Genomic DNA, 144,179 nt, shown 5'->3' with positions numbered 1-144,179 from the left:
TGATCCTTAAGTATCATCTTTTTTTGCATATTTTTGGATTTGACGTACTAAAATTTTGTTTAGAATTTTTAAATTTATGTTTATAAATTCTGTAGTTTTCTTGTGTTATCTTTATCCAGCCTTTATCAAGATTTGATAGTCTTATAGAATGAGTTGGGAAATATTCTCTTCTCTTCAATTTTCTGGAAGAGTTTGTGTATCATAGAATTATATCTTCCTTAAATGTTCTTCAGGGTTTTTTGGAGTTTTTTTTAAATTTATTTTTGAGAGAGAGAGAGAGCATAAGTGAGCAAGGGCAGAAAGAGAGAGAGAGAGAGAGAGAGAGAATCCCACACAGGCTCCACACTGTCAGCAAAGAGCCCGATGCGGGGTTCAAACTCACAAACCAAGAGATCATGACCTGAGCCAAAGTCGTACACTTAATCAACTGAGCCACCCAGGCACCCCTCCTTAAGTGTTTGATACAATTCACAAGAAAAGCCGTTTGTACCCAGAGCTTTCTCTCTTCCCCCCAAGCTTTGAGACATAATTGACAAAAATTGTACATATATATATTTTTTTTTAATCCAAAATGTGGGAAACTCCACAAAACCAATGACCAGTTTCCTTAAAAAAAAAAAGTGACAAAGAAAAAAAGAGTGTAGAGGAACCTCTAGATTAAAATAAATGTATGAGGTACACTAACCAAATGCAATGTGTAAACATTGCATGGATCCTAATTAAAATAAACCTACCTCAAAAAATTGTTTATGAGACAATTGGGGAAATGTGACAACTGACTGGATATTTTATTACATTAGGGATTTTATTATTTGAGGTATGATAAAGATACCATGCTTTACATATCATTTTAGATATACATATCTAAGTCATCAAAGATGATATATGCTTTGGGGGATTTTCTATAGAACAATTCAATAGTGATGAGGAGTAGGGGAGATTATGGAAGAAGTGAAATTGGCCATTCGTTGATAATTGTTGAATCTGGATGATATATAGAGGGAAGGGCATCATTACACTATTCTACCTTTATCTTGATAGTTAAAGTTCTATTTTTAACTTTTCAATTGTAAAGGTTTTTTTTAATTCTAATATTCAAACATTATGCCAGAGATTCTTATTCAATTGGTCTGGGATGGGGAACTGGGAGGTTTTTAAAGCTCCAGGTAATTCTAGAGTATAGCTATCATTGAGAACTAACACTACAGGCTGAGTTCCTTAAGGAGGAAAGCTAGGTCATGGTCCTTTTTATATTTCAAGCAGTACTGGGCACATAGCACAGTCTCTGTAACAATGAATGTTTACTGAAATCATAAGGATAGCACTCTGTATTTTTACTGGACATGGGGAAGATGAGGAAGACTGAAGAAATATTGCAACCTCAAATGAAGACCAGGTAAACTAAGAAACTGCAGCCTGCCCAATGGCCCTCTGCACCAACTTCACCACATCCTCTTCTGTCACCCAAACTCCTCCTCAACCAAAGGGAAAACAGTCGTCATTTTAGGTCCACTCCACTTATCCTCCAGACACACTGGATAAATTATAATGGGCAAATCGGCCAGGGACCAAAAAAAAGTCAGAAACAGGTTTGTTATGTGCAGAGAGGTTTTTAAAATTATTAACCCATATTCTTTCTAGGATCAAAGGTACCATGATCACCAATGAAAATTCACCCTTAACTAACCAACAATCTGCCATTTTTGTAGGAGTTAGCTGGAGAGCAAGGATCATGCTGTCAGGTTTAAATCCCATAGAAGTGCTTGGGGGGAATCAGCACCTCCTTCACTTTGCACCTGTCCACTGAGGGCTGTACCTGCCTGCCACTGAGCACCTTAGCAGGACAGCTGCATGAAGGCAACTGATGACCTCTCACCAGGATGTCTGGGGCTCATCCCTTCCTTTGCAGATATTTATTTATATCCAGCTGTTTTTCAACATCCCACAAATACCTCAGACTCATCCAAAAGTGACTTTATCATTTTTTTTCTACTAAACCTTCTCCTCCTGTTACATGTTCTAGCTCTAATGATGGTACCTCCATACACCTAATCTAGGTGTTATCCTTACTCTCTCTTTTCCTCAAACTGTACATCTAGGGAATTGCCAGGTCCTGCTGAGGACATGGCCTGTATGTTTCCCAACTCCATGCCTATCTCTGTGTCACAGTTCAAGTTTTCTACTACAGCAGATGTCTCTTCAAATCCACCTGCCACACTTTAGCAGAATAATCTACCTAAAGTGTTTAGTCCATGTTATCCTGAGGCATTGAACTGTCAATGGATCTCCTTCATTTTTCTAGATTAAGTCCCAACTCCTTTCCTGGCTATACAAGGCCCTCTATAATCTGGCCTTTGCCTACTTAGACAGTCTCATCTTTCACCACCCCCTTTGGACATTACATGTACCAGCAGTATAAAAAATATTTGTAGGGGCACCTGGGTGGCTCAGTCAGTTGAGTGTCTGGCTTTGGCTCAGGTCATGATCTCACACCTCATGAGTTCGAGCCCCATGATGGGCTCAGTGCTGACAGCTCGGAGCCTGGGGCCTGTTTCTGATTCTGTGTCTCCCTCTCTCTCTGCCCCTAACCCACTCGCATTCTGTCTCTGTCTCTCTCAAAAATAAACATTAAAAAAATATTTTTAAAAATATTTGTAGATCCACACACATACCGTCTTGTTTCTTGCTCCTGCGCTTTTGGTAGGATTATTCCTCAGCATGAAACGTCTCTTCTCTCCAACCTCCTATGGTCTCATCAGTCTTCACAACCTCACTCAAACCTTCCTCCAAGTCCCAACCAAGTCATCACCTTATAAGATATCCTCACTAATCTGAACACACATATATATACGTACACACTTCCCACCCCAGCTAGGTTGTATACCCTTCTCGATGCTGCCATAATACCCTAGGTATTTTTCTATCACTACAATTATCAAATGATTCTCTACTCACTCGCTCACTTATCTACCATGTGGTAAGGACTGTGGCCCTTTGAGGCCCAGGGCTGTCTTAGTATCCTTGACACTTCAAGTGCCTGGCCTACTTCTTGGCACCCAATAAGAACCAAATATCTCCACTTTGAACAAATGAACAAAGGTCATATGGATTAGGTCAGAGCAGGCATGCCAGTGAAAAAGTATTGCAACGAGATTAATGAAATCTTGAATCAAGGCCAGAGAAACGAGAAAGGGGACAAGGAGAAAAGACTGAGGAGTTTTATTTTGTTATTTTTTTAATATGAAATTTATTGTCAAATTGATTTCCATACAACACCCAGTGCTCATCCCAACAGGTGCCCTCCTCAATACCCTTCACCCACCCTCCCCTCCCTCCCACCCCCCATCAACCCTCACTTTGTTCTCAGTTTTTAAGAGTCTCTTATGTTTTGGCTCCCTCCCTCCCTAACCTTTTTTTTTTTTTTCCTTCCCCTCTCTCACAGTCTTCTGTTAAGTTTCTCAGGATCCACATAGGAGTGAAAACATGTTATGTTTCTCTGTATGACTTATTTCACTTAGCATAACACTTAAGACTGAGGAGTTTTAGAGTTTAACTCACTGGAGCTTTAGCAGCACAGCAGAGGAAGAGAGGAAGAGATCAAGTATGACTCAGCAGCATCTTCCTTTAGTTACAGAAGGGAGATGGAAATGCAGAGAGAGCTAAACTTTTGTGAGGGGAGAGGCAAAATAGTGAGTTCTGTTTTAGACATGTTGAATCTGAGATATCAGAGAGAACAAAGTGGTTGGAGAGATGGGAGTCATCAACAGCGTGCTAGGTCGAAACCATGGCATGACTTAGTATAGCCAGAAAAAGGGTAAGGACTGAGCATAAAAGACTATCTGTTGTCTTTGATCATTTTAAAGCTTCTATTCTCTCTTTAGTGCTCTCCTTCACACTTGTTTTAACCTGATTTCCTTTTACCAAAATTGATGTGCCTGTCCAGGGATGCCTCCTGAGACCAAATGCATCAAGAACAGAATCAGACAGCAGAAACTTTTGTTTGCAGAGGAAGCTGGTCCTTCACAGATGTTGTCTTGGATGGCTACCATTAAAGAGTCAAGAAATAAGTATACCTATTTCTGCTTTTTTTTTTTTTTTTTTAAAGTTTTTTAAAATTTATTTTGAGAGACAAAGAGAGAGCATGCGTTGGGGAAGGACAGAGAGAGAGGGAGACAGAAAATCCTAAGCAGGCTCCACACGGGCAGAGCAGAGCCTGATGCAGGGCTTCAACTCACCAACTGTGAGATCATGGCCTGAGCTGAAACCAAGAGTCAGGCACTTCAACTGAGCCACCCAGGTGCTCCATGCTCTGCTTTTAAAAGTATGTTCTCAGGGGCAGCTGGGTGGTTCAGTCAGCTGGGCATCCAACTCTTGATGTTGGCTCAGGTCATGATCCCAGAGTGGTGGGTTTGAGCCCTGCATCGGGCTCTGCACTGAGTACGGAGCCTACTTAAGATTCTCTCTCTCTGCCCCTCTCCCCTGCTCACACTCTCTCTAAAATAATTTTTTCAAAGTGTATTCTCAAACTATTCATATACACAAACCCGAATTATTTAACATTTTTAAATCAGTATTATCAGATTTAAAAAAACATGTATAGTCACTTTCATATAGGCGTATGCTAGGTACTACAGTATGCTTAAGTTCAAACAAAATATCTTCCGGCCCCAACCTAACCCAGATAAAATAATTTATTTCTTTAAAATTTAAAACCTGCCTCATAAAACGGGAAAGGAATTGCATATAATAGATCTTATTTTTTCATTTATTTCTTCATTTGGCAAGATTTACTAAGAAATGTCATTTGTCAGGCACTTAGTAGAGCCTATGAACATGGTCATGAATAAAACACACATGGTTATTTCCCTCACAAAGCTTGCAGTCTAGTGGGGGAGATAGCAATATGGTTTGTAGGATGAACACTAGGGAATGAAAATGGTATACTAAGAGAAAAAAGTAAATAGTTAAAAGAACAGTATGGATGACAATAGAAGTCAGGGAGAAGGATAAGGATGAAGAGTGAGTAAATGAGGAATTATATAAAATATAAAAAGAAAGGCACAGCCATATTGAACCGAGATATAAAAATCTCCAATAAGGGACACCCGGATGGAGCAGTTGGTTAAGTGACCAACTCTTGATCTGAGCTCATGATCTCACGCTCGTGAGTTGAGCACATCAGGCTGTGCGCTGACGGTGCAGAGCCTGCTTGGGATTCTCTCTCTCCTCTCTGCTCCTCCCCCATTACTACTACTACGTCTCCTCCTCCTCCTCCTCTCACTCTCTCCCTCAAAGTAAATAAACTTAAAAAATTGTTTTAATATAAAAATCCTCAGTAAAATATTAGAAAACCACGTTCAACCATATATTAAAAGGACCATTAACCACGATCAAATGGGATTTATTCTGGAGATGCAAGACTGGTTCAATATTCACAAAATCAATGTGATACACCACACTAATAAAATCAAATGATATAAGTCATATTATCTCACTAGATGCAGAAAAAGCATTTGACAAAATTCAACATCCATTCATGATAAAAACTCTCTACTCTCAAAGTGGGTTTAGAGGGACTATACCACACCATAATAAAGACCATATATGAAAACTATATAGCTAATATCATACTCAATAGAGACAAACTGAAAGCTTCTCTAGGGAAAACAAGTATGTCCACTGCCATCACTTTTATTCAGCACAGTACTGGGAATCCTAGCTGCAGCAATAAGAGAAGGAAAATAAATAGAAGGAACCCAAATTCGTAAAGAGGAAGTTAAACTATGACTATTTACAGATGATAGGATACTATACTTAGAAACCCTGAAGATTCCACCAAGAAACTATTAAAAGTAATTAATGAATTCAGCAAAGTTAAGGATACAAATTATACAGAAATCTGTTGTATTTTTATATGCTAATAACAAAAGTAGCAGAAAGATAAGTTAAGAAAACAATTCAATTTACAATTGCATCAAAAAACAATAAAATACCTAGGAATAAATTTAACCAAACAGGTGAAAGAAAAGCATTCTGTAAACTATAAGACACGAATGAAAGAAATTGAAGGCAACACAAAGACATATTATGGCTTATAGGTTTAAAGAATTAATGTTGATTGTTAAAATGTCCATACGTCTCAAAGCAATCTACAGAACCCGTGCAGTCCCAATCAAAATATCGACAGCATTTTTTTCACAGAACTACAACAAACACTAAAATTTGTGTGGAATGACAAAAACTCCAAATAACTAAAGCAATCTTGAGAAAGAAGAACAAAGATGGAGGTATCACAATCCCAGATTTCAAGATACACTACAAAGGTATGGTAATCAAAAGGCACCAGTACAAAAAGAGATGCGTAGATCAATGGAACAGAATAGAGAGCTCAATATGGTCACTTATATGGTCAATTAACCCACAACAAAGGAGGCAAGAATATGCAATGGGGAAAATTCACTCTCTGCAATAAATGGTGCTGGGAAAGCTGGAGACCTACATGCAAAAGACTGAAACTAGACCACTTTTGATAAAAAGATCAACAACCCAATTTTTTAAATGGTTACAAGACTTGAACAGACACTTCACAAAAGAAAACATATGAATGTCTAATAAACACACAAAGAGGTACCCAAGAGGATTATTTGTTAGGGAAATGTAAACTAATAAGATATCATTGCAAATTCACTAGGAGGATTAAAACTTGAAGAGTGGAAACATCACCTACCATCAAGGATGTGGAGCCACAAGAATTTTTTTTTTTTCAAACAGAACTTTTATCATTGCTTGTGGGAATGTAAAATGCTACATCTACTTTGGAAAATTGGAAATTTCTTAAATAGTTAAACATACATCTAATCCTATGACCCAGCAATGCTAATGCTACTGTTTATCCAAAGGAAATAAGATGTAGGTCCACAAAAAGCCTTGTATGAGAATGTGCATAGCAGCTTTATTCATAATAGCCCCAAGCTGGAAACAGCCCAAGTGTCCATCAATTGAATAACTCTGGTATATTTATACAATAGAATACTATTCAATAATAAAAATTGACAAACTACTAGCAACATGAATGAATCTCAAGAACTTTATACCAAGTTTAAGAAGTCAGAAACTAAAGAGTACAAAATGTATAATTCCACGTATATGAAGTTCTGTAGCTGAAAAAAATCAATTTATAAGAAAACAGAATAGTGGTTACTTCTGTAAGTATTGGGTGTTGACTGGGAAAGGGTGTGGGGGACCTTCCTGGTTGATTGAAATATATTTCTATCTTGATTATCTTGATAGAGATGTGAGTTATATGGGTGTAAACATTTGTAAAAATGGTTTAACTGTAGGCTTGAGATATGTGCATTTCACTATGTATGAATTCTATCTCCATCCAACAATAACTCATTTCCTGCAAAGAGCTGCATTGTGCATTCTCTAGCACTTTAATACTTTTGTTTTCAATAAAGAATACATAAATATTTGAACTCTATTCCTATACACACCCATTTCACCTTTTTGCCTTTTGGACCATGATGAAGGGAGTTATCAGGAACACCATGTGGGGCAATAGGGGTCCCTATGTCACTGGCTATAAACCACCAGCAGTCCAGAAGCTCAAGTAACTTAAATTGAATTACCAATTTCAAATAGAAAGAAACATGAAATAAAAAGGAACGTTGTACATTTACAAAGTACACATAATAAAGGCTAATGAGCTAATATGTAACTATTTGTAAATGATCAATCTGGATATCTGAAAGCAAAGGTCACTTTTCTTTAGTTTTAAGGGAGCAATGTCTTTAACAAGTCATAATCTGTACCGTTACTTCTGTGCTTCATTAGGAACTAATTAACAACGTGCAAGGTATTTAAAATACCACTCACAATATTAATTTGTATTCATTTTAGAAACTAGATATAGATGAAGTAAACAGTTTATTTGTTTGGATTTTAGCAGCACACCGTATGGACGATAAGCCTAGTTTTTGGTGATTAGAATTTAGCAGTTATTTTGGTGGGTGGTGTAATTAAAACTATCCCTTGTTTCTTTATAGTGTTCCTCTCTTGGTCTCACTCAAAACTTTCTATGGAGATCCAAGTAGACATTTTCCCACTTTTTCTTTATTTTCTTAACCTATTGACAAAGATTCTCTGCTTGATCCAAACTCTAGCCAGGTTTCTGAGCCCTTCCCCTCACTAGGTCCCCATCTTAACCTGTAAAGACTTGGACAAACATTAACATAGTTTCTAACAGCTCAAAGCCAAATCCCTAGGATGACTCTAGCCTCATGAACACCTGCTTTTGGATTAGTCACAGAGCATTCCCCAGTGGTCGCCATCCTGGGCAGCAATGGGCTCTTTCCCAATATGGCCAAGGAAAGGATCTACCCAATGCAGGGGGAAGACTGTGCAAACCAGGAAAGGCTTTTCTGCCCCAGGCAGAGACTCTTGGAAGCATATTCTGAGAAGAAACCAGGGATGCAGGGAAGAGGAAAAGCTGAATCAGACTCCCTGGGCATTTCAACCTGCAGCTTTTGTGTTGGGACTCAGAACACAAAGGATCCAAACTACTTGAGGTCAGTTACTTGAGGTCCCGGTGAAGGTAGAGATTCACTTTGTTTCCTTTTACTTTTCAGCGTTTCCTATTATGGTTTTGTTGTGTTGTTTTGTTTTGCTGCTCCCCTAGTTTGCTTGGCCAAGGCAGCAATCTGAAAACTTAGATTCTCCAGCACAGTCCATCATTATGTCACCTAAAACAAACACTCTGAGGGCTTCCGGAAGTCTCCAAGGCCTTCCAATCAGTTTACTTTGGGAGTATCTAAAACCATCTCTGCTTCATTTCAAGGGGTTCCCTCATTCAGTCCTCCATTACGCTATCACCTTCAACTGCAAGAGTCTTCATTTTTCCACTGTTTCTAGCTCTTCTCTCTACCTCAATCCCAGAATGGAATTGATCCTATCAATCATCTAAGACACAGATCCTTTTTTGTCACATCTCTGCTGAGAAACCCTGTCTCCCCACTACATCACTGGTAAATCCAAACCCGCAGCAGAGAGGCATCTGGCCCAAGACCATTTTCTGCCTCATAGTCCATCACTCCTTCCCTCTTGGGCCAGCCCTCATCACCCATATCCCTCTCCTTCTGTCTTCTAAGTGCAACAGAGCGGCCATTTTTCAATCACACCAAGGGTTTTTATTTCTGTCTTTTGCTTGTATAGTATCCTCTTCCCCTGATACTTTCCTCCCCACACCCCACCTCTGACCTGTACTCCTTACATAGGCCTCAACACCAGCTGAAATATTCCTTCTCAACTCAAAACCATCTCGACCTTTCCAGGCAAAATGAACTCTTCCAGTCTGCTCCCCAACTTACCTCTCTATTCCAATTCTTATTGCTTCAGCCTTATTTAACACTGTAAATGCATCCTTCGTTTAAATAGTTTCTTACCAGATTATAAAATCCCCAAAGGTAGAAATGGAGTTACACGCCAAATCTGACACATAATGATTTGTCACCACAAAATGTTTACATTTATTTGTTCATAGGTCTTAATCTTCCCATCTAGATTGGGAACTTTTTGAAGAGTTAAATCATTTTGTTCCCTCTTTGACTTCTTCAACCCTTACAGTTGTGATGAACCTAGGTTATCGTTCTATCTGTGAAAGGCAGATTAGGTCTAACACTTGGTAACTCTAAGAGCAAACAGTAGGAACCCAAAAAGTACATCATACGCACTTCACAAGGGCTGCTTAGGTAGTATTTATACTCAGGAACCAAACAGTAATTACCTTTTTTAAAGACAAAAGAGAAGTAGGAGCAATGGAGATCCTCCTCCTGTATGCTTGTGCTTGTTGACAACCCATCACATGCCCAACACTGATCTAAGCACAAGGGATATAGCAGAGAACAAAACCACTCAAAGGCCCTACCATCTGTGGAGCTTACAGTCAGGTGGGGAGACAGACAATAGACAAAGGCATACATGGCATGGCCAGGTAGCCACAATGCTGGCAATCAAAAACATTACCCACTACACTACTAGTAACAATGGAAAGCTGGGTAAGTAGCTAAAGAGTGATAAAGGGCACCGATATTTGGGAATGGTAATCAGGTAGGTAGTTCCCTCTAAGGGGATGCTAACCTGTGCATGAAATGCTGCCAGGAGGTCCCCGAGGCCATCCTCACCCTGGCCTGAGGAGTAAGTCAACACAGTGTGGTTAAAGCCCAGAGATTTGCCAGTAACAGGCACATTTGATTGTTTAAGGGATACAGGAAAAGAGCTTAAAATCTAGTGAAGAAACAGATAAATGGGTAAACAAATTATAGTATCGCCACAAAAGCAAATATTATATAATCATAAATGGTGTTTTAGAGAGGTTTTCTTTAATCTGGAAAAGGAGACTCAATAAAATGTAGCGTGATGAACCATACATATGTATGCTCTTGTGCAAAATAAAATTCTAATTATGTCCACAGAACATACACTGGAAGGAACATCACAAAATATTAACAGTGGTTGTCTCTAGTTGATAGACTCACAGATGAATTCCATTTTTCTTTATACTTCTTTACATTTCTAAGTTTCTACCTCAAGCATGTCTCATTTATACTTTATGTTATTATTGTAAGAACACATGAGATCTACCCTCTTGCATTTTTTAAGTATACAAAACAATATTGTTAACGACAAACACAATGTTTCCTTTCCCGTTTTATTTTCATTTTGAAAATGGTATGTGTGGGGGCACCTGGGTGGTTCAGTAGACTTCGGTTCAGGTCATGATCTCACGGTTCATGAGTTTGAGCCCCACATCTGGTCTCTACTCTCAGCGCAGAGCCTGCTTCAGATTCTCTGTCTCCTTTCTCTCTATATCCCTCCCCTGTTCGTGGTCACTCTCTCGAAAATAAATGTTAAAAAAAAAAAAAATGGTGTGTGTGCATTCAAAATAATTCAAGTACTACAGATGTGTCTAAGGTAAAGAGTCAAAATCTGCCCTCCCCTTACCTTCCCCACTTCTCTCCTCAGAGCTTTCAACGATTATCTGCCAACAGGTTTTCTCTATATCCTTAGAGAACTCATATGCAGGCACAGGCACATAGAGTATTATTCTCCACTGCCCCCTCCACCATGGTATCATAACATATATACCATTATGTAATCTTTTTCATTTGTTTAAAAATACACTGAAATACATTCCTGTGTCAGAACTTAAGGAGACGTCTCCTTCTTTCTCAACCACCAGGTAGAATGCTCTTGTTTGTTATCTTGTTCTGTAATTTATCTCAATGGATTGTCTCCAGCGTTTTGCTATTGCAAAGAGGACTGCAAACAGCAGCTGTCTGCAATTCAAGGGTTTCTCTGGCCAGCAGTTATCTGATGTTCAAGGCAGTGGAGAAGACCAGCTCAGCACCTGCATGCTGCCCTGACTTCATGGAGGCCAACTGCCCTCGCACTGATGGTGTCTTCACACATCTGGCTTCTCCAGTGATTTCTAGGGTGAGATGATGTCTCGGAGGCCTTCAACTACAGAGTCACTTCTGAGATTGGCCAGAGTGTCTGCTGTTGTCATGAGCCACACATACACACCTGTGCCGTGTTCTCTTCTAGTTTGCACTGGGTACAATGTTAGAGAATATTGATATTTGCTAGGTTCTGTAATAGCATCTTTCTGTCAGGAAGTGAAGCACTCTTGAGCCAACACTACACAGAAAACCAAAATCAATTAAAACAAGACATTTTGAAAACAAACTTTTTTGTCTAAATATCAACTATAGAAGTACATGATGCTTACAGTTGGCAACTGAGTGGACATGAAGCATGGATTTAGCAATGCGGAAGCTGACTTTACAGCCAGTTTCAGCTAAGCAGGATGTTCTTCAAGGGAGTAAGGTGAAAATGCTGTCTTTTCTGAATTTTCAGATACCCTTGCTTAGGAAATTCCACACATCAATAAAGCTCAGAAATGGTCTTTCCTTCTTTCCAGCTGAACCTGTTAAGAACTGATCACAGTGACCTCTTACATATGGTTTCTAGAAACACAATCACACAATTGAAGTTCTAGGCCTGGGCTTCACTGAAGTGGCCATGAGCAAAGTCCCAAAAGAGAAAAAATGTGGAGATGATGGTAGGTGATTCCCTTAATTTCATACCCCCTGAATGCACTAGTTTCCACCCACGGCTGCAGCCAATCATCAACCATGAGACTATTGAGTTTATATAAATATGACAACAGCAACTGGGGATTTTGAGCATCTGACCAAACAATGATAAATTCTCTGCAAGTCATTTTTCAGGCATGCATTGTATGGGTTTTTTTGACGGAATAGCCTCTGGTCAGGTCAAAATCATTTATGAAATTCACAGCTCCTGGCACAATTCATCTTATAGAAGAATAATCAAAGTCTACATTATGCTATTAAAATGAAAGCTTCTGCACTAGGATACTTTAATCAGAATTGGAAAAGTGGTGTAATTCCCCTGTCCTGGGCATTTGCCTTATTAATGAAATGTGGCCAAAGGTCCCATGCGGACCAGACACAAAGGCCCAGGTATTGAGTAAATGTATAACAGAAGGAAAAAAAGACAACTCCAAAGGTGACCAGGGTGCAAAGGATCAGGTGTTTAAATGTAAAAAACACAAAGCACAAAATTTGCTAAGCAAAATTAGAAAGAAAAATTAGGAATATATATGATGGATATATATATATATATATATCCATATCCATATGCATATATATATCCATCCATATATGGCTAACGTATAGGTATAAATTATGTTTTTATGAAGACAGGAAAGAAAACAATAATGGGTTACGATATGATGGGTAGTTTGGGTTATTTTCTTCACACTTTAGCATTCTATAATTCAAGTTTTCTACAATGAATCTATATTACTTTATATACCAAAACACATACAAAAAGGAAATAGGATTTTTTTTTAACTAAATAGATGCTCAATCCAAACAGTTGGAATCAGTGCATATTTAAAAGCAAAAAATAATAATTTTAAAAACTAAAAAGCAAAGGGGCACCTGGGTGGCTCAGTCAGTTAAGTATCCAACTTTGGCTCAGGTCATGATCTCATGGCTCTTCATGAGTTTAAGCCTAGAGTCAGGCTCTGTGCTAACAGCTCACTGCTTCGGATTCTGGGTCTCCGTCTCACCTCTCTCCCTCTGCCCCTTCCCCGCTCATGCTCTGTCTTTCTCTCCTTCAAAAATAAATAAACATTAAAACAATAATTTAAAAAATCACTTTAAAAATTAAAAAGTAAAAAAACGAAATTTAAATTCAACACTTGCTATAGAGCCCCTATCACGATTCTTAGCCAAAGCTAACTCCAGCATCCTGTCCAGGATGGGGCAGAGGCTTTGGCTGCCAGATTATGGGAAGTCTGGTTTGGCTAGTGTTCCCAATAACGCTCCTAGTCCTGAGACTTGGAAAAGCATGAGAGTACAGGTTCTCTTGCTTGATGGTCAAATGACAATCAAATTGAAATCAATGACTCATCAGCTCTATTATGAGGACACAGAATCATACCTCCCGATCTCAGTCTTCAAGTAATGATCGTGTCATTAGCAGCCAGCCGCATGATTATTAAATAAAGCAAAGAACCTAGAGGTGTTAAAAAAATATTGCCAGGCTGGAAGACATGAGACACCTTGTTATTCTGCAAAGGCAAGAGTCCACTACAAAACTGCATGAGGAGAGGAGGAGAAAGTACATGGATTGAAGCATTCCTGGTCAGAAAGAGCAGAAGCTGGGGCGCCTGGGTGGCTCAGTCAAGCGTCCAACTTTGGATCAAGTCATGATCTCATGGTTCGTGACTTGGAGCCCCAAGTCAGGCTCTGCACTGACAGCCTAGAACCTGCTGGGGATTCTCTCTCTCCGCCCCTCCCCACCCTCTTTCAAAATAAACAAAAAAAAAAAAAAAAAAAAAAAAAAAGAGCAGGACCTGATGTAATGCTTGATACTTGCTGAAGTATTTGTCTACTCTAAGGCAATGGTTGAATATTTTAAGGAAAAATTAAAAATACACTATCTGGGGGTGCCTGGGTGTCTTAGTCAGTTGAATATCCTACTTTTTTTTTTTTTTTTTAATGATTACTTATTTTTGAGAGAGAGACAGAGTGTGAGCAGGGGAGGGGCAGACAGAGAGGGAAACACAGAATCGGAAGCAGGCTCCAGGCTCTGAGCTGTCAGCAAAGAGCCCGTTGCGGGGCTCGAACTCAGGAACCGTGGGATCATGACCTGAGCCAAAGTTGGAAGTTTAACCCACAGAGCCACCCAGGTGCCCCGTACATCTAATTGACTCTCGATTTCAGTTCAGGCCACCAATCTCAACGCTTGGTGAGTTCAAGCCCCTCATCAGACTCTGTGCTGACAGTGTGGAGCCTGCTTAAGATTCTCCTTCTCGGTCTCTCAAAATAAACTTAAAAAATACACTATCTGTACCTGTATCAGGCTCAACTAGGCATGAACTTCTAGAGACACCTATATATGCGGAAGGAAATAGACACTGGCCAGTTTGCTATACAACCTGGCTATCACATACCATTTACTGAAGAACTTACTACCAACAGTTTAGAAGAAAATGCATCTTTTTTCTCAAACTAGGGAAAATAGTACTGAAAGACCCACGAGTTTCACGAGGTTTGTCCCAGTGCTTACAATGTCCCTGGCAGTCTTTAAAGAGGCTGCCCTCATCAGCCAAGTTGCCTGGGGATGGACCAGCCCAAAGGAAGCCTCAACTGTGGTGTTTAGGTCAGTGTTCAAGAGCAGTAGAGGCTGCTCAAGTGTGTACGCCTACAGGCTCCAAGTGTATAGACCACAGTAAGTTGAAATTTCCCAGATCAGCTTTGCCAGTTTTTTTCTTAGCTGTTTATAGGCTTGGATTTTCACTCACAGATCTGTTGGGGAACATCATCAAAAAAGACATGATTGCGAGAGGCTCATCACTCCCACCTCTGTCCCTGAGATGTGGGTTGTGCTTGCCTCTCCCAGAGGCTGCTCCAAGGACATAACCTTGAGATAGTGATGTGGTTATTGAGAACACTGACACCATACACATGACTGAACCCGGTGAAGGCCACTTTATTAAGATTTGGCCTGTCTGTGCAAGCCAAAAGGTATGAGGTATGACTGTTAGATTACTGATCTTTCTTCTCTGAAAATACATTAAGCATCACATCTGGGGAAGCTACAACTTTAAGGGAGTCAATCTCATGTGTTTTTCAAAAATGGAAGTGGAACCTGAGTTACCTTCATTTTGCAAAGTGGCTATTGGGTTTATTGCTTAAATTCCATCAAGTAAATAATCCTATTTCACTCATTGTGACATTTGTCCTTAGGGAAACAGGGCAGATTCCAAGTTCTGATAACCTCAGTGTGCTTCTCTAAAGCCATGTGGAGGGGCTCCATCCCCAGTTCCTGGGTCAAGGTGAATTAACCCCACTTTGGAGCACTGGAAACTCTTATTTGCAAAGATTACTGTTACCATTTCAAAATGTGTACACTACCTAAGTTTTCTTTTGAGAAAAACTATTCACCTTAAAAAAACAAAACAAAACTAACTGCCTGGACAAAAACAGTTCTGGTTTGATGAACCATTGTTTCTTCAAATGATAGGTGTTATGCAAGGTGGACCCTTGATGTGCCAACATTGCACTGTGGATACACATCTATGTTTACAAGCTGTCAGAACAGAAGGTGCTGTATATAGAAATGTTGCTTTGAAGCAGTATTTGCAAAACATGCAAACTTCCATATCTGTATTCAGGAAAAAAAAAATCTCATCTTCCTGCCTTCTAAGATAAACCTTGTATGCAAGTCCCCTTTGCTTATTAAAATTGCCATCTACGAACCTCAGGCGTCCTGCCTCTTTCTTCTTCAGTCTCTCCCTGCCCTCTGGGTACAGCTGCTGTTTCAGATTTCACCAGAGAAATTCAGGGGCATTATGAACCAACAGCATCCCATACCATCCCCCTGGAAGGAATTCACTAAGATTTTCATAGTCTATTCACTACACTTGAGTGCAAAGAGTTAACATTTGTTAATATTTCTGAACTTGATTATTTCAATGAATATTTTTGGCATTTAAGGGGGAAAAAGGGTTTTTAACTAAAAAAAAAAAAAAAAAAAATTGTTTCCTAACCATCAACAGCTTGCCCCTAAAGGACTATAATCTTCTTCAGGTCTGCATGGTTCCTATACTTCTCACATGAAATAGTGTGGTTTACCTTTATCATTGTTTTTGTATTTCCTTCATTAAGCTGAAAGCTATTTGAGGCAAGATTTGTCTTATTCATCTTTGTGTGATCTGCAATACTTAGCAAGTGGTAGGAACCCTAGAAATGTGCATGGAGATGAATTTAATGTAATTATTTGGCATAAATGATAGGAATTATACTGTCCTACAGAACTGGCGCAAAATATCCAAAATTGCATTCATTATATCATTCACATTTGTGAATTAAAAGCCTGTTCATTGCCCTCCATTTTTTTTTTTTTAAATGTTTTTATTTCTGAGAGAGAGAGGGAGAGCATGAGCAGGGAGGGGCACCGGAAGTAAACTCCACACTGATAACAGAGAGCCAGACGTGGGGCTCAAATCCACAAACTCTGAGATCATGACCTGAGCTGAAGTCAGACACTTAACCAACTGACCACCCAGGCACCCCTTGCCCTGCATTTTTAATGGCAAATGTCATCCACATTCTCCCAGATACCTATCACTCTCCCCAATTCTCCCCAGCAGCCCCTAGTTGTTTTGTTTTTACTGGTGCATCTTCCCCTCTCGCTCATTTCCTCTGTCCTGCTGCAGGATTATTTTTTTCTAACAGGCTTTGTGGAAGACCCTAATTTGTCTTAGTCCTCTCTGGTGAACCCTTCTCACCACCACCAAGGAAGCCTTCCTCGTACAGGTGAGACTTTAGTTTTCTTCCTCAAAACTTCAAAGCACTCTCACTTACCCAAAACCCAAATGGCTTCTCCAAGGCCCTCTAGTCTGATTTAGCTGGGCCCTAATTTCCAGCTAATCATCATTACGAGCCACGCCCTCCAAACAGACCCTTCATCATTCTATGTCCTTCCCCAGACATGTCCCTACAATTTCAAATGAAGCTGATTTATGTAGAGTCAAGTTTAACAGAGTGAGAACAAGATACCTGAAACTTCTCCAGCTATTAGTAGTCATGCATTTCTTTAGCTGACGGAGTACAGAAGAACTAAAGCTGGAAGCCTAGACGCTCAACAGTTCCCCTGTGCTATACATCATGCAGGTATCAAACTCCTGGAAAACACAACTATGATTATACATTTTGACTCTGTGAGGGCAGGGATTCTGGTCTATTATGTTCCCTATCTCCCAAGTTCTTAGAACAGTGCCTGCCACATAGTAGAAACTACATAAATACCTGTTACATGAGGGTAAAGGTCATGAAGCATATTGTATATGGAAGAAATTGAGGTCAAGATGCATTTAATGTGTGCCCACTCTGTAGCTGGCAGTGAATGAGCCCTGGAGACAGCCAAAGGCATAGGCAATCCATGTCTCACTCTTGGGGAGCTTTGACTTCATGAAAGGAGACCAGCATAGAGTAATTATTTGGAGTAACTCAAGTGGGGAATCCTTGATGTTAGGCGTGTGTTTACTCAACTGTCAAGGAAGAAATCCTCTCAATCTCCTATGGTCCCTGGTGTCTTCTTGTCTTAAACATGTGGTTTGTATTTCCCAGATGAATGTGCCTAGAGTCCTGGGCTGTGCCCTCTCATCTTTATATTCCCTACAGTACCTAGTAGAATACCTTGTAATTAGTTGTTGCTATTATCTGGTTTTGTCATTAAACTGACTGGGCCACAACTGTGTAATTTTTAAAACAAATAAAATTAGAGATAAATAGTATCTCTGATAATTCTCTTAAGAAAAGGGTACCCCCGATAAAGAAATCCTTTGAGGTGAGGCAGCACAGAACAGAACAGGCAGAGAAGCTTTCACATTCAGATAATGACTCCTGCTTTGAGCAGTTTCTTAGTAACTTTGAGCCTTGACTACCTTATACGTAGTACTAGAATAATCATACCTAGCTCACAGCATTAAGAGAACATCAGCAGATAATGAACATGAAATTGCTAAGTATGAAGAACATTCACTAACATTAGTGAATATTATGACCACTATGTGGCTGGCTACAAATCCACTTTGCATCTTCACTGCCTTCTTTCCTAACCTAGTCAATCAAGTAGAGTGTGGAAACATGGTCTTTTATCTCTTTACCTCCTTAAATTATTGGCTGTCTCACATCTAGAATTTAAAATGTGGCTAAAAAAATTGAGATTATTGGAAATATCCGTTGATTAATATGACAAAATAATTCAAGAAAGTTAGGAAAATAGATTAAAAGTCATACATACTTTTGGTTCATCTCATTTAGAAAAAAAAAAGACATGTCAAAAAATAAGGAAATTATCCAAAGAAAACAAAAGTTTACAAAGACATTTATTGCAAAATTAATTTACAACAATGGAAAATCATGACTTTCATAGCCAGCTCTATAAAACCATAAGTTATGTAACAGAGATTCTTTAGCTCACCCCCAATATTTGGATTCAGTAGATTTGGTTCAACACCTAGAAATGTGCATTGAGCAACAATGGCTTAAGCAACAGTATGGGACAATTATTAAATGGACATTTTTAAAAAGATAATGTAGCACATGGAAAAACACTAATTGTAATTACTTATAGAATTTAAAAATCTGTATTCATTCAGAACCAAGCAATACGTGGATTTGAGGTTTTATGAATCCTTCATTAAAAAAACAGCTAATAGCAGTGGTTTCTGCCTTTCCCATAAAGACTTCTAATTAGTGTAGTGAGTAAATACTTACTGGGCTTTAGCAAAATAGGTTAGATTTGTCAGTAGATAAGAGGACAAAACACAATACAGATCATGCCATTAACCTCTGAAAGAACAAAGGGACAACTACAGCAACTGTTACCAGAAATTTAGAACCCAGAAATGTTGGCATCTTGAAAATTTAGTGTGCAGATATTACAGTCACACGCATGTAAGACCACTGTGGCTCTCCCAGAACCATTCAAGAGATTAAGGAACTTTGACTTTAACGTTCACTGGTGTTGCTAGATTTTAATCCTTTTGCACCTTTACCTGCAATGTATTCTCTACACTGCAGTTAAGATGAATCCAGAAGTTTGGGGCACCTGGGTGGCTCAGCTGGTAAGCGTCAGACTCTTGATTTTGGCTCAGGTCATGATCTCGTGGTTTGTGAGTTTCGAGCCCTGCATTGTGTTCTGCACTTACAGTGCCAAGCCCGTTTGGGATTCTGTCTTTCCCTCTCGCTCTGCTCCCCACCCACCCCTCTTTCTCTCAAAAATAAATAAATATACTTAAAAACAAAAAAAAAAAAGTATGAGTCAACAAGTTTGCTAATTCATAAAATAGTGAGTGTTTAATAGTCTCCTACTACTTTGGATCCCAAGCTCAGTAGTTAATCTCGGGCAATTTAAGTATTTAATAGATGAGTACTTTTTCCCCATGCCTCTTCATTTCCCTGGGAATCTGTGTCATGCTTATATGTCCCATTGAAGTGGGAATTGGTGATGCTGGAATCATTATCAGGTTGAATAAAATCAGCTGTGACTTAAGAGATTCAAGCCAAAGTAGATCTTCTCTATTTTCAGGTAACCACCTCTAATTCTTACTTTATTGAGAGCAAACCTAGCCATGAAATGCCTTAGATATAATGGAGCACACTAATAGCTTTCTTCTCAGAACTGACAAAAAGGAACAATTTACTCTAGTAAGTTGTGATATCCAGAAACAGAAAACTCTTAGCCATGATCTGGCCAACACAACCGGAGCTAAGGGTAAAGTCCCGCCAAAGGCACTATTTATGCCAGAGCTAGGATGTAGGAATTTGGATGGTATTAAAAACCTACTCTTTCATCCCATACCAGCAACCATGCTATACACAGTTGGTTCAGGAACTAACTTCTGATAACTATTGAAATGGTCAGACCAGACCATAATCTTAGGCCTTCCAGGGATCTTTTAAAAGAACTGAGCCACACCAAACTAACCTAAAAACAGCAATAAATATAAATGTACATAGATTAAAAAAAAAAAAAAAACTTAGTTGGTACAAATGTTTTAGCAGTCCTACCATGCTTCTGATTTCATTTGGGCAGAAAATGTCCCTGCATTGTTTTGCAGAATATTAAACTCATATTTTGAGTATATGCATTTTTCTCCAATGAACTTCCCTTTCTCCCCTTAGAGGCCTCTTCCCGTGCCAGAGCCGTTTTCGGCCCAACTCAGGTGAAATTTTAGTTCTGGAGGGACACATGTTATTCCACCCAGGGTGGACTTGGTGTTGTAGCCCCAGCAATGACCATTCTTAATTTGGGGCAAGTCCAAAGAACCAGACTGTTTCCTAAAGTGTTGGAGGGTCATAACAAGTCAAGTCCAGGTGGCCAGTGTAACTCAGACCCCCAAGAACCCACAAGATCAGCCCTCAGGCAGTTCTGGATCATGCATCTTACACTGGCTCCCCTGAGTGGCAAACCAAATTGAACAATCAAATTCATCTCCCACTGTCACCTTCTCCTATACCTCTTGTCCTTGGGCCCAGTGTTCCTTCCTGAGTTCGGGTCAGTACTTACCTGGCTTCTGGGTGATTGAAAACTTCATGATTAACAGGACAATGCTGAATGTGTGCAGACAAGCCATCTCCAAGAGTAATATCGTGCTGGTGCAATTTTGGAAGAGTGGGTTTTATCACAGAGGGAGCCAAGATGGAGGAGCCTGTTCACAGTTTTATACCAAAGATCACGTGGCACTTGTTGAAATCCTCCTAAACTAGTGCTTTACAGAAACTGGCGCAGATGGAAAGCATCACCATGAACACACTGAAGAAATCCCATGCCTGTGATTAACCTTACCTGTGCCTCACCCTTGCCTCTCACCTCACCTGTACCTCTCACCTCAGATCAGAAAGCTCTTTCACACATGGTACTCATTTGATCCCACAACAATTAAGGAACATCACGCTGGGATAACTGCCAAGTTATCCCATTACAGCAGAGAAAACACTACCTCTAGAAGGTTCCCACTACGGCCATAAAGAAAGCCCTTCCCAGATTAGTCCTATTGTGCATCACCCGCCCCCCCCCCCATTGCCCATCTAGGCTTTTCTGTATGTATCTTTTTATACATAACTTATTCTGCCAATTCTTAAATACTTAGATTCATCATAATGTGCTACCCTCTTGCCTTCCTTACAAGTAGCCTTCCTGGTGCCACAGACATTAGTGAAACCTTCACCACAGAAATTTACTCATTCTCTCCCAAGGTCTCCATTGTCTAACCCAACCCAGTGCTATCCAATAGAACATAACAAGGAAGCCACATACACAATTTAAAATTTTTCTGCTGGCGAGGATGTGGAGAAATGGGAACCCTCTTGCACTGTTGGTGGGAATGCAAACTGGTACAGCTACTCTGGAAAATGGTGTGGAGGTTCCTCAAAATATTAAAAATAGAACTACCCTATGACCCAGCAATAGCACTACAAGGAATTTATCCAAGGATACAGGAGTGCTGATTTATAGGGGCACATGTATCCCAATGTTTATAGCAGCGCTTTCAACAATAGCCAAATTATGGAAAGAGCCTAAATGTCCATCAACTGATAAATGGATAAAGAAGATGTAGCTTATATACACAATGGAATACTACTTGGCAACGAGAAAGAATGAAATCCTGCCATTTGCAGCAACGTGGATGGAACTGGAGGGTATTATGCTAAGTGAAATAAGTCAGTCAGAGAAAGAAGATATCATGTTTTCACTCATATGTGGATCTTGAGAAACTTAACAGAAGACCATGGGGGAAGGGAAGGGGAAAAAATAGTTACAAACAGAGAGGGAGGGAGGCAAACCACAAGAGACTCTTAAATACAGAGAACACACTGAGGGTGGATTGGGGGGTAGGGGAGAGGAGAAAATGGGTGATGGGCATTGAGGAGGGCACTTGTTGGGATGAGCACTGGGTGTTGTATGTAAGTGATGAATCACGGGAATCTACCCCTAATATCAAGAGCACACTGTATACACTGTATGTTAGCTAACTTGATAATAAATTATATTTTAAAAAATAAAAAAATAAAATATTTCTAGTAACTGCATTTTTAAAAGTAGAAAGGAATATGTGAATATAATTTTTAAATGTGGTAAAATGTACATACCTTTCACATTTTAACCATATTTAAGTGTACAATTCAGAGGCATTAAGTATATTCACAATGCTGTGCAAATGTCACCACTCTCCATTTCCAGAACATTGTCATTATCCCAAACAGAAATTGCATACCCATTAAGCAATAATTCCTCAATACCTCCAGCCCCAGGTAACCTCTATTGTACTTTCTGCCTCTATGAATTTGCCTATTCTAAGTACCTCGTATAAGAGGAATCAAACAATGTTTGTGCTTTTGTGACTGGCTTATTTCATCTATTTCACTGCCCAGGTTCATCTGTGTTGTAACACGTATTGAAATTTCATTCCTGGGGTGTCTTGGTGGCTCAGTCAATTAAATGTCTGATTCCCACACAGGTCATGATCTCACAGTTTGTGAGTTCCAGCTCTGCATTGATCTCTCTGCTGTCAGCACAGAGCCTGCTTTGAATCCTCTGTCTCCCTCTCTCTCTGCTCCTCCTCTGCTGGTGCTCGCTCTCTCTCTCTCTCTCTCTCTCTCTCTCAAAAATAAATAAATATTTTTAAAATATTAAAAAGAAAAAGATTGTTAATTTTTTTTCATTCCTTTTTAATGCTGAATAATATTCACATATTCATACATATATTGTTTTGTTTATGGATTCATCTGTTGGTAGATATTTAGGTTTGACCAACTTTTAACTGTTATCAATAATGCTGTTATGAACAGTGGTGTACAAGTATCTGTTTGAATCCCTGTTTTCAATCCTTTGGGTATATACCAAAATTAGTGAAACTAATCTAAACATATACTTTACTTAGACCAATATATCCAAAATAGGACCATTTCAACATGCAATCAGTAGAGAAAAATGAGATCTTTTATAATCTTCTTTTCTATGAGGTCAAAATCCAGTTCCAGATGATAAATTTTCACCAAAATTCATCTGTATTTAGATTTCCCAAAATTTATAGTTGAAAAAGTAGATTTACATATCCACATTGTTCCAGATATAGTTTAGGACATGCAAATTAATTAAAATTAAACAGAATTTAAAATTCAGTTCCTCAGTCACATTTCATTACCCTTCCATACTGAACAGGGCAGATCCAAACAATAGGGTAGAAACACTTCTCTCTGCCCCCTGCATCTGCTCCATCCATCCTTCTCAGCCTGCCTCCCACTCTTCCTCAGCATGTATTCTAGGTGGACAGATTCTGAGCTTTACTTTAAAATTTTTTAATGGTTATTTATTTTTGAGAGAGAGAGAGAGAGAGAGAGAGAGAGAGAGAATGACAGAGCGTGAGTGAGGGAGGGGCAGAGAGAGAGGGAGACACAGAATCTGAAGCAGGCTCCAGGCTCTGAGCTGTCAGCACAGAGCTTGACACAGGGCTTGAACCTGTGAGATCATGACCTGAGCTGAAGTCAGACGTTCAACTGACTGAGCCACCCAGGCACCCCCTGAGCATTAACTCAAGAAATATTTATTGAGCACTGACAATGTGCTAAGCATTGTGCTAACCACAGGACATGTTAAGAAATAAAACCATGTCTGCACAGAGCCCAAAACAGGTGGGGCCAGCAGATAAAAAACAAATCATTTCCCAAATAAATATATGTTATAAATTGTTATAAGCCCTATGAGGAAAAATGGTTCCATGACAGTACAGGCAGATATCAAAGAGATAATCACACAAATAACAATATATTACAAATTTTGATAAGTGCACTGGCCAAAAAGATCTGATGAGAGTTATAACAGTGGGCTTTATTTAGAAGGGGAACTTCTCAGAGGAAGCAACTTGAAGCTGAGATGGAAGAACAGATGAGCTAAGGAAAGGGGTATAGACAGGGGACAGGGTAGTGAGGTGACCAGGCAGAGGGGACAGCATGTGTAAAAGGCCAGGGTAAGAAAAAGTCTCATCTCTGAGAAACAAGGAGATGAGAGTACGGTACAAGTACAGACAGTGGTGTCCCAGGAGGATGGGCAGGTAAGCAGGACCCAGTTCATGCAGGGCTTCACATCATGGTAAGGATTTGGGATTTAGTACCAAGTGCAATGGGAACACTATTAAAGAGTGCTTAATGATATTGGGTTGGCTTTTTTTTTTTTTTTTTTTTAAGGCCATTCTGGCTGCTTGGTGAAGAAAGTCCTGACTCTTCAACTTGGAGCCTAAAGGGGCCTCCTTTCCTTCTGCATTTTGACCTACACTGCTTGGTAAAAACTCATCCATAATTCTTGCCTTGCATTTAGCTATTGTCACTTTATGTGCTGCCTTCCTTTACTGTTATTCATACACTGGACTCAATAATACGCTTAAGCCAACTGTGATCCTTTCCAGCAGGCAGGAAGAGCTTCTCACTCATCTTTGTGTACCCACAGCATGCAGAATGGAGCAGATATACTCAGCCAATCTTTTAAATCAGATTGAGTTAAAAGTCTGATCATAGTTTGCTACTTTCTACCCACAAAAAGCATTCTGTGACCTAATTAACTCTGTCTTTGATCCAACTTTTCTGTACTCTGCTTGTCACAAAGACTGAAGTCCCTGAAGACCTGGGCAGCCTTCCAGCATCCCCACTGGCAATACTTAATTACAAAAAGGAGTTTTGTTTCAGGTCAAGCTAGGGTTGCAAAAAGCATCGGCCCATATGTGACCCCGGTATTTCAGAACTTCAAGGAACTCTCCTTCCAGAACCCTTCAAAGTTCATAGAAAACTATGCACTTAACAGAGTTCTCAAGAAACACGAACCCATCTCCAAGAGGTGTTTGCACTTGGCTAGATGCACCATCTTTAGCTAAGGACTCTCAAAGCGTTGGATTCCTTTCCACCTTACACTTATTGGGGATTGAAATTTCATAACCTGGGGGAAGGAAATGTGGACAGGGACCAAACTCTAATTTACAAACTTGTGATCTTGGCCGGATTAATCTCTGAGCCTGTTCTGACATCTGAAAAGAGTGATAATACCTATTCCTACAGACTGGTTAGCAGAATTAAAAAGAGAAGTGAAAATATCTAGCCAGCAGTTTGCGATCAAACTGCTTTCTGTGCTTTTAAGTGTTTCGGGGGTGGGGGGGTGGAGGGGCAGTGAGGGAGTGACCTTTGCCGCCAATAGAAAAGCCACTAGGTTTCCTCTTTTCCTTCCTGGTGAATAAGACGTTATGGAAGATAAATTAGACGGCGGCGGCGAAGGAGCGCATTTATGAAATAATCCAAGAGAAATATTTTCAATATCTCAATTTATGAGGATACAACAATTAAATACAATTTTAACCTCGACAGAAGCAGCTTTTTGTTATACCTCTCTCACGGCAGAGGACACACGTTAACGAAGTCTATACAGCACAGGGCTAATTCACAGATTATTAAAAAATGACCAAAAGATGAGTAACGATTTAAAGCTTCTCTCTAGAGGCTTTTCCCAGCACCAGCCTTGGGCTGAGCTGCCCAGAAACACATTTTTTTTTTTTTTTTTTTTTTGCTGCCTCATCTCCCCCTTTTCTCCCGCCCACGTAGTTGCACCCAGTCGCGCGTCTCCGGACTGAGAACGTAATACGCGCCCATCTGGAAGCTCTGGGCTGGATGTGAGGGGCGTGGGGAACCCTGGAGTCAAAGCCACTTTCCATTCTTCTCCCAAGGCCCGGGCCACCCTCCGATCTCTCCGATCTCGGCAGTCCGGACCGCACGACTCTCCGCTCCTTCGCTCAGCGCCTCCCCCACCCTAAGTCCCCGGCCGGGTCAGTGCTGGGACGAGGCCGGTCAATGCCCGGGAATAACCCGGCCCGGGCGCGAGCTCGGGGCGGGGCAGGGGCGAGCGCGCGCCTGGCGAGGCCCCGCCCTATCGCCAGATGCGGCGCCGTTGGTGCGCGGTGATTGGCGGGTGCGGCCGCGGGATGAATGGGGTGACCGCGGTGGGGGAGCGGGGCGGGGACGCGGAGAGTGCCGGGCGGGGGAGAGCGGTCAAGGGGCGCGCGCCGAAGGCGGCACCGCCCTTGTGCCGCGGGCGGCTAACGGTCCCCAAAGCGTGCGAGTGGAGGAGGGGACCCGCTGGGCGGGTTCTGGTCCCCAGGCTGGGCCTGCGAGTGGGGGCTCGGGAGCGATGGGGGCCCCAGAGGAGCTGCGGTTCTGACTAGGAGGGTGGGGGTGGGGAAAGGAGAAGCCGCGCCTGCTGCTCAGGCCACTGGCAAAGGGCGTCCCCGCCCCTGAGAATCCCTCCCGGGTGCTCGAAGCACCTTGTGCAAAAGAGGGCCTCGCTCACCGGAGTAAGAGCTATGATTGGAATCCATGTCTGGACATCCCTGTCTGGACACGCAGCTTTTTCCCATTCCTACACCGGTACCCTTTTTTGACTTCATATTTTACATTCGGTCACTCAACAAGTATCTATTGTGTGCATACTTTATGCTTGGCACACCCCAGTAGGCAAGGTAGACTTGTTTCGCACATCCTCAAGTTTAAAGGCTAATTAGTAAGGTAGTGATAAAAATAACCAGAACAATTACGGATTGTGCAAAGTCCTAAGAACTAAGTATTGACTAGTGGCCAAGGAAGCTGAAATGAAAAGAGGTGACTCCTTTCACCCGGGATAATGGGAAAGACCTATCTGAAAAGGCGACTTCTAAGTCGAGCAGTTTTAAGGAGAGAGCGTAGCCTTCCCAAAGGCCTTGCTGCTTCACTCCCTTTTTCTCATCTTCTGCAACATCTGAATTTTCATAGAACTTTTTCTGCACTTCTTAAGATACATCACTTTTCACCAAGTATTGTGGTTTCGTTATCTCAATTCCTGGCACATACCAGGTCCCCAAAGAATATTCAGTAAATATATACTCAGCATCCACTGATTCCAGATATGCTGCGAGGTGAGGTGCCCAAAGTAATTTAAAAAGTGGACTGAGCATTCATAACTGCTTCCTGAATATTAATTTTGTATTTTTATACCTGTCCTGTACATCCACCGTGGCACCCTTTATCCTTGGCCTTTGAGATTTTTCTTGATTACTCAACCACAAGTAAATTTACCAGGCTTTCACACTTTCAGAGCTTAATTGGCTCATCCAATAAACTAATTAGGCCTATCTATTAGTGAATGAAAGTACAGTGGATCATTCTTCTTATAGAATGTGTTTGTTTTTCTGTTTGTGTTTTATTAGTAACTTGCAATCCCTTAACTCAAAGTAATAAATGAAAATTTAAAGCACTTGACTAGCCCCCGCATTCAGAAGTGTTTACTGACGTTGGACTGGGAATGTAGGTCCCTTCACCGTAAGCCCTCTTCTTTGGCGCAGTCAGTACCTTGATTTGTTTCCAAAGTGGCCTGCCTTGATCTCTACCTCCTTCTACTGCAATTTGGCAACCTATTGCCATATGTGTAAATGTTTTTCTGAGATAGGAGAAAAACCATATTGGGAAAGGCAAATTTCTTATAACTAAAATATTGACATAGTTATCAAAATACTAGGCATTCCTTGACTGTTCTGACATGTAGATAAACTTTACTGCAATTATTCTGTCTCTGATTCTGTTTTAAAAAGTAGAACTATTGATTTTCTTTGCATCAGTTATCTATTGCTTTGTAACAAATTATCCCAAAACAGTGGCTTAAAACAACATTCTTTTCTCTCAAACTTTCTGTAGGTGAAGAATTTGGGCATTGCTTACTTAGCTGGGTTTTATGTTTCAGGGTTTCTCACAGACTGCAGTCAAGATCTCCACTGGGCCTGTAGTCATCTTAAGGCTTTGATGAGGAGGCACTTCCAAGTTCACTCACGTGGTCATTGGCAGGATTCAGTTCCTTGTGTGCTGTCATACTGAGGACCTCTGTTCCTAGCCAGAAGCCATACTTAGTTTCTTGTCCTGTGAGCATCTCCAATGTGGCACCTTGCTTCACCAAAGTATGCAATCCAGGAGCACCTGGGTGGCTCAGTCAGTCAAGTGTCTACCTTTGTCTCAGGTCACCATCTCATGGTTGGTGGGTTTGAGCCCAAGGTGGGGCTCTGTGCTGACAGATCAGAGCCTGGAGTTTGCTTCAGATTCTGTCTCTCCCTCTCTCTCTGCCCCTTCCCCGCTCATGCTCATGTGTTCTCTCTCTCAAAAATAAATAAACATTTTTTTTAAGTATGTAATCCAAAAAACTAGATAGAGAATGCCAGTAAGATAGCAGTCAATTCTTTTCTAACCTAATCTTGAAAAGCCATTCCATCATTTTAGCCATGTTCTTTCTGTCTGTTAGGAGCAAGTAAGTCACTAGGTCCAGTCCACGGGCATGAAGATCAGGTGCCAAAGATCTTTGGGAGCACTTTCAGAAGTTGCTAATCATATTATCAGAGCACATTAAACTGATGATAGAAACTTGGGGCTCCAAAAGTCTTTCCTGTGTAATGTGAAACAGCTTACCATGTCTCATTTACTGTTTTTATTATCAAGAATGTAAATGGTCTTTTGAGAATCTAGTTTAGTAAACATTTATTGAATGCCTGCTAAATATCTGGCATAGCACAAAACTAGAGGAACAAAGATGACACATGACACATTTTCTCACCTTGAGCTGGGGAAGAGAAGTATAAGCAAATAATTGTAATGTTAATATTATAAGTCATCAAAAGAAAAAAAAGGCCTGCATAGAATGCACTGATTATGGGGAGAATCATAAAGAAACATTCTGTTCCAGGTCACATTCAAGGGAGTAGAAAGAATAGGAGAGGTGGAGAAATGAAAATGGTAAAAAATGAAAAGATTACATATACTTCAAGAACTATGTAGAAGTTGGGGCACCTGGGTGGCTCAGTTAGGTGAGGGTCTGGCTCTTGGTTTTGGTTCAGGCCATGATCTCGTGGTTTCATGAGGTCGAGCCCTGCATCAGGCTCTGGGCTAGCAGCTCAGAACCTGCTTGGGATTCTCTCTCTCCCTCTCTCTCTGCCCCTCCCCCATTCACCCTGTCTCTGTCTCTCTCAAAATAAATAAATAGACTTTTAAAAAAAAAGTTTAAGACTATGTAGAATTACTGATCAGCAAAATGCAGAAGTAATGACATACTATCGTACCTTTTATTTCTAGACCTTAAATAGCTTAAAATTGCCTCGATGTCATGCATATAGGGTATCTGACAGCTTTTTCGGTTTTATGCCTGAGTGTTATTCTATTGAGACACATCTGATAGATGCATATAGGGTATCTGACAGCTTTTTAAGTTTTATGCCTAAGTTTTATTCTATTGAGATACATCTGATAGAGTGCATTGTGTCATTTAATCACTCGGATTAGAAGACAATCCTGCATGCTATTTAGCTGAAAGAGAATTGACTTAGTGAACCTAACATTAGGACATTCACATAAATTTGAAAAACAAAAATGTGCTTCACAATCAGGTGCCAAGCAATAGTTTGCAAAAATAACTGAAGTGCAACACACACTTGTAGAATTTCATAACTTCACACACTTGCCACATTCACTCTTGGCAAACCGTGAATTTTAAGATTGCAAAAAGAAATTGTACTACCGGTTTTGTGACATGTAAGAGCATGTCTAATATTGCAGGTGCACACAAGCCAGGTCTTTTATAGCGCATATAACTAAAATATAACATGACCTAATTATGGAGAACTTGTTTCATAAATGATAGAAAAAGGCAAAGCATATGACTAATTATTGGAGAACTTGTTTCATAAATGATAGAAAAGAGCAAAGCATATTCCATACTGTATCACCAGCGCCAAAATCATATAGTGCACTTTCAGAACACACTGCTTTACCAGAACACTCTGCTTTACTAGACATACTCCTTAACAACAGACACCATATGGCTATTCTTTGCCAGCTGCACATAGTTTTTGGCTAGAAGTTTGGTTATTGTCTGGTTTTGGCTACTCCCTAAAAATCTTTAACTCTTTAATATGTTATAGAATTTTAAAAAATCAATTATGAAAGTTATCTGTTGATAGCCAGCAAAGTAAAAGACATATTGAGAATCTGTCCTGGTTTAAAATCTTTAACACAGTTAAGCCTTTGAAAAAGTTGAGAACTGAAACTTGAATTCAATCGTAATAATAAAAATAAATCTATAGTATGTCAGATAGTGATAAGTGCTTAAGGAGACAAATTAAGCAGAGTGAAAGAGTTCCAGAAAATGGGAGGCAGGGAGGGAGATGTTGCAAATTTAGAGAGTTTAAGGAGAATTCTCTAAAATGACATTTATAGAGATCAGAATGAAGCAAGAATATAAGCCTTGGAGATTTCTGGGTGACATTATTCTAGGCATGGCAGAAGAGTATGTGTAAAGGCCCTGAGGCAAGTCTAGTGCCAAGGAGGCTATTGTGGGTGAAGACAAAGTAGCATTAGGTCAGAGAAATGGCCTGGTGCTAAGACATGAAGGACCCGATCAGCCATTGTAAGGGTTTTGATTTGTACTTTTACTGAGAGGAAAGGTTGATTGATGGTAAGTAGACAAGTAACATGATTTGGCTTTGGTTTAAGAGAATCCCTCAGGCTGCCGGGTTGAAAATAGACTGTAGGAGGCAAAACCACAAGTAGAGTTCCAGGCTATTGCAAAATTCTGGGCATCAGTGTATAGTGACTCAAACCAGTGGTTGTGGTAAACATGGTGAAAAGTAGTAAGATTCTGGATATATTTTGAAAACCGAGTAGACAGAATTTTGCCGATGCATGGACGTAGGATGTGACAGAAAGAGAGGAGCTAAACAGAATGCTAAGGTGTTTGGCTTGAGAAAACGAATGAATGGAATTGTCATTTATAAAGGAGGGATAGACCATGGATTTGAGGAAAAAATCAAGGGTTCATTTTTTATTATTTTCAGTTTGAGATGCCTTTTAGACACCCAAGAGGAGAAGTCATTAATAGGCAGTTATGTATGTAGGTCTGGAATTCAGGGAAAAATACATTTGGGAGAAAAACATTTGGGAGTCAGCAGAGTATAGATAAAATCCAAAGCCATGAAAGAGGTGATAATAACACCTAGGAAGTAAATGTATATAGAGAGGACTGAGGATGCAGACCCCTTTTGTTGTCCACTCCCTCCTGGATAGAGTACTAAAGAGTATAAAAAGAAGGGGAGAAGAAAGCTAGAGAATCCAGAAATAGTTCAAACTGTTCATTGACTCAACAGATATTTATGGACATACGCTGTTTGCCAGAGGTTCTACTAGCCATTGGGAAAACAATATGGTAGACCAGGCCTGGACAGTGCCTTCAAGTAGTTCACATCTGTCAAGATGAACATGCAAGGACAAGAATATAGATAAACCCCAGTACAGTGAAGACGAGTAGCAGCAAAGTAACAATGGAAGTCTAGAAATTACTCCTTGTTCTGGGGAGGAAAGGAAACTGCCTTTAGTCTCTATCTGCTTCCCACAAAGACAAGCCAGGCCAATGGGAACCCAAGATAACAGAAAATACAAATTAGAAGATAAGAAAAAAAGATCATAAAGAATAGGGAGAAAGAAACAGTAGGAGCCAACAGAGACTTCATAGCGACATCCTTAACATAAACTAGCTTATACTTGGCCTATATTTTAGTCAACTGTCAAACATCCACAGGCAAACATTACTCAAAAGTCAGATATTATGTTATACAAATATCCCCTAAGCGATATAGTATTTCATCCTTACAGGGAACACGTCTCATTCATCAGAATTGCATTCTAATGAAACTTTCAATTGTATTTCTTAATTCAACTACAGATGCTATAGTAACGGAACGTATTTTCCAGGATGTTAAATACTTTCTTTCTCAAGAGCAACATTGAAGTGACTTTCCCAGATGCTTGGAAGTGTGTGGTTGCAGGAGGTTTCAAACTGTTGATGAAAACTAAGAGCAGAAACTCTGCTACCAGAATTTAAAAATAAAGAAAAGCAGGAGGAGGAAGATTAAAAGGAATAAAATAATTCAGTAATCACTTCTTGGGGGGGCTATCATATGGACATTGTAAAGGAAAAGGCAAGAGCTACAGGTTTTCTTGTTTGTTTTTTTATTGCACCCTACGTGGGCTTACTTTGGATATGTTGGTTATAAGGACTGGGATGGCTCCAGCAGTGTCTAGAACCTGGTTGGCCAAGAATCTGATTCTGACTCTAACTAAAACACCTTTCTTGAATGCTGGCATTGAATCCTAGGCATTCTTTTGATTTATTTTGAAAAAAAAAATACTCACAGTTAAGTTGGGGATTCATTTCAGTTCTACTGCTTTCCTTGAAGCTTCATCCATGAATGTGATGGTGCTGCAATCTACAGTAATTCGTACTGTGGTCATGGTAGTTTACACTGTAGGGTGTAAGATGAGGTGTGGTTGTGGGAGGGGGGGTGGAAACTCTCCTTAAATCATATATGTATTCAGAACCCTAAGTCTCTGGCTGGAGGAAGAAAGAGAACATGAGTTCACTAATTTAGGATTAAAAGGAATCAATAGTCCTGGGACATGACTATCGGTGTGTGTGGGGGGGGGTGTTGGAATTCTAGAACAGAAAATGGAAGCACCAGGGGGATGATGGTGAGGATGAGAGGGAGTAAGAATTCACTCATTCACTCACTCAAAACATATTTATTAAGCTCATATTATATACCGGGGACTGTACTAAGATCAGCAGATAAACAATGAGCAAAATTCAACATGTTTCCCCTTCTAATGGGATTTACAACCTAAAGCAGTGATCTTTAAAGTGAGGGTACAGGCATCCCATGGATTGAGCAAGATGGTAGTCAGAAAGCAACATGCATAAAATAGTATCACTTTATATTTACCTTTACCTTAAAATAAGAAAAAAAGTTTAATATTTCATGTATGACTTGACAGTTACGTGAGTCCATAATTTAAAAACAAACACAAATATTTTGGTAGTATAGGCTTAAAATACTTTATTGATAAGTGAGCACAATAAAAGCAACTGTAGTGTAAAACTTGAGATTTTTGGAATACTAAGTTAAATTTGAAACTTTTAAAACCTGGAAAGACAGGACTTGGATAGGGTAATAGAGAGCTGAACAAGTTCTGGCCTTGGGCTGATAGCAGAAGTCACGAACAGGGGTGCCTGCGTGGCTCAGTCAGTTGAGCATCAGACTTTGGTTCAGGTCATGATCTCATGGTTGGTGAGTGTGAGCCCCAAGACAGGCTCTGCTCTTTACTGACAGCTCAGAGCCTGCAGCCTACTTTGGATTCTGTGTCTCCCTCTCTCTCTGCCTCTTCCCCATCTAGTGCTCTCTTTTTCAAATAAATAAACATTTACTGACAGCTCAGAGCCTGGAGCCTGCTTCGGATTCTGTGTCTCCATCTTTCTCTCTGCCCCTCCCCTGCTCATGCTCTGTCTCTCCTGTCAAAAATAAATAAACATTTAAAAAAATAAATAAATATTTAAAAACAAAAAGAAGAAGAGTGAAGAACAGAGGAAATTCCTTCACCAAACTCTTTGAGGCTTTTCACATGTCCTTTATCAGAAATCTTTTAATCTGTGTATCTTGGTTTCCATTGTAGCATTTACCACTGCACAGTAGTTGTTTCCTGACTGTATCACTTTACAGGCACCAGGGGTCCTTGAAGTTTTTTACTCCTAAAACCTAGGGTCGTATCTAACAAACTGAAACCATTCAGTGTTTATGGAGTTGAATGACAATTGACTATCAAAAATCTCAATTATTTGTGTATGTTTAAATTACCTAATTTGTGTACAGTTTGTACACCTGTATTCTTAGTGCAATGGCCCAGTGCCTGGAACAACACAGCTGGCACAGGATAAACATTACATTGTAATTATGTAAAAGAATAAATTTGCCTACATTAACTGGTTGACTATGTTGAGACAATGCGCATGGATTAATAAGAGGGCACAAAGGGAGAGACATAATTTCTGGGGCTTGAGATGGGGAAAGTGTGGGATATTAGGATGATGAAGGCCCAAAGTTATCCAATATCAATGAAAAACAGCAAGGATCTTCTATTCGTGCCTTGACCACAACGCACTGTCTTAAAAGTATTTACATTTGTCTAGCTGAAAAAGGCGTTACTTACTTCACCTTTCCTCCTTTTAAACACCTTTGGAATAATCTCTGGAGCAGACATAAAGTTGGCAGTGACCTCTAAGAAAAAGTATGAATCCTTAATAAAAATCACATTAAGTCTATCATAAGGGAGTGAAGCTGTAACATCAATTTTGAGTGCTTTTCGCTGTTGCCTTATCTTGTTCAACAGCAGACTTTCGCTCCAGTGGTCTCCCGTATGCACTTAACCCTTTCAACTAAAACCGAGGAGAACTGATCCCTTTCCACAATTGTAAAGGAGATGGCTCCGAGAGTGGGCTTCTGCGGTCCAAAACGCGGCAACTCAACCTTGCCCTGCCTGGCTTGGAGAGATTCAGAGTTCAGGGCATCAGGAACTTCACGGCAGCTATTGCGCAGGCTCTGCGTTCCGCGCAGCCTTGTTAGGAAGAAAAGGGATAAAACTGCCAGGACACACGTGAACCCGGGGGCACCAACCCCGGCCTTGGCTCCCCACTGCAACGGGTTCTGGAATTTACAATCACGAAAGTTCTATTGTCTCGCTATTGGCTCCAGGGCCGCATGACATCATAGCGCTTGATTCATCCCTCGAGCCCGGATTGGCTGGCCGCGCCATTGTGACGTCACGGTCAGCCCACGTTCTGATTGTAGATACCCGGCGCCTTCCTCTTCCCATCGCCACGGTTCCTCGCTACCGGTGCCTCCCTCCCACATCTTCCTTCGCTCCGCTGGTCGCGGGCGCTCTTGGCTGCCGCGCCGCCTCTCAAAGCTACCGCTGCCCTCTCGGACTACGAGGTAAGCCGTCAGCTCCTGGAAACTTCGCCTGGGGCCGCCGCTCGGCCATGACACCGGTGCGAGCGCGCGGCCGGGACGCGACGGCTGCGAACCGCCGTTACGACCAGACCCAGTGCCGAGTTACAGCCCCCCGCGCGGCCCGCGCTCCGCCCGCGTGGCGGAGAAGCCTGTCGGGCCCCAGCCCAGCTCCCCGGGCACGGACGGCGGGCGCGGTAGCTCCGGGCGGGCGCGAGGCGGCTCGCCGGCCGCCAGGGAGAAGCTGGGCGTCTCGGGAGTTCCCACCGCGCCGCAGTCTCACCTGTTCGGCGGAGGAAGCAGCAGGCAGGCGGGTTTGCACGCTGACAGACGCCGCGGGGCCACACGCTGTGCCCTGAGTGCGGGCGGCAGGGATGGGTCTGTAAGCTCGGGTCCGCCCGCCCTGTCGGGACGAACTCGCGGATGGGAGGTCCAGGGAAGCGCCGTCTGGGAGAGCGAGTGCTTTCTTCGGGCAGAACAAAACCTGACTGAGTTCAGAGAGCCTCTGCGGGGTCGCGGGGCGGGTCGGCACCGAGAGCCGGGGCGCGCCCGCCCTCGCCCCACGCGGAGCTCAGGGAGGGCGGTGAGGGGACCCTCCGGCCTTTCCTTTTTTCCTTTCCTCTCCCCGCCTCTGCCTCCAGGAGGAAAGCCCGCTAGCCCGGGGCCACTCGGGTTTTATTAAAACCAGAGAACTGCAGCCCAGCGGTACTCCGGGAGGGATAAGGCCGACGGGGAAGCGGGGGGCGGGGACTCGAGGGCGACCTGGGCGGCCCTTTGGGGAATCCGGGCGCGGGAGCGGCGGACTGGGAGGGAGGCGCGCGGCGCGGGAGCGGCTCCGGGCCGGGGAAGCCTTAGGGTCGCGGCTGTTGGGGGTTGTAAGGAAAAGTGCCCTTGTACAGTCTCCACGCCAGTAAGACCTGCCCCTCTCTGCCGCGTCTGCCCGCCTGCGTCCGGGTGGGGGAGGTCGTGCCTGGAGCAAGAGTTCTTTTAAACTGTCTCTTGCAACCGTTCCGTGCTCTTGCACTTTGAGGGTGTTGGTTTCCTCTTCTCACAACTGTAGTTAAGCTCATTTCCCGGCTTCTTGATTGCAGATTTGGAGAGCAAACGTATTAGGCCAATTTTGGAGTGGGGGTAGAGGTCCTGTATGAAAGAATTCAGTGCTTGACTTATTAGCTGGGCTGGGAAACCAGGAGGTTCGGGTGAGGAGGTAATTGCGGCGAGCGAGCAGCCTTAATTCTTTAAGAACCGACCCTTGGCAGGAAGTGCTTTTTAGAGGTGTACGGAGGAGCTAATTTGCTTGTTAGGTTTTGTAACGTGTTCCCCTAACCACTTAAGTAGATAACCTGTTGGTTTGCACTTGTTTTGCTTGCATGTCTCAGCCAACAACATTTGGTGCAGAATCTGCAGATACCGACGTAGCGAGTTTTGCATTCGATGGCTGTGGACAAACACTTTAACTTTACATCTTCGGTTAGGACACAAGTGAATCACTTTTTTAGTCAGCTCAGATGCTGCCTGGGATTCTCCCAGAAAGCCCCGCACTTGAAAGAGAAATGTAACTCATGTCCCTTTTAGGTTCTTACCCCCAAAGTTGTAACTTCTCATTGCCAGGAGCTTTTCCTGTATTGTTTTCTCTTTTTGCATTTTCTTTTCCATTTGTAACTGAAGACAAAAAGGAAAATGTTATTGATGGCTACAGATGGCTAATTTTACAGAATATAGAGTTTTGCTGAAAAGTGAAAGTGGAAAGCGTGTTAAAATTCGTCAGATTTTTCAAGAAAAGTACCTCATAACTTCAAACGCTGACCTCATCCCCTTGACTCAGTTTCCTTGTGTATACGTGGGTGTTTTCTGATGCACAACTTTAAAAAAATTTTTTTAACGTTTATTCATTTTTTGATAGAGACAGAGCATGAGTGGGGGAGGGGTGGAGAGAGAGGGAGACACAGAATCTGAAGCAGGCTCCAGGCTCTGAACTGACAGCACAGAGCCAGACATGGGGCTCAAACTCGCCGACAGTGAGATCATGACCTGAGCTGAAGTCCGAAGCCCAACCGACTGAGCCACCCAGGCGCCCCTCTGATGCAGAATTTTTATGGATTTCAGGAGATGGATACAAATGAAAGCCCGTCTTGGGGTCCACCAAATAGTGGTTTAATAAATGCTTCCTTATTCTTGGGGAAGAGGAACTGAGATTTATAGGATGTGGCCAAGAATAAAGCTCAAGAATTTTAAATAACTGGGAAAATATTCAAAACCTTAGGTTTTTTACACTTATTCCTGTATGCCTATGAAGTCACTTTTGAAAATGAGGTAAGTTATTCCCTTGGATCAGCAGAGCCTCTTTTTTTTTTTTTTTTATTCCCTGGTTGGAGACCTTAATTTTGGGGATTTGCAAGGATCTTTTTTTCACTACCCTTTTTTTTACTCTCAGCATAATTATTGATTGTCCTCTTGCTTCTAGAGGTGAGTCTCAGTCCTTGGGCGTCTTATTTCCAACATGAATTATACAAATCAAGGCAAAACTGTTAACTTCGTTTCAGATAACTTTGGTGCTCAAGTAGATAATAGAGTGTGAGCAACAGTTTTACTTTATTTGTCCACATTCTTCCTCTCCCCTAAGAAATGTTGTTTTTTAATTCCTCATCTGAGCTACTAACTCTTCTGTTACTGATGGGATGATCTTTCCATTAGTTATCCATAAATATGTCCTTTGTGTGTGTGCGTTCAGTTTCAGGTATTGCTGATGTGAACACCTTTCAATTAATAGTTGTTTGCCATATATAATTCTTAATAACATCCTTATCCCCTGCCTCCTTTTTTTAATGAATTGAGACCTGGGGTCCCTGGGTTGCTCAGTCAGTTAAGTGCCCTACTTTTGATCTCAGCTCAGGTCATGGGTTCAAGCTCCGCATTGGACTCCGCGCAGGGTATGAAGCCTACTTTAAAAAAACAACAAAAAAAATTGAGACCTGAGTCCTAGAGATGTCAAGTGACTTTTCCAAATTCACAAAGCTCTGTCTCCAGTATCGTACTGCTCCTTCTTCTATCCTTGTACTGCCAGGATTTGTTCAGTCAGCTGTGTGCCATTTGTGAAGTCCTGTTACTCTGTAACTTAAAAACCTAAGGTAGTCAACACAAGATTAACAGTTTGTCATCTTTCCGATCTACCTGAAATCTGTTCCCATCCTTTTTTTCCTTAATGCACTTTTTACAAATCCATTGGCTTGTCAGTTAATTGAATGTATAGTTTGTGTGTGTGTGTGTGTGTGTGTGTGTGTGTGTGTGTGTGTTGGGAGAGGTTTATATACGAAGTTTAATGACATCGTTCTGACTCCAAAGGTCTTCCTGCATTAGTTTACACTTTAATCCTTTCATACCCATACTAAATCTATACCTTGGACTGAAAAGGGTTCAGAAGCAGATTTCTGGGAGACTTGTGTAACTTTGTCTGGGTAAGCTTTCTGTGGCAGAGCTATCCACATGAGACATATCAGTGCCTACCACTGCAAGATTGGTTAGGATGCTTTCAGTACAGGAAACTGGAAACCCAACTTGGATGGGCTTAAATGACCACCTGAAAGGTCCTGAGGGCAAAACTTTCTATCAGTTTCTCTGTGGTCCTTTTAGGTGTCACGTCCACAGGCTGATTTTGCAAGATGACTGCCAGCAACAGTCTGGACCCCCGTTAACATATTCTCATATGGGAACTTCACTTCCCACCACCTTCCAAAGAGGGCCCTTGGTGTTGAGGTGATTAACTTCGGCCTGGTCACTTGAACTAGTAACTAGAACAATGGAAATCTGATAACCTGGGGGCCCCATCTCAGAACTGAAGAAGTCGGTTTAAATCCCACCTCACCTGTTTGGCCGCTGCCATACCTTCACTAAGGGCCAGTGTGGACATGGCGGAAGTCAGCCACTATGAGGACTGTAAAGACCTCCAAGGATGCCAGTTCTAAAGAGATGAATAGATTAAAGTAAGTAGAACTGAATCAACATTTGAATGTAGCCTTACATTTCATAGAGGAATCTTACTGATTTGGAGAGAGAAAACAGGCATTCTAGGAGAGGAGGAGTTTGGAGAACAATGTGGAATCATTGGGCAAAAAGCAAGTAGCCCAGCTGGCTGAAGTTGACAGTGCAGAAGTGGAAAAAAAAGTTAGAAAGGCAAATTGTTGATGATAATAATAATGGCTATCTTTTATTGAGCTCTTATGTGTCAAACCCTGCAGTGGACACTTTATATGGATTTATCACAATTACTACTTTTTATTTTATTAAAAAGAATTTTTTTAATGTTTATTCATTTTTTTTTTATTTAAACAACTTTTTTTAATGTTTATTTTTTAGAGCGAGAGACAGAGACAGAGCGTGAGCAGGGGAGGGGCAGAGAGAGGGAGACACAGAATTCAAAGCAGGCTCCAGGCTCCAAGCTGTCAGCACAGAGCCCAATGCAGGGCTCCAACCCACGAACCATGAGATCATGACCTGAGCCAAAGTTGTACGTTTAACTGACTGAGCCACCCAGGCGCCCCTGTCTCAATTACTATTAATTGGTACTGTGAGCATTCCCATTTACGGGTGAAGAAATGGAGGCTCTTCATACTTGGCCAATTTCACAAAACATTCCAGCCCAGATCATCTTGATCCCCTAGCCTGCCCTCTCTCCTGAGGTAACAGTAACACTGAAGCTTTTGAACTGAGTGTTATGAATGCTGTACTCCAGGAATATGACTCTTATCAGAATGTGTAAGATGGATTGGCCTGGACGGAGGCTAAGAATGTAGAGAGGGGTTGGGAAGCTGTTAGAGGTAGCCTAGGAGAACAATAAAGCCCCACCGGGAACTACAGCCATGAGCACAGACTGGAGAGCACTGATCAATTGTACAAGATTATTTCTAGGTTAAGATCTATGAGACCTGGAGACCAGTTGGATTTGAGGGCCAACAAGACAAAGAAGTCTTGTAAGACTGGGTGGTAGAAGAAACATGGTGTTACAAAGAGAGAAGGAGGAAGCTTTGCAATCAGGTGTAATATCCAAACGGCCCAGACACATATCTGGACAGGTTGCTTCTTCCCCCAGTCTTTGCAACCACTTTTTTTTGTTGCCCGTCTACAAGTATGTGTTTCCATGTTTCATCCGTTTTCAGACAGTTTTTCGTATTTTAACATATCTTGGTAGAGATGCAGCTTATAATCAGTGGCATCGTAAAATCAGTGCAGGTACTTCACATTTTATCCGACTGCCTCCCAACCTTTAATCAAGTGTCATTGGTGAGAGAAGGAAAATCCTGTATTGGTAAATCTTGTGCAGCTGATTGCTTGGCAGAGCCAGGAAGAAGAACCATGACTTCTGGGCTCCATCCATCAGCTGAGTTTCCTCAGTTCATATGACAGATATTAAAATCAGTGTTGCCTCATGATACAGGATTATAGTAAAACTTATGCATATTTCTTTATTACAACTGAAATAATTTGAGAAGATGGGAAGGCATAGTTTAAGTAGGGTGCCTCATCCTTGTATAGAACCTGGCTGCCATGATTCCTTGTCCTAATTTGCCACCAACCGTGAGCAGATCAACTCTGGGTATTGGTTTCTTTCTTTAAAAGATTAAACTGAGGTGCTTTCCAAGTCCCTTTCAGAACTAAAATTTTTTATTTTCACTTTTGCCAAGAACAAACCCTTTGTTTCTGTTTGACTAGGGATAGAGAGGGAAAGTTGAAATCATTTAGGTCTTAGGCAACATCAGAATCAGTGATGGAAGTTAGTTGTTAACCATAACTACTGGACATGTTCTGGCCTAGCAAAGTGAATTATATTTAGGAAGATAACCTGACCTAATTTTGAGTTTGTGTAATAGAACCCCTCCTTCCCCTGACACACATCCCCGACCCCTATTTGAACTCATAAATGTTATCATTTCCAAACTGTTTGGTTCCCACTGGGTTCCTGCTGGCATATTTTCTCAATGGGAACTTTTTTTTTTGGTCTCATGTGTATTTCCTTTTAGAATTGTATGGTCCCTGGATATAAATTATTTGTACTTGCTGAATGTTCAGAAAGACTGAATTCCCACCCTTCCTTCTACCCAGCCCTTGCCAGTTGTATTTGAAGTAAAGTGGTATGTAACCTTTCTTAAATTAGACTTTTGTACCTTTTGTTTGATGTCTTTGCTGACAGGGATTTAGGAAATATTTTCTTTTTTAAAAAATATTTTTAGTCCTGGTACAGTCATGTTTTCTCTAGTTAGGAAAATAACCATTTTCTTGAAACGCCTATGATTTCTAACTATAATCCTAATACTTGGTTAGAACCCTCCTGCTAGCACATTCTGGTTAAAGTTTACATCTCTGTGAAGTTCTCCCTTTGCCCTTTCCTATCCCCATTGTCACAGTTTCACCCAGTCAGAACAAATCTTTATAAGCCCATACTAAAAAGACCTAATTAAAGCCACGCTGGAGAATTGGCCATTCAGGTCTCTACCAAATCTGTTAATGCTAAACCCCAGAGTATCTATTCTCCTCTTGTCTTGGAATTGCAAATACTACTACAGAGTAATCGTTAGGAATTTCTCTTTCCCCAAAGAACAGTTCTCATGATACCAAATTCAATAATATTCATTTACTTCTCTGGGAGTTTGGCAGTGTGGTGTGCATCCTTAGGGGATAGTGTTCAGGGTACCTCTGCTTCGGTCTTTGGCAGAAGAAATAAATTACTGATATTTACAGAAGTTGTTGACACCTCCATCTGCTATATTTGTGAGCTGATATGCAGCTCTGAAAATTTGAATTTTACTTCTTTCAGAACTTGTAGATATTTACTGTGGATCTGAGGTGCGTTTATAAGAGAAACTATCATTTTTTTTTAAGTAAGCAAAGCTATAGGAAGCAGATTGAAGAAGATGCCTTGTAGGTTAGCAGCCACACATCTGGATGGGGTTCCAACTCTGCCACTTAGGATTGGGTAGGCTGTGGTAGGTAAGTCATCTCCTCTCTTTGAGACTCGTATGTAGAACTTGGAGGTGATAATACGGGTGCCTACTTTGGAAGGGTGTTCAAACCATCAATGTTAAACATGAAAGTTAAGTAGGGGACTGAATTTGATGATTATAGTAAAAAGATCTCTCTATTGTACAGAATGTCCATTGAAACATTGTTTATAATAACAAAAGATTGAAAGATACAATAAATGCCTTTCAGAAGAATAAATTACAGCTGGCCAATGGAATATACTTTGCAACTTGTAAAAAGAATGAACCTCTTCTGTATATACTGAATGTAGCTGCTCAATAGCATATATTCGACACTTTTCTTCTTTTTTTTAAAATTTATTTATTAATTTACATCCAAGTTAGTTAGCATATGGTGCAACAATGATTTCAGGAGTAGATTCCTTAATGCTACTTGCCCATTTAGACCATTCCCCCTCGCACAACCCCTCCAGCAACCCTCTATTCTCTCTCTCCCTGTTTTTATATTTGCTTCCCTTCCCTTGTGTTCATGTTTTCTATCTTAAAGTCCTCATACGAGTGAAGTCATATATTTGTCTTTATCTAATTTCACTTAGCATAATACCCTCCAATTCCATCCACTTAGTTGCAAATGGCAAGATTTCATTCTTTTTTTTTTTTTTTTTTTAATTTTTTTTTTTTTTCAACGCTTTTTATTTATTTTTGGGACAGAGAGAGACAGAGCATGAACGGGGGAGGGGCAGAGAGAGAGGGAGACACAGAATCGGAAACAGGCTCCAGGCTCCGAGCCATCAGCCCAGAGCCTGACGCGGGGCTCGAACTCACGGACCGCGAGATCGTGACCTGGCTGAAGTCGGACGCTTAACCGACTGCGCCAACCAGGCGCCCCGAGATTTCATTCTTTTTGATTGCCAAGTAATAACTCCATTGTACATATATACCACATCTTTATTCACTCATCTGTCAATGGACATTTGGGCTCTTTCATACTTCGGCTATTGTCGATAGTGCTGCTATAAACATTGGGGTGCATGTGCCCCTTCGAAACAGCATACCTGTGTCCTTTGGATAAATACCTAGTAGTGCAATTTCTGGGTCATAGGGAAATTCTATTTTTAATTTTTTGAAGAACCTCCATATGTTTTCCAGAGTGGCTGCACCAGTTTGCATTCCCACCAGTAGTGCAAAAGAGATCTCTTTCTCTGCATCCTCACCAACATCTGTTGTTGCCTGAGTTGTTAATGGTAGCCATTCTGACACCTGTTGGCAGGTGTGAGGTATCTCATTGTGGTTTTGATTTGTATTTCCCTGATGATGAGTGATGTTGAGCATTTTTTCATGTGTCTGTTCGCTATCTGGATGTCTTCTTTGGAGAAGTGTACTGGACACTTTTCTAAGGTGCTCTACATACATTGATTTATTTTGGCTTCACAAAACCCCCACAAGGTAGGTACTCCAGTTTTACAGATGAGAAAATAAAGGCACAGAAAGGTTAAGTGACTTGTTCAAGGCTCCACAGCCAGTAGCTGGCAGAGCCAGGATTTGAACCCAGGCAGTCCAGCTGCAGTCACCTTAGCTACCCTGCTATGCTGTATGCTTATTAGACCCTAAGTAGTCATCTTTGCATTTGCAGTTCTACCCATAGAACTAGAAGAAACAAAGTTGAGTTTCTTCATCATTACATTCTGAGAGGTTAACAGCATAACCAATATAGGACTTTTGACAGTAAAGTTTTTAGAAAGAAAGCTAAAAGAATAATACTTATGATTAGTCCTTGAAAGAGTAACCTTTTGTTTATTCTGAGTCTTTTTTTCAAAATTCTGCACTGAAGCATTCTCTTCTTGGTGTAATCAGAAGCATAGACCACAGAAGAGCTCTATAATTATTTGGTGTAAAAAAAAAAAATCAGTGATCAAAAGCCCAGTTGCCAGTAGGCTGGACCAGTGTGACTGCCCAAGGACATCCAGCATCAGTTTCCTTACCTGGCCTTCGTTCCACCTGGGTTTGATTTACAAGGTGTGTAAGACCTGAGAGGTGTGGGCTGGGAGGGGAGGGCACCCAAATCCTCTAGAGGGCCTCTGTCTCCAGATTGTCTGATTTCCCTTGGACGAAGGTGTAAGTCATCTGTATTTTGAAAACATCTACTAGGTCATTCTGACACAGGCCCCGTTAATGGCCACCTGTTCAGGCTCAAGATAGATACATTTATCACCATCCTTAGTTCTCTTGGGATTATTAGACTCTTTTAGAACTTCATTTTCTTTCTGGGTTTGGGTCAGTAGATCTGACAACAAATGATGATTATGAGTACCACGGTTCCTCAAATAAGAGAATCACAAAATTCCCAGAGTGGCCTACATAGTAACATGAAATGTGACCAGGTGATAACTGTTGACTTTGGAGACACTCTTTAGAAAAGATGAATAAATGATTACTAGATTGTGTTTGCTTTTTAAAGTGCCACATTGTAGCAAGCTGTTTTTTTTTTTAAAACATTTTAACTCTGCTTCTCCCCATTCACTTCCTTACCCAATAACCTTTGTAAAATGTGGGTGTTTAGATTCAGTTTAAACAAAGAAATGTGTTCTCATGTCACATGCCTTATTTATGTTACACAGGTTTGAATTTAAATCTTTCAAGACCTTTACTCTTGGGGGTTGCATAACTTATCTTTGTTAATTATGTTTTTCCACCCTCTTTTAATTTCAGCTGAGGCTGTGATGCTGCCTTTGTGTATTTGTACAAATTAGCTTGAAGAACATGATAATTTATTTTGAATATTCAAGTAATCACATCACTTAAGAGACTGCAATCAGATAAGAATTATAAGTAGTTGCTCGTGGCAGAAAATGTTGCTTAAAGGCCCCCTTGTCTCCCAGTTATTTGCAATTGGCAGTCTCAGACATTTAGGAATATGAAGCATTTCTCAGCCTCTTTAAGCTTAGTCTTTAAGGCAACCATTAGAGGCATGCAGAAGGTCTTGATGGCCATGATCTGCTTTGGCCATTGATTTTCTTGAATCATGCTTGTAGAGGAGACGGTGGTTGCCCTGTGAAGCACGTTGGAGCTTTTCCAGATGAACCCCTTAAATACTGCACTCACTTCCTCTTCAGAGCAGCTCCTTTTTGTTGACTTGGCAAGGAGTGGTAGGTCTGGAATAGGCTCAGTGACCCCAAAGGAAGACAGCTGTGACTGCAGCGTGCCATGAGATAGGTGCTTCTCACTGAGCATTGATAGAGATAGAGCCTCATGCTTCAGTTCATCATCTTTGAGAAACGGGACTGGCATATGTTAAAGGACTTCCCCAAATTCGAGATTTAGGTGAGTAGTTGCAAAGTATCGTTGGAAGACCGATCTCGGTGGGTGTTCTCCTTGTCCATAGACTTGAGTATCCACCCACTGTCCATTTTATTTCTAATCCACGTCTGGGCTCCAGACTGAACCTCTCATCAGCTAGTTTTCACCTAGATGTCCTACTAATTGCTCTGTCCTGTTGGCCAGCATGGTGAAGAGCACTGCCATCTACCAGTTTGCCCAAGCCTTCAAGCTGGCAGCAGTGTTTGAGTCCTTCTCTCTCATCAGCCATGTCCTTCCTTCTACTCCGGCTGTCAGTCACCAAGTATTGTCCACTCAGGCTCCTCTCTGTCCGTCTCTGTCCTAGGGCCCAACCCTTGCAGCGTGTCAGTTTTTGGATAACTGAACAACTACAGTTTCTCCCTGGCTCCTTCTGGTCTTCCCTGTGGTCCGGTTCCTACTCTGTTGCCACAGTGGTCTCCTGACACGTTAATAGGATCATTTCACTTCATCCTAAAAATTTCATTTTCCCCGTTTTCTGGGCCATCCTTCATCCAGCTTCATTTCCTGCCTGCACTTCTCACTCTGTACACATCACAGACTTCATTTCTCCAAATGTGCCTAGTCTAGGGGTGTCTGGGTGGCTCATTTGGTTAAGCATCTGACTCTTGGTTTCAACTCAGGTCATGATCTCACAGTTCGTGGGTTCAAGCCCCACATTGGGCTCTGTGCTGGCAGTGTGGAGCCTGGCTCAGGATTCTCTTTCTCTTCCTCTCCCTCTCCCAAAATAAATAAACTTCAAAAAAATTTAAATAAAAGAAAAAATAGAACAAATGTCCCATTTCTACTCCACATAGGCTGTATTTGGATGCCTCCTCATGGATTGCTCCCCACCAAAAAAACGAACACAAGAGCAAAGTAAATTTAATGGCAAAAAAAAAGCCCTGTTTTTCATGAATTCTTCAAATCCTCACAGCATAGAGCTTTTGATCCTTTTGATTGAATCAAATGCTCTTGGTTCTGATACCAACCTTCGTGTGCCTCAGTTTCCTCATTCTTAAAGTGAGAATAACTAGTGCTTTGCTTTTCTTTTTGCTCAGTGTCTGGCATGTTTATCTCTGTGTCCTCGGTACCTATATGCCATCAGGCATGTGGTAGCTGTCTAGAAATTATTTGCACAAATGAGTCTCTAAAGATGTAGCTTTCAAGGATCAATTCAGTACAGTACAGCACAGTAATCTGTGCTAATGGCTGTGTGAAGATGAGTGTACCTGGGTAGCCTGAGAATACATAATTCATGAATGAGGAGCCCACTTGGGCAGGAGACTCTGAAGGATGGGCTTCCCTGCCTGTAATGTTTCCATCCTCCCACTCTAAGCTGTGGGAGTAAAGCAGCAATAACCTCAGACCATACAAATTGCTAAATATCCACTCACCCAGGAGCAAAGGTGACACATGCTATTATTTTAAAGAGCTTTGCTTATTTGCATATTAACCTTGTTAAGCATTCAAGTAGAGCATGACAGTGATATACCACACCAGTGGCACTGCGCCCAAGGAAGGAATAGTAAATTCTGGTGTCTTAGGCACCTGGCTATTCCATGAGAAAATAATGATGGAGACTGACATACTTTTCTAACCTTGTTTTGGTGGGCCACAACATCGATCTGAGGTTGAAGTAGACCATATAAGTTGGACAGAGCCTATCTGTGTTAGTAGCCCCATGGTCATTAGTTCATTGATCATTCACACTCCCCATTGAGGATTTTTGTGTGCTACCCTCTGCTAAGGACCGTAAATCCTGTAGTAACACATGACCATACACCCACTGGCAAAGAGATTGTAGTTCAGGAGAAGAGGTGAAGTATGTACTTGAGTCAACATAATTACTGGTATTGCAGATATGCCCTTTTTTTTTTTTTTTTTTTTTTGCCGTAAGGTTTGGCTGTAAGTGATGAAGCTTCCAAAATAATAGTGGCTTCAACAGTGGGATCTTAAAATAAAATAGAAATTCATTATCTCCCATAAAAAGTTGCTGAGGCGGTCCAGGGCTGGTTTAACCTTCCATAGACTCACTTCTAGCTCACTGTGCATCAGGCCTAGGTTGTGATCCCTGTCTTCCAACTAGCAGGATGAAGGAAGAGACCAAAGAAGGGACACAGGGGTCATCCAGGCCTTCTTTTATTTTATTATTATTTTTTAATATAACTTATTGTCAAGTTGGCTAACATACAGTGTGCCCTTGGTTTTGGGGGTAGATTCCCATGATTCATTGCTAACATACAACATCCAGTGCTCATCCCAACAAGTGCCCTCCTCAATGCCCATCACCCCCCCCCCCCCGCCCCCTCCAATCAACCCTCAGTTTGTTCTCTGTATTTAAGAGTCTCTTATGGTTTGCCTCCCTCCCTCTCTGTAACTATTTTTTCCCCTTCCCTGCCTCCATGGTCTTCTGTTAAGTTTCTCAAGATCCACATATGCGTGAAAACATATGATGTCTGTCTTTCTCTGCCTGACTTATTTCACTTAGCATAATACCCTCCAGTTTCATCCATTTTGCTGCAAATGGCCAGATTTCATTCTTTCTCATTGCCAAGTAGTATTCCATTGTATATATGAACCACATCTTCTTTATCCATTCGTCAGTTGATGGACATTTAGGCTCTTTCCATAATTTGGCTGTTGTTGAAAGTGCTGCCATAAACATTGGGGTACATGTGCCCCTTGAATCAACACTCCTGTATCCCTTGGATAAATTCCTAGTAGTGCTATTGCTGGATCATACGGTAATTCTCTTTTTAATTTTTTGAGGAACCTCCACACTGTTTTCCAGAGCGGCTGCAGCAGTTTGCATTCCCACCAACAGTGCAAGAGGGTTCCCGTTTCTCCACATCCTTGAGAGCATCTGTTGTTTCTTGAGTTGTTAATTTTAGCAACTCTGACCAGTGTGAGGTGGTATCTCAGTGTGGTTTTGATTTGTATTGTGCCTTCTTTTAGGAGAAGTTCCCAGAAACTGCCCCTGGATAATTTTGCTTGTTTCCTTGGCCAGAACTTCAGCATGTGGTCACGTGAAGCTGGCAAAGTCTCATTTGATCCTGGCCATAGGCAGCCAGAAGTCTGCTACTCTATATACAGAAATTAGGCAATAACGCTCAGTCTGTACCACAGGTGGTGGATGAGATTGACAGTCCTGCCCATGTGGAATTTAGATTCAGGGGAAGATACTGACAGATGAACAGATACGAGTACTGCAGTGATGGGGACTCTGTGACTTCATGTGAATGAGAACAAACAGGAAGGACACCAAATTAATACGGGATCAGGAAAGCTTGCCTGGAGAAGCAGGAATCTGTCTGATGGAAAGAGGAAATAGGCCAAATATTCTAGCAAAGGCTCTGAAGAGAGAGAGACAGGTGGCTAGGGAAGGGAGGAACATGTGAGGAACTGAAAAAATCAGTAAGGAAAACCAGAGGAGGAAGCAGAGGCCTGATCATGTGAGCCCTGGGAACCACACTGAGGAGTTTGGACATTTTTCTGAAAACTTTTAACCGATAGTGAGGAGGTGAGTAACCTAGAAAGATGTCTTTTGGGGGTGGGGAGCAGAATAAGCCTTGAGGCAGAGATGATCCATCAGGAGGGAGGGCATTACCAGAACAGTGGCTTTGGGGATAGAGAGAAGTGGATGGATACAACTCCTATCAGTTTCATGGAGTTTAAGAACTGGGAAAGAATTTAGAAATAACCATAGTCTGCTTTTTCACTTGAGAGATGATGAAAGCAAGGTTAAGCATTTAAATAGCTTGCTCAGGGTCACCCAGCTAGCTGTGGAGCAGCACCTGGAAAATTTCTCTGCCTGAACTCGTTCCCTTAGGTCACTGCTTGATATGCCAGTTTGGCAGAACAGGGCATTGTGGGCATTCAGAGAAGGCAGAGTTAAAGAGAAGCTGAGCCACTCTGGAGCTGGGCCTTAAGAGATGAGAATAATGTGCACAGGAGAATGGACAGGGGCCTCTGGATAGAGCAGATTACCTGAGCCTGGGTGTGGAGCTCAGCTGTGTTTGGTGCTCCTGGGTTCTGCAGTGTGAGTACAGCTCTAGAAAACTTCAAGGAAGTAGTAGAAGATAATGCTGCAGAAGTATTTTGAAATCATGGAAGCCTTTAATATAAGACTAAGTGGATTAGACTTAATTCCTTAAGCAACAGGGAGCCAGTTAACACTTAGTATCAGAGGACTTAATGTCATCTTGACAGCAGCATCTGCATTTTGTTTAACTTTTGCCTGTCTCGGTGCTTTTGCGGGTGGTTGCGGTCAGTGGAACAGCGGCCCCCCGAAGATGGCTGCGTCCTAAGTCCCAGCACCTGTGAATGTGTTAGGTTACAGGCAAAGGACAATTAAGGTTGCAGATGGAATTAAGATTGTTGATCACCTGACTGAAATAGGGAAACTAGCCCAGATTATCCACGTGAGCTCAGTGTAATCACAGGTGTCCTAAAATGTGGAAGAAGGAGGCAGGAGAGAACCAGAACAGTGGCAGCACAGGGAGACTTGGCCCAGTGTTGCTTGCTTTGAAGGTGAATGTAAGGACTGGGAACCAAGAAATGCAGGCAGGAAGAGGATTCTCCTATAGAGGCTTCAGAAAAGAGTGCAGCCTTCCTGCCACCTCTGATTTTAGTCTATTGAGACTCATTTGGGACTTCTGATCTCCTGAAATGTAAGGGAAAAATTGTGTTGTTTGTTGTTTTTTTTTAATTCTTTTTAACATTTATTTATTTTTGAGACAGAGAGAGACAGACAGACAGAGAGAGACAGAGCATGAGTCAGGGAGGGGCAGAGAGAGAGCCAGACACAGAATCTGAAGCAGGCTCCAGGCTCTGAGCCATCAGCCCAGAGCCTGACACGGGGCTCGAACTCACGGACCGCGAGATCATGACCTGAGCTGAAGTCGGACGCTTGACCGACTGAGCCACCCAGGTGCCCCAAAATTGTGTTGTTTTAAGCTGCTTACTTTGTGGCAGTGTGTTACAGTAGCCATAGAAAACTAAAACAGTGGTCGGTATTTGTTTACCTAGTGAATGAGAGCTGTGCTTTAAGAAAGATCAATGGGACAGATTCACTTGTAACAGGGATTGGCAAGGAGGAGGTTCTGGGGGCCGAGTAGAAAACTGTTCTGGTAGAGAGGTGATGGGGTGAGACTGGAGGGGGAAGGGGTGGGGATGTGGGTGGGTGAAACTGCAGAACCTTTACAGGACTCGGACCCGAAGCCCTGGTGGCCCGGTATCCAGGGCAGGCGAGGAATGGAGCATACTTTGGGCGCTGGACTCTGGGGAAGGTTATGGGGCTAGTAACAGAAATAGGGGAATCGGAAGAGAAGGTTATACAAGTATAATGAATTCAGTTTCTGGCTTACTGACTCTGAAGTTCAGGAGCACCACACATGTGTAGGTGGAGAGAAATCAGAGGCAAACTGGCCCTTGATGTCTGGGATTGGGATGCAGGAATGGGCGTCATTGGTTGTGATTTTTATCTGTACTGTTTCTTGAAATTTCTCCAGTATAGAGACTTGGCAACCCTTTTTTAAAAATCCATTATATTCCTTAAAATTAAGGAGTTTTTCCTAGTATTCTACCAAATTATTTTTGCTGCCATTCGAATTCCTTATACCCTGAAATTTTTTAATAAATACAATTAAGGTAATACTAAGTAAATGACCAATACATTTAAATAAGCCAAATAAAAATAAGTATCAATTTGCTGTTGAACTATATGTACACTTAGTTTAGATGTGGTTACATCTGGAAAGTTATGGTTTCCAAATTTCTTGTTTCTTCATAAAGTGCTTGGTTGTAATGATTGAAATTACAGCCTATTTCTGAGAAATGGGAGAGAAACCATCTCATGGCAATTATGTAGAATGTGTTGAGATTACAAAATTTTTTTCTGTGTATCACATTGCCTTCTGACCTGTCTGTCGTTGCTGTTTTATCTGTTTCATCAGTGTCCTTCCACTTGGTGGCATTTGCACCATGTAATCGAAGCTTAAAAGAGAGAAGAAAGATGTTTCAATGAAGACTGTGCTGAATACAACTTAAGTTTTTTTAAGCCTATAAAGATAGGAGGTATGACTAATAATTACTTCCATAAGCCACACGTGAAATCACTTTGATTTCAATGAGATACTTCTACTTCATTCTCCAGAAAAGGAAGTAAGATTGAAACAAGAGATCTCATTCATTGACCAACTAAACTTTCTTTCTGCCCTTTGATTCGATTAAGATTTATGCATGCTAAATCGTGGGTTGTCATTTACATTAATCAGTATCTCTGTAAGACAGAGCTCCCGAAACATCCGGAGAGCAGGCACCAAGTGCACCACAGTTTGCAGCCCTGTTGAGAAGGAGGTGAGGGAGGAGGAAATGTTGATCCTGTGCTGCGTGCTTTAACAGTTCAACTATACTCTCCACTGTAAACAAGGTCATGTGGCTTTTCTCCCCCTTGAATTGAATTCTCGTTTCCCCTAATGAAACAGTCTGCTTGGCTTATAGGCCTTTCTCTGTAACATTTTCCAAACTAAGAAAGCAACTAGAGATAACATTTTGTAGAGAGAAACCTACAAATGACTGCTCTGTGGCTATGACCTGAAGGTGAATGCTCTGAGCTCTAGTTGAAAAGCATGATGGAGTCTTCATAACAGATGGGAGTATGTAATGTACTCCCAAGTAAGTGTTAAGCTTCACACAAGATTTGTTCTCTCATTGTCACTGCTCTTTTCAAATAAATATGCTTCAAACAGTGGAAGTCATGCTTGGAGAGGTGAAATGTCACTCTCAGATTCTTATTTTAGAGGAGAAGGGAGTGTCTTGTAATTTTCCCCTTCTTTCAGTCATATTCATTCTCTGTCTCTCTGTGCTGACCTGCTTTTTCTTCCTTCGGCTGGGACTCTGCTTTGCTTCTGGTAATTATATTCCTGTACAATACCAGGGCCGTGCCTGCACCTGACACCCCATTTAGAGGAAGAAAGGAGGTGAGCCCACAGGCCGGCCAGTGATGCCGCCAGTAGATCGTGGCCGTGCCGCAGCCCATGGGGGGGAAGCTTTCTGTCTGAGGAGGCGGCATTTTGAAGTTTTGAAAAACCTCCTACTTGCTGGCTTGAACTGAATTGCTAAATGAGTCAAAGAAACCTGGGACCTGGTAAAAATTGGACAACTGAGGTGACAGCAGACAAAAGGAAAGTGTTTTTGTAAAAGGTGTTTTGCTGTGGCAAATCGAAGTCAGGAAAATGAATTTTTGACTTTCTAAGCTAGCATTTTCTCTTTCTATAAAAATGTATAAAGGCATCAGCTTTTTATATAGTGGTTGATGAGTGAACGTACTCTGTTTGCAGAACTGTCTGATGTGATTTAGCCACAGCGAATTTGGATCTCTCGTAATTTATGACTTAAAATTTTAGTTTTTGGTAAGAGTTTCCACAAGGAGTATCCTCATTTGAAAGGGAAGTTAGTATCACACTTTGACTAAAGGAACTTTCAGAGTTTTTATGTCCACATAGTAACGTGAAAATCAGCTCATCCTGTTTGTGTTGGGTGTCTCAGCGTACCATATTATGTATAATGTGATGAGCTGGTGGAGAACCAGTAAGAACTTCATTATCTCATGGAGTACTTTAAAATATGTTTATTATAAGGTTTATTCATTATTGTTAGCCTCCTTTCACAATGACTACATTAAAAAAAAAATTTTTTTAATGTTTATTCATTTTTGAGAGACAAAGCATGAGCAGAGGAGAGGCAGAGAGAGGGAGACACAGAACGGGCTCCAGGCTCTGAGTTGTCAGCACAGAGCCCGATGTGGGGCTCAAACCCACGAACCATGAGATCATGACCTGAGCTGAAGTCAGACGCTCAACCGACTGTATAATGACTTCTTAAACTTTGTACTCCTAAGTTAAATTTAACCCCTACTAAAGTATAAAGACAAAATCTTTTTGAAGTGTATTTGGGATATTTGCCGCTAAATTTATAATATAAATTCATATAAATTTATAATATCTTTTTAGAAATAAAACCTTATAAAGAAGGAAAGATTCTGTATGCAATTCTTAATACATTAGCTCTCAAACTTTTGGTCTTAGGACCTACACTTTTAAAAAAGTATTGAGAAGTCAGAGCTGTTGTTTATGTGGGTTATATTTTACTATTTACTCTATCCGAAATTATTCTTAGATTGTTTTTAAGTAACGATTTGAATAATACATCTAAAAATAATGAGCCCATTACATGAAAACCTAAAAAAACTATATTTTCATGAAAAATATATTTTCCAAAACAAGAAAATTAGTGCAAACAGGCATTGTTTTGACATTTTTGCCAACATATTACATATCTGGCTTAAGGAAAGAGAGCTGGGTTCTTTTATCTGCTTCTGCATTCAGTGTTTTGAGCTATCATACATCATGCAGTCTCTGAGACACTTTACAATGATGAGAGAGATGAGATTAAGCAAGTAATCTCTTGGTAATGTAACACAAATAGTTTTGGTCCTGTGGAACCCAAAAAAAGGGCCCAAGGACCCTTAGTGGTATCTGTGCTATATTTTGAGAACCTCTGTTCTAATCAGATCCTATTTATTTTGTTTTAAATTTTTTAGCGCGCAAGTGGGAGAGAGAGGCTGGGGGCCGGGAGAAAGAAAGAAAGAGAATCTTAAGCAGGCTCTGTGCTCTGCGTGGAGCCCAACACAGGGCTCATCCCACGGCCCTGGGATCATGACATGAGCCAAAATCAAGAGTCAAATGCTCAACCAAGCCACCCAGGCACCCCTATTTTGTTTTTAAATAAGGACTACTTTTCTACTTTGCTATGAAAACATTTTTTTTTTTTCCTTATTTCAGCACCGATTACCTCCTGTTTCTCTCTGCCTGAGTAAATTTCTTGATTTATGCCACAGGATCTCTAAATGTCATCTTCATATTTGAACATCATTAGGTAGACTCGTTTTGGTCATTTTATCAAATAAATGTGTGGGGTACCCTATTTAGGATAATATTTAAAAGTAAATCCATGTCCTCTAACAGTATTGGTCACTTTTGTGGATGCTCATGAAAGACTGTATTAGTCAGTTTTTTTTAAATCCAAAGTAGAAAGGGGTAAATTCCAGGATTATAGTCTTGGGGCACCTGGGTGAGCATGCGACTTTGGCTCAGGTCTTGATATCGTGGTTTGTGAGCTCAAGCTCCATGTCAGGCTCGCTGCTGTCAGCACAGAGCCTGGAGCCTGTTTCAGATCCTCTGTCCCCCCCCCACCCCACCCCCCCACCCCCATCTGCCCCTCCCCTGCTTGCATTCTGTCTCTCAAAAATAAATAATGCTTAAAAAAGAAAAAGAGATTAAGGTCTCAATAGCATAAATAGAGCTTTGTAGATGTTCATTTTATTTTTTTATTTATCCTGTTTGCTATTTATGCATTATAGTATTTGGGCTTTCGGGTTGGCTGTCTTTTGGAATAGTTTTTAAAATAGGTGGTTTCTTCTTTTGTTCATGCCTATTTGATACTACTTTTTGTTGCTCTTGTTGTTAACTGTTGATTTTGGGCAGTGCTTTTGCTTTAATAAAAATTTGCTGCATCCTGTCCCACTTCTCCATCTTGTTCTGTTTACCCATTTAACCTTAATAATTTCATGTGTTAAAGGTTTCTCTAGCCTTTTTTGTGTAATGTCTGATCATGTAGAGCTCTAGTTTGGGAACTAGTAAACCCTACGTGTGCCTCCTTTATTTTACTCTGGTGGATTCTTTCAAAATGTTTATCATCTCCAGTTCTATGTTGTCTACATCGGGTGCATATTGAGCTGCACTATTTCTATATGCCAAGATTTTCTAAGGGATATATTTTGCACTGACCAATGTAATAGTCACTAATAGCCACAGGTAGTTATTGAGCACTTGAAATATTGCTAGGGCAACTGAGAAACTGAATTTTTCCCTTAATTAATTTACATTCAGCCGCGTGGGGCTCCTGTCCCTCTTATTGGGCAGTGCAGCTCCAGGGATGTCTGGATGTTTCTTTTTAATGACTCATGCCTGGCTCATTCCTGACCTCAGTTTCTTGCAGGCTCATTTATTCATTTTTACAACCCTTTTTGTATATCTTACCAATTTTAGAGCAGTTAAGTTTCACTATCTGTAGACTGCCTTATCACTGGAGAGGGAACTAGAGGGAGTATTGGAGCTGAAGAAATGGAGGCTGTTGATGTTGGCTGCTTTTTATGAGGTGTTGAGATGCTTCTAGATGAGATTTAAGGGGAAAAGAAAGTTAAGGGAAGGATTTTTAGGCTGGGAAGGGGTGAACGGATCTGTCAGCAGAAAAAGGGAATTTAAAGGTAAAAGGAAATGAAAGTTGGGGCACCTGGGTGGCTCATTCGGTTAAACATCCAACTGTTGATTTCGGCTCATATCATGATCTCGGTTCATGGGATCGAGCCCTGCATCACGCTCTTGTGCTGGCAGCACAGAGCCCACTTGGTATTCTGTCTCCCTGTCTCTCTGCCCCTCACCCACTCTCACTCTTTCTCTTTCAAAATAAATAAACATGAAAAAAAATGAGAGTTGAATAAATTCTTGAAAGAGGCAGAAAAGGATCCAGATTGCAAGTAGGAGGAAGGAGAGCCACTCTTTATGAATTTGAAGGTAAAGAATGATTTTTTTTTTAAGTATTTGAATTTTTTTTTGAAATTCACATAATAACCATTTTAAAGTGGACAATTCAGTGGTGTTTAGTTGAACCACAATGTTGTGCTCCATCACTTTTTTTCTAATTTTTTTTTTAATGTTTGTTTATATTTGAAGGAGAGAGACAGAGTGGGAGCAGGGGAGGGACAGATAGAGAGGGAGACACAGAATGCAAGGCAGGCTGCAGGCTCTGAGCTGTCAGCACAGAGCCTGATGCAGGGCTCAAATTCATGATCTGCGAGATCATGACTTGAGCCAAAGTCAGAAGCTTAACTGACTGAGCCACCTAGGCGCTCCTGTGCTCCATCACTTCTGATTTCAGAACATTGTTATCCACCCCCAAAGGAGACCCTGTGCCCAATAGTGGTCACTCTGTTCTCCCCGCCCTGCAGCCTCTGAGCAACAGCTTATCTTTTTATCTTTCTGGATTTGCCTGTTCCGCATATTTAAGTTGAATCCTACAATATGTAACCTTTTGTGGGTGGCTCAATCAGTTAAGCATCTGACTCTTGGCTTGGGGCAAAATCTTAACGATTGTGACATCGAGCCCCATGTTAGGCACTGCACTTGGCATGGAGCCTGCTTGGGATTCTCTCCCTCCATCTCCCTCTGCCCCTTCCCTGCTTGTGTGCTTTCAGTCATGCATGCTCTCTCTCAAAACAAAACAAAACAAAACAAAAACAAAAAACCCTTAAAAAAATGTGAATTTTTGTATCTGGCCTCTTTGATTTAGCATAATGTTTTTGAGGTTCATCCAGGTAGCAGCATGTAAAAAGTGACATGACTTAAAGAGAAGGAGTTTTGGGGTGCCTGGGTGGCTCAATCGGTTGAGCATCCGACTTCGGCTCAGGTCATGATCTTGCGGTTTGTGAGTTCCAGCCCCGCGCCGGGCTTTGTGCTGACAGCTCAGGGCCTGGAGCCTGCTTTGGATTCTGTGTCTCCGTCTCTCTCTGCCCATCCCCTGTTTGTGCTCTGTCTCTCAAAAATAAGCAAATAAATGTAAAAAAAAATTTTTTTAAAAAGAAGTGTTTAACATTTTTTAAAAAAAAGTGGAGTTTTAAGGAGGTCATCTTGGCATCCCTGAGTCTCAGCAAAACCATCAGTTCATCCAGTTGGAGTTACCTAGAATTAAGGCTCCACAGAGATAGATGAGGATCAAGAGCATTTATGGAGTGGCCGACCATGAGGTCCAGTCTGAGCAGAGAAATGCATTCCCAGGGGGCAGAGCAGGGGAGGTGGGGAGCCGAGGTCTGAATCTCCTGATGCTAATAACCAGGAGCAAAATGACTGCCATGGGGGAAATGGGAAGGAGTGGATAGGAAGGAACTTGCTTTAAGAGGGAACGGAATGTCCTGTTTCAAAATAGGGTAAATTTAGGGTCACAAGTTAGAGAATAGATGTGGACATAGGAGCCCATGTAAAGTGGGGGTTAATGTAGTGTGTTTGTCACTCAGGGTCCCCCAGGACTGCTCACTGCGGCGAGCAGGTGGGCAGACCCAAGTTTCTAAGGAGGCAAGTAAGGTGGAAGGCCTCCCGGGTGGTGACGCAGAGCCTGCTGCTGTCAGGTCTGCTCACTCAGCTGGAAGCAGGGTGGTAGGAAGCGGACCTAGAGTTTCTTTGTGCTTCCTCCGATGAAGTTGAGTCAGCCATTCTGGTTGGTGCTGAGATTCATGATGGAGGCCAGTAGTGTTGACAGCAAGTCTACATTCCTGACTGTCTACAGAATAAAGTTTTAAGGACTTACTGGCTTTACAGGACCTTCCCCCATTTTGTCCCGAGTCTGCTTTCCAGCCTCACGACCCAGCACACCACCCATTCCGCAGATAGACCATGGGTACCCCCTGTGTCTCAAGCACTGAGCTGTTGGGATCTGGTGTACCAGACCAGGCACAGCCCTCAAGCCTTAGATACTGATTAAATATTCATTTGCATTTGGGGTGTGATTGGAGAGTAAACTGAAGGACCTAACCTAGCCTGGGGCTTTGAGGGAGGAGTCAGGGAAGATTTCTCTGGGGTAACTGATCTTTAATAGGAGGGTTGCAGACTAAATCAAGGGAAGTAGGAAGTGGGGCAGGCAGACAACGGCATTTCCATGCGCAGGATCTGCCAGAGTAAAGGCTGCAGTGGAGAAGAGAGAAGGAAGCAGGTGTGGTTGGGGTGCAGAGTGAAGGAGGGGAGGGCAGAAGCTGAGCTGGAAGCCGGGGTGAGCCAGTGCATGAAGAGGGCACTCATAAGCTAAGTGAGCGATTGTATGTTACATCCAAGATCAAGGGACATAGTTGCATCCAAAATGGGGCAGGAGTGGCCTGATCAACTTTGCTGGTTTAAAAAGAATACTGTGGTGCATTGCGGAGATGGATGGGCAGGGATGGGACTGGGTGCCTGGAATCCTGCTGGGGGGGTCCATGTGAAACACAATGGTGCCCTGGTCTGGAATTGTTGCACAGATGGGAAGCGGATGTGATAAGGATAGCAGGAGATGGTACCAGCAGGTGAGGAGATGACTCAAGTGTTCTGCTACCCTGCCCCTTCTTCCTACTGTATCTTTTCATGTCTCCATACCCCTTTTGGTGCTGTGCCTTCAGCTTGAAGTACCCATCAACACTTGGCCTCCTGGGCCTTCCACCTTGTAAAACCCTTCATAACCTGGTCACATACCACCTGTGTGTAGGCTTCCCCTGTGTCCTGTTTAGAAGCAGTCTACTTCACAAATATATAGGGGGCTGTCACATGTTTCAAAGTGCTTTAACTCGTTGCTGACTTGATCTTCTAGTGAAGGCGGAGTGTTGTCACCTGCATGTCAATTATTCAAGCTGCTTGATCAAGTTGAGGTAAAATCTGAAACATTCCTCAGGCCCGCCCAGTATTGTAGTTCTTCCCACAGTATGGCAGCCTGTTTATCCCTCCACCGCTTGGTATTTAGAATACCCTTCCCTCATTCCTTGTCCTGCCCACACCTACTAATCCTGTGTCAGGTCAAGCCATTGCTCTGGGTTCTCTTCATGTCCCAACACCAGATCTCTCTCTCTCTTCTTACCACAGCCCTCACCTCTTTGGCTCTCCTCTTACTGGTTGCTTTTGTGGTGTTGACTTTCCATGTATATGTAATCCCAGTTATGGTAGATAATTACAGACTCTTTCAAAGTTTTCTCCATCCAAAAGAGTACCTGTAAATAGTTGGCATGTGCAAGTATTTACACATGGCTTCTAGTCCTAATAAATTCCTACAAGTGATAGATAAGATATGGGCACTTCAAAAAATCAGCATTTGGATATAAATATCATACATTTGGCTTGTGACATGGTAATGGGTAGCCTAGAATTTGTGTTTCAGATGATTAATGCCCAAATGATTCTACTTGCTGTTTCTTTCCATAAATTATTTTGTGCTGGGATAGAACATCTAAACATGTGAGAAGTTGGTCAGTAGTAAATTGAGTGGGAAACAAATGGAATTTTGGAAGAGAAGTTGGAAACTGACCTTCCTGAAAGAACTTAACTATGGGATAGGATTTTCACATTAGAAAGTAGACCTGGAGGGTAGGGCAAAATTGGGAGACTTTAACACAGTGCTCTCCTGCCTTTATTCAGGCTGTGTGGAATAGGGTTATCCGTGTCTGACAAAATCCTTGTCTTCAGGTGGATTTGTGCTCCCAGCCATTGAAGAGAGGTAGGATGTTACTTATGCAACATCCCCATGGGCCTGTTCTTTCATATGTCAAACCTATGCAAATACTTTTATTTTCTTTGTAGATAAATTTTGATTATTATTATTAAGAGGGAGAGTTTACATGAGCAGGGGTGGAGCAGAGAGAGAGACAGACAGACAGAGAGAATCCCAAGCAGGCTCTAGGCTCCTACCTGTCAGCACAGAGCCCAACAGGGGACTCAAACTCACGAACTGTGAGATTACGACCTGAGTGGAAGTCAGACACTCACCCGACTGAGCCACCTAGGTTCCTCCCCCACTCATGCTCTGCCTCTCTCTCTCTCTCAAAAATAAACAAACATTAAAAAAAAAAAAAAAATTAAAGAGCTCAAGTTGTAGAAGCAGGCGGCCAGGGTTTGAATCCCATAAACCAGGCACAGGCTCAGTGGTAGTGTGCAGTAACTTCTAGTGTGTAAGCCTCCATTTTCTTTTCTGTAAAGTGAGGAAATAACCCTTTACAGGGTTACTGAGAAAATTAAATAGTGCATGTGAAATGTGTGATATGATGCTTAGCAGTACTAAGTGTTCAGTGTTAGTTACAATTATGATTATCATTGTTGTGTTTTCTATTTTTAATGATGTTACCATCCCCAAGCCAGGGACTCTCTAAAGGAAGAATATTATGGTTTCATAATGAAATCCTCTTAACTCATTAGTGAGGCATTACAATCTAGAATGATGGGAGATTTGTTTGATGCTGGAACAAATTAGGCCAGAGTTAATGCCATTTCATCCTATTAGACCTTGGATAGCTTATCCTAGGGCCTGCCTGACATTTTGCTGATCAAGTTTTCCTCTCATTGTGACTTAATTCTTGGATTGTGTGCCTCTTGTCGTCATGAGGATTTTTGTGACCCAAGTAGCAGGTGGTTCATTTCTAAATTGAAGCCGTTGGGTCTTATGCCACTTATTTATTCTGGATGTGGTGACTGAGCTAAAAAGTGTGGGCAAGAGAGAGGACTCTTTGGGGTTTTTCATTTGCATCCTGTGAAATGTGTATGAAATTCTCTGTGAGCAAGTCAAAATATTTTTCTAATTGCCTAATCAGTTCCTCCCTCATGGATTGAGAAAAATCAGGCTGTTTCATGATACTTTATTGACAACACTAGTAATGACATAAACTGAATTCGGCTGTTTCTGCTACTGATTAGCAAAAAATGACCTATCTTCTGCAAAATGTTATGTACACAGTTAAAAAACCCAACTGGTAGTCTTCTTACTTTGAGTTATTAAATTCATGAAACATTTGGGTGGGTTTTTTTGCTTCTTTTTAACATTTGCTTATTTTAAAGCTACTTTAATGACCCTCTCTTACTAGAATCAAATTTACTGTTGTTTTATAGGGCTCCTTTGTGGTTGGGTTATAGGTAAAATTTTTAAAAAGAATAGTCCATGTGCCTAGACAAAATAGAAACTCAACAAATGCTTTATCCTTTTTTGTTAATTTTTTTTTTTTTTTTTTGAAATTTACATCCAAATTAGTTAGCATATAGTGCAACAATGATTTCAGGAATAGATTCCTTAGTGCCCCTTACCCCATTTAGCCCATCCCCCTTCCCACAACCCCTCCAGTAACCCTCAGTTTGTTCTCCATATTTATGTCTCTTCTGTTTTGTCCCCCTCCATGTTTTTATATTTTTGTTTACCTTCCCTTATGTTCATCTGTTTTGTCTCTTAAAGTCCTCATATGAGTGAAGTCATATGATTTTTGTCTTTCTCTAATTTCACTTAGCATAATACCCTCTAGTTCCATCCATGTAGTTACAAATGGCAAGATTTCATTCTTTTTGATTGCCAAGTAATACTCCATTGGATGTGTGTGTGTGTGTGTGTGTGTGTGTGTGTGTGTATACACCACATCTTCTTTATCCATTCATCCATCGATGGACATTTGGGCTCTTTCCATACTTTGGCTATTGTGGATAGTGCTGCTATAAACATGGGGGTGCATGTGTCCCTTCGAAACAGCACACCTGTATCCCTTGGATAAATACCTAGTAGTGCAATTGGTGGGTCGTAAGGTAGTTCTATTTTTAGTTTTTTGAGGAACCTCCATACTGTTTCCCAGAGTGGCTACACCAGCTTGCATTCCCATAACTATGCTTTTTAAAATCCATGCTTGTTGTAGCTAAAGTTTAGCATGCAGAAATGTTCATTGCAGTGTTATTTTAAAAGAGTAAAACTTAGGGGTGCCTGGGTGGCTCAGTGGGTTAAACATCTGACTCTTGATTTCAGCTCAGATCGTGATCTCATGGTTTGCGAGTTTAAGCCCTGAGTCCCATGTTGGGCTCTAGGTTTACAGCATAGAGCCTGCTTGGGATATCTTGTCTCCCTCTCTCTCCCCCTCCCCTGGTGGGGGGAGCACAGGCACATTCTCTCTTTGTTTCTCGCTCTCTCTTGCTCTCTCACAAAAATGAACAGACTTAAAAAAAAAAAAAAAAAAAGGTTGGGGACCACCTGGGTGGTTCAGTTCATTAAGCAGCCAAATCTTGACTTTAGCTCAGGTCATGATCTCATGGATGATGAGTTTGAGCCCCATGTCGGGCTCTGGGCTCACAATGCAGAGCCTGCTTGGGATTCTCTCTCTCTGCCCCTCTCCCCACTTGTGTGCACTCTCTCTCTCTCTCAAAATAAATAAACGTTAGAAAAAAAGAATAGTAAAAATTGAAAACAGATTAAATGACTAATAATAGAGGAATAATTAAAGCATTTATAGAAGTCTTGTTCCAGAACTCAAATTAGGTTCCTGAGGAAAATGATTGCTACAGTGTTGAAATGCAAGATTATATAAGTATGGGCTTTTTTATTTTCTACTTATTTAAAAAAAATTTTTTTTAATGTTTATTTTGAGAGAGAGTGTGCCAGCAGGGGAGGGGCAGAGAGAGAGAGAGAGGGAGAGAGAGAGAGAGAAAGAATCCTAAGGAGGCTCCCTGGCAGCACAGAGCCTGACACAGGGCTGGAACCCACTAACTGTGAGATCATGACCTGAGCCGAAATCAAGAGGCAGATCCTTAACCGACTGAACCACCCAGACACCCCTAGAATGGGCTTTCTTAAAGTACAGAAAAAAGTAGAAGAAATAGATTCGTATTTTAAATATTTATATGTACATTATAGAATATTAGCATAGCTCCTTGCTAAATGTTTTACATGAATCATCTCATCTGAAAGTATGATTTTTATTCCTAGTTGAAGGGAATATCCCAGATGAGACTGAGGCTTTCAGAAGTTAACTTGTGCACCATCACTCTAATAAATGGTAGAAGGGAAATATGGATTCTGCTACATTCTTCGTTGCTTTTACTTTTTTTTTTTAATTTTTTAATGTTTATTTTTGAGAGAGAGGGAGAGACTGTGTGAACAGGGGAAGGCAGAAAGTGAGGGAGACACAGAATCTGAAGCAGGCTCCATGCTCTGAGCTGTCAGCACAGAGCCTGATGCGGGGCTTGAACTCACGAACTGCGAGATCATGACCTGAGCTGAAGTCAGATGCTTAACTAACTGAGCCACCCAGGTGCCCCTGTTTTTACTTTAAAATGATACAAAACAAACAAACAAACAAAAAACCCTTTGCTTTTCCAAATTTCCTGCAGTAAATATCTCTTTTTTTTTTTTATTGTAACATTGGAGGGGCAGTAGGTGTGGTAGTTAAGAGAGCAGGCCCTGGCGTTGGGCTGGATAAGTGGCTCAGCTACTCTCTGCCTCAGTGTACTTATCTGTGCAAAGGGGATGTGTGAAAGAGTGATAGGAGAATTAAGTGAAATCATCCTTGGAAATTTATAGCAGAAAAACTACTGACTCATTGTAGGGACTGAGTATTAGTTGCTGTTACAATCATTATGATCCTCAAAGAAATGGATTTGAAAATAAAAAAATCACTTGAAATGGTGGGCTGGTTAGGTTCTCAGTGGTTATTAGCTTCGCATGGAGAGATGTTAATGTGATAGGAGAGTGGCTTGAGAAGCCACCTGGTAGCACTGATTAGCAGACCATTTAGTAAAGGGAAATAGCAGCTTGCTAAAGAATTCAGCCTTGAGAAGTGTGTTGTAATTCACGTAGTAACATAGCGGGCTTAATGTCGTTTTTTTGGACAAGGGTGCGTGAATCCCTAAATAAAGGTATGGCGTAGGTCCCAGCATAAGCTTGAACTTCTTGTACTTAACGTCATGAACTCAGTGCACAGCTCATCTTCTAAATGTCTTCCCTGGAAGAGAACATGTCAGTGTAGTGAATTTTCAGTAATTTGCACCCCAGTAATTCAACAGGCACATCTGAAACTGTATCATCGATCTGTGATTAACTAGACTAGTAGTAGAGCAGTACATTTCTAGATGGCCAGAACTTTCCCTGCTCCTTTCTTCCAGCCTGCTTGCCCCAGTGCTCCCTGACTCCTTTGAGTAGCAGCACCCCATCCAGGGTGCAGAGTGGGAAGCCAGAGCTTGGACTCCTTCTTCTCCCTCACTTGGCCCGCCCCTGGACATCTCTTCCCTCTGGCACCTGCATTCCCTCCCTGACATGGCCTTAGAGAGTCTTCTGTCCATGGCAGTAGTCTTCTAAGTGATGTGACCTTCATCTCCCCTTCTTTACAGCCTCCTGCACACCCCCACTCCTGCTGTCCCTCCCCAGCTTAAAACACTAGAGCCATTACCTGCTCTCCAGCATTTTTCACCCCTCTCCCCTCTATCCCATCCTCCACTGGCAAGCCTTAACCCAAGCATTACTCTCTGAAGCCTCACCTGACCCACTTGTCCCTACGTAAAATTGTTCTTTTTTTACTCTCCCATTTCCCCCTGTACATCCTTTGTCAAGGCACCTCTGTCACTTTATTACAGTTATTTATCACTTCTCTCTCCCTTGCTAGACTCTGACCTCTCTGGAGGCAGAGTTATTGTCCTGTGGATTTCTCTGTCGTGATGCATTCAGTGTATGTTTGATGGATGTTTGCTGCTGATAATAACAGAGCTGCGATGAATTGAGGGACTGTGCATTGTGCCAGGTGTTTTATATAATCTCATTTAATTCTCCCAACAACCCCATGAGGTATAAGCATTATTTTGCACATGTTTATAGATCAGGAAACTGAGGTCTATACAAGGTAGCAGCTTTCCAAGCCTTTTATGTTACAGTGTTGTGTCAGAGCACAGGATTATAATTCAGTTTATAAATATTACAGATTATATTTTCTTACAGAAATATTGAGACTCTGTAGTCCTACAGGTGCCATTTCACTATCAGTTAGGTGATGTAGGGCCGATCTGGAGATCTATCAACCGCTTACAGCTAGGGTTCTTAATTTGGCGACAGGGGGTCCCCTAGGATTTAGAAGACTCTAAATGGTAGTTTTATCATTTGGAGAGAGAGAGGAGGTCTCTTTTGCTTTAGTCAAATTTTTACAATTGGTGTGGGATCCCCAAAAGGTTAATAACTACTGATATAGCATTATTTCTATAGAAAATAGAATTTTACAAAGACCAGAAGATTAGTTTACAAGTTAACATCTGGAACATAGCCTTTTCTTTCACCAAGATTATGTGTTTTGATAACTTAGATGAATAAAAATGACTCACCTCAGATATCAGGTGTTTTGTTGTTGTTTTTTTTTTTTTTTAAGTATTTGTTTTTGGAGAACCTGGGTGGCTCAGTCAGTTAAGTGTCCCGACTCTTGATTTCAGCTCAGGTCATGATCTTGTGGTGGAATCGAGCCCCGTTTCAGGCTCTGCGCTGGGTGTGATATCTGCTTAACATTCTCTCTCTCCCTCCTCTCCCTTTGCCTCTCCCCTGCTCTCGCTGTCTCTCTCTCAAAAAAAAAAAAAAAAAGCCCTAATGAGAATTACTGTTTTACAGTGTCTAAAGAAAACTAAGCTACCTAGGTGCCTTGTTAGATCTTAAATGGCAAGTTACCTCTCTGGTATGGACTGAATGTGTGTATCCCTCCCCACCAAATTCATACGTTGAAGTTTTAACACCACCCCCCAGCCTGTCACCCCATCCCTACCCCCAGTGATTTGGTATTTGGAGGTGAGGCCTTTGGGAGGTAATTAGGGTTAGGGGAGGTCATGAGGATGCCCATGATAGGATTAGTACCCTTCTAAGAAGAGACCAGAGTGCTGTGTCCCCCACTTTGTGAGGAGACTGTTGGAAGGTGCCTGGCTGTCTGCAAGCCAGGAGGAGAGCACTCAACAGGAACTTTATCTGCTGGCACCTTATTTTGGATGTCTCAGCCTCCAGAACTGTGAGAAATAAATGGCCGTTACTGAAACCACCCGTCTGTGGGATTTTATTATAGCAGCCTGAGCTAGAACCCTCTCCCTTCCCTTCTCCTAGATGGTGCCCTGTATTGTTCTTGTCTGTGAAAAAAAATCACTGGAAAAAACCATAGTACATTTGTAAACATGTCACTGCTTCTGTAGTCACATTAATTTTCAAGTAACTGTTTTCCTTTGATTCTTCATAGGAAAATGTGATAGCTTTTCCAGATCAAAGCAGGATATTAAGTATCATTTTATATGTATCGCCCCCTCCCACCACCACCACTAACTAAATGTTCTTGCCTTTCAGAGATGGGGGGGCTGTTGAGCTGTTTTGCTGATTTGTGCTAAATTTGTGTTTTGAAGTGAACTGACAAACATGGATTCCAAAGCTAGATTTCTGAGCTTATGGGAAAGGACTGTGTTCTCTTGTCTCTACCACCTACCGTAATCCTGTAAACATATCTAGTATTCAGTAAAGGCACGTTGTTAAACAATGATATATGCCATTCTGCAACCTAAATTCTTTGCCTAAAATTTTCACCTGATTGACATCTCCCAGAAAGAATTTTTGATAAGCTCTGTGCACAAATAGGTGTTTGTTTTTTCCTCCTTAACTATGTTCTTAATTTTCATTTAGGGACTTGTTAGTGTCTCTCTCTTGGTGTTCTGGCTGTAGGTGAGCACCTAATTGACTCCATGTTAATTTGATCGCTGGCTTCCCTTTTTTTCATTTTGTTACAGCAAAAAATGGCTTTTATGACAGCTCAGAGTTGAATATTGGTACTTGGGGAGAATTGAAATGAAGGGGAAGTCTTGTTATTAACCAGTCAGAATATCCAGTTACGTTAATATGACTTGCTAAAATGCTTGCATTTCCACTAAAATGTAATCACCTTAGGGCCCAATTCTCAGCACTTCATCTTTAATGGTTGTCAAGGGGGGTGTTAAACACAGTGGTGCACCTGTTGAAAGTAGCACTTGGTGAAAAGAAGCAAAGCATTGCTAGGAAGAGATGGAGATTTGTCAGAGAATTTCCAGAGAGCTGCAGAAGAGGTCATCTCAGCCTTTTCTGGAAAGCTGTCCTCCGGAGAGCCTCTACGGATCACACGTGTGACCACTGCGTGCAGCTCACCCCACCGAAGCGCAAAAGCATATCACAAAGGACTCCTTCATGTTATAAAAGTGCTTCTTTACCACTTTCCTTCTCAGTGCATTGACACGAAAATGACCCAAAAGGTAGACAAAACCACAGTTTTGATCTTTCATAGTGCAATAAACCTTTTATTAATATCTTTCATTATCATAAAACATCTAGAATCTGACAGCTCACAGCGATTGCTTTCTAAAGTTTTCTGCATTCCATTTATGAGGATGGAAAGTTGCAAGGAAACGACAGGTTGCAGGAACTTATTTAAACTATAGAGGCATAGTGTATTTACAGGTTTATCCCAATTCTCCATGCCTGCTCATCTGCAGTCCAATAAAACGGGATTCGGCATTCATCATTCAGACTCTGAAACACTCAGATCACAAAATGCCTCAGAATTGTGAGAGATTAAATTTTATTTAGGAAGATTTTATTAGTTTTTGGTTGTTGTTTAAGCTCGACACCCACCGTGGGGCTTGAACTCATGACCCTGAGATCAAGGGTCACATGCTGTACTTGCTGAGCCAGCTGAGTACCCCTAGGTAGATTTTATTTGATATATTTAGTCATTTTCTTATGCTATGAATACTGGCCCATGTAAGCTCTATGATCCCTCGAAGTGAATCAGAACATGAGGCTGATCCAAAAAGTATTCCCGGGGCACCTGGGTGGCTCAGTCAGTTGAATGTCCTGATTTGGGCCCAGGTCATGATCTTGGGGTTCGTGAGTTGGAGCCCCGCATCGACCTCCCTGCTGTCAGCCTGTCAGCACAGAACCTACTTCGGATCCTCTCTCCACCACCCCCCGCCCCTCCCCCATTTGCACTCTCCCAAAAAATAAGTAAAATATTTTTTAAAAAAAGTATTCCCCATTGCCTGGGTAGTCTGGATATAAATAAGCATTTACTGAGAAGTTCTGTTAGACTGTGAAAATAAAACTTAAGGTAAAATACCAGTATTTAGGTCAAGGGTTAATCTTTCATAAATGGAATCATATTTCACACAGTTCTTTCCCAGCACAAACCTTCCTTTACTATTAACAGATGTCAGAAGGTCAGAGCCGTGTGTCATTGGATTGGGGAGGGGTTGTAGGGAATGGTGTTTTGAGTTTTTTTTTTTTTTTTTTAATCACAAAGCTTAGTCTTATTTATTGGTTTGTTTTCCTCACTTTTGTGGATCTTTCTTTTTTTAATTAAACTTTTTATTTTGAGATTATTCTAGATCCCCAAGCAGCTGTAAGAAATAATGAAAGATCCCAAGTACCCTTTTCCCAGTTTCCCTGCGGAACTGTAGTCTCGTGTCACAAGCAGGATACTGACATTGTCACAGTCAATATACAGACTTCTAGCCACATCTGCTTGTCTCCTGCCTTTGCACCATCTCTAACCCCAGGCAGCCGCTCATCTCTTCTTCACCTCTGTAAGTTTGTCATTTCAAAATTATCATGTACATGGATTGGCATTTTTCACTCAGCATAATTCTCTGGAACTTCATCTAGGTTGTTAATGTGTATCACTAGAGTGCTTTTTTTTTTTTTTTTTTTTTTACTGCTGAGTAATGTTCATGGTATGATTTTTTCCAGTTTGGGGCTATTATGAATAAAGCTGTGACCAGGTATAGGTTTTTGTGTGAACATAGGTTTTCATTTCTCTAAATACCTGGTAATCTAGAAATGGGCTTGAGATATAGAAAGGTTTGTGGTTTTTATTTTCATAGGGGACATTTCAAAATATATTTTGCAGGTCATGAGCTGACAAAATTATAGTTTTAAAATATACTTAAAACAAAATCAACTGCAGGGTGATCTGCAAAGAGCCCAAGATGTGAATATAGTAATCAACTCTTCTCAGTGTGCCTGGGACTTTCCTGGGTCTTTTTTCCCCACTTACTTTGTATCTCAGGAAACCCTGGAATTCCAATAAACAGGACAGTAGGCCACCCCTAGTTATAAAACCTACAGAGAGGCAACTGGGTGGCCCCATCAGTTGGACATCCGACTTCGGCTCAGGTCATGATCTCACGGTTTGTGAGTTTGAGCCCAGCGTCAGGCTTTGTGCTGACAGCTTGGAGCCTGGAGCCTGCTTCATATTCTGTGTCTCCCTCTCTCTCTGTCCCTCCTCTGCTCACGTTCTCTCTCTCCCTCCCTCAGTCTCCCCCTCCCCACCCCGCCCCACTCTCAAAAATAAGTAAAGGTTAAAAAAAATTTTTTTTAAACCTGCAGATAAGTAAATGACTGTTGTTTGACCAAGTTACCTAAACTCTGAACTTTTAGTTTCCTCATCTAAAAAATAAGGATAATTCCTTACTGAGTCTTTGAAAAGCTGGGTATGCAGTTAATCAAAAAAAGTTAGCTTCCTTGTCTGTTAAGCCTCAGGCTAGTAACAAAAGTATTATGTTGTTTTCATAACCCAATTCTATACTTTAGATAACAAACCTTTTCATTTTCTTAGCAGTGCCAACTCAATCAGGATGAGGGGAGCATTTATTCTTAAGGGCTGTCCTGACAGTTGGTGCCTTGATCATGTGTCAATAAGCAACAGGAATGCTAACAAGGGAGAAAGGAGAGTAGATGTGGAAGAACCTCCCCTCCCAACCCCACTGACCTGTTAGTTTCTAAGCGTTGCTTGCATCTGTTGCTGAGTAACAAATTATTGTGAAGTTTAACAGCTGAAGCCAGCAATCCTTTGTCTCCCTCAGTCTGTGGGGTTCAGGAATCCCACAGAGGCTTAGCCCAGTGGTTCTGGCTCAGGGTGTTTCAAGCAGCTAAAGGTGTGCTGCCCCCGTCTGAAGCCCCCTGGGGCCAGAGGTCTGCTGCCAGACTCACTCAGGTGGTCATCAGCAGAGGGCCTCAGTTCTTGCCATGCTGGCCTCCCCCATAGGACTGCTCACAGCATGTAGCTGGCTCTTTCCAGGGCTAGTGATCTGAAAAAGAGAGAAACACAGGGACTGACAATTATGGAAGTTATGGTGATTTTAAAAGCCTAATCCAAGAAGGGTCATGCCATCCCTTTTGCTGTTTTCTGTTGGTCGTGCACAGAACCCTTGTTCACTGTGGGAGTGGATTGTTTGGGGGTGGACATCTTAAAGGCCGCCCTTTCACAGATACCACATTCACTGTAAGGAACCTTGACCATCTAAATTTGTTTTTTTTTTAACATTCATTTATTGTTTTATTGTTGAGAGACAGAGACAGAGTACGAGCAGGGGAGGGGCAGAGAAAGACACAAAATCCAAAGCAGGCTCCAGGCTCTGAGCTGTCAGCACAGAGCATGACATGGGGCTTGAACCCACAAACCGTAAGATCATGGCCTGAGCCGAAGTCGGATACTTTACCAACTCAGGCACCCAGGAACCTTGACCATCTAATCCAGATAATGAAACCAGTAAGAAATGGCTCTGTTTCGGGGCACCTGGGTGGCTCAGTTGGTTAAGTGTCTGACTTCAGCTCAGGTCATGATCTTGCAGTTTGTGAGTTCAAGCCCCGCATCAGGCTCTGTGCTGACAGCTCAGAGCCTGGAGCCTGCTTTGGGTTCTGTGTCTCCCTCACTCTCTGCCCCTCCACCATTCACGCTCTGTCTCTCTCTCTCTCTCAAAAATAAACAAACACTTAAAAAAAAAAAAAAAAGAAAGAAAGAAAGAAAAGGCTCAGTTTAGGACTGATGGTAACAGGGTCCAAGCCAGAGCCTACATACCAGCCAGTGTCTACATTCTAACGGTTGCCCACTTCGTCTCCTTCCAAGGAAGACACACAATTGGCTGTGGCCAAGTAAGTATGTACCATGATTTCTGGTGGTGGCACCCATTCAGTGGCATCCCACATTGCCTAGTCCAATCCAGTTAAACAAGTAGTTACTCAATTCCTTCTGTGTGCCAAGAACACCTGCTGGGGATTGTAGGGAGTGAGAGAGAAGTTTGCTGCCCTCATGGAGCTTTACATACTTGGCCACCACTGATGCCTGGTTCAGGAGGTGGTGATAGGCATTAGGGCTCTTTCTTACTGACAGACATTCCAGAATGGGGAAAGAGAATTTAGAGTGATTTAATGCATGCTGGTTATATGTGATGTGTACTGTGTAACACAGTGTTTGAAAGATAAGAGAACTGATTTCTAACTTAATGGAGTTTTATTTCAGCTTGAGAGATGAGTTGAAATGATTTTTTGTTGTTGTGTTTTTCTGGTGGGTGGAGTTAGAGCAAACCGGGAATTGTAACAAAATTTGTTACAATGAAAAATAGTTTGTCCTTGAGACCACAGTCCTTGTCTAGACTCTGTTGGTGTAATGCAATATATGGATACTGTCTGGGTGACAGAAGTTGAAGAACTACAGGGGATTTACTAGCGTTCACAAGCCCAATTGAGATATATATAGATATAGATATATATATATACATATATATATCTATATCTATATATATCTATATATATCTATATATATATAAAACAGTGGTTCCCAAAGAAGGCTGTTCGTCTTAATTACCTCAGTAACTTTTCAAAAAGACAAATTTCTCAGTCTCTAGACTATTGAATCAGAATTTCTAAGAGTGGGTGCCAGACATTTCTAGGGGTGGGACCATAGCGTTGTATTTTTTAAAGCTCCTAGGTGATTCTCAGATGCACACGAATTTGAGAACTCTGATAAGAAACTCTAAAAGGCAAGAAGGTATTCATTCACTCATTCATTCATGGTTTCAACCAGTAATCAGCCATCTGTTGGGCATTGATCCAGGAGGCTCTTTGGAGATAACAAATGGGAACATCAGAAGGTTGCCCTTGAAGAGCTTAACGCTTAATTAGGATTGTGAACAAATGAACAGATAATTACAGTATAACTGATAATCACATCATTTAAAATATAAGCCTATAATTTTATCACTGATTGAGATATAGTGGAAGTGGTGGTGGGCACATGAAAAGGAGGCAAGGAGGATTTTGCTGCTCTCTTTTCCATCATCTTCCCATCTAGGGAAGATGTCTGGGGCCTCTGTTACTAAGCACCATAGGTGAGGTTTTTTAACTTGATGATGTTGTTTAAAAGAAAGTTAATCGGGGTGCCTGGGTGGCTCAGTCAGTTAAGTGTCCCACTCACGAGTTCGAGCCCCACTTTTGGCTCTGTGCTGACAGCACAGAGCCTACTTGGGATTCTCTCTCTGACACTCCCCTGCACTTGTTCTTGTAAATGTGTGTTCTCTCTCTCTCTCTGTCTCTCAAAAATAAATAAATTTTTGAAAAAAACAAAAGTTAATTATCTCATGGATATGAACTCAGACAATCTTTATACATATTGTCACCATCCTTTTAATAAGCATATGAAAATGCTTCTGTGAAAGTTTACATGGGCTGTGTTAAGAGCAATAGATCATAGGGTAGGAAAACTGGCTTCACATTTTGTCTCCACCCAAGCCCTGTGACCTTTGTCAACTCAGCTACCTCCCCAGTTGTAATAAATGAATAAATTCATAGGGCATCTTCCACATGCTAGTTGCTGGGAATACAAAAAAGGCGTCTCAGATACAGACGGCCTTTCACTCTGTACTGAAGATGGTATGAACTCCGATCTTCTCTTCCACTCACAGAGGAGTCTATGACAACGTCCCCTTTACATTCCGGAGAGATTTACCTAGAGTCTCTTAAAAATCTCCATATTCATAAGTGTCATTATGGCATGTGATCCGTCCAAAATATAGAATATCAGAGCTGTGAGCAGTGGATATGAGCATGTTTCGTTGCCCATGACCTTTGTGGGGAACTCCGATTATGACTTAGCAAAACTTTCATAAATGCTGAGTGTGAACTTGGCCAATGCCAAAGGCTTTTGTAATGATGATAATAACATATATGCAACATGTATTGTGTGCCATGCACTCACTATTCCAAGTATTTGACATGTATTGATTTATTTAATCGTATGAGGAATGTACTGTAATTATATTTATTTTACAAAGGCATGCGTGAAAGGGTGAGTCCCTTGCCCAAGCTCACATGGCTAGTAAATGGTGGAGCAGGGATTTGAACCCAGGTTGTGTGACTCCAGAGCATGTGCTCCTAACCACTGCTTCCCCAAAATGATTGACTCACACCATCTAGTACTATGCGTTTCAAGAAGATAGGGTCACGTCTGTATTGGTCACTGTTGCTTCAGTGTGCTGTGTGGCACATGGTAGGCATTTGTTAACTCAGATGACTGGTAGAGTGAAGAGCAGTCCTGTGAGAATTTTTGGGAGTGCAGAAATAAAACCAGTCACGGGGTTGACCCAATCCCTGCACTTGATCTTTTTTGCCTTGGTCTCTCACTTGCAGCCTTATGGGGATTAATTATTTATTGTCAGCAAGACCGTGAGAGCAGAATTCTGAGCCATCTGCAGCCATCTGGCCTTCATCCACCTGCAAGGAGTATTCTCTGTGTACATTAGCATGGTCTTTTTCCCAATGACCGTGTGCTTCACCCAAGTAGAAGTCATCACCAGTTCTTAATTTTGGTGTTAAGTGAGGATGAAGTTGTCATCTTTAAGGTAATAGAATTCTACAAGAGTAATTTTTTTTTCCAGTGAACCCCTCTCCAAACACTTGTTGGGTAAATGGGTTGGTTTGTGGAGCCCTTTCCTCCCCCTCCTGAGAACTGGGGGTGGGGGGGGAGGGGGAGGAGGAACTTTGAACTTGGTGGCACAGTCTTTTCTTTAGCTATAGATAAGAATTCCCCTAGAGAAAAGTTGGAAGGTTATGTTACTCTCCCTCTTCACACTGCTGAAAAATGTATCTACATCTGAATTCTCAGATTGAGTATATTTTTGTATTGCCTTCCAAAATTAGAAAAACCCATCTCTCTCTCTGAAGAAATTCCTTCTGCTGTTTAAGGGTGTGTGTGTTAATCATTGTGGTATTTTGTTATTGTTTGTTTCACACCTTATGAGGAGAACATCTCTGTCAGAGCTCCACATCCCTAGCACGGAAGAGCTCTTCTCTGGGGAACACCTTCTACAACTAGGACTTAGTCCGTGTTTTAGGAAGCTGTTATTGTGGGTTAGTGTGTGCCACTGCTTGATGCTGTCTTCCCTCTGTTTTATTTTGTAATAGAAGGTTTATCTCCTCATTTAGGTATCACCAATAGATAATCATTGCACACATAGAACAAACTGGCGTACTTGCCCTTTGAGGGATGTGGGCTTTACCTGAGTAAGTGCAGAGTATGTTCCGTAATACCTGGAAACATAAGTATCCAAGTTGAAGTTTGCAGTTTGCTAAATGAGTTGTCAAGACAGCAAAGCTGTAAGAGGTCAATGGGAGAGCCTTTGTAACACCTGATCTGGGCCTTAGAGAGGGGTTGGAAGTGAAGACCAGGGAGAGCAGAGAGAAAGACCCATAGATGATTGATTGACTGGAGGGCAAAGCCACCAGAGTGACTCTGCTCCTTTGGAAGACTGTCCCTCTCCCACAGTGGCGAAAATAGTACCTCTTAAGTAACTGGTGGCAATCAAGGATGGGGAGATGGGCACTTCTCTTTTAACCTGTCTGATCTTACCCATGTACTAAGGAAACCTGATTATTGCAATATTTAAAATCCACCCCTCCCCAAATTAAACATACCAGAATGAAGCTGTTCAGCTTTCTTTTAGCCATGTGGCTAACCTGAAGCAGTCCTTTGTAGTGCATATCAGCGCCCGAATTTGGCAGTTATTTATCTGAAGCTCCAAATAGAACTGTGTTTTCTGTACATGTATGATAAGACACATGCTTGTGTCAGAGCGTTAACAAGAGTTTCATATTTTATTTTATTTTTTTTTTTTTTTTTCAACTTTTTTTTTTAATTTACTTTTGGGACAGAGAGAGACAGAGCATGAACGGGGGAGGGGCAGAGAGAGAGGGAGACACAGAATCGGAAACAGGCTCCAGGCTCCGAGCCATCAGCCCAGAGCCTGACGCGGGGCTCGAACTCACAGACCGCGAGATCGTGACCTGGCTGAAGTCGGACGCTTAACCGACTGCGCCACCCAGGCGCCCCAAGAGTTTCATATTTTATATTTTAATGTTAACATTTCTGAGCAAGGTATGGCTCATGTTCCTCCTCTCATTCTGGACCTGATTTTCTCCAACCTAGAGAAACCTTTTTACGTTCAGGAAACAGTGTTGTGACTACCAAATTAAAGCACTATTTGATTTTTCGTGTTATTGGCAGCCAACCTGAAGAATGTTCCCATGCCTGCTTAATGCAAGTTGACTGTTAAAGAGATGAATGGGTAGAAGAAAAAACGGAGGGAAATTTCATCCTGAACCCTTACAGCTCATCAGCTCCAATGACTCATTTTTAGATGAACTGTGACAATTCAAAAAATAAATACAACAGGATATGATGGAAGTTATGCTAAACAGTAGTTAAACGTCTGCAGTAAACACATTTTTAAGCCAAAAACAATGTGACTCGAATGATACCACAGGAAAAGGAGTTTTCACAGCAAGCTGCCTGCTACCATTGCCTTAGCAGCAAGAAAAGCCAAGACTTGACTCTGAAGATTTTTCCTGCTGTGAGTTTAGGAAATTAACTTTCTTTACTATCATCATTTTTTAAAAAATCTTGTCTTTTAAGACCAATTTGCCCTAAGATCTTAGTACTTTACAGTTGGTGATCAGCCTTCCCGCTTCCTCCTGCTCCAGAGGTAAACAGCCAACATGATTCATGTTTGCATTCTCTCTCTTTTCTTTTTTTTTTTTTTTTAACATTGATTTATTTTTCAGAGACAGAGCACGAGCAGGGGAGAGGCAGAGAGAGGGAGACACAGAATCTGAAGCAGGCTCCAGGCTCCAAGCTGTTAGCACAGAGCCCAGCACAGGGCTCGAACTCACAAGCTGTGAGACCATGACCTGAGCCGAAGTTAGCTGCCTAACCAACCAAGCCACCCAGGCGCCCCAGCCTTTGCATTCTTATCAAAACCAAAAGCTCATCTTGAGAACTGTGATGGAAGCAACTTTCTACACTGTTTCTCATTTACCCCAGCACCCTTTTGTTGTCACACACACCTCCATTCTGTCACATTTTGTTGCCCCTCTTGGGACCAAATAGAGAGAGGGGCACACTGATTTGCTTAAAGCTTATTTTGATGTCTTTTTTTTTTTTTTTTTTTCCCAAACAGGCCTCTAGCAAATTCTTTGATAATAGATCAAAGAGAACACTAATGCTTATTTAAACTCATGCAGGTGATTCACCTGGGCATAACCCCCTCATGGAGGGAGCTGACAGGTGGATTTTCCACATAAGCAAGGCTCTCTTTGGAGGATGCCGTTTTTGCCCTTTTTTTTTGTTCTGCTTTCGTCAGTACGTCCAGGTTTCTGCATTTTGTGCAGTGGTAGTTCCGATGTTTTCTCTTACATTCAGGCCTGAGGCTCACCTCAGTCCTAAAACTCTTAGTATATGTGGCAGAAACTTGCACCAGGACACAGAGTTAATACTTGATTCAGATGCAGGTATGCTAAACTCTCTCACACCCTCTTATAATCTAGTAATTTATGGAAAGTGACCAGCCTTGATTAATCAGTTTCCTTAGTGAGATCCTTACAGTGAGGCACAGTTATAGTACAGTTGCATTGTTACCAAAGACATTCCAGAATTTGATAGTAGGAAGTGGCTTTCAACTCAGGGTGTCTTTTGGAAAATGTGCATAAAAGAGGAATAATTTAAAATCTAATTTACCTGCCTCTGTTTCCTACCCTTATCCCATTTTTATTGTCCTTATTTTCTGTGTGTGGCCTATGAACTGGTGAACACTTTGAATACTGTTTAGATTGGAATTTATTTTTAACAGATCCTGTTCCTCCCTATCGTGACCTGTAATTCTGGGAAGCCTTGTAGTTTGAGTGGGCATCAGAGACTTAGGGTTACAGAGGATGGGGAAGCGATGCTTGGCTTGATTTCAGTATGATCCGGTTCCTGAGAGGTGCTGACCATGCCCTTTTCCTGTCTATGTGGGGAACCAGCCAGACCAAAGAATGGCTTATTCTTTTGCTTCATTTAGGACCCAAGCTCCTCTTCCATGGGCCCAGTGCCTGGGCTTGGCCCCTGGTAGTACAATTGTACGGAACAGCTGTGTTCCCACTTGGCCCAGCTTGCCCAAGCTGCTGGTAGGATGATTCAGGTTATTGAGAAGTGATGTCTCTGGCCCGTGGGTGGCTTGGATGACAGGGGACAAGCCACAGACCTGGCAGTACGTTTGGATGTCTTGTGCAAAGTGGGTCATGCCATTCCCAGGATTCCAGATCACTAGCAAAGTGTCAGGGGTTTTGCAGGGCCCTTTGCCCCCCCTGTTCCTTTAGAAAAGTGCAAGACTGTCGAGGTGGGCCCACAGGCCACTCAGCAAGTGCCCAATTCACCCAGCAGGGTGCACCAGCCCAGCCTGGCAGTGAAGAATTCATTTGCTGAGACCTTTTGTACTGTTCCCGTGGCACAGCAGATAGGCTCAGCAAGGGAGATGAGGAGAAAAAGGGCATGGTGCTGGCAGGCAGGCTGCAGCCAGGAGGATGAGGGGACGGTGGCAGCAAGAGCAATTAAGGTTTGGCATCTTCTGTTCTCCGCCTTTGGGGCACATGCTCTCTGCAAGTTGTGCCATGTGGTTGCTTTCTGTGGACCAGCACTGAGTGAGCTCCGGGTGCCAGGCGTGGAGTGGGGGACAGAAGGCCTCCTTCACTGCTGTCATCCACTACCCCTGGCCTAGCTTGGGGCCTCTGAGCATGCCAGGCACCCGCTGGCCTTGGAGCCATTGCATCCTCCTGTCACTCTAACTGGAATGCCCTGTGCTTTGATGCTCTGTCCACCCGGGTGCCTGCCTGCTCTCTTGTCACTTTCTCTAACTACATTTTCCAAAGGAGTTCGTGCTCCATGGTCCTACCACCTTTCCCCTGCTATATGATGTTCTTGCTGATAGTCACTCTACATAACAGATTATCTGTACATGTGTATGCGTGTGTGTGTGTGTGTGTGTGTGTGTATTTCTCCGTCAGCCTGGAATTCTGTGTTGTTCCCTGCTCCATCCCTCAGGGCCTTCATGCCCGGCATGTAGTAGGCGCTTGGTAAGTGGATGGTGTGGGTGAGAAAAGTAACTATATGGTGCCGGGGGATGCTGGATGCGTGGTTGGCTGGACAGAACCGGAGCTTACGCTGAGTCAACAATGAAAGTAAACCTTGGGCGACTGTCTCTTGGTAACCTGTGAAAATAACAAACAACCGTGTCTACGGTATGTGTCCGGCTGTGGGCGTGGTGGGGGAGAGTTTGGGGGAAACATTTAACGCGTCAAGAGTCCAGCCCAGAATTGGGCCTGTGGTTCACAGTCAGGACTCTGCTGCCTGAGGACCTGTGTGCCAGGCGCCTCCTCTGCCCTTCCTTTCTCCCCCTTCACTGTAGACGTTTCAGGAGTAATGCACCACTCTCTTGTTACTCTCCATGTGTGTCCTTTCAGAGAGGTTTGGCTGGCTGCTTCATATGTTCCTAAATTTGACTGGGAGAAGTTCTGCCAACCTAAGACAAGAATTCCCAAGCTAAGAAGAAATGCAGTCTAAGAACAGATGTGCTGTTTGTGAGAAAATCACCTCTTGTGTGTGCTTTTTTAAGGATGTTTCATCTTAGAAAGACAGAAGAGTGCTCCTGTGCCTGCCAGCTTCTGAGGGGTTTCTGTGCAGCATGGGTTTAGCCTGGGATTACTCAGGACAGATGGCTTGTGACAGAATTCTTTAATATCTCCAAATACTAAATTTCACAGTTTCTTCTGGTAACCTGCTGCTGGCTTCCATATTCTTGGACTGAAACTTTGCCTTATGTTTAGTCAAGCTGCTTTTCTGTTGCTGTGACAGTAGCCTGGATTGTCACATTGAACTATGTGCTAGGCATTGGTCTTAGGACGATAGGTCATTCTACCATTTTCTCCAAGACCACTGATGTCCCCACCCCACCCCCAACCCCCTACCCCCTACCCCCTGCCAACCCCTTCCCACGGATCTGTTTCCAATCGTTTTTAACATTTTTTCCTTCTTCCTTCTTATGTTGTTCTTGTATCCTTATGTTAAAAAAGGGTGGGGTGTGCCTGGGTGGCTCAGTGTCCGACTTTGGCTCAGGTCATGATCTTGCAGTCCATGAGTTCAAGCCCCACATCAGGCTCTGTGCTGACAGCTTGGAGCCTGGATCCTGCTTCAGATTCTGTGTCTCCTTCTCTCTCTGCCCCTCTCCCACTCATGCTCTGTCTCTCTCTCTCTCTCTCTCTCTCTCTCTCTCTCTCTCTCAAAAAATAAACATTAAAAAAGAAAAAGTGGTTACAGCCCCTCTGAAAGTCCTCTTGGTTAAAATTTAGAATTATTCCCTTACTGCTTTTGTCAGGTAGTTTCCTAATGTTAGATCCCAGAATACTGTTACTTGAGTGTTATCTTCATGGCTTGCTATTAAGTATGCAACTTGTTTTAGTATGCATTATTCTAACATCTACTCATTTGCTACATGAGTTTTGGTCTTGGTTTATAGCATCTGGCTTCTTCCTGCACCACGAATGTCTAGTTTGTTCTGGGTGTCTAGGTATGCTCCTTTGTGTCTGTTCCTATCCCTCGTACATAGTAAGTGCTTGATAATTTGTGTATCTGATTAGTACGTTCATTTTAGCCTTGTCTTCCCTGTTCAGACCCTCATACTGACCAGCTCCTCTCTCATGTGATGTTATCAACGTACCCACCTTCCATTGCTGTCCCCATAGGGGGTGTTAGGACTTGAAGGGGACATTGTGGGTGGGTTTCATGATGACTGGGGGCTCACTGATAGTATTGAGTACACAGGGATCAGGGATGGAAGGCCAGCAGTGCCCCTCCTGAGAAGTGCCAATGGCCACAGATGGTTGGCAGTATTCATTATGGAGTTGAACCTATTGCAGACATAAGTAGGAGACCTTTATTGAGGGCTCACTGCATGCCTGGCACTGCTCTCAAGGTCTTACGTATATTAAGTCATTTGATTTTCTTAACCTTTGAGGCAATTACTTTACATTTCCCCCCATTTTATAGATAGGAGGTTAAATAACTTGTCCAAAGTCACATTGCTAATAGGTGGAAAAATGGATTTCAAACCCAAGCTGTGTGATGAAGAGCCCAGCACTGGGCCACCTAATCACCTGCTAACCTGTTATGCCTCTGTACCTGCTCTCAGCCCCTTTGTGTTTAATACCTGAGTTTTATATGTGTAATGAGCTCCATTATAAGCTATATACCCATTAAGTAATAGCCGGATCTAGATTTCAAACTGTTGTGGAAGAGGTGGGTTTGTCCCCAGTGGGCAGCTTATCCATCAGTAATTCATCCAGTAGTCATGGTGTTCACCATCTCGTTCCTCCTTGTGCTTGTTTGCTCTGATCAGAGGCAAAGGGGACGGTCCACGATCCATCACAGTTGAAGCTAACTGTATTAGAGTGATTTTGATTACACAAAAACATGATGTTTGTCTTCTAAAACTTACGTATTTTAGATGATTTCCAGTAGATGATGAAAAATAATTGGATATGGTTAATTTATTTTTTAACTGCAGGACTTTTAATAGATAAAGCAATTATTTGTTTTTGAGAGAGAGAGAGAGAGAGAGAGAGAGAGAGAGAGAGAGCGCGCACAAGCGGGGGAGGGGCAGAGAGAGAGGGAGACACAGAATCCCAAGCAGGCTCCAGGCTCTGAGCTGTCAGCACAGAGCCCATGTGGAGCTCGAACTCATGAACTGTGAGATCATGACGTGAGCTGAAGTTGGATACTTGGCTGAAGGAGCCACCCAGCCACCCCTCTCAAGATTTTTTAGAATTATCTATTCCCCAAAGAGATTCCGTCTGGGAGAGGAAGATGACTCAGGACCAGAATGGTCTTAGGAATATAGTATGTTAAAAAGCTGTCTAATTTCTGAGTTTCAGAAGGGACCTAGTACTGTGATTGTGTACTTATTAAGGGACCTAATTGTTGACACTCCGACATGTGGGAGTTGGTGGCTTCATGGTTTCCAGCCATGGGTTGAGATTCAGTATGTTCCCTGCTCACCCTCATCCCCACCCTGGGGGGCAGGACAGATGTCAGAACAGAACCTGGTAACTACTACTTTCTAAGTGTTCTTGCTGGTTCCACCTGTCTCTTTCTCACTCCCGGCTGGATTCTCTGTCTCACTGCCAGCTGGACTGACTCAGTTGTAACTACTAGAGTCCATGGATAAATCGTCAAAGAATATGTATACTTCAGTGCCATAAGCCAAAGAATAGAAGTATCATTAAGTTATTGACAGCTTACTTAGTTAATAAAACCAATTTTGCCTTTGCCCTTTGCAGGTAAAATATTTGTGGTTATTTCTGTAAGAGTAGTGACCAGGAAAATTGAAAATGTATGCCTTCTAACTTTAATGTAGAAAATCTAGTCAATATACATGTGAAAAGATGCTTAGCTATACTATAAATGGAAATCTTAAATGGAGGGGTTGGAGGGAGCTATAAAGTCTTAGAAGATGAAGGTAGATGTGTAACTACTGGTAGGAGACCGTATCTCCAAGATGTTTCAAGTGAAGGCACGCAGGTAGTATGTACTCCCCTTGATATAACATTGTTTTCCATGTAATTTTTTTTTACTGTGACCTCCACAGCAAGAGTATATTTTATATTACAACAGAGTACATAGTACTTATGCATCATCATACTAATGTAATACAGTAACACTGAAGACAGGAAAATATTCGTTCTCACTAGGGGCAAAGCAGTCTTGGTTATTATTTCTATTATTACTAATAAAATTATTAATGCTAAGGTGACCTGTCATCTATTAACGGATTGAAATCCACAATTGTAAAAACACCCATTTGGCATCACTCCTTTTGTGCTCAGAAGAGAAAAATCTCTAGATGTATGTCCAAGAAAAGTTACCATTAGGTTCCTTTGAAAAGTGGGGCTTTGGGATTGTGGTTGGAGCAAAGCGATGAAATTTTTTTTACCGTCTCTTTTCATTTTTAATATTTGAATTTTTTATCATGGACATGAAGTATTTTTAAATAGTAATTGATGCAAATAGCAAATCTCTGTACTGTGGCCTTCCTTTCCTAACATGGCTCTTCCCATCTTGGCTACAGTCTTTCCTCAAGCTTTGGTTCTTGCCCAGATGGGATTGTCTCCCGTCTGCCACCTTTTTCAGCCCAGTTCCACTTTTCTCCCCACTGAGATTCCAGCTTCACGGGAAGCATTTTTATGGAACTGCGAAAAGAAGTTCAGAAAACTGGCACTTCATTTATAACGTGAATTCACGAGATTCTGTCTTTACTTTTGATTTCCAAATTAGACCTAGCACACAAGTTACTTTGGGAATTCAAAAAAAAAAAAAAAAGTTTGAACATAACCTTGTCCATAGCACATCTTTGAAAAGAATTTGTTCTTGTTCTTTTATGAAAAAAACACTGTATAAAAAGCATTTTGAGTAGAGATTAATCGATGTCTGTTTTTCTTAATAGGTTTTAAAATGGAAAATTTTGATGCATCACTTAGTACCTATTTCAAGGCATTGCTAGGCCCCCGAGGTAAGGTGGTTTTTGGTTTTGCTCCCCTCCCTTTAGAGACACTTATAAATATTGCATGAAGAGATTCTAGAAAACATTAGCGTCTTCTGTGATAAGACCAGTGCTTTGTCCTGGATAACAAGGGGCTTGGAGAAGTCCTGTGACACTCTTGAAGCAGTGCAGTGTCCCCTGTGACACAGCTGCTGTGACCCTCTGGTGACATTAGCTGGAGATCATATTGTGCTGGAAAGCTTGTAGCCTGAGAATGCTGCACATTTCACCATTATTGGTGCTGGGTTTTCCTCAGTTCTGAGTATCCAGCTGAAACTGGTTTCCAAAATGCACTGCTGTGGTGGTTTAAAACTCTTCCCCTTTTATAATTTTCAGGGCTTGTTGTCCTTTCACGTTGTGTCACATCAGTGGGTAAATAGATACACCTGATCTCACTTTTTATGCTTAATCGTTTTGTTTCCTTTTAGGAAGTAAATCGGCTCCATGTTGCTTTTTTTGAATGTCATCTGTCATGTCTCTTGATGTGTCTATAAAGAAGGAACTTTATAGGTTTACAGAAAGAGTCATTAAAAAACTGCAAGAAGCTTTTAAACAAATGAAAAGGTTGTCAGTTTCATTTACGATTTTTAAAGTACAAAAGAAAACAAAAGAAACTGCATTTCTTAGTATGGTAGAGTTAAAACATGAGGGTGTGGAGAAACAGTCTAATTGATAAGACCTCTTTGGAGGGTAGTTGTGTCTTCCATTGAAATCAAAAAGCACATGCCTTTCGACTTTGCTATTTGACTCCTAAGGCTTGATCCTATAGCTAATCTTGATCATTATTGCAAAGATGTGAATAAGGATACTCCTTTATAGCATTGCTTGTAAAGACTGGAAATAATCTACATGCCCATCAGTAGGGGAACTGATTCAGTAAGTTAGCGTACAGCCAAATGAGCAAAACTAAATTAGATCATTTTTTTATGTGTTCTTGGGTTGAGATAATGCCTTATTTCAGCTTCATAGAACAAAAAAAGTCCAACTTTAAATGGCTGAAACAGTAACAAAAATGATCCGTTTACATTATCAAGATTGAGCAACTCCTGAGTTATTTCAGGGACCCAGCACACTTGTTCTTGTCATTTTCTACTTCACATTCTCAGTATATCAGCAGTTCTGCCCTTGGAAAAATCCTTCCACCTTTCATGGTTACTGGATGACCACAGCAGCTCCAGGCAGCACCTACGGAGGAGGAGGGAAAAATCTGTTCATTTGCATGCCTTTAAGAAGGAAACTCTTCACCAGGGCCTTTCGCCCAGCTGTCATCTCCTCAAAGCTCAGTGGCCACAATTGCTTCACATGCCGTTGTCTGAACAAGTCACCAGAGAGTGGGCAAGGACTGCCATGGTTGGCTAGATCCCTAAAGATTTACTGCCTGGGGGCACCGTTGGGGCAGCCAGCCGCTCTGGCAGCACTTGGCAGTATGGATGGAGGCTGGATACTTGCAGATATGGCCTTACAAGATTTTAAAAGCAAGGTGTAAAAAAATAAAATAAGATGTAAGATAGAACATCAAATAAAAGGAAATGAGAGGGTTTTGTGTGTACATTTATTGTGTTTGTGATATGTATGTACACACAAGCATATGTAACTGTATAATGTTAGTTGCTGTGTGGGAACTTGCTTTCTCACAGTTGACAACCAGGGCCTAGAGCTGAGAACAAAAGGTGCTACGAATCTCCTCCTTAAGTTCACTGTGGCCAGCCACCTCCCTGAAGGACTTCTAAGAACTACCAGTTCAGCAGAACTGTGGTAACCCCCTCTACCACCTTAGCATAAGTATCGGGGAGAGGGTGGAGGGCATCTCCTCTTAAGCCAAGAGAGGAGCACTACAGAGAAACCCAGGGAGAATTTAGAATGTCTCTAAGAAAGGAGACTGACAGTCCATTCCCCAAATGGATGGGTGCTTTTCCTGCAAGATCAAGAGAAAAAGCATTGGAGAATGTAGCAAGATGGTCCAGTCAGGAGGTCCAAGAAGGAACAGAGACTTTCCCCACTAGATGCTGCTTCTCTGAAGCTGCAGAAGGCAAAAACTGCATGCGCCTCTGAGCTCCAGAGTGAGTGGCCTTAGAGGGTAGATCAGATTGAGGAGCAATAGGTTTTGGGGGCTCATCAAAGTAGCATGCAGATGGGAACATGATGCGGAAGTGGCTTCCTGGGAGTCAGCCACAGGCAGAAGTTGACTCTTGCAGGGGACAGGTTAACGCCTAGGGGGTCTGGCTGCCAGAGAGTTTCTCCCCATCCAAGGAGAGGGCTGTCAGATTGCTGCTGGCAGCTCTGTGGAACTAATCTTCCTCCTCTCTGCCTAGGAAAAGGGTGGGGGAAGGGAGATCTGTCCTGCACATGTAGCGCCCCCTCCCCTGCCCCGAATCAGTGTAGGTCTTCCCTCTCAAGCTTCTGCTGCTCACATGGTTCCTTAAATAGTCACTTCACTGTCATTACTGCCTCATCTTTTTTTTTTTCTTTAAAATTATTGTCCTCTCTGCTGTTGACCATTGCACTCATAGCAGATGCTGCCTTTCTAATCAGTAATTGTTGCTAAGCTAGATAAATAACATGTTTTCTCTGAGTCTGCACATGCTGGGCAGACTGGCAGACACTTAAGATGAGGACTTTGGAGTTCAAAGACTGCCATTTCTGGAGTTTCATTACCCTGTCTGTGCATCATGCAGCAGATCTGGTCCATAAATACAGTTAGTAGAAACTTGAGCTTTGTCCTTGCTTTCTTTAAGATGCTTTGGAAAGGATTTTTTTTAATGTTTTTATTTTATGTAGAAGCCATGTGTGATATACATGTTATTATTCAGAACATGTAACAAAGAGCTTCACCTTATATGACAAATATTGAAAACTCCTGCTTCCTCTTCCAACTGCTTTGCTGGCATTAGGAGCTTGAGTATTAGATAACTGTTACAAAATTATGGGGAAAGATTTTTAATGTTTGGAAAAAGTTGTGGTTTTTTATCTGCCTTATTAATCACTGTGTGTTTTCCTTTTATTATTTTCCAGATACCAGAGTAAAAGGATGGTTTCTTCTGGACAATTATATACCTACTATTATCTGCTCTGTCATATACTTACTAATTGTATGGCTGGGACCAAAATACATGAAGAATAGGCAGCCGTTCTCTTGCCGGGGAATTTTAGTGGTGTATAACCTTGGCCTCACATTGCTGTCTCTCTATATGTTCTGTGAGGTAGGTCTCTTAAATGCGTTCCAGTCGCCGTCCTGAATTGTGTTCCTAAGTGAAGAAGGGCAGTGTGTCGGGGGTGGGATGGGTGCACCTGGAGGTCAAATACATGACTCCATTTTGAGTATGTTTTAAAATTGATTTTTCAAAATGCAAGAGTTGTTTGTACAAATACACCTTTTAGAACATCTAAAATAGAAGCCTTTGCTATCGATTCTTTGGTTATGTTTCATATTCAGAATTAAATATTTTCAGAAATACTTTTACACAAGCAGAGCAAAGAATGGCAAATGAACAAAATGTGAAAAAAACAGACCTGTGAACGTTTTATTGTTGAGCATTTAATAAATGCAGGTTCTTGTTTGGAGGTGGTGAGGAAGGAAGTGGGTGGCAGTTGTGTTCAGTGTGCTCTATGGTAAGTCAGCCTCTTGCCTGGTCTGATAACTGTAAATAGCTTTGAGATTTGACAAGTTATTTTTTTAGAAGCTAAGAAGAGAGGATAGTGAGATCTGCGTTTAGGATTTGAACGGTCTAAGTTTGGGCCAAGTTATTTTTTCTGTGTAACTGGGATGTTGAAAGCCATGTTTGATGATCTCAAAGGCTAGCATTGTAGCTGAAGTAAAAAGGAAAGAAACTGGAATCAAAACTTAGGTCCTCCCTCTTTCCCACAGTTATGTAAAACAGCCTTCAAAGCCCAGTGGGGGAGGGAAGCTGCCCTCCAAGGGTAAGCTCGGCTTCTGTACATTTTTAGGGGAGGGGACTTCACCTTTCAGGCTTGCAACACAAATGTCTCACCACACAAAAGTGTAGCTGAATCTCTGGGTGGGGAATTAAGCCATACATAAACATTTGCAAGCACTTCCATTTAGCTTTTTAACCTTTTATGGTGGCTTTAATTCTCCATGGGATAGTAAAGAAGAAATAGGGGAGGTGAGGGAGGGGAGAAACCAGGATGAATCTTGAAATTAGTGTTTAGAGGAAAGCATGAACCCCCCCATCAGCCGCAGGCCTCTCCATCTCTGTCTGCATGTGGCCGTGTGCAAGAGCGTGTCTGGGTTCATACGCCGGTGTGAAACACTGTCTGATTGCGAGAGGTATTGATTGGACCTGGGCCAGGTCTGTGTCCTGTTCTCCCAGGTAGGTTTCAGAAGGCAGCGAAAGAGTTTGTGATTAGAACGGTAGATGCTACTATCATTACTTTTATGCTTGGTACTCTGTGAAATGCTTACAACCTCCCTTTTTGCTTTTTTCTGTCCTGTTCTAGAATGAAGGCAGTTTAATTAGCCTCCAAGGTGGATATTGCAGGACTGGAGGCAGGGACAGTGCGCAGGAGTGTCTCCCCGGCCCAGCACTGTGCACATCTCTGTGTTTAAGGAACAAAAGTGCAGCAGGTTGTCAGGTTTTTCAGAGTGAACTGTTTACTTTCCCACAATTGATAGATGATACAGCTATTTCCTTAAGAAAGCTTTTATAGAGTTTATTATTATGCATAACAATATTCTAGACAAAAAAATATTTAAGATTATTAAATCTTCTACTGGTTAAGGATCTGCCTTTTCTGTTTCCCAAACCCTGGAGACAGAGCTATAACCTCATCATTTCACCTCTCTCAAACAGATAATTCTTGGGTAAAGAGGGGAAGCAAAGTGTTGTATAAATTGCTGCTGTATGCAGGTGACTGAACTTGGAAGGGTCGAGAAGCACCGTGGTAGGAAATACAGATTTTCCCTGACAGTTTGGTGAGGACTAGAGAAGACGTTGAGCAGTCTCAGCACTGGATAAAGAGGCTTAAGAAATATACAGTCGGAAAACAATTTTAACTCCTGATTTAGAGTGAGTACATTAAGCAGTAATAATAATAATTCCTTGGGGTGCCTGGGTGGCTCAGTTGGTTAAGTGTCCAACTTCAGCTTTGATCATGATCTCACAGCTCATGAGTTCGAGCCCCGTATCAGGCTATGTGCTGACAGCTCAGAGCCTGGAGCCTGCTTCAGATTCTGTGTCTCCCTCTCTGTTTCCCTCCCCGCTCATGCTCTGTCTCCTTCTCTCAAAAATTAATAAATGTTAAAAAAGATTTTTAAAAGTGTTTCAAAAAAAAAATTCCTTAAATCATGTTTCTAAAAATAAACCCAAATCAGATCTGCCTGAGTTTAAAACAAGCCCTGGTACTTCCCAAGTTAGATAGTATTTACATTTGATGTTTGTGTGACTTTTTTTCTGTATTTACATAAACCCATCAATAATATCACTGTAACATAACCTTTGTCAATTTTTTCATTTCATTTTAGCTACTATTTTTCTTTAACTTAGTATTTATATTCCACTGAATATTAAAACATAGGAGGGTAGTCATGGGGTTTTATGACCAAACAAAGTGAGAAGGGGACAGATCCCATTTGGGCCCCTCATCCCACAGAAAGGTCCCAAGAGCTGGAGCTATTTGTCTGCGGTCACACGGTTGGCAGGGTTGGCAGGGTCATGATTATTAGTCGTTATTTACCCTTCTGCTTATCTGTATACTTGGGTCCATAAGGAATTTAAAAAATAAATACGTAGTCATTGATATTTGTGTGTATTTAATCCTGTGGCATGAATTCACAGCTGCCTTGGCAAGTTCTAGGCTAATACAAATAAAATTAACTGTCACTCACAGGAGACAAAGAGAAATCTTGAAAGAAGGAAGGTAACAAGGAAGTAAAAGAGGGAGAGTCATTATAGCTTTAAAATTACCAGAAGAAGGAAAATAACAATGACTTTTAAAACTGTGAAACGGAGTTTAAAATGTAGAAAAAATTTAGACTTGTTTATAGTTAATGCATTTGATAGCAAGAAAATTGAAAGGAGAGACATGGCATTACTTCTTATTACCTCATGAGCTTGGTGTTTTATTTCTAAGAAAATGTTTCTGGATCCCCGATTTGAACAGTGGTATGTTTTAGATTGAAAGTCTAGGGCTTTATGGCAAGCCTTTTAACTTTTACGTATTAAATTAGGTGTTACCTAAAATCACAGTCAGTGACGAGGCTCAACTGAAATAAAATTTCAGTTAATAGAAAACAGCTTGGCTTGTGTCACTCACCATTGTAAATCTCTATCCTTAGTAGCAAATATAAAAATCTTATGTGCCTCTGAGAGGCAGGGCATATTTCATGCTTTATCGAAGCCCCACTGTTTCTCCAAACTATCTGTATGTCCCCGAGGTCCAGATTGAGAACCCCCAACCAGATAATGCCAGATGTGGCTTTTCCTCAACATGTGGTATATGTCCAAGTTGGACTTGTTTCCACTGTCCCCTCTGGCAGGCTTTCTGAGCCACTTCTGACTCCTTTGTTAGTGGGCCAAACATGGGAGTCCCACTCGGGCAGCTGCTGTATGCCAACCATTTTGGTATATCTGCTCTCCACCTGCCTCTGGCCTCTTGTCCCCCTAAGCTGAGAGAACCTCATTGCTTGGTTTGTTACAGTCCAAAAGGGAGCATCCCTGTTGATCAGCCTGGGTCTCGTGCACTCATCCTGGGACTCAGCAGTAGCTGCAGAGGAAGCAGGGTCAGTACTGCATGGTAGGCTTTGAACTTTAAGAACTTCTGGCCCCTTTCCTCAGGAGGAGACACTGATCTCTCAGCCTGCGCCTTCTGCTTAGCTCTACTCAAACCCCCCAATACCAGTGTCTTTCATTTTCCCATCTACCCCCAAGAAACTTCCTTTCAGACCTAACCAAGCCCACCTCTATTTGACAGTCTCCATCTCATTCTTGAAAACTACTCAAGGATCAGTTCCCCTGTGAAGGCAGGAGGACACTGAGTCAGAAGACTCAAGCTCTAAAAGGCAGTGATTCTTTAGCCTCTCTTGTCTTCCTGCTATTCCCAACAAACATGACACATGGCTTTCCATTAAACCGCTCTGTGGGTGTGGCCTCTGCCTCCTGTCCCTCACACAGATGATGCACTTACAGGATGGCTGTAATCTCCGTGTCTCTTCCCTTTGTTAGTAGGGCTCCATCAAATGTATCCTGAGCATTGGGATAGAACAGTTGCAAATGCTAAAAGAAAAAAGAAAAGGCCTCAACCACCATTTTACTTTATTAACAACAAAAATCACAGATTACAAACAAGATTATTTTTTGAGTACTTATGTATCTGTATTCCCTTGCAGTTAGAACTGTCTCGAGCATTCAGAACATTTAACGTGTAATTTTAATACAACGATTGAGGGGCACCTGGGTGGCTCAGTCGTTTGCCTCTTCAGCTCAGGTCAAGATCTCACAATTCGTGGGTTCGAGCCCCACATCGGGCTTTGTGCTGACAACAAGCCTGGAACCTGCTTCAGATTCTGTGTCTCCCTTTCTCTCTGCCCCTCCCCTGCTCTCACTTTGTGTGTGTGTGTGTGTCTCTCTCTCTCTCTCTCTCTATCTCTCTCTCTCAAAGATATACATACATAAATAAGCAAGCAAGCAATGATTGATAGCTGACTGAATAGATGGATCTGGATTGGCATAGATCTAAAACGTATTCTTTTTTACCCTCTGAATTTTTTATTTTAAATTGTAATTTCAGGGGTGCCTGGGTGGCTCAGTTGGTTAAGCGTCTGACTTTGGCTCAGGTCATGATCTCACGGTCCATGAGTTTGAGCCCTGCGTCAGGCTCTGTGCTGACAGCTCAGAGCCTGGAGCCCGTTTCAGATTCTGTGTCTCCCTCTCTCTCTGCCCCTCCCCTGTTCATGCTCTGTCTCTGTCTCAAAAATAAATAAACGTTAAAAATAAATAAATAAATAAATTGTAATTTCAGAACTACTTCAGAATATGAAAAATAAAATCACATAAACAATATCTACCTCATAAATATTGATCTTTTATTATCAGTTTGAATTGTTTACTTAAAAAAGAAAATATTACAAAAATGCATCTGAAGTACAGTCCCTTCCCAAATATAACTTCCTTCCAAAGTTCCTATGTTTCTTCTCTGGATATATTTTTATACTTTTCAATACATATGTATGTATACTTGATAGCACGTAATATATTGTGAGGAATTTTTTTAACTTATGTAAATGGTTTACTGTGTCTACTCTTTCAAATAGCCTCCTTTTAGTCATTGTATTTTGAGATGAATCCATGTTGAAACTTACAGATTTAGGTAATTAATTTTAACTTCTTTATTATTTCAGTGTTAAAATTTATCATACCATTTTGTGCAGTTCTCTTTGCGTGGACATACAGGTTTCCAGTTGACAGTGTTATATTGAGTACTCTTGGTCTCCTTGTGCAAATGTTGCTTGTTTTTGTTTGTTTTACCAGATATATACATAGGACTTTAATGACTGAATCTGATAGTCTCTTGTCTTTTAGTGGGGAAATTTAACCTATTTTCATTTAGTGTAGTGATTATTTTGGAATAATTTCTTTGACCTTTTTTGTGTGTGTACATTTCTTTTTTCATTTACTGATTTAAAAATCATTCCTTCTAATTGTATATTTTAGTGTTACCCATAAGTTTTGAATATGCCTTTATGATTTAATAAAGTCTAAAGTGAATTATTCTTTCTATCTTCCTGAGTAACATAGGACCTTAGAAGTTTCTGCTCTGATCCCATCTTCCATGTCTCGGTTGTTGTGTTGAGTCCCAGCGTGTTCCAAGGTCCTGAACAGTCATCTTTACACTCTGGGGTTGCTCTTCTCTGTGCTATTGACCTGTGAAATTCATTCTTGCCTTTGAGTCTCGGTTTTCTTCTTCTAGAGTAGTTCTTTCCTGTGAAGACTAAACTCTTAGTCTCCATTTGAGCATCATTTTATTTGTCTCTAAGCTTGAATAGTATTTTAGTGGGGCATAGAATTCTAGATTATTTTTCTTCAGCACTTTGAAGATTTATTCCAGGGAGGTCAGCTGCAGTCTTGTTTTTGTTCATTTGTAAGTAATCTTTTTTGTTCCAGGTACTTGTTAAGTTGCATAAAAAACTAAAAACAGTTGCCTGGGTAGCTCTCTGCTTTCATGTAACTCATTCAGGACTTGTGAGCCTTCAGTCCAAAAGTTTACATATTCCATGAGTTGAGGAAAGTACTTTGCCATCGTTTGCTAGATTCTGGCCTCTCCTCCTCTCTCCGCGGTTAGACACATGCTAGATAGTCCCAGACTCCACACATGCTGTCTTTTGAATATTTGGGCCTCTTTATCTCTGTCCTCTGCATTCTTCTGATTCACCCACATTTTCATTTGTGTCTCCTGTCTCATCCATCTATTGAGTTTTTAGTTCAAATGGCTGTATTCATTTCTGAAAGTTTGCCACTTGTCTTTTGTTTCACTCCATAACATAGGAGCATCGCGGGTCTTTTTTTCTCTGTGATCAAGATATGACAGTTCTCTCCAAACTTAACCATTTGTTTTCAGCCACATCTGTGAGGTCATACCTCTGGGAATAATTATTAAATCTTCGTGAAATCTCTTCTTTGAAAACAAAAAGAGTTTGGTGTTCTGGATAAGCATCCCAAACTAGTTTTGCTGGGTGGGGTTATCTCAGGTAATGTGTCTTCCCCAAGTCAAAGATTTTAAAAGGACTTCAATGTAGGCAAACTTCCTCCTTTCTGAATAATGCGTTGGGGAGGGGCCTCACCTTACAGTTAGGCATCAGAGGTGATGCACTTGTTTTGGAGGGTTCTGTGCAGCTTTTCTTTATATGAGTTTGTAGTGGGGGAGTGGGTTCTGTTTTTGTTCAGTTTGCTGCATTGCCAGAACCAGACGTCCGTACTTTTTTTTCCTTTGCATCTTCTTTTGAAGACTTCTGATGCTTCTGATGCTTCTTTATTGGAAAGATGAAAGAAGTTTGCGAGATGGGTGTTCTGCTTGTGCCTTCTGACCTCTCTGTAATTGTGGGGTTGACACTGTTGAAGCAGCTGGGCAAGCACCTGACAGCCTGTTCCTCCCAGGGCTCTGGCTTTGAAGGTCCTGATAGAACCACAGAGCAGTTGCTTTGGAAACACTATATTCTAAACTGTCTTGTTTTTCTTTCCCTTCAGGCTTTCCTAAAATAGAAATATTGTGGGGAAATAGGATTTGGAAAAACACTGAAAAGACCTGGTAGTTGATAATGGAATTTTATTAAAAAAAAAAAAAAAAAAAAAGATTTTGTTTACTAAAGTACTTTGAAAACAATATTTACTATTCTGCTTTTCTCATTTAACAGAGGTATAGAGAAGTTCAATCATCTGGTGAGATTAATACTTCTCAGAAAGGCCTGATGATTGCCATAAAATAGTTCTCACTCTCAGTTCCCCTGCAACAGAAGCTCTTTGCTCAGAAGGAAACTTATCTCAATGAGTGGAAACACCCCACGCAGTTATGCGCCCTCAGTTGATCTGGCACTGCCCTGAGAGAATGCCTTATATTGGGCAAATGGAGAAAAGGATGCAGCCTTCCCTTCCCTTCCCACACCCAGCAGAAGGGGAAGGATTACCTGCCAGTTGAGAGCAAGCTTTGGAGTTGGTCCAAAGCCAGGCCTGACACCTCTAAACTGACCCCACAAGCCTTTGGTGTAACTTGGCCTGGCGGCCCGGCGGCATGAGAAAACACATTACTTTACAAATCCTCAACCAAAGCAGACTTAATCTGCAAAGCAAGAGTTGGTAGATGGAGAGATGGAGATCTCTCTTTAAATTATTCAAAGGATGCCCTGGCTGGGGCTTCTGTAACAGGAGGGGCAACACCACCTCAGGCCTACTCATGGGCTTTCATGCTCTGGAAGCAGAAGGAGCAAACATCTGGCTAGAATCTTGGCAAAGATTTATATAGGTGCCTGCCTTACGCCAGGTAGTGGGCTAGCTCATTGACTGTTCACACTGCCACTGCCCTCTCTGTGGACGGAGACTTCCCAGGTAGGCCTGGGATTCAGGCCTGTGCCTTAAACCATTGTGCACCACTGTCTCAGGATGCTGAGTCTTAGCTTGAGGTCTTGCTCTCCCTAGCCACTAACATCCCCATGAAATATAAAATGAGCATTTCTGGCTGTACACGTGAAAGCAACTTAGTAGAAGCCACTCCTCAGGAGGCCTGAAAAGTGAGAGAAAAGGACTACCAGCTTAAGAGGGCAGGGTGTAGGGTTCAGGGAAAAATGCCAGACATACCTATTTTGGGTTTGGATGAGGACAAGCTGTTTCTTTGTGCTTTGTTCTGAAGACTTTTCTAGTGTATAGAGCCTGTCCTTATGACTTAAGAGTATTTCATTCAGCAGTAACCCAAGGGTGTTTCTGGTAATAAGGAAAAAAAAACAAAATACTTTTGAAAGTTATGAGTGTGAATTATCTTAAGTGGGCATCCTTATAGTCCAGACATGAAAGATTTTAAATTCAAGGCCACATGCTTTGATCTGACCCTATTTCATAATAGCACAGCCAAGAGCGACTAGCCAAACCCTGGAAGAAATAGGTACTTTGAATTTTGGAGTACCTGGTGGTTAATTTCAAACCAAACCACTGCTGAAGTCAAGATGCAGGTAACAAGTCTGCTTTTCCAGAGAATTCTTCATGGGTAGAGCACCCCCATCGTGCTCTTATTAAGGATTGAACTCCCATTTGAGATTGCAAGTGAACTGAGAGCCAGAATTCTGGGTGCCTGGTGGTATCACCAAAAAGTTGTGTGACCTTGGGGCACCCATATCACTTCTCATCTTTGTTTCCCTATTGAAAACATGAACTTATACACAAATCTGAAAACACACACACTTGGACATTCACATGGAAACCATAAAAACTATGAACATGTCAACCACACACTTGGTGTTGCTTAGAAATGCCCTTTGGGTCCTATAGATGCAATTGAATTCCAGTAAGGACAGTCTCTAGTCTCATTGTCTTCTGTTGGATGGATGTCTGCTTGGGGGTAATGACCACACAGCTTACCAAGCCCCTATCACTAAAAGCAGCCAGCCCTTTTGGAAAAGGGTTATCTTGTGGCTCTGACATCTTGGAGTATTGGGGTGAATGGCTGATCATGGCCACCCAAGAAGACATTCTTCTGCTTATTCTTTAAATGTTAAATGACCTTGTTTCTTGAGATGCTTTGGTGGCATTCCAGAAAGTGCTCTGGAAGTGGTTATCACGCTAGAGGTTATGCCTCATTTGTGGCTAACTGTGGTGTTAGATGAGAAAAGTCACCTCTCTCAATATTAGAAATTATTAACTCCACGAAGTGAATCATCCAGACCTAGCTGTGCTATTCACCTAACTTTTCTTCTTTAAATGAAAAGATGCATGAAACCACCTTTGGTTATTGAATTTGTCTCCTAAGAAGAAAAAGCTTCTAGCTCAGCTTTAATTATAGCTCTTTCCATGCTCCTGGCTTAATTAAAGTTTGCCTTACTCCAAGGAAGGGGAAAGCACATATGGTTTGTAGTAGTGCTATTTGTATTTTGATTACTTGGGAAAAGCCAGGTAAATAACGCACACTGTTGCTCTTGGAGTAGCTGTACTGTGCAGGTAGTGGCAAGCTGTGCGTTGTGACCGCTTTTTCATTGAGGTATAGTCCTGCCCTCTTTTGAGCTGATTCCCAGAAGCCCAAGACAGAGAGACCTACCCTTACTTTCAGTGCCTCACCTTTGTCCAGCCTCCTGGGCCCTCTCGCTTTGCAGTGTCTGCAGCAGTGTGTCAGATTTCTGGGGAACTGACCAAAGCAGCTCTCTGGAAATAAGCCAGGCCTGAGCCCTGAAGGGAAGTGGTAGCTAAGGTGATTTGACTAGAGCATTGTCTCCTCTGATGTGTTCCTAGTGGAGCTGGAGGGAATAGCCTTGAAAACCCCATGCTGTTTCCCTCTGATGGGGGATGGAGGGAACAGAACCTTCTGGCACTGGCCCATTTTATGGAGAATTGCTGAGAGTCTTATGGAGAAACTTTAAGTCAAGTGCTTGGTCCTTGTGTGTTAAATTATTCTATCCCTTCAAAAGCAGAGGATACTTGAGAATTCAACTTTCCATATCCCCCCACTATGACATTTGATGGGGACTGGTTTTTCCATCTTGTGAACAGAAGAATTCAGATGAATATTGTCAAATTCAAGTTTCACTAAAATACTTTGTTTCAGTTTCTCCATTTACAAATGACATCTTTTGGGGTTTGGGGTTTTTTTGTTTTGGTGGGGGTTTTTTGGCTATGAATAACACATTAGGCCTCAATTTGAGGGGCAAAAAGCCATGGCTTGACCTCTTTATCATTAGTTTAGCAAATATTTATTCAGCACCTCTAGTGTACAAGTCCCTGTGCTGGGTTCTCTGGATGCAGGAGCCACAGTCCCCACCTCTGTGAGCTTACCAAAGGGCGCAAAACAGACCCTTTAACAAAGGGTTGAAAGGAGGAGCATATGAGCACATACCACAAGCTCACAAAGGGTGAGCTTAGAGGAAAAAGGATAGACTTCAGCTGGAGTGCTCAAGCAAGCGATCACGAAGAGAATTTTAACCAAACTTTGAAGGTAGATAGGATTTTTAGAGCTAGAGATGGGGGTACCTGGATGCAGACAGCACTCAGGTTGAAAAGAATAAGTTCATGGTCACTGCTAACTTCATTGTGTTTGTCCCATGTGCCAGCTTGGATAGGATAAGCATTTGTACACTCCATGCATCTCATTTATTTCTCAGGGCATCCTGAAGAGGTGGGACTGCTATTTTTGTCCTGTTTGGGGAATGAAGAAACAGGTGTATAGAGATGGACATACTTTGTCTAAGGTCACCTAGCTAAATGTGGGATGCTAGGATTTAACCTCCTCCTGGCTAGTGCCCAAACCTGTGCTCTGTGCCCTTGGCCATATCGAGGTGGGTGAGGAGTGGCATGCTTGGAGAAGGAAAGGGGGCCCGTCTGACTTTAGGTCAGGGAGCAGGGGAAGTCAGCTTGGGGGAGTGTGTGGAAGAACGTGAATGCTTTGCCTAGGGTTTGGGATTGGGTTCTGAAGGCACTGAGAGTCTGAAGGGTTTTAAACCCAGAATTCAGTGGTTTGGGAGACCCTGGGGCCCCAGTGGAAGTGCTGAGTGGCAGTGGTGAGCAAGGGAGAGATGCCTGGTTGGCAGGGAGTCTCTACTAGGAGATCAGGATGGCAGGCCTGGGGCAGTTTGAAATGGCACTGGACGGATGAGAGCTTCTGGTTGGTGTACCTGCTTCACGTTTCAGTGCTGGGGAAGTTCATCCACCCAAGACCTGAAGTTCTTGAGCTTCTAGAGATGATGGGTATTTTAGATAAGGATATTTCCCCCCATTTAAAGGAAAAGGGACAAATGGAATTTTAAGGTAATTAGCTTAAGGAGCAAGGCAGTCCAACCTGGCTGCCTTCTGAAAGACATTTTGAAAGAAAGGCATGTGTCAGTCCCTTCTCCTGGAGTTAACAGACCCTTCCTCAGTCAAAGTGGTTGCAGGATTACAGGGAAGGATTAGTCCTCTTCTTCCTCAGAGAGAGAGAGCTCCCTTGCTTTTCCCCTCTACCACCAAGGCAGGCATTCATGGATGCAACCATCTTTAATTTTGTGCGCGCGCGCGCACACACACACCCCATTCTGTTCTCAAGTTGGCAAAAGCAACCCAGGGTATCTCAAGACACTATAAATCAAAACAGTAGCTGGAAAACAGTGATGGTAGGTCCTAGAATTTTAAATTAATAAGATGCTAAAATTTTAAAAATATGTCCTAGATACATGAGGACAGTCACTGTTAATAAATTTCAGTAAGGCTATCATTGTTAATGTATCTTTTAAATGGCATAAATTTATCTTCATGAAGAACTTTGCTGTATTGTCCTTACTTTTTATCATTTTCAGGAGTCCTGTGAAAATCTCATCGAGAACCATTAGTTCCCTTTCTGTATCGTCCAGCCACAGAAGAGAATTCATTGGTTCCCTCAGGGGGTAAAAGGAAAGGCGGCAGCTCTTCTGAGGGCACACATGCCAACACCACTGACTCCCAACCCCTCTTGGGGTTCAAGCTTTGTGTCTTGATTCTTGGAACTTGAAATAAGGTCTGCATGTGGTGTGCTTCACTGGCTGTGACTTAAGAGGACAATAGACCTTATAAATTACCTTGTGGATGTTGGTTTTTCAAAGATAGTGCAGTGTAGGGGCACCTAGGTGGCTCATTCGGTAGGCATCCGAATTCGGCTTAGGTCATGATCTCTCATTCTGTGAGTTCGAGCCCCGCATTGGGCTCTGTGCTGACAGCTCAGAGCCTGGAGCCTGCTTCAGATTCTATGTCCCCCTCTCTCTCTGCCCCTTCCCCAGTCACACTTGGTCTCTCTCAAAAATAAATAAACATTAAAAAATTTATTTAAAAGATAGTGCAGTGTAGTTTGTATGTGGTTTATTTTTTTTTAAGTCTTAACATAGAAATTGTAGAAAGTTAGAACAGAACCTTTAGAGATAATTTAGTCCAACCTCATCTTTTTACTTTAAAGTACCCAGGGCCTGAGGAACTCAGCGGGCTCGTCTCAGGTCCTGGGCCTTGGTGGATAGGATAGCAGCCTAGCTAGCCCAGCGCTCCAACCTTTCGCTTCCTAATGCAGACTCTTCATCACATAATGATGCCTCCCTCGTGTGTGCTCCAAACCCCTGTGCTGGTCTTTGGCCACGAAGACCATGTTAATGCCTGATGCTTTTTTATGTATAGACAATGACAAAGCCAGAAAGCAAACCACAGAAAGGAAGTTAATAGGAAAAAAAGCAGTTTCTAAGCTGGGTGTCCAGTGAGAGTGCAGTGGCCACACCCACTACCGACATTTCTGAGGTCAGATTGGGTGGAAATTTAACCGTTTGTCTTCAGGCCCTTGTCATCCTTCGTGGCTCACCCACCGTGAAACCCATGGTTTCCACTCCTAGTTGCATGTTGAAATAGCTTGAGAGCTTTGTAGAAGGCCCCTCAAGATTCTGGTTTAATGATCTGGGGCGAGGCCAGGCATTAGTTTTTAGAAACTCCCCAGGTGATCCTGTTACGCAACTAGAATGGGAACCACAGCTTTGAGCCGGTGGTTCTCAAACTTTAGCTACATCAAAGTCACCTGTAAAACAGCCTGTTACCACACCGCTGGGCTTTGCACCCAGAAATTTCTGATTCAGTGGGTCTAGGGTGGGGCTTGTGGTTTTGTTTTTCTAACAAATTTCTGGCAGATACCGATGCTTCTAGGTTAGGGACCACACTTGATAAACCACAGTATTAGATTCTCCAAAGGTCTGTGATCATGACTCTGAAGCCCTATCTTGATGATCTGCCCCCAGAGTTTTGATTTTGAAGGTCCAGGGTAGGCTCAAGAATTTCCATGTCTTGTCAGTTCCCATGGGATGTGAATGCAGCTGGACTGGAGAACACACTTTGAGACCCAAGGCCAGTTTTTTATGCTGGATACCAGATGACATCAGGCATGAGGCAGGCCACCACATTTGTACCCATCTAGTGCCAGTTGGCCACCAGAGAGAAAGTCACCAGGAAAACTCAAGGTCACCATAGGCTTTGGGAGGAAGCAGTGAGCTACAGTTTACCTGGACAAGGAGTAGCACCCCGTAGGTGTTTGTTTAGAACATAGTGTGGGGGCACCTGGGTGGCTCAGTTGGTTGAGCGTCCAACTTCGGCTCAGGTCATGATCTCACAGTTCATGAGTTCAAGTTCCACATTGGGATCTGTGATGACCGCTCAGAACCTGGAGCCTGCTTGGGATTCTGTGTCTCCCTCTCTCTGCTCCTCCCCTGCTCACACTGTCTTTCTCTCTCTCAAAAATAAACAAACTTAAAAAAAAAATACTGTGGACATGCACAGGTGTTCAAATTAAATCTCTTCTCTGGACATTACAGTGGATCCTTAAGTCTCATCTAGACCAGGTGTCCTCACTGTACAGATGAGGAAACTGAGGCCCTCATATTGAACTGGTGATACCTGGAACTTGCAGCTCAATTCTGGGGTCCTTTCTGTGACACTGTGGAGGTCTGCTTCGTGGACCCAGGGGATGATACAGCAACAGGAAATAATGAAGGCGAGGCTTACTGAATGATCCTAGGTTTTACAGCACCGGTTCTGGGAGTGTGGTCTCTAGACCAGCACCATCCATATTGCCTGGGAACCTAGGAATTCTTGGACCCCACCCCAGGCCTGCTGGATCAAAAACATTCCCCAGTGATCCTGTTTTAACACACCCTTTCAGGGATTCTGATGCCCCAAGGTCAAGTTTGAGAAGCCCCTGGTTTAGGGAAGGGCTGAGGCTGCCTGGTGGGCAGGACCCAGAGAGCCTGCCACCAAGCTGGTCGAGGCCTTGTGACAGCCTGGGGAATTGAAAATTGTGGAGAGAGCCAGCTTGGTAAGGCAGCACCCTGGAGTGACTCCCAGTTCACCCCTTGTGAAATTGAGACTTAGGTCATCTAAACTTCCCTTTGTCCACACTCCCTGTCATCCTGATTTTTGCTCAGGAGCAAAGAGCAGACTTGCCTCAGCCAGCCCAAGGTCAGTTGTCGCAAATTCAGAAACTAATTGAAGTTTAATTGAATAGGGCTTTATATGTTCTGATATTGTTGGTGATTGGCTTTTTCTGTTTTTTGTTTTGTTTTAGTTAGTGACAGGAGTATGGGAAGGCAGGTACAACTTCTTCTGTCAGGGCACACGCAGCGCAGGAGAAGCAGATATGAAGGTATGGTCTCTCTTTTTTTTAATAGTTTTTCTTTTTAACAAATCGTACAAAAAGCAAAAAGTTCATGACTTCACTGCCCAAGGTAATTCCTACTGACATTTTTAAAAGAATTTTTTTTAACATACACATGGTATGAAAATTAGAACAACTTGAAAGGTTTAAGATAAAAACTACAGTTTCATTTAGTAAAATTGAGTCCTATTAATTTTAGTTTGCGGGGGTGGGGGGAAACGCATACATTTCTCAGCATTTATATAAACAGGATCTTATGAATAATGCCTTAAATGCTATAATCATTCCTCAGAGTGCCCTAGGAGAGTGGTCTATTTGTACATTGTGACTTCCACGCTGAGTGTTTTACATAAAAGGCTGCTGCTATATGTTCAGCATGGCAGTCCTTCCTCTCCTTAAAACTATCCGATGGGGCGCTTGGTGGCTCAGTTGGTTAAATGTCCGACTCTTCAGCTCGGGACATCATCTCAACGTGTCGTTTTTTTTGTTCATCTTGGAGGATGTCAGTGGTTCTTTTAAAATTTTTCCCTGTTGTCATTTCAAAGCTCCTCGCCCCCTGCCCCCACCCCCAGTATTCTTTAGTTAGCGATGCTCTCCAAATGACCAGAGCTCCTAGCTGCTGAAGAACTTGAGCCAGTGGGGCTTTGAGTGAACCTGGGATTCTGAGATGTTAGTAAAACATGTCAGGGGTGGTATTCCAGAGAAACATTGATGACCTCTTTCTCTTAGATTATCCGTGTCCTCTGGTGGTACTATTTTTCCAAGCTCATCGAATTCATGGACACCTTCTTCTTCATCTTGCGGAAGAATAACCACCAGATCACGGTCCTGCACGTCTACCACCATGCCTCCATGCTGAACATCTGGTGGTTTGTGATGAACTGGGTCCCCTGTGGCCACTGTAAGTCTTAAATTGAGGCGGGGTCTGGGAACAGGTGTGAGCAGAGGGGCTGAATTAAAACCAAGGCTTTTAGAGAAGGTGCTGCCTCTGTAGATTTCTAGGTCAAGCATTTGAACTTTGTGTCTGAGTTGCTTTCATGATAGTGTGGCTGTGCACTCATTGAGCTGATAGAACCTTTTTCTAGCAAATAAACCATCCTCTGCTAACTTGGCAAAGTGAGGGAAAGACCAGATTTCCAGCCTGGGGCATATTAATAAATAGGGACAGTGTCCTCTGTCATAGAGGGCAGCTGTTCCAGGTAATTTCTAGTCCTTGTTTCTCTACAGTGTGGAAGGTGTTTGACTGATACAGGCAGGCCAAGAAGACAGAAGCACACCCTTGAGGGAGTACCAGGGAGTAAGACTACTGGTGAAGCGCAGATTTAGCTGAGGGGCACCTAAGAAGTCTTGCATATATGCTAATACAATGACCCTCCCAGGGCATCTTCAGGGGCAAGCACCAGCATTTGAAGTAAATGCTCAAAGAAGGATGGGTGTTGTTTTTAGAAAGCTTATGGTCTGAAGTCTCATAATTTTCAGAGATTAAATTGTCACCATTAGATTTAGCTTGGGAGTTCTAACAAATGTTCTGATCAAAATTTCTGCCATCCAGCACTGAGGAATTTGAGAACCTTTGGGTCTATTCATGTGTTTTTTCCTAGGATAGCACTGACCTTGATTAATTCGGCCCACCAAGGTTCACGCAGTCATAGAATTTTAAGACTAGAAAGGGAACTTGCCAAACTCAGCTCCCTTTGGGTTTGGGAGAAATGGAGATAGTAGAAGGTTTGGTAGAGCTCAGGTTCCAGGGCCCCCTCTCATGTTTTTTTTTTTTTTTTTTTCTTTTCTTTCCCCCACCATCACATCTTATGGCTCGGGATTAATGATTTAACTTTCTAATAGAAACAGTGTCTCATTGCATTTGAAGAGTGGGTTACATTTTCAAAGAACTGGCAGGATGGTGGATTTTAACAAGCCCCGCTGGGCCCATGAGGAACAACCACAGGAACTGCACGTGACTGGCCCAAGGTCACACAGCCAGTTACTGTGCTAGCCAGGAGTAGAAATGCACTCCCTGATCCCAGCCTTGTGGACCGTGGCTCGTGGGAAAGCTGGAGAGCTCTGTTGGGTTGCCTGCTGTGGGGGAGGAGGACAGTCTAAAAAAAGAATTGGTGATTCTACTGGAATTTAAAAATCATGCGATAAAAGAGGAGTCTTTTGTCTCTAAGGAACTGGACTCTGGATTGTATTACTGAAAAAAATATATGTATATATAAACACACATATATGTGTGTGTAGGCCTTCCAAGTCCTCTTCAAACCTAAGCACGTGTATTAGACAACCAGCTGTGAACATACTGCTCGTCGGCTCCCTTCCCCAGGCCTTCAGCACAGCAGTCTGAGGCACTTGGGCATGTAAAGAAAAGCAGCTAGGTGATAGGAGTCTGGCGACAAAACCATTTGGTGCCAGAATGGGGTGGCGGCCTCCTGACTCTTGTATTCAGTGCCTCCCTGGCAGCTCCAGCTGACCCTGGCCTTAAAGCATCCCAGCAGCTGCCTGCCCAAGTGCCAACTGAATTCTGAGTACAGGTCCGTGAAGTGCTTATTGCTGCAGTATCTGCCAGCCCCTGTTTGAAAGCATCTTTTTTTGGGATTTGAAAAGAATTTTGAATTTTTTTTTTAACTTGTTATGTGTAAAACACTGATGCATTCTCCTTCCCAAATCCCCTCTGTTCTTTCAGCTTATTTTGGTGCCACGCTTAACAGCTTCATCCACGTCCTCATGTACTCGTACTACGGTCTGTCATCTGTCCCTTCCATGCGCCCATACCTCTGGTGGAAGAAGTACATCACTCAGGGCCAGCTGGTATGTAACTCTCCCTCCCAGGACTCGGTGGCTCCTCCCGCCTCTTCCTGGCTGTATTGTTATTTAATAGCCTCTAGGGGGCGCCTGGGTGGCTCATTCGGTTAAGCGTCCAACTTTGGCTCAGGTCATGATCTTGCAGTTTGTGGGTTCCAGCCCCACATCAGGCTCTGTGCTGACAGCTCAGAGCCTGGAGCCTGCTTCGGTTTCTGTGTCTCCCCCTCTCTCTGCTTCTCCCCTGCTCATGCTCTGTCTGTCAAAAATAAAGAAACGTTAAAAAAAAAATTAAAAATAGGGGCGCCTGGGTGGCTCAGTCAGTTAAGCATCCGATTTCGGCTCAGTTCATGAACTCGCGGTTTGTGAGTTGGAGCCCTGCGTCTGCCTCTGTGCTGACAGCTCAGAGCCTGGAGCCTGCTTCCGATTTGTGTCTCCCTCTCTCTCTCTCTGTTCCTCCCCTGCTTGCACGCGCACAGACACACACACTCTCTCTCTCTCTCACTCTCTCTCTCTCTCTCTCTCTCTCAAAAGTAAATAAAGATTAAAAATTTTTAAAAATAAAAATAAAGTAATAGCATCTAACATGTGCCTCTCGCGCCCTTTCTTATTTGATCCAGTTAAACTACTTGCAGAGAGGAAAATTTTCTTAATTTTAATTGGTGAGGAAATTGTGCCTGTGGGCACACAGCTAATTGGGTTGTAGAATGAGGACTAGAATCTCATTTCCTGACTTCAAGTTAGGCCCTTTGTCCTTAGTTTGTGCACAAAGTGTGTGTGTGTGTGTGTGTGTGTGTGTGTGTGTGTGTGTGTGTGTGTGTGTTTCCGTTTCCAGGAGTTTTAGAAGGAGCTGGGGGGCGAGGTAGCAGGAGTCCCAGCTACTTGTAGCTGTTAGGCAGTGAGGATGTCTGTTAAGGCAGGTGCCAGGTGACCTCTCAGCCCCCGTGTAGCAAAGCACCTGTTGGTGAGAATGGCACCTGCTGTGCTTCAGATGACAGCCTCCTTCCTGAGATTCACCACACCGGGGCAACTGTTGCATTGGTGCTTTTGTCTCACCATCCTTTGTTAAGCTTCCCCAAGCTGTCAGCATATTACAGATGCATACTTCTCTCCCCTTGTGAATTCTTTCGTGAACTAATTATTAATATTACTACTAATCTTAAACACTGACATTTGTTGAGTCTATGTAAGGAAGCAGTTTTACGTGGACTATTCCAATAGTCTCATTTCATGTTGTTATCCCCATTTTGTGGATGAGGACGCTGAGGCAATAGGCCAATGCTAGCTGACTGAGGGTTTAGACATTAAACCCTTAGCCCTAGCCCTGCCCTATCAACACATTTTTCTAAAGAAACCAAGCTGATTCCAATCTTTCCAAGTCAATTATGATTTTCCAATATTTAAAAATAATCTGGCAAAAAAAAATCTGAGAAGATGGTCTGAACTACTTATGTGTTTGACATTTCATTATCACCTCTTTGCCAGCTGCTCTGCAGTCCTTGTTAATTTTTTCAGTCACCTGTGAGAAGGGATAATTGTTCTTTAACCTTCTTGTTACACTTGAGAAGTGATGCAGAAATTGATTTATACCACCCAGCCCTGGCTACGCAGAAGCAGCATTTAAAAGAACAGACTGGGAAAATTGGTTCCCCATTTAAACTCTGCCCTTTGAAGTAGAAGATTGCACTCAGTTTGCTTAGATTTAAGCACCACTCCTAGTTATTTCTTAGCCGGGAATACTTAACCTTAAAAAAGAGAAGAAGGGAAAAAAAACAAAAAACAGTTCTACATAAAAACCCTGGGAGCTGGGATATGTGGTGGACAGAAACCTGCCCCCTGTTGTTATTCCTCTAGAAGACAACACCCTTCAGGAGCCACACCTCATTTTCACTCCTTTTCCCTGTTTCTCCAAGCAATTCCACATGCTTTTCAAGATTTATTCATCAGAAATTATCTATGGACTTAGCATTAAATCCCGATAGAAGGTCAGACCAGCCTTCTTCAAACCCAAATGGTACATGGATAAGGAATCAGAAGAGTGTCCAGTGGGATTGCATATCCCACAGAGATACCACTGTTATCTTTAAACATACACCCCCCACACCCTTCCTTTCTCCCCTAAAAAGGTAAAGCAAACAAAAAAATATCTTTCATGTCTATGAGGCACCTGGGTGGCTCAGTCAATTAAGCATCCAGCTCTGGATTTCTGTTCAGGTCATGATCTCGTAGTTCGTGGGTTCGAGCTCTGCTTTGGGCTCTGCGCTGACAGTGTGGAGCCTGCTTGGGATTCTCTCTCTCCCTCTCTCTCTCTCTCTCTCTTTCTGCCCCTCCCCCACTTGCTCTCTCTCAAAAATAATAAGTAAACATTGTTTTTAAATACCTTGCATCTCTCTATACAGGGTCCCTAAAGTTTGTATGTGGAGGGGGGATTAAGTTTTCATTTCTTTACCCACTTCATTGAGATATAATAAGCTTGTAGCATTGTATGAAGTATATGGTATAATGATTGGATATATGTATGTATTGTGAGATGATTAGGACAATTAAGTTCAATTAACCTCTAGAGTCACTATACATAGCTCCAATTTTTTTCTTGCTGTGAGCACTTCTAAGATCTCTCTTTTAACAGCTTGTGTATGTACAATATAGTATTTTTAACTATTCTCTGCATTTTTTTAAATTTTACTTTAGAGAGAGAGCATGCTTATACATGTGCATGTGAGTGCAAGCAGGGGAGGGGCAGAGATTGAAGAAGAGAATCCCAAGCAGGCTCCATGCTGTCTGTGCAGAGTCCGACATGAGGCTTGAACCCATGAACCTTGAGACCATGACCTGAGCTGAAATCAAGAGTCCAACGCTTAACTGACTAAGCCACCCAGGCATCCCTATTTTCTGAATTAGAGAAAAGGTGATTGAAGTAGTCTGGAAGGGGAGAAGAATATATATAAGACAAAGGCACAGGGTCCCTGGGTGGCTCAGTGAGTTAAGCTTCTGACTCTTGGTATTGGCTCAGGTAATGGTCTCACAGTTCATGGGTTCGAGCCCTACATCGGGCTCTGCACTGACAGCCTGAAGCCTGCTTGGGATTCTCTCTCTTCCTCTCTGTCTGCCCCTCCCCCCCAAATAAATAAATAAATAAACATTTTTTTTTTAAGACAAAGGCAAATATATAGTGTAGGATAAATTTATGTATAAATGTATGCATAGTGTTTATGAAGTAACTGACTTCTGCACCAGAAAGGCCTGTAAGTGTTTATTCACAGACTGAGGAGTGCTGGATGGAGAGCCAGTCTGGGGTGGCACTGTGTCCATGGGCCATGGCTGATCAGCTGTATCCCCTCTCTCCCACCAGCTTCAGTTTGTGCTGACAATCATCCAGACCAGCTGCGGGGTCATCTGGCCGTGTTCGTTCCCTCTTGGGTGGCTGTACTTCCAGATCGGATACATGATCTCTCTAATTGCTTTCTTCACAAACTTCTACATTCAGGTAAATCTCACTCTTCTGTGGCCTTTGCTAAAAAGCCCCTCATCTGTTCATTTCAGGGGGCCATCACAACACGTGGGACCCTTGCTGTCACAGTGACAGGGCAGCCCCTGCCTACAGCAGGGGGACTTCTGCCAACATAGGAGATGCTGAAATCTGTCCCAAACCTCCAGAGGGCTCCATCTTTGGAAAGAGGGCCGGGATTCACGTGGGAAAGCAGAGCTGTTGAACAAGCTCCGTGTTGGACTGCTCAGGGCCCCCTGCAGACACGTGATGGGTGATTTCAGTCAGTCTCACAGCCCTACTGCTCAGAACTTTGTGACGAAATTAAATGTCCAAAGAAATTTCCCTCACAGCTCTCAGCTGTAGATAGAAATCTGCCTCTTTGTCCCAGTTTTCTCACACGTCCACTGCTTGGGTTTGGGGGCTCAGTTCATTCCGAAGTGCATGATGTGAGGTAAGTTTTACTCACAGAAGGGTCCATTTAGGGTAGATTGTCTCCCATGGATCACTTGGTGGCTCCCCGCCACCCCTGGATGACGTGTGTTCCTGCTCCCGTGCAGTGCCTGGTTCTGGGCAGGCACCAGAGGTCAGGAGCAAGGGCAGAGGCCATGGATGTGGAGGCAGTAAAGCCCAGTCCGTCGACCAGCCACCTGGGGGCTCAGCCCCTTCCCTGTGCCCACAGGCACCTTTCTTCACACCCCCCTGCACATGGTGTGTTTGAGTGAGCTCGTGAGCAGACCTTGAAGATAAGAGATGTGAGTGATGGGAGAGCTACTACTACAGAGAGGGAGAAGCTGGTGTGGCCTTGTAACCTCGATAACCTGCCATCCGGATACAGACAGGGCGAAGCCAAATAAAGCGCAAATTGAATTTTCTACTTAATTTTTAGAATAGCACTTATATCGCAGCCTATACCTCCCTGAACTTACCTCATGCCACGCCTCAAAAAAGAAAAAGTGATTAAAACCTGTGGCAAAAAATGTACCCAGGGTCGCCTGACTGCAGACCTCGCGGTATTGGATGCTAGCAGGAAACTAGGTTGAAGTTAGGGAAGCAGGGCGCCCCCATCCACCAGCAGAGCACCCATTCACACGGCCTGTCTGCCCTTCTTCATTTCAGACTTACAACAAGAAGGGGGCCTCGCGGAGGAAAGAGCACCTGAAAGACCACCAGAATGGGTCCGTGGCTGCTGTGAACGGACACACCAACAGCTTTTCTTCCCTGGAAAACCATGTGAAGCCAAGGAAGCAGCGCAAGGATTGAAGCGGAAGAGTTGAAGACCTCCAAAACCCATCGTCTGATTGTAAGCACAGTATGAGTTGTGCCCGATGCTCGTTAACAGCTGCTGTAACTAGTCCGGCCTACAATAGTGTGACTCATGTAGGACCTCTTTCATCAGTTCAAAACCCCTAGAATACCTATACAGATTATACATGTAGGCATAAGATTTTTAACATTTCTGGGCTCTCACCGACCCTGCGCTAGACTGTGGAGGGCGTATTATTGTAGTATACGACACTGCTGTTGCCTTATTAGTTATAACATGATAGGTGCTGAATTGTGATTCACAATTTAAAAACACTGTAATCCAAACTTTTTTTTTTTTTACTGTAGATCATGCATGTGACTGTAAATTTGTACAATGTTGTTACAGTAGAAAAACACACATGCCTTAAAATTTAAAAAGCAGGGCCCAAAGCTTATTAATTTAAATTAGGATATGTCTCAAGTTTTTATTCATTTTTAATAGCTCTGTTTAGAAAAATCAAAGACCATGATTTATTGAACTAGCGTGTGACACATAATGTCAAGTGACTTGTATATGTGAAATCAGAAATGGCACCTTCAGTTTTATAATATTGGCTTTAAATCAGGCAGGCTCAATTCTAGTGGAACAGTCAGTTTAACTTTTTAACAGATCTTATTTTTTTATTTTGAGTGCCACTATTAATAATGTAAAAAGGGAGGGGGGGCTCTAAAGCAGTTTTGATGAAACCTAAGTATATATTCTTTGTCTTCAAGATTTTAGGAAGTATGTAGGGCGAGTGGGACATTTAAAATATCTGAAGTGCTAAGTGTTTTTATACGGGAAACAACGCCCATTTTGCTTTCCACTCGTCAGAGGGAGGATGTACACTTTTCAAAAGAGATGATTGAATATTTACCATTTGACGGAATCCCATAGATGAACAATGGGGAACTAGTTGGCCAGGGTCCAAATTTGGATTGATTCCTGTGCTGCTGTCTGTTTTGACACAAACTTCTTTTAAAATGTGCCTAGCTTATTAAAATGAATAAATGGGGGGAAAAGGGACCTTAAAAATTTTTAAGGTAAAATTAAACAGATAGCTATAGCCTAAGAGAACTGGGAAATTGGATAGAGATAATTTGTTTAATGTAAATCTAATGGTATGTCATTTTTTTTTCTGCTTAGAATCTAAAGGTTTGTGTAGAACTGCTTATTTAAAAATAAGACTGCTTATCATAAAATCATGTCTATCACACTTGAGGCAGTGGTCAAACAAATAAGGACTATTGTGTGTGTCATTTTAAAGTGTTGAAATTTAGTCTCTGAATATCTTCTCCATTCGGGGAAAAAACAGTCATTGAACCACTCGTGACGCATCTGAGAAGGTCATCGACAATGTATAAACTAATTGTTGGTTTGATATTTATGTAAATATCAGTTTATCATGCTTTAATTTTGCACATTCATATTATAGGGAGCCGACTGGTTCTCTTCTTAGTCTTGTGGGTTTTCTGTTTGGAAGGAGTCACAGCATCTGTTTACATTTACCTTATCAAATCTAGAATGTGTATATTTGTAAATGTGTGTCTTCCTAGGTACTAGTTTGCGAATGTCTTTACATATTTCAATACAGAAACTATAACATTCAATAGTGTGCTGTCAAAGTGTGCTTTAGCTCACCTGGGTATATCCACACTGTTAAATAATGTCTGAACATTAATCATTAAAACATTTTTGATTACCTGTGCTCGCGTTTTACATTGTTTGTATGCTACCAATTCGGACACATTGGAGGAAAATCCACTTTCTTCACCTTGTAGGAACTCACCCAGGTAGATGTAAATAATTTAGTGGGAAAGGTTATCCTGTTGCTCAGCTCACATGAGGACAGATCCCCATGTAGTGAGGCATGGTGGTCAGTCCCCCCTAATGGTTTCTCTCGGCCTTTTTCTGATATCCCAACCAAAGGTCCCAGCTTTCTAAGCCCACCCTTCCCCCTCCCCCCCTCCCCTCCATGCCCCCCTTCCCCCTTTCCTCCCATCCTCCATTCCACCCTTCTCCCCACTTTCACCTCTTCCCCTACCAAAATTCTCCTCTTCCCCCTTCCTCCCATCCTCTCTCCCTCCCCACACCTTCAGGCGATTAGTTACTTTCCTAGGTCTAGACCAGAGGTCTGCACATTTTTTCTGTAAAGAGCCAGAGAATACAAATTTTAGGTTTTGCAGTCCATACAGTCTCTGCCATGACTTTCTATGCCGTTGTGTAGAGCAAAAGCAGCCATAGACAATGCGTGTATGGATGGACGTGGCTGTGTTCCAATAAAGCTTTACTTGCAAAACACAAGACCTGCGCAGCCGTAATTTGCTGACCCCTTCTCTAGAGTAATGAGAGCCCACCTTAGTCCCAAAGCCCTATCGCTTTCTTTGCCAAAGACCATTTCGTGTCCCCAAGTCTGACCTACAGATCCAACCATGTACACAGAGCACTGACATGTTCCTTCCATCTCCTTCATACCACATGGTCCCCAGTGTAGGCTGGAATCTTAGCTTTTTTTCTTTTTTAATTTTTTTTTTAACATTTATTTATTTTTGAGGAAGCATGAGTAGGGGAGGGGCAGAGAGAGAGGGAGACACAGAATCCAAAGCAGGCTCCAGGCTCTGAGCCATCAGCCCAGAGCCCGACGCGGGGCTTGAACTCATGGACCGTGAGATAGTGACCTGAGCTGAAGTCGGATGCTTAACCAACTGAGCCACCCAGGCGCCCCTGGAATCTTAGCTTTTGAATGCCTTCCAGCTTGTCAATATCACCTTAAAAACGTCATGTGAGACTGCATTCAGTATTTGGGATATCGTCTGAAAAATACAGAGGGCTATGGGGGTTTCGTGGTGGTGATTAGTCCGATCCATGCCCTTCCCCTCTAAATCCAGAACACTTTGAAAAAAACACAAGACCTAGAAATCAGATGAACGAAGATCAAAATAGTTCATCTCACTGGAAAGACTGGCTGGGTGAAGCTAAGATTACAATAGGGCTTACTTATTACCCTGGCCGATAACCCTACTGACGTAAATTTAGCAGGGCTGGCTCTAGCACACCAGTGGTTTGTGGTATTTGTTGGTCTGGTGATGAGATCATTAAAATATTTTGCATTGACCAGTAATTGACCCACCTTAACTCCAAGCTCCCCTTGTACCGTCAGATTCTGTCCTGGTGACGTTGCCGTGCTGAGAAAGTATGTTCAGTGTATCTCCCAATCTCGGCAGCCAGAGTCGCCCTCCTCCTCTCAGAGACGTAAGTGGGTAAGAGAGCAGAGTGAGGCCGCACCTGTTCCCATCCTTTTCTCTCTATTATATAGGGAATTGGGAGGGCGGGAGAGGATGGGGTGGGGAGGGAGGATTCACATCTCCCTTCTTCTTAGCAGCCTTCCCATGTATGTGGAGGGGCAGTGCAGCCTCATGTGAGAAGCACAATGTGGAGGCCTAATTGCCTGGTTGTTGTTCTGCCTGTATGGCCTTTAGGCAAATACAACACAGAGCCCTTGGAACCACATCAGGCACAGAGTAAACTAAGTTTTTAGCTGTTACCTTCAGGATCCTGTTCTGTTCACTCATCTCTTAAAACTATTACCTATTGGGGTGCCTGGGTGGCTCCATCGGTTAAGCGTCCAACTCTTGATTTCGGCTCAGCTCATGATATCACAGTTGTGAGATCGAGCCCCGTGTCAGGCTTTGCACCGGGCGCGGAGCCTGCTTGGGATTCTCTCTCTCCCTCTCTCTCTCTCTCTCTCTCTCTCTCTCTCTCTCTGCCTGCCCCCTACTCATGCCTTCTCTCAAAATGAAAAGAAAAAAAAAGCTCATTTTGTCATTTTTAACATTTTTTTTAGCTTCCTTTTCTGAGGAATATGTGCCATAAATATGTTGAGTGCCAGCAAATTCATGGCACTCACCCAAAGGGAGAAAATTCCCAGGACTGATTTTTGCCATTGTTTTCATATAATGTCTGGACTCAGCTTGTGGTCTAAGGTTGTGCAGATGGCTCAGGCTCTGCGGTGGAAGTTGCAGGAGTAAGCCAACTGGAACCCAGTACCTGACGATATAGTGGTGGCAGAGAACCAATCACACGGTTGTCACTGAATGTCCCCTTTCCCAGATCATCCGGACTCACTGGGAGAGTGCTTGGTACAGAGGGCTGAAGGAGGTGTCCTGAGCAAACGGGGATCTGTGACATAATACTTCAGTTCCTAAAGAAGCCTTTGTTGGGTCGGGACCAAACATGCACACAGATGATTTCACAGGGTGGTTTGTGGTGAGTGCCACGAGATGGATGTAAACCGACCACTGTAAAAGCCCGGGGAGAGAGAACTTTTCTAACAAGGTGGTTGAGAAGAGCTCTGTGAAGGTGGGGGCTTAATCTGAGCCTTTGCAGACCATCTGGATTTAGGTAGGTGGTGGCTGAGGTTGCCTGAGAGAGACTGCAGGAGCGAATGAGCAAAAGGCTGAGCCAGTGAGGTGACACATGGCACCCAACTATTGTGTGAGAGAAACTGCTTATTTTTTAAATAAGGTGAAGTGGGAAGAGGTTGGAATTTGGGTGTTCCCACTGATGACACGTGCTCAGAGTTCCCAGGGGAGGTAGTAATTATGCCTCGAAAAGATTATCCCTAGCTATGCCTCCTGCCCAGACGCCCTCTTCCTGCTCCCTGTTACTAGCAGTGCTGAGGCAGGGCCTGGCGGTGGTTATGATAAGACTTGGGACTCTCCTGTTAGTTATTAACTGATGGGAGCCTGTCCGTTGAGCAGATGCAAAGGGGGCTTCAACCCTGGTGACAGTTCTTTCCAGCCAAAGATCTAGCACTTGAAGTCTAAAAAACTTGGAGGAAGGATCACGGGTGGGATTCCATGATGGCTTGTAAACAAATTCGTAAGCAACTATGTCAACACGTATTACTACTGGCATTCTGTGTTCAAATGATAAGCATAGATGTGGGTTTCCCTTGACTGATGAATTTGATCATGCTTTAACCGATCTAGCCCTTTTCAGCAATGTCCAGTGAAACAGGTACCTGTTTGTAGCAAACCGTCGGTAACAGGTTCCAACAATCTCACACCCTCCTGTACTCCCTTATCGGTTGTCATTTCTTTGTAAAACTGTGTGACCAGGGGTTGTCAAAGCCCCTCCTGCCTGCTGATGGATTCATCCAGAGCTCATTTTACTGAGTAAGAACAAGGCCCAAAGTCATGCCATGCCCTTAACAAGAGAGCAGTCAGAATTCAAATATTAAGCTTTCCTAGGGGCTTCAGAAGAGAGAATTGTAGTGGCCCCAACCTAGACCCTAAATTCCACCCTTATTTTAGAACTGAGTGCAATGGGATATATGTCTTAGGGTACAAAAGGCACTCTTACCTGTTCTAGAAGGGGTCTATGTATCTTTGAAAGTGACACAACGTACATGTTAGAATAAAGGCTTTGCCATTTACTGTGCGATTGCAAGCATTACCTCACTCTTCTGAACCTCAGTTTCCCCAACTGTAAAGAGAGATATAGATACCTAGCATAGATAGCTGAACTTATATGCAGAGATGAGGGGTACCTGGGTGGCTCAGTCAGTTAAGCATCTGACATTTGATTTTGGCTCATGTCGTGATCTCATGATTTGTGAATTTGAGCCCTGAATCTGGCTGTGCACTGACAGTGTGGAGCCTGCTTGGGATTCTCTGTCTCCCTCTCTCTGCCCTTTCCCCACTCATTCTCTCTGCCTCAAAAATAAATAAATAAACATTAAAAAAATTTTTATTGCAGAGATGAAATATTAAGTGTTTAGCACGGACCCTTGCAGTAAAAGTCACTTATTATCAAGGATGAAAAGATCACATAGGTAAGTAAACAAGGAAGCATGCTGATCAATTCTGTATCCAATTTTAAATCTGTTCAATACAAATTATTTGCACTAAGTTATCCTTGGTTGAAGCTCAGTTATTAATAGCTCTTGGTGGGGCATCTAGGTGGCTCAGGTCATGATTTCATGGTTTGTGAGTTCAAGCCCCACATGGACGGGGGTTTCTCTCTCTCTCTCTCAAAAATAAATAAGCATTTAAAAAAAAAAAAAAAGCTCTTGGTAAGGGAACTCAAGTTTCTTAGGAAAATGGATGAATTGAACATCTTAAATTTAGTTGCCTCACAAAATGATATTAAGTAGGATAATAGTCTAATCTTAAGTGGTCACTCAAAAGTTATCTATTAATAGCACCAACTGGCATGAAATTCTGGTAGGATACATCATGATTTGCTGGGTCTTTCATAAATAAACGAGGGGGTTGTAGGAGCATTCTGGTCCCTTCCCTCTTAAACATTGTGTGATTGCAAAGTAGGACTCCCGACAGCCCGAATTTGCTTATAGCTCCTTGCCTTGTCAGGACATTGACACGTAAGGCAGAACATAACTTGCTGTTCATCTCCAAGGTGAGACTTTGAACACACAGAGCATGATACAAGGAATACTATTTGGCTCTGTGGGACCATAGACTGTAAGGCCTTCCCTATGTATCTCAACACTTCTTAAGAAAAGCAGCCTGGATTTAATATAGCAACATTTTGTTTGGGCTCTTTTATTTTTTTTGTTTGTTTATTTTTGAGAGAGAGAGCATGAGCAGAGGAGGGGCAGAGAGAGAGACAATCCCAAGCAAGCTCCATGCTGTCAGCACAGATGCAGGGCTCGATCCTACAAACCGTGAGAACATAACCTGAGCTGAAATCAAGAGTCAGATGCTCAAGCAACTGAGCCACCCAGGTGCCCCTTATTTGGGCTCTTTTAGATTAGTCTCCAGTGTTTGGAGAATTTAAGAGCTTTATATTTTTTTACAGCGTGTTTTGCTGAAAATAACTCTTGATTTAAATGTGGCTCTTTATGAAATGAAGTCAAGGAATTCAGCAATTTCTCTGGCCCAAGGTCCAAGTGAGCATGGACTGTGTCCCTGGCCCTGTGGTAGGAGATTTGCAATGAGGTTTCTGTAGAAGCAGAGGCAGGAAAAGATTAGAAGAAAAGTACAAAGTTTGGATAAAAGGATTAAAAGTAAGCCATCAGTGCAATAAAACCAGAGAAGGAGCACCTTTCTGGAGACAGCAGTTTTTATGATCTGAGTTAAATAGAAATGGTGTGCTCACAAGCCTTCCAGATCCCTGAAGGCATTCTGATTGGGTCAGGCGTCCCAGAAGGGAGTCAGGTGGGGACAGCGCCATGGTCTGAATGTGTGTCTCCCCCACCTCCGCCCCCACCAAATTCATACGTTGAAGCCTCATGCTCAGTGTTGACGGTACCTGGAAGTAGGGCTTTCGGGGGGTGATTATGTCATGAGGGACAGCCCCTGCGCTCGGGGTTACTGCCTGGTACAAGACTCCCCAGAGAGCTAGCTCCTCTGTTCTGCCATGTAGGTAATGGCGAGAAGATGACCACCTATGAGAAAGTAGACCCTCACCAGACACCGTATCTGCCAGCACCTTGATCTTGGACTCCCAGCCTCCAGAACGGTGAGCAGTAAACGTGCACTGTTTATAAGCCACTCGGCCTGTGTGTTCTGTTAACGGCAGCCTGAATGAACTAGGACGCGTGCTTAGTACCAAGCGCCAACGGAGTGAGGCCAGAGGTGCTTTCCGCCCCGAGTCTAGCTGTGAGCGGCCATCCTCCCCATTTTACAGATGAAGCTAAATCCCACAGAGGGTACGTGCCCTGCCGTGACCTGCCGAGGAAAGCGTGGCCTCCAACACTTTCCAACGAGCTGTTCTGTTCCCATGTTAATGCCTTTAGAGCTCACTGTGCAGGGAGACGCCCCAACAGCAGCCCCTCAGACCAGCTCGTCTCAGGGCATTTACAGCTGCATGGACTGGAATCATGCTGGCTACTTCCTTTCCAACCAGGGAGAGAATTTGCCCACGAGTTTTATATCCGTGCGATTTTATATATTTGAAAAATACCCATTATCAGTTAATGGATTAGAATGTTGGGAGAGTCACTCAAAGAGAACCCCAAATATTAAAATTTAAAGCTTCGGAATATTTAAAGGGCTTTAACTTATTGCACGATTCCCTTCCTTCTGGGATGCCACTGGGAAAAAGAAACTGCCAAGTCATAAAAGCAAATACCAAATAATATCTGTAAATGTGATAAAAAAAAATTTTCAGGAGAAAAAAAAAGAAGTTCACAAGTCTTTTTTTAAAAAACTAACGGTAATCTATATTTAGACAACCACATAGCATTTATTTTTTTCAGCATCACAGTAAGACTTGAATTTAAGCTTCTCCCAGACACAGAAGAAAGACGATTCCAAACCGTTTTGGCCACAGGGAGGTTACACAGCATCTCAGCCACATGCTGCTTCCTCCAGCCCCCTGTTTTTGGTTCTTCCTCTGCACATGCCCACTCTGCTCCACGCATCTTGCCAGTTGCTGGGGAAGCAACGGTGAAAAAATCACTCAGTTGAGCTGCCGCAGAGTGACAGGCGGGCTTCGACATCGACAACTTGTCTTTCTAGCCCTGCATGATAGGCAGGGCTATCTTGCTGAAGATTTTTTCTTTTTTTTTTTTTTTTTTTTTAATTTTTTTTTTCAACTTTTTAAATTTATTTTTGGGACAGAGAGAGACAGAGCATGAACGGGGGAGGGGCAGAGAGAGAGGGAGACACAGAATCGGAAACAGGCTCCAGGCTCCGAGCCATCAGCCCAGAGCCTGACGCGGGGCTCGAACTCACGGACCGCGAGATCGTGACCTGGCTGAAGTCGGACGCTTAACCGACTGCGCCACCCAGGCGCCCCTGAAGATTTTTTCAAGTGACAGTTTACGATCCAAACTAAAGTGAAATCCAAGTATGAACAGGGAGTACCAATGTCAGCCAAGGACAAATGGCTCAATGGATGCTATTCATGAATGGCACAACCTGCCTGGCAGCTGGCAAGGTTCTTTAATGAGAAGAAGGAGACAAATCTCCATTTCAGGAAGTCTAAAATGGTTTGTGTGTTGGCCGTGGGGCATCTGTGTGTTACATGATCTCACTCCATTCTGGAAGATGAGGTATGGATTCCAGACAGCCCACTCCATTCTAAGACACTTGAGGGCAGGGACTGTCTTGTATTTGTATCTCCATCCCCAGGGCCCACCTGGTACAGCTCCAAACAGTACATGTTCCATAAATGTTGTGATGAAAGGAAGTACTCAGGAAAGATTAACCAGTGAGATAGATCGTTAAGAAAACAAAAAACAAAAAACAAAAACAGGTTTTCCAGCCAACTGGATCTGAATTTAGATCCTGTCACCACTTGATAACCATGTATCATGGACTGAATGTTTGCATCCCCACAAATTCATATGTTGAAACCCTGCCCCCCAATGTAATGGTATAAAGAGATGGGCTTTGGGAGATAATTAGGAGTAGAGGAAGTCGCGGGTGGAGCCTTATTAATGGGATTAGTGTCCTTATAAGAGCCATAAGAGAGCTTGTTTCTCTCTGCTCTCTGCCACTTCAGGATACAATGAGAACTTGGCAGTCTGCAACCAAGAAGAGGGTCTCACCAGAACCTGACCTTGCTGGCACTCTGGTTCCAGACTTCCAGCCTCCAGAACTATAAGAAATAAATGTCTGGGGTGCCTGGGTGGCTCAGTCGATAAAGCGTCCGACTTTGGCTCAGGTCATGATCTTGCAGTTTGTGAGTTCAAGCCCTGCGTCGGGCTCTGTGCTGATGGCTCAGAGCCTGGAACCTGCTTCAAATTCTGTATCTCCCCCTCTCTCTGCCCCTCCCATGTTCATGCTCTGTCTCTCTCTCTCTCTCAATAATAAATAAATGTTAAAAAAAAATAAGAAAAAAAAGAAAGAAAGAAAGAAAGTAATGTCTGCTTCTGGGGCACCTGGGTGACTCAGTCAGTTCAGCACCAGATTCTTGATTATGGCTGAGGTCATGATCTCACAATTCGTGAGATCTAACCCCACATTGGGCTCTGTGCTGACAGCTCCCACACTCGCACTCTCTCCCTCTCTCTTTCAAAATAAATAAACTTTAAAAAAATAAATGTCTGTGGGGCACCTGGATGGCTTAATCGGTTAAGCATCCGACTTCTGATTTTGGCTTAGGTCATGCATGATCTCATGGTTCTTGAGGTCGAGCCCATGTCAGGCTCCGCATTGAAGGTGCAGAGCCTGCTTTGGATTCTCCCTCACCCTCTCTCTCCTCTTCCTCTGCTCAATCTCAAAATCAATAAATAGACATTTGAGAAGTAAATAAATGTCTGTCTGTAAGCCACTTTGTGTATGGTACTTTGGTATTGAACTAAGACACAATGTGACCTTGTCAAGGGCTGGAGAAAATACATATGGATCACATGGTCTACCAGGGGGACTCAGAAGGAATTACCCCCACATAATAGTTGATGGTTATGCAAGGTGGTGGTGTAGCAGAAATAAAGTCTGCATTCCTTAAAAATCTCATCTGTTTCCGATAGACCTAGGATACCAGAGCAGCTCATCTGAATTGTAAAACCCCCAAGTCAGTACACGTGACAGTCATAGTGACCAAGACCCCAGAAACTCTCCCCCAAATCCCTAAATGCTTCCAGCCTGCTGGGACCCAAGGTGGTCACTGTTGGGTGCAGGGCCTGGGAGAGTCTGTAGCGAATCAGCACATTGGAAAGACATGGTAGAGCAGACCAAGGGTCACTAGCTTCCCTCTGCCTCAGGGCCACCTCTAGACAATTGCTCCACAGAGAATCAAATGCTGAATCTTCCCATGGCCTATCCTCCCTGAGCTGGCCCCAGCCTCCTCAGATCACCCCATGCCCTCCAATTGCATTCAGCTACCCTCAAGTCTTTGCTGGCTTTCTGGTGGAGCCTTTCCCATCTTGAGGTCCTTATTCTTGCTGCTCTTCCCCAGAGATTTCCATGACTCATCCCCGCACTTGAATGCCACATCCCCAAAGAGGCCCTTCTTGAACTACCAGATCTAAAATATCACCTTCCCCCCAACACACACACTCCATTCTCTTACTTGGCTTTATTTTCCTTTGTAACATATTCATTAGGTTAAATACTTATTTTGTCTCCCTCCTGGAGGACAAGATCTTCTCTTGCCGGGCACCTAGGGAAAGTCTCACATACCTGAATAAATGAACTTGTGAATGAATGAATTTGAGATGATTAGTGTAGATGTTGCCCACACCCTCCCATGGGTGGGGGCGGAGGGCGGCTTTAACCTTGTCTGGCACAAGAAGGGCACTGTGTTGTTAATAGCCCTGAGGTTATCAATAAGACATCTTAATCATCTCAGGAAAACAGGCCAGATATATTTCAGAATGGAGCACATGACAGTGAACAGTCAAATCCCACCAATGTTAAGAATTAATGAGCTGTCTGCTCTCTTATGAACTTAATGTATAAATTCTGCTGCTCTGTGCCATTTGGATTTAGAATGAAAGACTAAAATAATTGTGAAGGTGAAGGACACCATTGGGAACTATTTTTAGGATCCGGCAACAAAGGTTTTGTGTGTGTGTGTGTGTTTTTTTAAGTTGAGCCTTATTTGATTTTATGACCTTTCTTAAGTGCTTCTTGAATTATAGGTTGGGAATTATGATCATCCCAATTTTTCTGATTATTAGAACTCACAAACTCTTAGTGCCTTGATGAGGAGAGAATGGAGTGATGGTAACTTCTTCCAGTGAAGAAATTAAAGAAATCCAGAGGTCACTCTATTGTTAATTTTCTATGAGATTCTTACCGCTTCCCCAGTTAAGCATAAGTAGGTGGTGGGATGTATTCACAGGCAAAGTGGTCCGTGCCATGGTCTGCCAAAGAGTTTTATAGGCATGACTTCAGATATTGTGTCGAGGATTCTTCATTCACTGCTCTTAGAAATAACTTTTCAGGAGCGGCTAGGTGGCTCATTTGGTTGAGCATCCAACTCTTGATATCAGCTCAGGTCATGATCCCAGGGGTCATGGGATCAAGCCCCGAGGGGCTCCACACTGAGCGTGGGCCTGCTTGGGATTCTCTCTATATATGAAATGAAATGAAATGAAATGAAATGAAATGAAGTGAAGTGAAGTGAAGTGAAGTGAAGTGAAGTGAAGTGAAGTGAAATGAAATGAAATGAAATAAATAGAAATAAATAGCAATAAATTTAAGACAGAGTCAAGACGCAGAAAACACTCACCAGCAGCTGGCGAGACCAGGGAGGCTCTGATGAGATGGTTTCAAGCGTGGCGATGAGGACAGCAATAGCAGGGCAGAGAGAAAGCAAAGGAGCTATGAGAAGTGGGGGTCATAAATACCATGACAGTTAAGTTGGAGAAAAAGAATTAAGAGTGCAGGGGAGGGAAACAGCATTTACAGTGGGGGCACTTGAAATCCTGGCCTCACTTTTCCCTGTGCTCCAAAAGACGGATGTAAATCAAGCTGACACCTATCAACTTTCTCTGTTTCCTCTACCCAAACAATTGGGTACAAACATCACTGTATTTTTAAAAGACCAAGCATGCCCATTGCGATGGTGTTTATAACAACAACAACAACAACAACAACAACAACAAACATGGTGACAACCTGAAAGTCCAAATGGGTTGAGTAGATTAGGGACCTCATTTATAGGATGATGAAAGAAATTTATGATGTGAGAAAAAAATCGTGGAAGTATTATTAAATGAAAAAACAAGTTATCAATCAGTTTATACCACATTTTCTTCTAATTTGTTAAAATATAGCCATATGTGGGGGCACCTGGGCAGTTCAGTTGGTTAAGCTCCTGACTTTGGCTCAGGTCATGATCTCACAGTTTGTGGGTTCCAGCCCTGCATCGGGCTCTGTGCTGACAGCTCAGAACCTGGAGCCTGTTTCAGATTCTGTGTCTCCCTCTCTCTCTGTCCTCCCTAACTCAGGCTCTGTCTCTCTCTGTCTCTCATAAATAAATGTTAAAAAAAATTTTTAATATAATACGGCCATATGTGGCATGCCTAGGTGGCTCAGTTGGTTAAGCATCTGACTCTTGATTTCAGCTCAGGTCATGATCTCATGCTTCATAAGTTTAAGCCCTGCGTTGGGCTCCACACTGACAGGGCAGAGCCTACTTGGGATTCTCTTTCTCCCTCACTCTCTGCCCCTCTTTTCTCTCTCTGTCTCTCAAAATAAACTTAAAAAAAAAATTTTTTTTAAATACAGTCTTATGTGTATGAAAAAAGACAGGAAGGATACATATCAAAATATCAACAGCAATTATATCTGAGTGGGAGGATTACAGGTGATATTTATTGTCTCTGTGTTTTTCTAACTTTTCGAAGTTTCTGAAGTAAACATTATGTGTATAATGGGGGAGTCATTACATTTTTTGGAAAGAATAAACCAGTCTACCACAGAGTGATTCAATCTATCTGAAATAAATGCCTTTGTAAGAATGAGAGGACCCTCATTTCCCCCTGGAAGATACTGTCTTGCTCTCTAGACCATGGTTTTCTACAGAAATGACATTTTTATTTTATTTTTAAGTTTTATTTATGTAAGTAATCTCTACAGCCAACGTGGGGCTTGAACACACGACCCTGAGATCAAGAGTCGCATGCTCTATCAACTGAGCCAGCCAGGCACCCCATTAAATAATTTTCAAGTGGACTGATGGCTCTTCGTGTGTGAGAAAAGACACAAGTCAGAAGTCCACACTCCTCCACTTGGACCTGGGACAAGCACAGCCTCTTGGAGTTTCCCCATCTAGAAAATGGGGGCATTGCTGCTTTTCTGTTCACCTCACAAAATTCTTTTTGGGTCCCTAAAATGCATATTACATGGAAAGGAAGGTAGGTCTGTTCTCACAGAAATACAGTCCAGACTCCATTTTTGGCACAGGGTGTCTTTCACTAGAAGGCCAGAGAAGAGGCTGGTTGGGAGGGAGAAATCCCTGCAAGGAGCAAACTGCTGGAAATGAGCTGTGAGTCATTCAGTGAGTCCCTGAGGGAAATGGCAGAGGCGGCAGGAAGCATTCTCAGACTGGAGCCCACCAAGGTCTGCAGCAGGAATGCAAGTTCAGTCTTTACCCAAACAGTGTGGGCTTCACAGCTCAATATTTTGACTGCTCCGCCATCTGGCAGTAGTGGTTTGCAGCCAGCCTGGTTCTGAATATCTCTTCCACGAGAGATTCTTGGCCATCTAGATAGAGAGAGGTGGGGAGAGTTCGTTCTGAGTTCTACTTGGCCCACACTCAAGGTCACAGCTAAGCAACTAGTCACACTGCCAGTGCCTGACATGAGCACCCTCAGATGCCCCTTTTTCATATTTTTGCCATCTTCCCTTGACTCCTGCTACGTGCTTTCCCATTCATCACCTTCAAAACACTTTAGAGTAGTCATTTACAGACTAGTAAGAATTTGAGTCCCTAAATCTCTTCTCCCAGTAGCATTTTAAGCTCATTCCTTATGGTATGATGAAAGGCTTTCTCCAGTGCTAGGAAAACTGAAGGCAGTAGTGAATGAAGAAAAAGGGTGAGGTCAGGGAAATTTAAGGGAGGCATTGCTCACTCTCCCCTTCCCTCCCCTCCCCCCAACGCAGAAGCACCTACTCTCTCATTCTAAACTCTGGTCTTAAAGCAATGTCAGTGATGCCTGCTTTGGGAAACACAATACTCAACTGGAATATCATGGAAATAAGTAATTGCAGTGCTGAGGGCTTTCCTTAAAATTGCACAAATGAGAATAAAATCCAAACTTTTCACACGGGCCTGTGACCCCATGTGATCTGGCTCCTGCCCACATCTCTGGGGTCCCGCCCCCCCAATCCCCCTGTTCCAACATGAGACTTCCTGAACAAGCCAAGCTCATTTCTGCCTGGAAACGTTGGCCCTTCCTGTTTTCTCTCCTGAAACTCTCCCTCACCTCATTTACGGGGGTCTCAGAGGATAGGGTTAGTTACAAGATAAAATGCAGGATGCCCAGTTAAATTTGAATTTCAGATAAATGACAAATAATTTTTTTAGTACTTGTATGTGCCAAATATTGCATGGGACATGCTTGTACTGAAAAAGTTGTCATCGCTTCTCGCAAACTCAGATTTAATTGGGTGTTCTGTATTTTTATTTGTTAAACCTGGAAACCTAACCTGGGAAGACTGACCAGTCACCTCATCTAAACACCCCTGCCCCAAGCAACTACCTTGCAGCTCTCCTATCTCCTCACCCTGTTTTGTCTTTTCAAGGCACTGACAACCACGTGAAATTATGTTAGCCTCACCCTGCTAGTTGGAGAGAAAGTTCCATCTCCCAGGTATAGAGAGACCATGTATATCTTGTCCGTGGCTCGCTCCCTGCTACCTCTCTGATAGCAAATACCATTTCCTTTGAATGAATGAATGAAAGTATAAATGAGTGAGTTTTACATATATTTTCTTTCCTTGAATCTTTTACTTGAAAGAAAAAGAATACTTCCAGCATGAGTTTTCAGTTCCAGGTTTTCTGCTCTTTGCCTCCTTAGCTCCCACGGCTTCCTTCATTTACCACTGGAGCCCTTTCTAGTGGCTGTCTTCCTCTCTGAAAATGCCTGTCCGGCTCTCACCCGAACCTTCCTGTGCATACCTTCCCAGTCCCCCAGAGCCAGTCGCATACCTCTTCCCTGTCTGCCCTGACATCTGAAAAACACAGAGATCCCCTAGTTTTTTTTTTTTTAGGTCTGCAAAATGCAAGTGCTGCCCGCTCTTGGGGCACCTGGGTGGCTCAGTTGTTTAAGCATCTGACTCCTGATTTCGGCTCAAGTCATGATCTCACAGTTTGTGAGTTCAAGCCCTACATCGTGCTCTGTGCTGTGGCAGGTGCAGGGACTGCTTGGGATTTCTCTCTCTCCCTCTTTCTCTGCCCCTCCCCCACTCTCTCCCTCTCTCTCTCTCTCAATAAATAAATAAACATTAAAAAAAAGAGTTTTTCTATTCTCCTTGATGCAAACAAATTTATCAGATTCTTCCCTGGAAGCAGGTATTTGGTGTAGAGAAATGAGAGAAGAGAGAAGTTCCAGGCAGACTGTGTACAGGACCCTTGGCCAGAAAGAAGGGATCCAGAAAAGTGAGATCGGGAGTAACCTTCCAGCACCTTCTGTCTGCACTACCCCTTCCCAGCCCAGGCCACTGTGAGGATTGCCAGCTGCCTGGCACTCTTTCCCTTTCAACCATTAGCCCTTCAAGAGAGAACAGGAGTTTCAAACCTCTTAGCTAATGTTAGCACAGTGCAAGGCCATTTTTGTGAGAGAGGTCAGATTAGCATCTCTTGACTGCTCTAGAAATCAAGGTTTGGAGAGAACAGTGACACAAAGTCATCTCTGGGCCTGGCTCTGGACTCAGATCCCCCTCTGTACAGCCTTGGGGGGCAGTGCCCTAACTGGAACATCAGGTGAATCCCAAGCAATGAAGCATCACAGTGGCTGAAAAATGAGGCTTGAGTTCCCGTAATCAACCAAAATACTCATGTCGGGCCTCCTTATTGATTTTGGTTTTCCTTGTGCGCAGCTTTGAATCTCTGTCTCATATTTGGGTCAGAGCAACGGGAGGGACACATGACTTGCTTTAAAATTAGCCTCAAAACTCATTGTATAACAGCTCTCGTTTTCACTAAATAGAATGGTTTCTTGAGGAGACAAGCATAGCATTTGTAATTAAGTCTGTCTGGTTGGATTAACTTGGAGTAAACCCTTTTGATTCAGCAAGACTCAATGTTTCCACCTGTAAAATGGGGTAAATTTTTGTTTGGAAGAAAAGAAATAAATGGTAACGAAATAAAAATAACCATGTCAACCAGACCTTCTTCCTCCAACTACCACCATCACACACACACACACACACACACACACACACACACACACGCACACAGTATATTTGGGTTTGTCAGCAGTTGGAGAACAGTCCCTTGTAGCTTAAGTGAGCTCAGAGTATACATTTTAAGTCTTAAGAACACAAACTTTTCTTTCTAACTATTTCTCCTGGGACGGTTGAGATAGTCTTAACACACATTCAAAATCAGCAAAAAGAAAGTAACAAAACTCCACCCTGACTGCTGTCCTTCTCCAAGGACAAATAGTTTCCCCAGATTTCTGATTCATCTTGGCAACATCTACAAATAAACCCAAACGACCCAGAGGCTAAATAGATGTAAAAAAAACTATGAGTTTTTGTTTCTTTATGACACAGAAACACTGTTCCCATGATCTACTGAGTTGGAAGAATAGTCAGTCCATTGTAACTTATATCTCACTTGCGAGGTGCTGGTAAAGAGCCCGGTGTTGGCAGAGGGCGTGCTGAAAGAATCATTCCCCCTTTTAAGCAGAGGGACAAAGACCACGTAGCACAGATGAAACCACCACACGTGGGGTGTATCTCAGTTGCTGCGGGGTATATGACTCAGCAGGGAGGTTTCTGTGTGTGCTTAAAGGTCTTTGGAATTCGAGAGACCTGGGTTCCAATCCCAGCTTACCAACCATGTGGCCTGGGGCGAGTTACTTGGCCCATTTGAGCCTCACTTTGCTCATCTATATAATCTCTTCTCCCCCTCTCTCTATTTGTCTCCTGTAAGGACACTCGTCATGGTACTTAGGACCCACCTGGATAATCCAGAATGATTTACCTTGAGATCCCTAATTTAACACGTCTGTTAAGACCCTTATTCCATATAAGGTCCCAGTCAACAAGTTCTAAGGATTAGGGTATAGTTGTATCTGTTGGGGGGTCACCATTCAACCCTCCACAGTGATATCTAGTTGGTGACTTAGCAAGTAATACAGTGCTGGCCACAGACCTGGGCTGGGCGTCCCAGGGCCCATCACTATAAGAGGCCCTCTGTCACATGACTCTAAACAGTGGCTCAGCGCAACCTGTAATCCTGAACATCTGCTGGTGGCTGACACCATTCAGCTCCCAGGCAAACCTCTAACTTTTGCTCTGTTCCCCAAAGAACAGGTGAGCTCACGCAAACCTGCAGAAGTCTGTACAGTGCACTGCGGCTGATGTCAGAAACAGACGCTGTCGTGGAGAGTGGGGAGGACCCGGGCAGCGGGAGCTCCTGGAGGGTAGGAAGGACAGCTTAGATCTTCAGACCTTCCTTGCCCATGGAGTTTTGTTCCTCTTCATGTTCCAGTTTCTGGGTTCTAGAGGGTCTCCTGAATTAGCACAATATTCACACACAACTCACATTACTCTTGAATGTGTGTGTATGTAGGTACCCACATAATATGCATGAAACACGGTGTCAACTCTTTATATTATATGGATCCAGATTTGTTTTAAGATATTGTTCTAAAGGATTTGTTAGATCATGATATAAATTAATTTATAGGATGAAATTTTCAATATTCGTAATAGTGTGTGATAATGGCAATGGATCATGTGACCCCGTTACAAAGCTTGATATTTAAAATTAAGAGGGGCGCCTGGGTGGCGCAGTCGGTTAAGCGTCCGACTTCAGCCAGGTCACGATCTCGCGGTCCGTGAGTTCGAGCCCCGCGTCAGGCTCTGGGCTGATGGCTCAGAGCCTGGAGCCTGTTTCCGATTCTGTGTCTCCCTCTCTCTCTGCCCCTCCCCCGTTCATGCTGTGTCTCTCTCTGTCTCAAAAATAAATAAACGTTAAAAAAAAAAAAAAAATTTAAAAAAAAAATAAATAAATAAATAAAATTAAGAATGTTATTGATGGGGCGCCTGGGTGGCTCAGTCAGCTGGGCGTCCGACTTTGGCTCAGGTTATGATCTCGCAGTCCGTGAGTTCGAGCCCCACGTCGGGCTCTGTGCTGACAGCTCAGAGTCTGGAGCCTGTTTCAGATTCTGTGTCTCCCTCTCTCTGACCCTCCCCCATTCATGCTTTGTCTCTCTCTGTCTCAAAAAAAAAAAAAAAAAAAAAGTATGTTACTGATAATTTCAATCATTGCTGCCTCTGCAGAGCAACATTTATCCAATTTGAAATGGAAAACAACCTAAGATTCAAGAAAGTTAATCTAGTTTGGTTTTACTATCAATATAACACAAATTATATGAAAATCTTAATCATAACAACATATTGATTTTGTTGAAATTAAAGCAAAAACATTAACTTATAGATAAATATATAGTTATACATGAATTGTGTGTCTTTATTGCTCATTTATTTTTTTATAATATTTTAATTTATTTTTGAAAGAGAGAGAGAGGAAGAGAGAGTGCCAGCAGGCAAGGGGCAGAGAGAGAGCAGGACAGAGGATCCAAAGCAGGCTCTGTGCTGACAGCAGTGAGCCCAATACAGGGTTCGAACTCACAAACCATGAGATCACGACCTGAGTCAAAGTCAGAAGTTTGCCAACTGAGCCACCCAGTCGCCCTCTTTAGTGCTCATTTAAATGTGTTATAACAATACCCACAAGTGTGCAATAATCACAAAATCATCATTTTTAAAAATTTTTGCAAACTTTCAGTCAGATAAAACCCACAGATTTCACTTTTTTCCCCAATTTTGTTGCTATGAAGATATATTTGCCCATGTACATACAGGGTGGAACAAATTCTCTTTAAACATCAGACCTGAGCTGTGTGGGTCTCCGCATGTATTCTTAGCCCAGGTCCTTGCAAATGGTAGCAGCTGGTCTGTGTTTCAGGGTCTTCATGTATAACATGGGAACGTCTGCATTTAATGCAGGTTTTCTTGATTTAGAATCTCTCTGCCCCTTGGCAGGATGACACCTAGGCCGTCCAGGAAGAAGGTCAACACCGCTGGTCTTCTGGGGTCATTGAAGACAGTTCACAGGAACGCAGGCAGTGGATCACGATTGCTCTCCGGAATGGCATCTCCTGAACCAGGGGCCTTGGGCCATCAGTGTTTGAAACTTAGGAGGGCTTTCAGAGGTCTGCCCTCACTCATAAAAGCACGGCTCCCTTATCAGTGGCACCTGGGTGGCTCAGTCGGTTAAGTGTCCGACTCCTGATTTCAGCTCCAACTCCGGTCATGATCTCGTGGTTCGTGAGATGGAGCCCCACATAGGGCTCAGCGCTGACAGCATGGAGCCTGCTTGGGACTCCTTCTCTCTCTACCCCTCCCCTGCTCTCTCTCTCTCTCTCAAAATAAATAAAGAAACTTGGGGCACCTGGGTGGCTCAGCTGGGTAAGAATCTGACTTCAGCTCATGTCATGATCTCATGGTTTGTGAGTTCAAGCCCCGGGTCGGGCTCTGTGCTGACAGCTCAGAGCCTGGAGCCTGCTTCAGATTCTGTGCCTCCCGCTCTCTCTGCTCCTCCCCCACTCATGCTCCCTCAAAAATAAATAAATGTTAAAAAAAAATTAATAAACTTTTAAAAAAAGCACAGTTTCCTTATTTATCTCTGCATCTCCCTCATCACTTAGGTCCTATATTTTATGAATGAATAGTCCAGACACACAGAAGCAAATAGGTACAGCCTCCTCTAGCTATGCATTCTGCTTTCTTCTCCCTTAGAATATTCCTAAACCACCTCTCACTCATTGCTTCATAATCTATTGCCTTTGTTTCTGACAATAGGTTGTAGGAAAATTCTATTTCTGATGGTAAAGAAGCATTAGGATATCTCATAGCTAGAGCATCCCAATGTCATGTCTGAAATCAAGCTTCACACGTGTTTCCTGTGATATGTAAAACCCAGTGTGGGTCACAGAGCTTGACCTTTCAGCCCAAGAGCTCGGCACGTGCTTACCATGCAGGGTGCCATGCTGAGTGGGGCCAGGGCTACAGATCAGGTGCCATCTGCTCTCCCGGCCCCACTCTTGACCAGCCCAGAGGGACACCCTCTTTGAATTTATCCACAAGGGGTGCAACTTTTCTAGTTTGCATCAAATCATCGGTATAGGTTTGAGGTGGCCCGGCCTGCGTCAGGAATCTCTCCATGGCCATCCTTTTTTCCTTCTTCTACAAATCAGGGATCCTGAGGACTGACAGTTAACCCAGATGAGCGAAACAAGATAATAGATCCCAAGCTGTTTATATTGCAAACAACATGTCACCTGCCCAGGTGAATTGTCTTTTAAAGGCTGTGCTTGCATAACAAATGGACAATAGCCAGAGTGCAACACCTGAACAAATTGTGCTTGAGCTCTTCTGACCTGGAGGCTGCCACAGTCATTAAGAGACCAATATGCAGCCAGCTGGACGCTCCTGGTGGCTCCCAGCCAGCCCACGAGGTCCAGCAAAAGGTCCTGGAGACCGTTCCCTTGGTTCATGTCCTGAAAATCTCTCTAGGCTCTTGGGTTCCACCTACTGGCTCACTGCTTCTCCTCACCTGTTCTCCGTCTATACCAGTGGTTCTCAACTGAGGCAATTTTGTCCCTTCAGGGGGACAGTTGGCAACTCCTGGGAACATTTTTGGTTGTCACAACATGGGGAATGAGGGCTACTGGCATCAGATGAATAGAATCCAAAGATGTTGCTAACCTTCCTACAACATACAGGATAGTCCCCCACATCAAAGAATTATCTGGTCCAAAATGCCAGTAGTGTTGAGGCTGAGAAAACCATGGTGTACACCCTTCACTGGGATACTTTTACTTGAATTTAGTTCTTACCATCTGATTGACCTTTGGATGATGCTTTGGCCACCCCTTGGGCCCAGGCTCACTCACACCTTGAATGTAAATATTGTGTTTCTTTTTGTTCCACATCCCTGAAGCCACTAAACAAAGGCAAGGCTGTCCTCACCTCACCAGGTTCCTGACAATTCTTTCAAACACTGTCTGGGGTTCTGTGATGACTTCAGACAATTCATGGGGCTCCCTCCACCATCTTCCACCCATGAAAGTCAAGCTAAACCATGCAGGACCAATTTCATTAAAGCTAACACAGGCTTGCTGTTTAAATGGTGTGAGTTTTAGGTTTTAAGTTCTGTTTTGTGAAGGTATGCTATATAACAGAAAAACAATCCCATTCTAAGCCTCCAATATTTGCTCTGGCTTTTTCACAGAGAATTAATGTGTATCTAACACTTAACTATTTTTGTTCCTACTGTAACTTACCTGCTTTCTTGGATTTTTTTTTCATATCAGCCCTTTCTACTTCTTTTTACCCCATATATTATGAAGTCTAATTTCAATTTTTCATGTCAACACCTATACTTCTTTCTTCCTTTCTCTCTTCCTGTCTTTCTTTCTTTTCTTTTTTTAACTTTTTTTGGAAGTGAGAACAGTTTTATTAAAGATACAAAGGGGTGCCTGGGTGACTCAGTCGGTTGAGCATCCAACTTCAGCTCAGATCGTGATCTCACAGTTCATAAGTTCGAGCCCCACATCGGGCTCGCTGCTGTCAGCATGGAGCCCACTTTGGATTCTCTGTCTCCCTCTCTCTCTGCCGCTCCCCCTCTTGTGTTTTCTCTAAAAAATAAACATTAAAAAAATCTTTTTAAGTTACAGAGAAAGTACAGATATGGACAGAGCATCAGTGGGACTCAAAGGAAGGAGAGTGAGTCTTCTCAACACCCACACTTCTTTAAACACAAAATTTCATCCATGTAGAAGACAAAATAATACCCCCTCATCCCCCAAGGATGGGGGTTCTCAGAATATGTAGCCATGTTAACTTACATAGCAAAGGGGACTCTGCAGATGTCCTTGAGGGGGTAGTAATCCTGAGTTATCTGGGTGAGTTCAACCTAATCACAAGGTTCCTCAAAAGGGGACAATCCTCCTGGCTGGGGTCAGAGAGACAGATGTGACTAGGGAGAATGGTCAGTGAGATGCAATGTTGCTGGTTTTCAAGATGGAGGAAGGGAGCCAGGAGCCAATGAATGTGGGCGGCCTTCGGAAACCAGACAATGAACAGAGGTGAACCCCCTAGGGCCTCCAAGCAGGAGCACAGTCTTGCTGACACCTTGGCTAAGGCTGGAGTAGACCCATATTGGACCTCTGACCTCCAGAACTGATAAAAATTTGTTGTTCTTTTTAAGCCACCAAGTTTGTGGTACTACATTAAGGCAGCCATTGGAAACTAAATGCAATCTCACATTCTCCATCCCTCATATTCATTAAGGTATTTTCTCCCCATATCTATCCTTGACTTCTAAAAGACTTTTTAAAACTGTTTTCCTTACTTCCCATGTCTCCCATTAACAAACATTATTCAGCCATCCCTTTCCGATGTTTCTGGGAGCTGTGAAGTTGCAAAAGATTAGTTTGTTGGGATGCAGCCTAATCTCCTACAGATCTTATTTTGTAAATAAGAACAGGATACCTCTGAAAGGACAAAGGGCTTGTCAAGTTCACACAGGTACCACTCAGCAGACAGGCACCACACCCCATGTCCTGACTCACCAGCTGTTCCTGTATTAATTTCCTTCCTCTTAAAAAAGACAGACTAGGGGCACCTGGGTGGCTCACTTGGTTAAACATTCAGCTCTTGATTTCAGCTCAGGTCATGGTCTCACGGTTCGTGGTATCGAGCCCCAAGTTGGACTCTGAACTAACAGCACAGAGCCTATTCGGGATTCTCCCTCTCTCTCTGTCCCTCCCCACACTCACACACTCTCTCTCTCTCTCAAAATAAATCAATAAACTTAAAAGAAAATAGATAGGACTATCCCACTGATCCAAGAAGAACCTGTTTGTTTTTTCCACTTTGGGGGGATCTGGTAGCGGACACCTTATAGATCAAGGTTTCCTGGCAAAAGTCTGGTGGAACTTAGTTCAGGGAGATAGTCCAGGAAAATGTTTAAAAAGCCTCTGTGGTCAAATAAACTTGGGAAAGGCAACATGTTTATCCCACCCCAGACTTACTATAATCTGAGACTCTCGGGGTGGGGCCCAGCGGTCTGTGTTTTAGCAAGCCCTCCTGGTGATCTTCAGGGACACTAAAGTTTCAGAACCACTGACAAGTTAAACACATCAGCCGCAGTGAGTTCAAACCTAAGACAGGTGAGGCCCTTCGAATGAAATGATTGAGTCTGAATAGTAATACCCACACCAGCAGCTAGGAAAGCACAGGCTCTCGGGGAAGAGGCATCTTGCCATGCCTTGCCGATTCAGAGAGACAAGGAAACGTAATAATGACACAATGAGGAAAACACCAGTTAGTACAATTAATGGTGGTTCCTATCAGAGCACTAAGGGGTCACGGTTGCAATTCTCACAGGAAGCTTTTACTTCAGATTTTCTTCTTTTTTTTTAATGTTTATTTTTGAGGGAGAGAGAGAGAGAGCACGCGCATGTGCACACATGTTTGGGAGGGGTGGAGGGGGGGGGGAGGGATAGGGGCAGAGAGAGAGGGAGACACAGAATCTGAAGCAGGCTCCAGGCTCTGAGCTGTCAGCACAGAGCCCGACGCGGGGCTCGAACTCACGGACCGCGAGATCATGACCTGAGCTGAAGTCATGTGCTTAACCAACTGAACCACCCAGGCACCCCTACTTTAGCTTTTCTTAATTAGTTACACTGTTTCCTAATCTCCAACCCGGGTCACAGAACAACCACATCGTAATGGAGATAGGATTTGTATAAAACTCAGCAAATTAAGAATGTGCATATATGCTCACTACAAAAAAAAATAATAATTATGTGAGGTGATGAAGGTGTTAACTAACCTTACTATGGTTAATGAATTTGCGATATAGACATGTATCAAATCATCACCTTCTATACCTTAAGCTTACACAATTATGTCTCAATAAAGGTGGAAAAACAAAGAATGTGTACATGTGTATAAGAGCAGGGGAGGGATGAGGGTGTGATTAGAAGTGATCAGTGTGTCTGGACACGTTATGAGGATGCTTCAGAGTCTAAGGTAAGACCCCTCTCTACCTGAGATCTCTGAACCCACTTTGTCACCCCCAAGGTGACTGCTTTCTTCCTTCTATTAAACAACCAATTACTGATGACTCTCAATTTTCCAAAGACTCATAAATTGTTGTTTAATCTTCATGAGGATCCCAAGAAGCAGTGGACATTTGTTGAATTCTTGGAAGCAGAAGGGGCCAGACTGTCCTGTCCCCACTCTGCCAGCACGGTGGAACCTTCAGGAGACAGAAGAGTGATTCATAGCAACAGCTGTGTGGTGGGAATTCAGCTCAGGCAGCAATATCCAGTGTCCCGTGGGGGTGACATCAACACCGATTTCCTGACCAAACCATTCACCTTGCACGACATTTCCTGCTCCCAGGCCTCCCTCTATTGTGTGAGTTGCCCTGAATTTATCTAGTAAAATCACCTTTTGCCTGAGTAAGCCAGGATTGTTTTCTGTTGCTTGCAACCAAGAGGTCTGACTGCCATAATATCATTACCATCTTTTTCAGACAGACAAACTGAGACTTGGAGGTTAAGTAATTTCTCAAATGTGTGGTAACCCCCAAGGTGACCCCCAATGATCTCCACCTCTTAGATGTTCACACCCTGAGTAGTTTCCTCCCACGTTTAATCAGGAATGGCCTGTGTAGAGTATGGCACAGGTGATGGTGTGTGATTTCTGAATCTAGATCACAAAGAGCTTTGCAACTTCTGCTTTGTTCTCTTGGACTGCTTACTCTGGGCAAAGCCAGCCACCATGTTGTGAAGGTGTATTACTCATTTCTTTTATTTTTGTATTTCTATGCTTTTACATCTAGGGCTTTAACGACCCTGGAGGGACTGCCCCTCCCTGGGCAAGCCAATTCCTAGAGATAACAAACAACGTGTCTGTGAGCACACTTTTCACATGCAAGTCAACCAGTCCATGACCCATATCTGCAACCACCTCCTTTCTTGAGCTCCCACACTCTCGGCCACTAGTAACCCCCAAGGCCAGGTACTAGACAACGAGGGAACGGCCGTTATGCCCCAGGGCCTGCTGCAATAATTCAAATTAACCAATCCTAATACACCTACTCAACCTGCTTCACCCCTTCCTTCCCATGGAAACCACAGTAAAGGCTCTTGCCCCCATTTCCCCTTATTGCCTCTGCCCCCCAGGCCAATCCCAGTGCCTTCCTGTGGAGGAGATGTGCCTTCCCCTTGTGACCTGACAGTATAACAAATTATCTTTTCATTGGCATTCATCTCTTGATCTGTTAGCCCTCTCATACCAAAATAATAAGATCTTTATTTAAAACAGAGGATACTTGGGGTGCCTGGGTGGCTCAGTCGGTTAAGCATATGACTCTTGGTTTCGGCTCAGGTCATGATCTCACAGTTCATGAGTTCAAGCCTCGTGTCAGGCTCTGTGCTGACAGCACAGAACCTGCTTGGGATTCTCTCTCTCCCTCTCTGCCCCTCCCCAGCTTGCTCTCTCTCTCTCTCTCTCTCTCTCTCTCTTTCTCTCTCTCTCTCTCTCTCTCTTTCTCTGACTCAAAAAAACAAATAAAGAAAAATTAAAAAATTAATAAAACAAAGGACACTCAAACAGCCCTATTGGAAAGGGCAGGCAGTGGGGAACTGAGGCCTGCCACTGGCCACACAAGTGAGTCCCTTAAAGCAGATCCACCAGTTCTAGCTAAGCTGTTGGGTGACTGCAACCCCAGCCAATACCTGTTTCCAGTCTCATGAGAGGAGAAAATCTAAGCCATCCCCAAAATTTGCAACCCATGGAGTCTGAGAGACAATATATGCTTAGTGTTTTTTTTTTAAGTCATGAAGTTTTAAAGTAGTTTGTTCGTCAGCAACAACCTAGAAGTGGAGGAACTAATATGTAAAACCAGGTCCCCATAATTCTAAAGCCCAGGAGTTTCCTCACTGCCTCATCAGTGCACCAGCATGAACTGTATTAAGATGCTTTTGGCTTCTGACTCAAACAGGAAGAAAAAAATCTCATATAGCCAGAATTCAAGAGGTAGATGGGTTCCAGGGTTGATTAAGCAACTCAGATATATTACCAATGACCCAGATGATTCTTTCCATTTCTCTACTCAACCAACTTCACTCAGCCTGTCAGCTTATCTCTCATTTTCAAAAGATGGCCATGGCATTTAAGGCATTGAATGCTGACAACACAATATGTGTTTTCCTGGAAGCCTCTCAAGTGATCTCCCTCACATTGGTGAGAACTGTAATTCACACCCGTACCCAAGCCAATCACTAGTGAGGATAACAGGAAAATGGGAACACAGTGCCTGGCTCACACCATTCAGTGTTTTCCCCTCAGGCTGAGGCATGGGAGCTCTTCTCTTAGCTACCTGAGGCTGGGGGCACCCTTGATCACAATCAGAGTTCTGTCAACAAGGAAGAGGGTGGTGGTGAATGGTTTCGGTACATTGTCTTCTGTATGACCCCACGAGAATCCAGCTTCACTAGTGAGAAGGGAACTAAGATCCGGAGAAGGTGTGGGGAAAAGCAGAAGCAAGAGGCAAAGACAAGTGGATAGAGGGCAGTTGAAGAGATAGGGCCCTGACACAGGGCAAATAACCTGCATGAAGCTTTTCTCTTGAACTGTGGTTCACTCACTCCATTCTTCCTCCTGGGGATGGGTTATGTAACTGCTGGCATATCTGACTGCTCTCCCACTTCGCCAATTTGGGTCAGGGAGTGTGACCCAACTGCCTCCAAAAGCCTCCCAATCCAGTGGAGCTGGAACAGACTGTAGACACATTGGTCAGCCCATGCCTGCTGATTGGAATTCATCTGCATTCGCCCAGGAGGAGGCCACCAGGCATCTGCATGAGCTCCTCCTCCATTAAGACCAGAGAGGGTTATTTGTTTAAATGGTGGTTGGTATGGCCAAAAATATGTGGCCTCCTCTATTTGGATGTGGAGTAATCCAACACAAATCATCAGAGATGTAAGGAGACTAAAAGTCCAACTCTCTTATTTGGTAGTTTTGGAAATCCACGTTCACAGTGAAGTGACTTGGCCGGGGTCACAGAGGCAAAACTGGAAGTAAAACTGACAGTCTTTTTTTTTTTTTTTTAATATGAAATTTATTGCCAAGTTGGTTTCCATACAACACCAAGTACTCATCCCAACAGGTGCCCTCCTCAATGCCCATCACCCACTTTCCCCTCCCTTCCAACCCCCACCAACCCTCAGTAAAACTGATGGTCTTAAGCCTCTTGCTCAACATTCTTTCTCATTATACCTGTGGAAAAACATTCCATGCCAAATTCCATACCAGATCTCTCACCTCATTTTTCTGGCACACAGAATTGCTGGGCAGAATGTTCTAACAATCTTTCGTATCCATTTAAAAATACAAACTCTCCTTGATAGTGAGACATTTATCTTACCGTTGTCTAATTAGACTTTCAAGCTCCACCCTCAAAACATTTTCTCTGGTATTTACCAAAGCAGGCCAAAAGTTCAGCTAATAATACTGTCAGCCACTTTTGTTGCTCTCCAATAAATTATATTACAAATTATCAAGAGTAATTCTTTTCCAAGTGACAGCAAAAATTAAGGATTTCAAGTGTCCAGTTCAAGAGTTTGTTGGACTCATCCCTTCAAAGAGAATATAAATAAGCTTCTGAGATGATCTTTCTAAAATAACTCTTCTCTCTACAAGCTGACTTGCAGAACTGACTCTGTGCAGCACAGGTCCGCATGACTGGGTGCAATGCTTGGCTTTGGAAGAATATTATAACTTTTGCCTTCTTAGATGATTTTTGCTCTTGTTTCCTCTGTTTGAAGAGGGGAGCCACAGCGGGGAGCCACATATGCCAATTGAGTGGATCTTCTTACCATTATTTTCTGTTTTCCTTTACAAGATTTATTACAACTTTGGAAATGTGGTGACATTTGTCTCAAGGGACTAATAAAGACAAAATCTAGTAAGGTGGCTCTAAGGGAATGCATGTGAAGGTGTGTGCTGTGTATGTGTGTGTGTCTGTGTGAGTGTGTGTGTGTGTGAGTGTGTGTGTGTGTGTTTTGGGGGTCAGCCAGGTAGAGGAGATAAATTTTGAATTTATAATTGAACTCCAAGATAAATTCTGAAGTTCAATTATAGCACTTGGAACAACAAAAAAGATGTTTAGCATATATCCATAATAAATGTGGCCTTCATTATGTTATTATGTTTAGTTATTATTTTATATTTAGTTATTATGTTATCTCCACAAAAATGAATTTTTTGTTTGCAAAACTAGATTTATTTATTTACCATAAATGCAAGACAGAGATGCAATTTTCAATGTAAATGTTGCCCTTAAAATACAGATATTTATCACCGACTGTTTTTTAATTAATTTCTTGGATTTTGCACACAGAAGCATTCTAGCTGGTAACCATTGACTTTTAAAAATTAAATATTATCTGTGAAAATTATCAGATTAACAACATTGCAAATTAAATTTTTTTAACTAAAGACAGCGTAATAGTTAGAAACCAGCCCCCACATTACATATGTTCTCTGGACTCTACCTTGGAAAGACCACTTGTAAGATAATAATTATTCTTCTGGAGGTGAGTGGAATATTAGATAGAATTTCAATAATAAAGTGACTTACAAAGTGACTGTCATAAATAAATTGACATCATGTCATTCCAACAATTGACCCAAGAAACCATTGGACTTTTTTCCCCTCTGAAATCTCTTGCCAATCCACTGGAATTCAGTTCTCTGAATCTTCCTACATAGGTGGCTGTGGAACATCACTGCCATTCTAGAGTGAACAGTATTCAAAACCCATTCATGGGGCGCCTGGGTGGCGCAGTCGGTTAAGCGTCCGACTTCAGCCAGGTCACGATCTCGCGGTCCGTGAGTTCGAGCCCCGCGTCGGGCTCTGGGCTGATGGCTCGGAGCCTGGAGCCTGTTTCCGATTCTGTGTCTCCCTCTCTCTCTGCGCCTCCCCCGTTCATGCTCTGTCTCTCTCTGTCCCCAAAAAATAAATAAAAAACGTTTTAAAAAAAAAAACAAACCCATTCTTACTATACAAACTTGTAGGTTTCCACATTTCAGGCACAGCTTGGCTCAGCTGGCCCCCACTGCCTCTAACTCTAGATTCTAAATACACAAAAGCTTTTATCAATTCCTCCAAATTTTCCACACCTTTCTCATCTCTTAGCCTGCATACAAGTTTCTCACATTGAAAGGCTCTCAGTCCCATTTCTTTTTTTTTTTTTTTACTTATTTTTAAATTTTATTTATTTTTTAATTTATATCCAAGTTAGTTAGCATATAGTGTAATAATGATTTCAGGAGAAGATTCCTTAATGTCTCTTATCCATTTAGCCCATCCCCCCCCTCCCACCACCCCTCCAGTAACCCTCTGTTTGTTCTCCATATTTAAGAGTCTTATGTTTTGTCCCCCTCCCTGTTTTTATATTATTTTTGCTTCCCTTCCCTTATGTTCATCTGTTTTCTATCTTAAAGTCCTCATATGAGTGAAGTCATATATTTGTCTTTCTCTGACTAATTTCACTTAGCATAATACCCTCTAGTTCCATTCACATAGTTGCAAATGGCAAGATTTCATTCTTTTTCATTGTCGAGTAATACTCCATTATATATACATACCACATTTTTTTATCCATTCATCCATAGATGGACATTTGGGATCTCTTCATACTTTGGCTATTGTTGATAGTGCTGCTATAAACATTGGGGTACATGTGCCCCTTCAAAACAGCATACCTGTACCTTTTGGATAAATACCTAGTAGTGCAATTGCTGGGTTATAGGGTAGTTCTATTTTTAATTTTTTGAGGAAACTCCACACTGTTTTCCAGAATGGCTGCATCAGTTTGCATTCCCACCAGCAGTGCAAAAGAGATCCTCTTTCTCTGCATCCTCACCAACATCTTTTGTTGCCTGAGTTGTTCATTTTAGCCGTTCAGACAGGTGTGAGGTGGCATGTCATTGTGGTTTTGATTTGTATTTCCCTGATGATGAGTGATGTTGAGCATTTTTTCATGTTGGCCATCTGGATGTCTTCTTTGGAGAAGTGTCTATTCATGTCTTTTGCTCATTTCTTCACTGGATTATTTGTTTTTTGGGTGTTGAGTTTGGTAAGTTCTTTATAGATTTTGGATGCTAACCCTTTATCTGATATGTCATTCGCAAATATCTTCTCCCATCCCGTTGGTTGCCTTTTAGTTTTGCTGATTGTTTCCTTTGCAGTGCAGAAGCTTCTTATCTTGATGAGGTCCCAATAGTTCATTTTTGCTTTGGTTTCCCTTGCCTCTGGAGACGTGTTGAGTAAGAAGTTGCTGCAGCTGAGGTCAAAGAGGTTTTTGCCTGCTTTCTCCTCGAGGATTTTGATGGCTTCCTGTCTTACATTTAGGTCTTTCATCCATTTTGAGTTTATTTTTGTGTATGGTGTAAGAAAGTGGTCCAAGTTCATTTTTCTGCATGTCGCTGTCCAGTGTTCCCAGCACCACTTGCTTAAGAGACTGTCTTTATTCCATCGAATATTCTTTCCTGCTTTGTCAAAGATTAGTTGGCCATCCATTTGTGGGTGCATTTCTAGGTTCTCTATTCTGTTCCATTGATCCGAGTATCTGTTTTTGTGCCAGTACCTTACTGTCTTGATTACAGCTTTGTGATACGGCTTTAAGTCCATCCACAAAAATAATTTAAAGCATTCCTAGTTCAAATAAATGATTCATAGAAGGTAATCAATGGCAGTCTGTTCAGTAACTATTGTTTACTTCCCTCGCTAACTTTCAGGTTGCCAAATCACTATCAGGAAACTATTCTTGGTCAAACAAACTGTAAGATATTTGTCCTCATCCACTTAGGCACACAAGTACGTTAACATGGGCTAGAAACAAACTCTGATTAAACAATTCACCCACCAAATGTGCAAAGGACAATTGCCATGGGATAGTTTTTGTGTTACTGTAAAAGTAAATAGGAGAGCACCTGGGTGGCTCAGTTGGTTCAGGGTCCAACTTCAGCTCAGGTCATGATCTCAGGTTTTGTGAGTTTGAGCCCCAAATAGGGTTCTGTGCTATCAGTGCAGAGCCTGTCTCCCTCTCTCTGCCTCTCCCCCACTTGTTCGAGCACTCTCCCTCTCTCTCTCAAAAATAAATAAACATAAAAAAATTATAATAACATTTAAAAAGTAAATAGGAAAAGGCGAAGGATTCGATTTGGTGTAATATTGCTTAGAGGCACAGACAGATGCATGGAAACTCACTGGTGAGGCACCAGTCCTGATTTCAGCAAGTAGATGGTCTGGGAAGGTTTTCAGGAGGAGGAGGAGGTGACATCTGAGCTAAATGTGGAAAGACCTGCCAGAGTCAGGCAGACATGGAGGTAAAGAGAGAAGGAAAAACAAAGGCTTGGGGGGTGTGAGGAGGGAATGTGGCACATTCAAGAACCTCAAAGTCAATACGGTAGGGGCGTAGGGAGATGAGGTGGATGGATGCAGAGAGCCTGGGAGCCAGCTCCCAAGGGAGCTGTGTCTGCCTTTCCAGATCAGACTAAATCCTGAGAGAAGTGGGAGCTGCCGAAGGAATTATTTCAAGCAGAACAGACTTGTTTCGGGTTTACTGGAGAGTGGGGAGGTTGATGTTTGCATGTGAGTGTGACTAAAGACTAAAGACTAAACTTGTTTGGACAAACCTTAAGCTCAGTAAAGGACAACGTGAAGTACTTGAGATCAAAAGAACCAATACAATCTGTCATACACTATTGCAACATTCTCTCATTCCCTAAGCACATGAGGATGAATGTGTTCTTGACAAATATTTCCTTCTTGATGAGAGCAGGGAGTTTTAGTGGGAGAGAGAGCAAATAAAAGAGACTCCAAGTTTTGATGACTTTTTTTTTTTTAAATGTCTCATGATTTCACTGTTGACATTTCATCCGAGTATTTCACACTGGCTTCCTCAAATTTTTTGCACTAAAGTCTTAACAACCATCGTGTCAACATGGACCCTAAAAATTATCCACAAGGCACCTTTCTGGGACAATGTATTCAGGGGAGAGCAATCTCCCCCTTCGTCTCCCTTCCCCCCAGTCCATCTGTGCTTCTGCCCAAGTCCTTTGTATTTCAGAGCTTCACACTGTGTTCTTCAGAGCACAGATTTTATTTCTACAAGCCATATCAGAGACACTGAGAAATTACTTTTATGACTTGACTACTTGAAACTTCGCAAAGAATGAATAGTAAGACTTCTTATCACATTCAGGCTTATTTAAAACTTGCTCTAAAGAATTAAAGGACAAGTTATGTTTGTTTAAAATGTTAATCATTACATCTCAGGAGCCACCAAATCAGACTCAATATGACTTTAAACACATTGCACTAGGGGCACCTGGGTGGCTCAGTTGGTTAAGCATCCAGCTTCAGCTCAGGTCATGATCTCCTGGTTTGTGAGTTCGAGCCCCGAGGTGGGCTCTGCTCTGACAGCACAGAACGTGCTTGGGATTCTCTCTCTCCCTCTCTCTCTTTTCCCCTCCCCCACTCATGAGGGTGTGTATGCCCTCTCTCTCTCTCTCTCACTCTCTCTCTCTCTCACTCTCTCTCAAAATAACTAAATAAACCTTAAAGATAATAAAAAAATAAGCACATTATACTCACACACACATACCTTTGGCAGGGTCACGAAATGCAACCATTTTTCATTACAAGTTCAAATCCACTTAAGGTTTTTGCATTTAAAGTCAAACATCTTTGGGGCACCTGGCTGGCTCAGTCGGTGGAGCCAAGCAACTCATAATTTCTGGATCTTGAGTTTGAGCCCCACTTTGGGTGTGGAGCCTACTTTATAAAAAAAAAAAAAAAAAAGGAAAATAGGGGCACCTGGGTGGCTCAGTCGGTTGAGTGGCTGACTTCGGCTCAGGTCATGATCTCGTGGTCCGTGAGTTTGAGCCCCGCGACGGGCTCTGTGCTGACAGCTCAGAGCCTGGAGCCTGTTTCAGATTCTGTGTCTCCCTCTCTCTGCCCCTCCCCCCGTTCATGCTGTGTCTCTCTCTGTCTCAAAAATAAATAAATGTTTGAAAAAAAAAAAAAGGAAAATATAGGGACACCTGGTTAAGCGTCTGACGTCAGCTCAGGTCATGATCTCATGGTTTGTGAGTTCAAATCCCACGTTGGGGTCCTTGCTGACAGCTCAGAGCTGGAGCCTGCTTGGGATTCTGTGTCTCCCTCTCTGTCTCTGACCCTCCCCTGCTTGCACTCTGCCTTGCTCTCTCTCAAAAGTAAATAAACAGTAAAAAAAAAAAAATTTAAGTAACATATAAATTTGTAAAAAAAATAATAAAGTCAAACATCTTTTTTGGCTTGTTTACTGGTCACCATAGTCTCATGTTTTAAAAAAGAAATAATACATTCAGTCAAATACGTCCATATTAGGAACTACTCCCCACTCACGTAATGCATGTTCTTTTGTTTGGGGCACAGATTGTCCCCCACATACAGCTATTTGCATCTATTTTTCTCTTAAGAAACTTAATCTCAAAGATGCTCATGGATTTTGATTTGCATCTAATTTTGAAAACTATAATTTTCCCTCTGAGATTTCTTTTTCAAAAATTAGCAAAGGATAATTTAGCAAAAACAAACAGCAGCGTGAAGTTACATTTTGAAAACATTTTGTGGATTTGTAAGTAAACAGTGACCGCATCTGCCTACTCACTGAAAGACTGTGGGAGTTTCAAACAAACCCCCCCCCAAACACAGACTGTGTGCTTCCCTTATCCCTTCACCCCGACCTCTGTATTCCAATGACCTAAGTCAAGCCTGAAGATCCATGAAGTCATGTTTTCTAGACACCAGAAGGGTTAAACTGGACTTTAAACATTATTAAAAGTGTCTCTCCCGGGTTAGCGCCTACCAGACAAGCCACTGTCCTGGACACTCAAAGGAGATGATTTCAATAGAGGAGGGGCAAGAGGTGGGGACAGAAGATGGAGTGGGGGGTGGGAGGGAGCAGATTGAAAATGATTTTTTTTAAAGACATCCGGTCTCTGTTTGGGTTGCAAGTGCACTTGCTTCCCCAGGAGCAATTGGAGAGGAAACACTAGGAGTTAATCATTCAAGACACAGGATGAAAGCAAGAAGGAATTCTAAAAATAATGCCTTCTCCTTCAAAACTGAAGCCGTCTGCAAGAAGCAGAATTGGAGAGCTTATTAGCGTGACTCCTTTGCCCTCTGCAGCTGAAGCTCCCTGTTAAAATCCTGGCACACTCCTAAAGTGGGAGTTCACTCTGTAAAGGTCAGAAGAATCGAGGTCACCAAAGAACACGTATTAGGTGAGTTTGGTGGCACAAAACCAAGTCATCATTCTGCATCTGTGTTGGGGCTCCTCCGACCTCTCCATTATTACTACCATCTCCAAAGGAAAGGAAGTGGCCAGAGTTGTCACTGACAGCCGTCCTCTTGTTGAACCGCTTTGTCATCTTGTGGTATTAGTTGCTTTGGGAGGAACAAGGAAAGGGAAGGTTGCCTAGGCATTGGACTGTACATACACACAATTCTATTTTCTGCGCCCTTTATGCAAAAGAGGCTCTCATCACAGGCCCCATCTCCTTCTAAAAAGCTTGCCATCCAGATCCACCTGTCTCTCAACAAAGCCTGCAAAAATTTTGTAATCATATCGCTGATCCCATGACCATATTACCCGATGACTCCCTTTCATTCTTTCTTCTCCCCCTTCCTATTTCGACCCTCAAACATTTCGGGGCTCTGTACTAGATACCAAAGGTATGAAGAAGGGATGGTTCAGGGTGGTTCAGTCAGTTAAGCATCTGACTTTGGCTCAGGTCATGATCTCATTGTTCGCGAGTTTGAGCCCCACATCGGACTCTCTGCTGTCAGCACAGAGCCTGCTTTGGATCCTCTGTCCCCCTCTCTCTCTGCCCCTCCTCTGCTCTTTCTCTCTCTCTCAAAATAAATGGATAAACTTAAAAACTAAAACTAAAACTAAAGGTATGAAGAAGACCAGAACATTCCCACCCCTCAAATTATTCTTGGTTGAGTGGAGGAGGTAGAAACCAAGAACTGAAAAATCCGAAGAGTAAAGAAATTTGTCACAGACTTCCAGCTCGCATGGGAAGCAGAACTTCTATCTTCTGACTCATAATGAAGGCCTCTGTGCTCAATGCCACATACAAAACATGTGCTATTTATAAATTGATGACCGTCATTAATAAATAGGTAAATCGTTTCAGAAAAGGCCGTTTGTGCCAAGAGAGCAGAGTTAGAAGTCCTAACTTTTCTTCCCCCCACTCTATAAACAAAGACAGAAGAGCTGCCAGAAGAGCTCAGGCCTGACGGGATGGTTTAGAGCATGTGTGGGGAGGTG

The 144,179-nt window shown here is 42.5% G+C and overlaps 1 protein-coding gene across 4 annotated transcripts; it reads left to right on the top strand.

Moving 5' to 3' along the window:
• Positions 1 to 34,867: 34,867 nt before the first annotated feature.
• ELOVL5 (ELOVL fatty acid elongase 5) lies at positions 34,868 to 109,814 on the top strand. Of its 4 annotated transcripts, XM_058734268.1 has the most exons (9): positions 34,875 to 35,029; positions 51,309 to 51,429; positions 82,611 to 82,676; positions 85,719 to 85,906; positions 100,446 to 100,523; positions 101,265 to 101,436; positions 103,216 to 103,340; positions 106,684 to 106,818; positions 107,938 to 109,814. In XM_058734268.1, exons 3-9 carry the CDS (start codon positions 82,619 to 82,621, stop codon positions 108,079 to 108,081), a joined length of 900 nt encoding a protein of 299 aa, XP_058590251.1. In that variant the 5' UTR covers positions 34,875 to 35,029; positions 51,309 to 51,429; positions 82,611 to 82,618; the 3' UTR covers positions 108,082 to 109,814. The 4 variants fall into 4 exon arrangements, with proteins under 4 accessions (XP_058590252.1, XP_058590251.1, XP_058590250.1 ...); XM_058734267.1 differs by lacking the exon at positions 51,309 to 51,429 and having other exon boundaries at positions 34,878 to 35,029; XM_058734269.1 differs by lacking the exons at positions 51,309 to 51,429; positions 100,446 to 100,523 and having other exon boundaries at positions 34,868 to 35,029.
• Positions 109,815 to 144,179: the final 34,365 nt, after the last annotated feature.

This window comes from Neofelis nebulosa, chromosome 6 (genome assembly GCF_028018385.1).
Source record: "Neofelis nebulosa isolate mNeoNeb1 chromosome 6, mNeoNeb1.pri, whole genome shotgun sequence".
In the NCBI taxonomy this organism is placed as follows: domain Eukaryota; kingdom Metazoa; phylum Chordata; class Mammalia; order Carnivora; family Felidae; genus Neofelis; species Neofelis nebulosa.
This window is presented reverse-complemented; position numbering and strand designations above follow the sequence as displayed.

Excerpts from the sequence above, each read along its gene's own strand:
- ELOVL5 (XM_058734268.1), top strand. The coding sequence starts at position 82,619 with ATGGAAAATTTTGATGCATCACTTAGTACCTATTTCAAGGCATTGCTA. Across the intron at positions 82,677-85,718 it reads GGCATTGCTAGGCCCCCGAG|ATACCAGAGTAAAAGGATGG; the intron begins GTAAGGTGGTTT and ends ATTATTTTCCAG. Across the intron at positions 100,524-101,264 it reads CAGGAGAAGCAGATATGAAG|ATTATCCGTGTCCTCTGGTG; the intron begins GTATGGTCTCTC and ends TCTTTCTCTTAG.